At 40.1% G+C, this 144,179-nt stretch overlaps 5 protein-coding genes, 2 long non-coding RNA genes and 3 pseudogenes across 14 annotated transcripts in view; 5 read left to right on the forward strand and 5 right to left on the reverse strand.

Annotated features, from left to right (window-relative positions):
* Positions 1-496: 496 nt before the first annotated feature.
* Positions 497-60,080, reverse strand: LOC110053886 (serine/threonine-protein kinase atr-like). Of its 3 annotated transcripts, none has more exons than XM_089272137.1 (70): positions 59,810-60,080; positions 58,385-58,476; positions 57,216-57,416; positions 56,431-56,534; positions 55,004-55,070; positions 54,251-54,357; positions 53,397-53,473; positions 52,064-52,178; positions 50,809-50,951; positions 49,921-50,140; positions 48,391-48,534; positions 47,093-47,164; positions 46,380-46,429; positions 42,614-42,782; positions 41,122-41,233; positions 40,605-41,026; positions 39,850-40,141; positions 38,756-38,993; positions 37,317-37,575; positions 36,612-36,806; positions 36,076-36,270; positions 35,399-35,575; positions 33,954-34,541; positions 32,984-33,052; positions 31,967-32,055; positions 31,824-31,872; positions 31,046-31,132; positions 30,317-30,384; positions 29,966-30,037; positions 29,601-29,718; positions 29,426-29,479; positions 28,832-28,915; positions 28,388-28,457; positions 27,761-27,898; positions 26,926-26,975; positions 26,239-26,461; positions 25,787-25,860; positions 25,524-25,600; positions 25,138-25,228; positions 23,741-23,803; positions 23,362-23,477; positions 22,678-22,795; positions 22,173-22,237; positions 21,353-21,415; positions 20,521-20,620; positions 20,252-20,295; positions 20,056-20,122; positions 19,439-19,513; positions 18,491-18,606; positions 17,718-17,845; positions 16,665-16,726; positions 15,916-16,026; positions 15,391-15,459; positions 14,840-14,892; positions 14,438-14,471; positions 13,757-13,881; positions 12,986-13,115; positions 12,480-12,569; positions 11,563-11,616; positions 10,994-11,047; positions 10,769-10,857; positions 10,049-10,117; positions 9,148-9,186; positions 8,969-9,025; positions 8,243-8,396; positions 7,660-7,725; positions 6,687-6,772; positions 5,309-5,423; positions 4,619-4,726; positions 497-3,651 (listed from the first exon to the last, which is right to left on the reverse strand). In XM_089272137.1, the coding sequence occupies exons 1-70, from the start codon at positions 59,884-59,886 to the stop codon at positions 3,592-3,594; spliced, it is 8,109 nt and encodes a 2,702-aa protein (XP_089128263.1). In that variant the 5' UTR covers positions 59,887-60,080; the 3' UTR covers positions 497-3,591. The 3 variants fall into 3 exon arrangements, with proteins under 3 accessions (XP_089128263.1, XP_089128262.1, XP_089128261.1); XM_089272136.1 differs by having other exon boundaries at positions 39,850-40,144; XM_089272135.1 differs by lacking the exon at positions 497-3,651 and having other exon boundaries at positions 4,320-4,726; positions 39,850-40,144.
* LOC149104951 (uncharacterized) lies at positions 42,792-46,321 on the forward strand (annotated as a pseudogene).
* A 3,281-nt stretch (positions 60,081-63,361) lies between the features above and the next one.
* LOC110053866 (uncharacterized) lies at positions 63,362-74,287 on the forward strand. 5 transcript variants are annotated; one of them, XM_089272152.1, is made up of 3 exons: positions 63,362-63,537; positions 68,921-69,046; positions 71,599-74,287. In XM_089272152.1, the coding sequence occupies exons 1-3, from the start codon at positions 63,492-63,494 to the stop codon at positions 73,011-73,013; spliced, it is 1,587 nt and encodes a 528-aa protein (XP_089128278.1). In that variant the 5' UTR covers positions 63,362-63,491; the 3' UTR covers positions 73,014-74,287. The 5 variants fall into 5 exon arrangements, with proteins under 5 accessions (XP_089128278.1, XP_089128279.1, XP_020615831.1 ...); XM_089272153.1 differs by lacking the exon at positions 63,362-63,537 and adding an exon at positions 64,765-64,870; XM_020760172.2 differs by lacking the exon at positions 63,362-63,537 and adding an exon at positions 67,453-67,790.
* Positions 74,288-75,728: 1,441 nt separating this feature from the next.
* LOC149104952 (uncharacterized) lies at positions 75,729-76,783 on the forward strand. The gene has a single exon (XM_089272302.1). The coding sequence runs from the start codon at positions 76,304-76,306 to the stop codon at positions 76,781-76,783; it is 480 nt and encodes a 159-aa protein (XP_089128428.1). The 5' UTR covers positions 75,729-76,303.
* A 2,255-nt stretch (positions 76,784-79,038) lies between these two features.
* LOC149104953 (uncharacterized) lies at positions 79,039-85,985 on the forward strand. The gene is made up of 3 exons (XR_016201682.1): positions 79,039-79,121; positions 82,571-82,651; positions 85,925-85,985. It is a non-coding gene; the product is annotated as an uncharacterized LOC149104953 (long non-coding RNA).
* A 608-nt stretch (positions 85,986-86,593) lies between these two features.
* On the forward strand, positions 86,594-88,156 carry LOC149104954 (uncharacterized). Its single transcript, XR_016201683.1, has 2 exons — positions 86,594-87,317; positions 87,725-88,156. It is a non-coding gene; the product is annotated as an uncharacterized LOC149104954 (long non-coding RNA).
* A 10,208-nt stretch (positions 88,157-98,364) lies between these two features.
* LOC149104955 (uncharacterized) lies at positions 98,365-104,837 on the reverse strand. The gene is made up of 2 exons (XM_089272144.1): positions 100,663-104,837; positions 98,365-98,823 (listed from the first exon to the last, which is right to left on the reverse strand). The coding sequence occupies exons 1-2, from the start codon at positions 103,312-103,314 to the stop codon at positions 98,365-98,367; spliced, it is 3,111 nt and encodes a 1,036-aa protein (XP_089128270.1). The 5' UTR covers positions 103,315-104,837.
* Positions 104,838-111,171: 6,334 nt separating this feature from the next.
* LOC149104956 (uncharacterized) lies at positions 111,172-112,870 on the reverse strand (annotated as a pseudogene).
* Positions 112,871-130,959: 18,089 nt separating this feature from the next.
* On the reverse strand, positions 130,960-133,002 carry LOC149104957 (uncharacterized; annotated as a pseudogene).
* Positions 133,003-141,297: 8,295 nt separating this feature from the next.
* Positions 141,298-144,179, reverse strand: part of LOC110057058 (WD repeat-containing protein 35-like) — a 32,769-nt gene continuing 29,887 nt past the window's right edge. For both annotated transcript variants that reach the window (XM_089272143.1, XM_089272142.1), the window contains 3 exons: positions 144,014-144,099; positions 143,582-143,650; positions 141,298-142,884 (listed from right to left, as the gene is read on the reverse strand). In XM_089272143.1, the coding sequence (XP_089128269.1) occupies positions 142,719-142,884; positions 143,582-143,650; positions 144,014-144,099 (321 nt within the window). In that variant the 3' untranslated portion in view covers positions 141,298-142,718. The remainder of the gene's footprint in view (positions 142,885-143,581; positions 143,651-144,013; positions 144,100-144,179) is intronic.

Here is a 144,179-nt window from a genome sequence, read left to right on the forward strand (position 1 = left end):
AGTGTGGCCTTAGCTGGAACGAAAAGATTTGATGGATTATAAGGCACGTTAGGCTCTGAATACAGGTTTTATGTACACACTTAAGTTTTTATGACTTAGTATTTATAATATTCTAAACGTCATCGCATCTGGAAATGACTATTTATATAACAGAAAAGTTATAACAGAATCTTACGTGGCGAGTTTGTACAATCTCTTTTTATAAGTTGGGTTTATTAGGAAGTTTTGCAGAATACAGCTAAACGCAAGTTGGCATTCCATCAAACATAACTCCCTTCTCCACATAGGCTATTACCATTGTGTTTTTTTTTTTTTCGCATTTTTTGTTGGAAAAGAGTAAATGAAACCAGCAAGCGCTGTGCAGACATGAGCAAAAATGTTCTTGGTTCTTCGTGAAATTTAGAGGTGTTTGACTGAGGGTCCCACTAAAAATTTAACAATTGTTTAACAGATTTTAACGGAATCTATGACGGATACCAGAAAAGGACGAGAAGAATTAAACATAACGATAACGTCCTTTTTAATGGAACTCAAGCAGCAGGTTAAAAACGTGTTTACAAAATGATCTGAACCTCGTTGCCCTTGCTGGTCGTAGCAGCCTTTTAACAAAATTCTGCAAAATTTTCGAATCCGTAGTTCTTCTAACAAAGACCTGGATTGTTCGATCCGTTATAACTCCATGGAATGTTTCTATTTTTCACAAGCAAAAACTGAACCCGTTAACACTGAGTAGGTCATTGGTGGAATAAAAGACCTGAACTAAGCTGTGCAAGGTAGGATTAAGCTAATCTGCGTTGAGCGTCAACGTTTTTAGTGTTACATGTATCTCAAAAAGAAACTTAGACTTTACGATTAACGTTGACCAACTTGAAATTCCAACCGGGTTGTTCAAAGCCCGATTAAGCTAACCCCGGATTAGCGAGCATTTTGATTTCAGTTTTGTAATTTTTCAGTGAGATTTTCTGAGATGTTTTTTTTTAATCCTGGGTTAGCGTTAATCGGCTTTCGAAACTCGACCCTGTGATTCGTGGCCTTTCGAATAACTAAGCCCAGAGATTTGATCGAGGTGTTGTAGAATGCCAGATCAATCCTAGTATAATGGTTATGAAAAACAAAAACAACAACAACAACAACAACAAAAACAACAACAAAAAACACAAGCCCCTCGATGAAACGAATTTGCGTATTTACACCACTTGTCTGGGAAACCTTCACTTGCGTTGTCTCCCGCAAAAACGAAGACAATATTACAGAAGGCAACATTTTTCTATTATAAATATTGCACGATTTTGTTACGTATATCCAAACGAAACCAAACTTTCGTTCGTTATACCATGGTTGTATTTTTCCACGTATTTAGAAGTTCAACGAGCTCAATCAGAGAAAAGTGCGATTAGTGTTAAATCGGAGAATAGTATATACCGATGTAGGGGTGTTATTCTCCCATTTTCTCAGATTTTATGATTTAAGTTTTCTATTCTGCGATTGAGTAGACTTACCAAACCAGACTGTGCATAGCTTCCAATTGTACGATTTTACTAAAAGATATTTCAGTATAAAGTCTCCGATTGAATGATTATTCCGCATCTGCGACTATCGTATTCTGTGACTTTAGTTGCAATTCTTTCAAGTGATCATTGTTCCTCCCAATTCTCCGACTTTCGGGGATTTTAAAGTGCACCTAACCCCCAATTTTTTTTTTTTTTTTTTGCTAAAACGAATCTAGACTTTATTTGAAGCATTTGGGCGAAGAAATTGTTGAATTTGGTTGAATCCTCGATTTTCTATGCCCTTTCAAAGTCGCGCTTGAAGTGTTTCACGACCGCGTGTTAGGGAGTCTGGGGCGGCGGTTCCTGATGACGTCTACCCAGGAACCAAACACAATGGCGCCTCAGTCAGCTCTCTGTATTTGCTCGAGAAAATGGAAAACAAAACTAATCGTTCCGATGTATTTTTCGATTTGGAAGACTCAGAAATAAACTTCGATCGAACACGTTCGACAACTGTGAACTCACTGCTTAGAGCTTTGAGAGCAATATTTACAATATTTCAAGCGACGAAGGGGAAGACTTCTTTGCGGACGTACTGCTTGTATATTAGGAATGGAAAGCTAGATACGAAGTGGAGGAGCAGGCAAACGAAAAGCAGGAAAGAAAGCTCAAGGACTGCTTTGGATGGTAATTTCGTCAACTAAACATAAGATTTCCACGCGTGTTGATAGCCCGTTTACATTTGTCCTTAGCGAGAATGTATTTTGTCAAGGTATGATTGTTCTGTTAAATCCAGTTTGTGTTTCACTTTCTGTTGAATGCTTCATGTTTATAAGAACGACGTACGTGTTGCAGTTTTCGAGACTTGGTGACCTCCAAAACATTGGCTTCGATCGATTGAAAATCGTACTGTTTGGACCTGTATTTTTGAAGCTGCGGGAAGCAAGGCGGAAGGAAATATTTCATACAATTACCGATTTCATATAGTCACACGTTTTAAGTCGTAACTCCAAATAACCAATGTAAATTGTTTTCAAAGCTTGCAGCGAAATTCGTCGGATAAGCGAAAAGGACGTGTTCCCTAAGCGGTCAGCAGAAAATGTTACGCGGTCATATTTTCGACGTTACTGCACAGAATCTTTGTCGCACTGCCGATTTCCAAACCTTCGAAAAACTCTGTGAGTCTAACAGTTTTCTTATCATGTAATTCTAAAGGATTAATCTTCGACTTTTATCTAAATCGAACGAGAAATAAGTGTTGATTAGCGGCGTACAGTTGCGACCTCTTTACATATCAGTATAACGCTTCTTGATCATGATCGGATCACACAACTTTGCCGGTTATGTTATAAATACTGCGGGATTGGAAGATATAGGCTGTCGGTAGTATTTCTACAAATTGCTGGTTAGCTTTGAGCAGAAAATTTATCAAAATAGCGTTCGAAAGTCTTCGGAACAAATTCCAGTGAGAGTTCTTCAATGGTTCTCGCAGATTCAGTTCGCTTGTTTCGGCTCGAAAAAAATCAACCATCGTTTACGTCTTTATTGTACCATTAGCCGATCACCGTCAGTAAGTTGTACAGTATATCTTTCTTTAAATCTGGAATATTGCTGCAACAGCCGATAGCACCTCTGGAAGGCGTTTCTGCGCACTTTTCGAATGTGTATTGCACCATCCTGAAGGAAATGAGAGGACGTGAGATATCCAACCTTCTTGGGTAGACGTCACAAGAGCCGCTGGACCCATTTCAAACTTGGTCGTGAAACAAAATGGCGATGTTTTGGGGCTTTTTTGGAGATTTCGTCGGCGCACAGAAAATCGAGGATTTAACGGAATCCAAAAATTCTTTCGCAGAACTATTTCAAATAACAAGTAGCTTCGTTTTAGCGAAAACAAAAAAAAATCTGGGGTTAGGTGCACTTCAAACAAAATCAGAAAAATCGGAGAATCGTAGAACAGAAGTCGGAGAATCGGAGAATCGGAAGCATAAATACTCCTATTCTAGATACTGTTCTACGATTTGCCACTGACTTCTCGCACTCTTCTGCTACAATCAACAGGCGCGTGATTGCCAAGGCACTTGTCCTGGTTAGCTTGACACTATAGATAAGGCGCCCAGCCAATGTACATACGGCTTAAGTTGTCAGCACTTGTGGCTTCCTGAAAAGTAAGTTAAGTCTGAGTCAGTCCAGTGGCCCATACAGTCAGAGCTTATCCCGATTTCTGTAGCATGAAGCCACTAGGAGTATTTCTACTCCCCCCTGGATGGGATGTTAGTTCATCGCAGGGCTACCCTCCCAACTCCTCACAATCAATTCGCCAGTACCCATTTATACATCTGGGTGGAGAGAGACACTGAGAGTAAAGTGTCTTGCCCAAGAACACAACACAATGTCCCTGGCCAGGGCTCGAGTTCGAACCACTCAACCCTGAGTTCAGCGCGCTAACAATGAGACCACCGCGCCTCCACCTCCTCCTCATGCAAAATAAAATTAAACTCGGTCGTCTGACAGTTGTTTATCCAGGCGAAAGGTGAAATTTACTCGACAAGAAGCTGACCAATAAACCCCAACATAGAAGACATTTCTATTGGGGACCACCCATATCTCTGGCCCCGGTTGTTCAAAAGCCGATTAGCGCTAACCCACTATTAAATCGTCCTAATGCACGGAATAAATTTATCCTTCGATTAGATTCTGTTCTTCGAAGCTCGATTAGCACTATCCAAGGATTAAACTCAAGGTTAAATTTAACACACCTAGCCAGGTGGATTGACTCGCTAATCGAATGAAAAAGCAGACGAGCAAATCAAAATGGCGGACTTACAGTTTGTTGATTTTGCTTTAATGCCAGGCCCAGTAAGGAAAGAAAAGCAATTCGGGCTACCTGACGACTTTTCCAACATAGATGTTACTACTCTCTCACGGACAAGCCATACCGCGTCCGGTTTTCCCGCGGTTTTCACAACACGGACGGACCGCTGTTCGGCGATCCGCAAAATGTTTATACGAAGAGGGGGGAGCAAGAAATTTCAACATTTCCGCTCTCAGAGGTAGAAATCGTCGCTTACAAGCCGCTTTAATGTAAAAGGAACAACCGGGGCCTGGTGCGTCATTACCAAACTTACATTGATAAGATAATGAACTTGTCCTTCAATCGACAGAGGAATCCTGATCCTATTGTTGCCTTCAAAACCTTGGATTCGCTTTTCAATGTCCTTCAGGATTTTAACACCCTACAAAATTGAAAAAAAGAAAAAAAAAAAAGAAAAAAAACCCAATTTACTCTAAAGATTCAGATTTACTGATTATTAATGTTGTGCTAAAAGCTAGGATCACGTGGGTGTCCAATTACAACTTTTTGTAATTGGATATCTACCCTATTCGCACGTCAATTTTGCGCGCTTTTACCTGTCGTGCTTTACAGCTCTTTGATGTGATGCACTCTCTGTCCTAATATGGAATATCACATTAATCACACTTTCGCGGAATTCACCAGTAAAGCGACTTTCCTATGACCTTACTAGCTCAGAGATTCACTAAAAGGCATCTGCGTTTTGTACTAATAACTCCTCAATATTGAGTCGCCATTGTTCCATTGACCTATCAAAATGCTGAAAAGCGAGTGACGTAATCAGAGACGCCTACTCACAATGCATTGCGTGTCTACTAAACCAACCAAGTGGTCAAACATGTTTGGTTCCATTCGCCGACCAATTAAATTGCTTCGTTTTAGTTTATTTCTTGGTTTGTTCATGTTCATGCGTCATCGTTCCAAGGTCATAACAAAATCGTGTTATACCAATAAGAACACTCGCCTCTTCGTTCGTAACTTCGCCTGTTTCCTTGTTCTTGGACGCCTCAGCAAGTAATTCCCGTCCTTTAGTCCTCTGCCATTCCACAAGAGGATCGTAAATGAACGTTCGCAAAACACTGACAAACAAAACGAAAACACTTCATGGCATCAGACCAATGCAACAACATACACGTATTCAACTCTCTGATTGGTCGAGCGATGCGTTTTAACATAACTCGAGTGCAATTTTTTTTTTTTTGTTACATCTTTAATATAAGTAAACTGCCGCTTATAAACCCCCCACCCACCCACCCCCCAGTTAGAGGCCCGTTGACCTGTAACCAAAAATTACATCCGGTTATAACCCCTCGGATATAAGTCCCTCTCTAGCTTTTCTTGTTTTGAATTCGTTTTATTGTGCTGTTTTAAATCTTAATTATTTAAAGCGTAATTGAAAAACCTATTTTGGTCAACATGTGCAGCTATAGCTCGCTTCTAAACGGTTGTTTTATTCCGGTTATGAGCCCCCTCGGATATAAGCCCCTCCTTTTATAAGCCCATCTAAAATCCCTTAAGAAGTTGTATAAGCCCAGGGCTTGTAACCGGCAGTCTACGGTATTTAGAAAAGGAGGCAATTGTAGACATATTTATAAAAATATAGTATTTTTTTTTTCTCCCCAGCACAAATGAACGATGTAAATGTAAAAATGTAAATCGTATTTATAATGGTCATACACTTAGCAATACAAGCACTAAGCTTAGTTAGTTTACAGGCATGCCACTGAAACAAAGGAAACAAATATTTCAAATAAACGTAACATAGTTAAAAATCCCAACTGGTAGGAGGCAGACTAGTTGGCTATTTACAAAGCGTGACCGAGGATCTGAACTCGGGACTACCGAGAAACAAATCCCGCTAGTTGCAGGGTGGAGGCCTTGAACCCGGGACCTCCGGATTACAACACCAGCGCCTAAAACCACTCGGCCACGCTGCCTCCTTCTAGGCAATTCTTTCCTTTACCCTGTCTTTGTTTTGTTCTCGCACTGTTTTTTTCTCGTTTTTTCTTTGTTGTACTTTTCCCTTTTTTTTCCCTTTTATTGTTAGCTGAAATATTTAGATGTTTAATATTTGTTACTAATCTGAACAACAAAGTTGGATAGGAAAGTGTTTTTGTAACATAAAGCAACGTGAGCAATGTCAGTGATATTTGTAATGTAGCGTATATGGTAACTAGGTACCGTAATGTAATGCACTGTAAGTAACGTTTTGTACTGTTTTGTATTGTATTGGAAAGCATAGTGTGTAGAAAGTTCCATAAAAAAATGATAATAATACAAAATAACTCGAGTGCCAATGAATGCCCACCGCACAAAAGCAATTGATGAAATGGCTAACTCACGTTAGTAACGAATCACACTGGTTCCTTAACAACCTCAAGGTTACTTCACAAGATCGACGAAAAACACCTTCACAACCAAGCGGGCCCTGGGGATAAAACAGAGTTAAGCATAAGCTGCAAAGCGCCTACACTTGTTCGACAGAGAGTAACACCATCAGCTATTAACATTTTTGTGATTACCTTTTAGGGAACTCAAGCGTTCGACTGCCTGGTCGTTTTTTTTTTCTCAATTGGTTTCCCAGTTCCTGGGAGTGAACTTCATAAACATACGTCAAATGAAGTATTACTTCGACAATATTCACACTCAATTCAGAAATGATAAAAGTTTCCATTGAACTGCTTGCCTATGTCCACTATTCCATTTTGTGGTGAGCAAGCCAAGAGAATGATAAACCAACTAGGGAGGCGACAATATTCTGGCTGTAACATTTGAAGAGTGCCGAGGGAATTAAATGGGAGCGTCGCTTTCAATCTCCATCTCAATCCCGATTTTGCGGTCGAAAATTATCTATTCTTTTCCGAAAATGGTCATTTCCTCCTAGGTGCAAACCAGGTTAAATCTAAATTCGGGTCATTCCTAATACGGATTGACGTTAGTTTTAACGTTTGTTTTAGTCCAGAGCACATGAAGAATTGAGCAATGTGAATTTCTGAGTCTGCAGCTAGATAGTAATAGGCCCTTTGCACGATCCGGTCACATGGTGCAAAATCACACATGCTGGTGAGCAAGTTGCGCAGTGGGACTTCCAAAACAAAGGCAGGTCCAGGTGCACTGGTACGAGATGCATTGTTTTGGAAGTCCCACTGTGCAACTTGCGCACCAGCATGTGTGATTTTGTACCATGTGACCGGATCGTGCAAAGGGCCTATTGCCTAGAAACAGTAACGACTGCCGTAACCCCCCCCCCCCACCCCCCTTCTCCACCCCCTTTCTCCACCCTAAATGGTTGCTCTTTCGGCGTGTGCCACTCACCATAGCATTCACGATGTTATGTGTCAATCTAAAAGGAACTTGCTCTGGACAGTCAAAGGTTTCACCCTACAACAAATTACAGTATGCAAATGGTAAGAAAGATATTACAAAAACGTCAAATCCTATGCTTCAACCCATTAGGCCACAATGCAAAGGGCTGTCATTATAAACGCACGAAACATGCTGCAAGTGGCCCCAAGGAAATAGTCATGTCTTTCATTTCCAGAGATTGTCATTGGTGATAACGGATGAAGGGGGCGGGGGGACGTGTGCGACCAGACCCTCTGACAACTATAAGGCCAATCACCAAATGATTTAGTGTAGCCATTTACATCATTTATAATTGTTATATTGCCAGTTTTTGAATTGTAATCGACAGTGTTCCGGTCGACGTAACGCGGAAACCAACTTGACTCGATCTTAAGACGCACGACCTGATCACGTGCAAGTCCAATGTCCAGCTGAATTTCCCTAAGGCATTTACAACGTGTGTCGCGTGATGCGTTCTCGTCCAATCAAATAGAGGTGTTTCCTTCCAGGCGCGAGACCTAACCTGCTCTTGTCTAGCAGCAAGACAACTGACCTTTTTGAACAAGCAGTTGAAGTCCACATGAACACAGTCTCCACACGTGGCATCAAACAGGATATTCTCGCCATGACGATCACCCAGGCCAAGGATATGACCCACCATACACATAACCGCTGAAGTGCGGCAGTATGCCAGACGGCTCATGTACCTGTGAAAAAAACAAAAGTCACAAGACGGAGCTGGCACTGAATTATGTCAGGAAGGAAGGCTGGCAGCAGACAGGCATACAGACATACCGTCATACATAGAGACACGTAGGCAGGCAGGCAGACAGACAGACAGGCATACTGCACAGACAGACACACTGCCGTCAATTGAAATCAAATCGATTGCCTCCACTCAAGAAAACAAGCAAAGACTCACTCACTTTTTTATTGACTAGAAAACAATTTTCCTTGTCCATAAGAACACTGATCATACAGACAGAAATATTAATTTTGCTATTGCAGCAAGACTGCGCTGACTCTAATCAGACAGTCTTTATCAACGACATTTATCAGTACAAGTGAAACCTGCAATAACTTTAAGGTAAAATTCCCTCACTTTGACAGGAATTTCTGAATTTACCTGACCAGATACTTAATTCCCTACATTGTCTTACGAGACAATTGGAAACCTTGGCCCTTAATTTTATCTTATTACCAGCTTCCCAGATTCCTTCTTAAGAGGCCAAGAAAACGATTTACTTCAGGTTCAAGATTTCCATGAGTTGAAACTTACCACGAAGTTGGGTTTGGAAAGGTCTTCAAGAACCACTCGTGAAACACAGAAGGATGCCTGTAAATACCAAGACAACAAAGTAATGTCAGAAATCCAATATTTCTAACGTTGGACTTGTCAGATACATTGTTGTGGACTGCACAGAAATTTATAACACAGACTTTATTACTGAGACTTACCGTGGAAGAATCTCGTTCAAGAAGACGCGTTTTTTCTCCCTGAGGCAAAAAAAAAAAAAAGAAAAGAAAAGAAAAAAAAAAAGATTAGACATGTTTATATTGTTATGATGATATCATGACCGAGAATACCGGGATTTATCCTCCGGGCAAGTTATCGGTTTGTTTACTCCATTCCTATCTATTCCCAGACCAGAGTCTATGAGCCATTATTTTTCTTTGGCCAGTTAATAAGTGTAGACGTCTTTCCGTTTTAAAATCTGGCAAATTAACCGCCTAAGGGTTTTGATGATTTAAAACCTTGGTTGACATCCATATATTTCTAGTATTAATTAGGATGAGTCGATTGATTTTGAGAGTAGACCCCTCAAGTGGTGAGCTGGTGTCATGCCCTTCGCGAGATGTCCGACATTCGAACAAAAAACCCAAAAAAACCAAAAAACAAAACAAATACCATACGGATTATGTAGCGCTACCAAGCTTAGGTGATTGTGGAATCAATGGCTGACATGAAATAACAATCAGTCAGATACACTGGATGAATGCATTCCATCACAATGGGATTTTTCCGCTTTAATCTCAGACTCTCTCTTAGGTGTTTTATAGAGCAGTTTTCACTCAAGTGTCGAAAGTGATTCGCATTTGCCTTGGTTTTACTTTGCGAGGCTGAGCGATTGGCGAACAAAATCACGCCACTTTGTCAGCCAATCAGAAGTAAAACCAAAACAAATCACGACTCTCTCGTACATGTTTTCCCGTGCTTTTCGTCGGAGACATGTATTTACCTCGAGTTTTGATTTGTTTACTGGAATGCCCGTGTCCTTTGTGATTGGTTAGAGTGATAACTTTGGTGTACGATACGCAAATGAAACCCGTTCTAGTTTGAAACAGACAATAAACTCACTCAAGTTTGCTTCCAGCTCTATCCAGTAATTTCTTTACCTCTGTTCCTCGGGTATACATGTTTTTCTCTCTGTGAAAAGAAAAAAAAAGTAAGATATTTTGGTATCGAGAAGAATTGCCTCATCTCTGACTTTGGTATAACGCGTCCGCGCGAGGGGAGCGGGGATTTAGAACGAGACAAAAGTAATAAACAATTTTACAGTTTTATGCTTAGTTACCTGGCCTATGAATGCAAGCGAGGCTGGAGGTGACCTTGCTTTGATACAGACCTCTGCTTTCCTATTGAAATGTCAACTCGTTAGCAGAAGAACAACTTGATTTACACAAGAAAAGAAGTAACGTCTGTGTAAAAACAAGGTCACCTCCAGCCTCGCTACCATTCAAAGGCCAGGTCACAAAACAGACAACTGTAAAATGGTTTGCTCTGCAGATGTAGAGGCTTCTGTTTGTTGTGACATCGTTATCGAAAGAAAATTTCAGTTCATCACGATCTGTTGATTATTGGTCTAAGTTCAAAAGTGGAATCGGCGACACACTGTGAACAGTATCGTTATTTTTGTGCTGAAATTGTCGGTCCTCATGTTCAGTTTTGGAGTCGTCATGTTCATACTTTGGCGAGAGAAGTCTGGGGAGAGAGAAAAATTGTTCAAGATGGCGACTGCTACAGCTGAGAAGCGGATCGGAATGAAGGAAGACAGACGAAGGATAACATGAGACATACTTGTAAATTTTAGTGAGTATGTTCCTCAAGCCATGCGTTTTCTGAACCCATTCCAACAATCCACATTCTTCATTTAAAGGAATCACCGCCTAGGGGAAGAAAAAAGGGGAAATTCTAATGTAAAAAAGTTACCGGAGTATTTCTACTGGTGTCGACTAACAACACAGAAATAGAAAACACTTCTATCTAGTAAGAGAGAATGTTGTTTTTTGTATTACGACTTACGTAAGTACGAATGTGAAGCTGCCGCCTCCGCGATTCTGGATCCTTTCGTAAACACTGCAAACAAGAAACATTAAACCAACAACAATGAAAAATACACTGGAATACACATTTATACAGACAAATAGCCAATGGTCTTATCCACACAGCCACCAAGGACTGGGCACCACTAGAGTTTGTTCCTTTACAAGCATGACTTAGCCCTCCACCTTGGGAAAGACGGATATACGTTTTTTTAACAGCGGCGCACCACCTATGCCCAACTAGCAATTATTGTACCTTACAGGGGGTGGGGAGGGGAGAAGCACAGTAGAGGTTGCGAACATCTTCGATTACAAAAGGTTCTTAAAACACCGAACAGTAGAAATATCCATTCACACATGTTCTCCAAGTTTTGGAATTACTTATCACGGGAGGCTCTCTCTAAGGCTCGTCAAGGCTCAAATGCATGGATTAAGAAAATCAAAATCAAGAAAGGACGATGCGTAGCTCTTAATTTAGTCAACTCATATCTTACCCTGGGCAGACAACACCTATTGCTAATATAATTTAAGCTGAATCATTTATCAAACCTTGTTAACGAGAGCGTTAAACTCCATCGTTCTACAATCCTTGCGGAGATCATCCTATAAGGGAATGTAACAAGGAAACAAGACGATTCCCAAATTTTACTGTTAATTCTCTTGGTGGGTGTGTGGGATGTTTGTTCATCACGCAACTGATACTTCGTTGGTCAAATTCAGGATTGAAAGCTCCGAGTTGAGCCCTGGCCCAGATGTTTTGTGTTGTGCTCTTGGACAAGGCACTTTGCTCCCACAGTGCCTTTATCTACCCAGGAGGTATACATGGGAAAAAACTGCTCTTCAAAGGGTAGCCAAGTTATAGACTAGCACCCCACCCAAGGGTGTAACAAAGTTAAACAAAGGAAACCATACTCGTAATGGTGTTTAGATATGTGATCTTAATTAGCATAGATATTTTTACGATCTTAGCTCTCCATTTTTCCCCCTGCAGTGTTTAACCACATTTCCAAACATCTTGTGGTTCGTCAAAAATATTCTACTGCACGTCGTATTTTCAACTCTCTTTTCGGCATTTGGAAATGTGGTCAAACACGGTCTTTCGTGTTTTATTTATTACTCCAAGTCACGTTATGCAACGAAACCAAGATTACACGCCAGTCTGGTAAGCGAAGACAAACTTTACTTAGAGGGCATATACTGTATATACTGATTTAATACTAATTATTAGTATAATAAACTGATTATTAGTATTTACTTACATGGTATATGCGCGAAGGTCGTAAGTAGAACGAGTCATATATCACCGTTTCTGAACCAAATTTCCTTGATGTAAGTAACTTTCAAGCCAGTAAAGTGCATCAAACAAGATAACCAACACGCAATGCATGACTTAGTGCACTTATGACATTCACTCATGAAGTATATCTATCCCAGTTACACCTCGTTAACAGAGACAGTGAGCTTACCTTGGGTTTACACATCATGGTGTAGGAGACTCCATCACTGCCTTTGATGGTGATTTTCTTCGGTTTTTGTAAAGACTGCAGAACATCCACCTATAAAAACATAAATAAAAGAAGAAATTTTAAAAAAGCTAGGCAGAAAACGGGATAAGAAACGTCACCCATTTTCTTGGGTTACTCGAACAAATTCGTGGCAGGTAAAATGAACCAAGCCATGGCAAGACACTAAAGTGCCTCCCATATCAAGATGTGTATATGGATATCGGCGATCTATCAAGGCAAAAGGCACTGGAGGGGCAGGAGGGGGCGGGGGGAAGTAATCTGTAATCTGTGATGGATTGTAATATCCAATCTAGGCGAGGGTGAGCCCTATCTTCCAAAGCTTAGCATCAGTACCAAATCCTACCTTACCCAAATCCTAGTCCCTGACTTTTCATCCATAAAGAGTTGGTGTAATATTCCTCTCTCTGAAGTGTAAAGTAACACACCAATGTCTTTACATTACTTACCGTGTCTTCAAATCCTACGATGCACGCTAAGGATCCTGGGAATGGATTATGATCCTGATGACTGCCGGCTCCTGAGGGCAGCGTGACAGTCATGGCTGACTGAAGAGGAACTAGTATAGGACTAAAATCACTGTAAAAAATGAAACAATTGAGAATAACATATCAAACTTTGGGTTTAAATCGCGGTTAGATAATGGCACACTTTTTACATTCCTGTTATGGTCACTTCTTTTGTTGACAGGTATCAATCTGTTTTGTTTCTAGAACAAAAGTTTGAAAGAACCGACGCGAAGTCAGTTTTCCGACCGCGAGATGCAAAATCTTCGTTAATGACGCGATTGACATAGTCAGCTCTTCTGGGAGAGGGGTCAGGCTGCAATAGTTGTTTAAAACAACGGCTCTACGGGGGACGGAAAGGAACATTTTCAACACGTGGCGAGACAAGTATCCTTATATGCAGTAAATTGCAACGTAAAGAAGTAGAAAAGGACGAGGCTTTTTCTCCTCCCGCGTTGGAAATTTCAAATGAAAACGCTCAGAGAACAAATTATCTGGAATTCGAAGACATAAGCAAGTTGAAAATAGAGCGGCAAATTTCAAGTTTCCATTCTCGAGGGGATTTTTTTACATCAGGATTAGTACCTTGACTCGACTTGGTGATACTGCTTTGATGTACCATAAAATTCTCAGAAGTAAAAACTAAAGAAAAGTATTGAATCAGTAAGGAGAATTGATATTTTGAACATGAACATAAAGAAGTGCACAACTTACTCATCAGAAACTAGTCTCTTGAGTACAGAGAAGTCATGGCTGATGCTCAGCGTGTGTTTTGAAGCACCCTTAGGTACTTCCTTGTTGCATACTTCAAGTAGTCTGTCAGTCAACCTGGTGGAATGCTATGACAAGGAAAAAGGCAGAACGCACGAAACACTGGGTGAATAAACTGAACAAACGTTAGGCTCTATTACCAGCAGCTGTTCGGGAAATGACCTCGTGCTCATCCCACCTACGAGGACCAGACCCGAAAGAGCGGCGGAAATCGTGCCTAAACAAACGCTTGGAGACATTTGTTAGTACAGGACAACCACTTAACAAAGGTTGTTTAAACTAAGATCAAAAGGCGTCCAAAAGAGTGCTGTATGTTGACCAAAACCATTGTCAAGGGGTTGAACGACGGTAAAGGACATTTGTTCGTAAAGTTGCAATCAATCCCCAATTGCAATACACTGTACGTGTTTTGTTACGCAACCTTCCAACACAACAACAACTAGAAGAAAGTGTTTGGTGAAAGTAATGCAGTCACGAAAAATGAAACTCATGTCCTCTATCCATAATGTTCAGAAATGCTGGGGGCCTTGTAGCTCTCACTGAGAAAAGACATCGAAACTGCGGAACGCAAATACAATAAAAAGAAACTGTAACAAGAAGCTCAAAACAATGAAATAAACTCACCTCAAGAAACTTTTTCAGTTTGACATCTCGCGAGCTGAAGTTAAAAAAAAGAAACAATAGAAAGGCTGTTAGATCATCGATTGGTAGGCCATCTGCTCTCTCCAAGTATTTTGCTAAAGGGAAGATAAAACCCATGCGAAGTTAACGCTTCTCGTCATAAACGTGGTCTAATAGTCATTGTGTTGAACTCAAGACCGATTGGTCCGGGTTCGCACCTTGACCGGAGGTTACCAAAATTTAAGACAAATAGGACGCTGCAAGTTACGTTGAAGCGATCTTCACAAAACTGCCTCTAACTTCTTTTCTAGTCAAATGTGCACGAAAAACTGGTCTGAATAAAATTTACATTATTTGACGTCTGTTTAGAACAAAAACCTGGATTGTAACTGATACTCAACTCACCTTGCCTTCTGAAAGATTTGGTGGCAACGATTCTTTCGCATGGCAAACGATGACTGCGTAAAGAGAAAAACAACACACTGATTGCACATTGTCTTATAGTAACTTAATATTTCACAAGAATAACTTTATGCAGTAATTTTTTTAAACTGACTACGTTGACTAGACCACGAGTTGTCTTTCTTTCGTTTAGTCTGTAGAGCGTGACAGTAAATAAACCGCGAGGAAAAAATGGCCGCGCGAAATCCTGGCGGTGGACGGGGGGGGGGGGGGGGGGGGAAGGGGGAGAAGCTCACGGAAGGATTTCGCGTGGCCATTTTTTTCTCGCAGTTTTCTCTCGCGAAAAGCATGATAGTCTAGGCGAAAGAAGGACTACTCGTAGTCTTGTGTAGACATGTTCTCTTAATGCATACTCTAACCATTCAGGGTAAATATGTTGTCTCCTTAGCCAATCAGATGCATTTGCTCACGTTAGATTGTCAGCAGTACCTTTTTAGTCTCGCCGCGTAGTGTTTCCCAACAGTTTTAACATTAAGTTCGCAGTGCTTAGTTACCTTGGAAACAGCCATGATCATCCACATTGCCTGCTGTGGGTAAGTCACCAAGAGTTTAGCAATGATTTCCTAAACAGTAGACAAAGTTCCCATCAATTAAAACGTGCTGCATTTAATTCTAAAAGTGCATTTCTGTAGATCGTTCCATAGCCCTCCGCAGAATGCAGTGAACATTCATCCAAAGTACTTCATTTTCCAAAAGAGATGACATTCTTTAAAACATAAATGCGATGACACCTTGTGAAAAAGCTAAATAGTAGAGCCCCAGAAAATGACCCAAGTAAGCGCCTTCTTCAGTTAAATTACTCTGGAGTGTTAGTCCAGGTGGGTTAAGACCCACTACCTTCATTCTGCAATCTGGTGTCCCACGAACTGAATTACAGTAGCCAAGCATTAACAAGCTACAGCATGCAGGTGTAGCCGAACTTGTCATTAACAAACTTACCAACCAACAAATCAGAAGACAGGTTCCTTACTATTCATTTTGCTAAGTACAACATGCATATCATACTAGCGTGACGGTACCTCAAGATGATGGAAGACAGTCTGGTTGGCGTGACATATACGAGAAATGAGCAAGGAGAAGGCCGTGAGGAACTGGTATGCTGGTAGTTTATTGGTCAATTCTGCCATAATCTATGACGCAGACAAACCCATGTAGTAAGTTCAAAGTTACTTCTTACAAGAAGTGAAAAGCAGATTTGTAAAACTAAGAGGGCACCAGCTGCAATTTTTGACTTCAGCAACTTTGAAAAGCTCTGTATTAAAGTTCTTAAAAAAGCAAAGGTCCAAAAAGTAATCACGTGATATCGGATGTCCAGGTCTAAACATGTGGTACGTTGTAGAAGTGCTTACATTTTGCAAATATTCAGAGTGCAAATATTTATTTTGCAAATATTCCCTTAATACTGGTATTGAAATGAGATGTCAGTAAATCCAGTTCTAACATTTGCAGGTTACTTTGCCCAAATACTAAAGTGAGAGTAAAGTAAAGTAATTCGCAGTCCTAATTTCCGCGTACAGTTGAACCCCGCTATTTCGAACTCTCAGGGCAAACAAAAAATAGTTCGAAAGAGCGGTAGTTCGAAATAGCCGATAGTAAATGACTGACGGGCAAAGCCAAGAAAAATGGTTTCGAGCTCGAAATCACGGGGAATTCGATATAACCCTGTTCAGATGTTTCCGTCCAAGGAGTATTTTTGGTGGTGGATCTCGAAAATATATGTTGTAATGGACTAATAACACACGAAGATAAAATTAATGCAAACCCAAACCTTATTAAAGTCAATCAACTTTTGTCGCTTTCCTCCTCTGTCTGAAGCTTTTGTCTGGCGACCTGAAATCACAACGAGAAACAGAATCTTTGGTAAGCCTAGAACAACGCGATGCAACCCTAATACAATGGTCCTCTAGCATGAAAACATGTATACCATATGATGTCAACAATCAATGCAATACTTCAAGTTCATTTGGATGAAGTGCAAGTTACCGTCTTCAGAAAGCCAAAATGTTGTTACTCTGTAAAAGGCTCATAATCTACATAAGTCATTTATTACGCACAACATAATACAGCGCCCATCAGTGTAATGCATTTACTGAGCTACACTTACAGTGTATGTTCATACTTTAGAATTTGCGGTTTAAACATGGAGGCTGCAAGAAAGCTGTTCATGGTTGTTAAGGGCCATTTTTCATTGCGTATACATTGCATGCCGAAGAAAATTTTTTTGACAGACAAGGGTTTGCCATCGGATTCTTAAATTCATTCATAATTCGAGTCATTACGTATGCGTTATTGACCAAATGTGAGGTCAAGATGGCTGGATATTGGCCAAGTTCTTTTTTTGCGTGTTTATGGACCGAGACGGAGTCGAGGTCCATAAACTCGCAAAAAAAGAACAAGGCCAATATCCAGCCATCTTGACCGAACAAGCTTGGTCAATAAAGGATTTAGTATATGGCTTTCGTGGAAATTTTTTTTGCGGGACATGGCGGGTGGTCCCGAGCGGGCAAGATAGCTCCATCTTGCCCGCTAGGGTAGCCAATCACAGCCCAGGATTTGATTCATCTTGCCCGCTCACAGAGCTAGCCATATAATAAATGGACAAAATAACCTTGACGGTGATTTGGAAATCGGATTTAAATCAGCATAGATTTTTTTACGATTTTCAGTCTCCGTTTGCTTCTCGGTTTGTGAAAGGATGCATCACATTTCAAAACAACTTGAATTTCTTCAAAAGTACTCCGCTGCGCATTGCCAACTCCACTCTCAATGTTTGAAAATGTGATACAACACCGTCTGTCGGGTTTGATAAATTACACATTACCTTGATCAGAGACTGTCGCACCAAAGTCTAGCCAAATAGTGAGAAGACGAGGCATAGACTGATAAATAAACTTGTTACCAAACTGAAGAGATTGTCCATAATGCTTTAGAACAAACGGAATGAAGTCCCTGGAAAGATCATAATGGAAAGAACAGGTTGAATAAGGGGTTGTCTACTAGAGAAGCCAAAGTGTATACGGTTGAGGTCTGTACATGGAGTTAGGTGGGATCAGGTCAGGCAATGACACTTCTGATTGGAACTAAAGTAAAAGTCTACTTTTCAGGTTTACACACAATTGTATCATAACAAAACCAGAAACGTGCTTACCATAAAGCTGACAAGAAAATAAAGTCAAGATAGGAAAAACCTTAATAACTAATATACCATCCATACTTATCCAATTTATGAAGCGAGTACATTTGGTGTTGATCACCATTTCTTGAGCACCAAAATGATATTACACAGAAATAATTTCTGTGATTGTTGACATAAGAAATGCTGACCAGTATATTATACCGCGCTAAATGTTGGAGAGGGCAATTTACATGCAGAAAGAAGTTGAAGAACAAAGATAGGTCTTTACTCTGTTCCACATTTTTCACCAAAAAAAATTGATAGGTATTTTAGCAGCTTTACGTTCAATAAGTTAATATCAAAGAGAAAACCAGACGGACCTGGCGTTTGTTCTGTGAAGAGCACTTCACGGACAAAAGAAAGACATTGTGGAATAAACAACACGATTTGCCCAAAAGGCATACACTGCATGTACTTACATAGATAACGTGTTGGATTTCTCCTCTCCATCTGTACAAGCTGCCATCAGTTTGTCATAGTATTTTCCTAAATAGAAATGTCCATTTTCCCAGTCTCCATGAAGAGTAGTCACTTCCTATCATTAAACATCGAAGAACACGTTCGAGAATGGACTTTTCTTTGCCATGCTACCCACTGGTCATCGTGAGAAAAACAGACAAACATTGCACAAAGACGAACAGTAGAACCTCCGGGAACACGAGACAAGTAGAAGGAAAATCTTAAAATCATGGTAAAAATTAATTACATTAGCGGGCACGTTCGCTAGCGGCGTAAAGTAAGAGTTATTTAGTCTATGTGTTATTTAATCACTGAAATGGTCAGGTCGACTTGGAGCTCGAAGTAAACCAATGAGTGTCTTTGTGTCGTGATGTCTCCCTCTCTCTCCTCTCCTGTCACCATTTCCTCTCCTCCTCTCCCCTTAGAAAAGCCTTATACCTCTGTTGGTAATTCATCACTGTGTTTATGTCGTTGTTACTTTGAATTCTTATTAGTAGTCGAGGAACGTTGTCCTGGGACCATTCCCACCCCTCAGAGCAAACCTCTGACCCTGCCCTGCATCCCCCCCACCCCCGCCAAGATTTTTGAGCATTGACGTTCAAAAACCGCAAAAACGGACCCTTCATCGGGCTTAGCCGTTAACTAGAAATGTCGCGTTTGTTGCTGATCTGAGGGTTTTGTGCTAGATTCTTCCGTTCTACACTCAGATAGGAAGCAGGCGTTTCTTAGACTTTATCTTTTGGATAGACTGCCATAAGTCCACGAGTCCTTCGCCATTGAAGAAACCGCTAAATGCATTCTTCAGTGTTGGATATATAACTAGTTTGTCAAACAGTTTTGTTTCTTGTGATTTCCACTCTAAATATTAGAAGTCTATTTCAAAAAAAAATATCAAGATGTCACTTTACCTTGTACTGTTGAATGGCTCGGTTAGCTGCATAATGTGCTGTCTCCTCCATCCATCGACCGATAAGTAACAAGGCCTGATTTACAAAGCACACACAAAAACTTACATAGCATATATCTAGGAGAACAATCGACAGTATTTTAATTGTTTTTCTAATATTGTGATTCAAAAAGCGTCACAATCTTCTGTAGGAAAAAAGATGGCGGCCGTGCATTTTGAAACGACACCATGCGAGACTTACCATGTGAGACATCGCCCATAAAGTACAAGGAAAGCCATATTTTTGCAATATTTGTCCCTGTGCTAACGACATTGTGTAAGTTAGGTTTGAAGGTTTTACAACTTTTCTGTACGTTTTTATAAGAATTGTTAAGGTTTTCGTTTGCTAAGAGTGATGGGTAAATGCATCAGTCACCATTATTTTTTATGTACGGACGTTTACCTTGATGAAGTAGAATAGATTGTTATCTGTAGTAAGGATAAGTCAACCATCGTATTATTACTTTTAACAAATTGCAGCAAACTTAAAGACTCGCTGTCCCAGTTACTTCAATTTTCACTCTCACAGAATCACCTTTGTAATGCCCAGGTTGTCATGACTTTCAAAAAATCACTAACCTTTGCGTGAATAAATCTGTCTGCTTCACCATCTGATACAGTGCTACTTCCATCAGGCCATTGTTCACTGCAAAAAAATAACACGTAAAATAGGTTTAGTACGTACCTTTTTCGGTTTTTCCCCCGACCTTGAGGAATTTTTTATTGACCTGTGACAACCTTCTGGGGAAAAATGAACATCTTACATGACACTCACCTGACTGCTCTTTGCAAACTTATCAATGCTTGGTGAACATCACCCTGTGCCAAAGCAAAGCAAAACGAATATTAGAAAGAACATTACTATATAGCTGAAACAATTGAAATCCAAATTCCACAACTCTGCATCGGACTGACTGATTCTTGACTTGTTAGTGTGTTGTGGACTTCTCTTCTATTTTTGGACAGGAGCAAGGGACGGCTTTGCAGCCCAGCAATATGCAGAGAATATCCTCTCTGGTAAAAAGGACTCATTTGATGTGTTACCTGACTTGCCATCCATTTGGCACGTTCAATGCACAAACTTGGCAGAGAGAAGGCACTAGCACTGAGAAGTGAACTGTCAGCTGTTTGAACGTGACCAGCACTGAAGGCAAGAAAAGAACATCTAATCAATCAAACGTCTACACTACTGTCAAGCCTACATTGCAAGAGCTGGGAGGGTCTAAATAGCTCTTCATTCATCTCACAACTTACATGTTAGGTGCATCACGGAAAGCGGGGCAGATTTTGTCAGCACATGTTCCATAAATACATTGCATGGAATTGAATTACATGTCCATCTATTAGGACAAAGGCAGGGTTTTCAGGAGAATTGTTCACGTAGTGGAAAATTATTAGGTATACATCACTGTTTGTTAGGTCGAGAGAGTCGAGAGAGTTAAACATGATACACTTCAATATATTCTTACACCTTTCACACTAAAATTAACATCTCGACCGTCAATTTTCTCTCCTTGATAATGGAGTCAAGATGAGTTTAAAACGTCATACATGTAGTTTCCTTTCACTTATTACATGAATTTTGAAACATGAATTTTGTACCCTACAAAAATAGGACCAAATTTGTTACGTTTCAGGCGCAGTACCGGCGCTGTGCCTAATAGCTAGCAAAATGTCGGAATTCTGAGAAATAATCTGTGATGGACTTGCATCATATACATGCGGAGTAGATATACTCCTAGCCGCTTTGTGCAGCAGATAAAAGAGGTACATGCAAGGGCCAAAGGTGTAATGAGGCATAAGGCTTCAAATGCGTCACTGTTATCGATGCATGCTATCTACAAAAAGGAAACGAATATAAATAAAGGATTCTCACACTCTAGCTGCCTTGGCACTTTGCAGCCAGCTCTTTCCTTGTTCTTTCTGCAACTCGTCTGAGCTAAAGGCATTTTAAAGTAAGAGTGGTAATTTAAGTATACTGAAAACAATATTTGGTCATAAACATTTCTTAGTTTAAAGGAGCTCGGTCACGTTTTGTGCATACTGAAACGTTTAGCCTCAATTTTTCAAATTCGTCGTTTGTAATCCGTGTCAATCCTCTCCATCCTTAGCCATCCTTGTTCCTTTATGGTTTATCATTACGTCTTTGGTGTTTTTCTATGTTATTAAACTGTTATTTTCAGGTTTCCTACCATTTAAGGGTAATTTTGTACGTGGCCAAAATAACTCAAAATGCTGTGACTGAGCTCCTTTAAGACAACAGCCACCTGGCAAGTAGCAGAGAAACTCTACAAAGACAAACTGCACGAGAATCATAGGATCTGCGAAACCAATGCTGATCAAACCAATCTTCATTGAAGACAGATGACAACATTATGAATTTGTGCATGAGCCACTAAATAGTTACTAGACATTATATAATCCCTGAACCTCCAAAAGAGGGTCAACCAAGGCAGTGAAATTTCACGAGTCAGGTACCTTCAGAACATGGCGACACTTCAATTTAGAGTTTTCCGACTTGATTTGACATTTAGACTTCTCCCGACAATCTTCGTAACGTTTCGTTAATCACGTTCAGAAACCTGATATCTGAGGTATGTCAGTAAACTAAACATCGACAACCTGAGTGAGTAAAATTACATCACACTAATTGACGACTATGACAAAGCTTTCTATAAAAACCAAAAAACATTTACCTTGGTAATAGTTTCAAGACAACTCGTCTCAAGTTTAAGATTGGCTCCCTTGTGCGGAATGATGGCTGCAATTTGTTGAACGGAAATTATCAGATGGGGACAATCATCACATTCGCCAACACCAAACATCAATGCATGGAGGACATGAAGGACAATTCTCAAACTCGTTGATAATTCATAATTCAAGTTTAAACAAGTTTAAGTTTAACGGAGTTTGGATATGCGATCTTAATTTTAATTCTGTTTCTCCATTTTCTGCTTAGTGTCAGTTTTAATTCAGAAGATATATCAAACACTCGAAAAAGTGTTTCAACACCTCCTGGCTAGACAAGAATACTCCGCTACGTGTCCTATTTTCAACTCACCTCTCAGTGTTAGGAAATGTGCTAAAAACCGGTTTCTCGTGTTTGAACATATTACCTCTACAATATCTTACAGGTTTTAGAAGGGAAAAAATCAAGTTAAATATAATCCAAATCATTGCACACACAACGTTGTCCCAAACCTGTGAGATGTGTAAACGTGACTCCCAGTCATAAGCCACACCCGTGGTATCAGAAACATCAGATGGCATATGAAACTTCCTTTGTACAGCTTCTTCCAGTTCACGAAGCATGTGAAGCCTTGAGGCCAAAAAGCAATAGAAAAACAGAGTTAGCATGGTGCAAAAACTTGTATTGTTATATTGCAGTTTACAACTGAACAACACGGAAATCGAAGCATAGATATCACGGATCCCAGAGATAGGGTCTTGGTCTTATAATCACGGGCTCAGAGTTGCACTATAGCTGTAATTAAACTTAATTTGACATCTGACAGGGGGCACTGCACTCTGTATCCTAGCTCATTTTCACAGCGCACCAAACATGAAACCAAGTATAGAACAAAAAACCACTTTCAAGATACACCGAGAATATTGTTTGGCCTGAAGTTTATTTAACACCGCATAGATGCAAATACAACTGAGCGTTAACAAGCTATCCTTAACTAAAGAAGTGTTTGTTTTTCTAAAAGATGTCGATAGAAGGACGCTATAACATATCACTTATAGAGACAGAGAGACATTTTTAATAGGAGTACAAGGCAAAAAAACCACGTTAGAGTGCCGTCTACAAAATTGGAATACACGAAAAAGGCATTTTGTTATCATTGTACTATCTATTTGAAATTTTTGATACTCGCTGTTTACCTAACAATGTGTTCATATCCTCGTTGGTAGGAACCAGACTCCATGCTGGCTGCAGACAGGAATCCCATTTGTTGACTGCGAACTATTCTCAGTTGATGTCTAAATTCGCTTTCATTCTGGGAATGAGAAAAAATATATGGCATACTTTGAAACAAAAATTTATACGAAAACGTCATATTGTTGTTGGAGGGTCTTTTATTGTTAAAAAGTCAAACCCTCTGTAAGTGGACAACCTCGGGACCTGAAAAAAGTTGTCCGATTAAGAGAGGTGTCCAGTTAATTACGGAAAGTTGTTTCGGCAAACCTGTCTAAGAAACAAATATTGCAACCTTTTCAGTGGCAGATTGCGAACATGGCGATCAACATTTAAACTCCATACCTTCTCTTTAGCAGCTAACAGGATTCGTCCCAAGCCAACATCCCAGTCACCAACACCGCGCTCCTGAAAACCAGTTAATGTAGAACAAAAAAAGTGCTGAAAGTATTGCATTGGTCTTTAAGAAGTGTCGTAATACACAATACTTTATGCAAGTTGTCTTGTAATGCTGAAGAAGACATGTCACGTGCAGGGTGTTACACTGCTCCCAATGTTTGTTGCAGCATGAGCACAAATGGTGGAAGATATTGCTTAAATCTTATAGTGCGTGGATGTTCTACAGACTAATGCCTCAAACAACTTTCTTTGCAGTAAAACAACAAGACAAGCTACTTAACATACAGTAAAAACCCGCGTGTAGGAACCTAGTGGTTTAAGATCCTGCTGGCAGAAATATGTTATTGCAATACCCAAAAATATAAGAACCTGTTTAGCCAAGTAAGATCAAGAAGGTTCTTATATGTGGGTTACAGTTAAGTTATGAAAAACATTTTAACCAAGGAGTGTGACTTTAAGATTGCAAATCTAAATTGCAAGAAAACACATAATACAGTTGTGAATAAATACTATTTTCAAGGACAAACCCAAGTTTATTTTTTTTCCTGATAATCAACAACTATATTTCCTTCAAAGAAATTAAGAACTTAATTAAGAACCTACTTAGTCTAAATTGCCAATAACTACCCCAAAATACAAGAACCTATTTTGCTAAACTTCAGATATGTATGGGTTATTGACCAGGTGTGAGGTCAAAATGGCTGGATATTGGCCAAGTTCTTTTTTTTGCGTGTTTATGGACAGAGACGGAGTCGAGGTCCATAAACTCGCAAAAAAAGAACGAGGCCAATATCCAGCCATCTTGACCGAACAAGCTTGGTCAATAAAGGATTTATTATATGGCTTTTGGGGAAATTTTTCTTGCGGAACGCGGCAGGTAGTCCCGAGCGGGCAAGATAGCTCCATCTTGCCCGCTCGGATAGCCAATCACAGCGCAGGATTTGATTCATCTTGCCCGCTCACAGAGCTAGCCATATAATAAAGTAGGTTCGTACACGCGGGTTTTTGCTGTATTGTGTCTTACTATACTGCTTTAATAACAGGACATCAAAATCTGGATTATGATGTCCAAGGCTAGTCCCTTCAAGATGCATTCTCAAGGACACTTTGTTCTCAATGTCTCCTACGTATAGAGACGGGCGCAGGTAAATTGTCATGGTGACTCCACAAAGAGCTAGCGTGAAACCTGTGATTAGGGACTAGCATGCTCTGCTACGTGCTTGAACAAACTGGAATTAGGTGCTGGCGTCCTTGTAACAGCCTTTGCCTCATTAAAAAAAAAACCAGTGTACTATGACAGCTCTAGGCCAGATTTGGCTTGGTTAGCCTAAAACAGGTCATACCAGTTTGAGATAACTTTCAAGAGAGTCCCACTGCCCCAGTCTCCAGGACGCCTCAACACGGTACGTATTCAAGGATTTCTCCCACTCTGATCTAAAATGTATAAATACCAAACCTTCAAGTAGTCATCAAAACTAATCGTCTCACGTAAGTACGTAGAGTATTGTTAAGTATGGTTCACAATTTTGTACTAAGCGTAACGCTACGAATTAGAAAACTAGTATGGAAGCTGGCTTGACATTAGCCCATAAAAGCCCAAGAAACCTATCCCTTTTCTTGTGCAACTGTGTATTTTACCATTGCTATACAGTAACAAAGGCATATTAAGTACATAAGCAGTGAACCTCACAACAGCACTTTACTTAAATTGATTAATATCTCAACAGACCTTCGAGTGACCACCCCATCCACATGGATAAGAGCGGTGGTGACTTGACCAAGATCAATCAGACACTGTAGCAGCCCCTAAGCGAAAGAAAGTGTTAAAGGCAATCACCAAAGTGCCAGTGTTAGATAACGCTTTCCAACTTGAATAACATACCAAACTTGTGGACAAGTTTGTTCACAATTGACCACAAAGAGATTGATGTCCCGAAAGACAACATTATTACACAAAAACAATCCATCATGTAACATTAAATAAAATGCCACCTTATGGTGTCCAATCTCTCCTGGTTCTTCTTGTATTGCTCTCTCATAGCGAGCTGAAGCATCACAGAGTTTTCCTGTGTAAAAAAGAAACGAGAAACTGTTGCTGATCTAGAAAGGTATCGGGTTTCTTTAATGTGTTATGTGCCACCATGACAATTCTCAAAGTTGGTCAAAATCTTATGTCTTTGTAATTTCCCCTCAATTCTCACTTATTACTCTCAAAAAGACAAAACCATACAACAAGTAGACTAAATATACTTTAATTATTGATAATTTGACTTAAATATATCTAATCTGTAGGTTTTTGGTTTCGCTGATCTTTTTTACGTGTAAAAAGCTAAAATGATATTGTAGCGATGACAGCTATCAGCAGTGACATTAACTAAGAAGCATGGAAATCAATACAGAAGAACACACATTTCAGCTTCACACAAAAAGGAATCATACTCAACCTGAGCTTTTGTGATCAAGGATCTGTTCATGGAGGGTTGGTTCCTGTTTCCTGTTTGCTGCCACCCCAGCCACACCATCAGGTTCATCCAGAGCTATGTACAGCTTCTGAACAAATCCTAGATGCTGCTGAAGATCCTGCCTCTGGCTTGAGATGAAAGCCTCAAAGTGCATCAATGCACGAGCATAGGCCTTGCAGTGAAACGAAGCATGGGCCAGGACGTCCTATAATAGCAAGGAAATGTGACCAAATATAATTTATTATATTAATAAGTAACTTTGTTGGACAGTGGTTGTTCATTTCTTAGCCCTATATCAATCGAAACCAAAACTAAGGAGAAAACGGAGAAATAAAATCGTAAAAATCTATGCTAATTATGATCAGATATCAAAACACTATCACGGTCATGTTCTCCTTTGTTTAAAGTTGATGAGTTCTTAATGAGTTTGAGAATTTTGTTTTTTCAAACAGCCTGAGGTAAAATTAAACTACGTTATTTAAACTCAGAAAATGTATCATCTATTCAGCATCACATGTAACTCGCCTACAGGGTTTGGACGAAGAACAATAACATCAAAGTTTCGTACGTAACAGTAAGTGTGTCACAAATATTTCTCGCAATTAACTTGGCTGTAAAGTTACAAAAATTTCCAACAACAAAGATCTAATATAACTTGGTCAGGATTACCTGGGGAATTTTTTCCAGAAAACTTTCCACTCCTTTGTGATCATGGATTCCTTTAACACCGTAAAACAAGAGACATGTTACAAAGTCATCTTATCTCAAGTTGTTATGTCCAATGTCATTTTTGTCTCCTGTGTTACTATGTGACTGAAGATAATACCTAGCCAGAGTCATTGCATCATCTATTTTATTTTGAGGCCCTTGACATTGCACGACCCTCATCACTGCGTGACCAATGCCAATGCATGACTCACGTCACTGTGTGACGCACGCCATGATCTATGTCACTGCGTGACTCACATCGATCATTGCATAACCGATGTTGACGACAGAACATTTTAAGAAACTACCAATAAAGGAGTACGTAAAATGCAGCGGGACAGTTGAACAAGATCAAAAGAGGCAGTACCTATTGGCTTATATGAGATGTTCATTACTACTGGTCTGCAAGATTTAGTGATTAGGCTAAGTTTGAGGGGGAAAGGATCCCAGACGAATTGACATAAACTGAGGCCACAGTCATGCCATGCAACTCTCAGAAAGTTTGGCAGATTGGCTGAGAAAACAATAAAAGAGCAAACAGCAGAAACAATGAACATAGTAATTAAAACAATAGAGGTGGGTGAAACAGGGAGCGAAAGAAATTACAGGTTCTGAAGAGGTGCGTGGCTTCGGTAAATTATTCTTTTCTTTGATGTCTATTAAAGTTAGACTTGACTTTTTGCACAATTGAGCAGAATCGCTAAACGATATACACTGAGCCAATCAGGGTCATACCAAACAATAGAAAATCATTATTTTCAATAAACAATCTGTGCAACAACTAAAGTTGTAGTACCTGTGGAAGAAGCACCAAAACGATTCTTGGCAGATAGCAACTGCGTTTTCACAGCTAAACTGTGAGCCCTAGCTCTTGTCCAACGGTTCAAATAGTCCAGAGCTGAAAATACTGTCTGAGCACTCATTTGGCGGAAATCTATACAGAAAATATATGCCACTATGATGAGTATACTTTAGCAGAAACAAAGGCCTACGGTGCACATCGCTCAAGTAGCTCTTCATTTTGTAATGCAGTTATCATTCTCTCTCTTGGAGAAACCTCAAGGGCAAAGGCTGCAGGCAAGTCCGGTTTGTATTCAATGATGTGGCATTACAGTGCATTACCTAAATATGCACATACGTTTGTATTTAAAAGTCCACGATCAAATCTTTTAATATCGTTAAATCCTCTTCAGCTGAAACAATTTTGCAACTTAAAAAACGGCTGATGTTTTCGCGCAAATTCCTGGATGCAAATCAGTCAATTTATCGTATTAATTGTAAGAAGATGTCAGTTCCCGATCGATTAGCGTCATAAGTTTGACCAAACTTTTGTTCTTGAACTGTGTTTCAAATCCAGTGAATACAGAAACAGAGCAGACATGTTCTCCTTTTATTTTTTTAGTATAACTTTACCAAGACCTACCAGAAGATGGTGCTGGAAGTTCTTCATTTCTTTGCAGATGAGTCAGAACTGCCATGATCTCTACATACACCTGATTAAAAGACGTGATATTTATAAACGTTTTACTCCAAGTAGCACCAAATCATTACCTTGCGTCAAAAAATCACCTGTAGCAACTACTAACACAAGGTAGCTAAGTAAAGTCTGCACACAAGCCAAGAGGCCATCAGGCCGGAGCTTATTCCGGTTTCTGTAGCATGAAGCAATTAGGGACATTTCTACTCCCCCCTGGATGAGATGCTAGTCCATTGCAGGGCTACCGTACCGCCAGCATTAAATTCGCCGGTACCCATTTGTACATCTGGGTGGAGAGAGGCACAAGAACACAACACAACGTCATCGGCCAGGGCTTGAACCTGGACCTAGCCCAGACTAACGCAAGTGAGTGTTAATCTAGCTTCTTACCTCCTCGACATCTTCTTGTGTTCCATCAAGCAGCACATAAAGAAGTACATGAGGGAGCAGGAATAAGGCAGTCTTAACATCATGCTGAAAAATATACCGTGTTCAAAGAATAAGTGATCAAACATAATAGGCATCTCCAGTTGCATCATTGCAATCAATCCTCCACGAGAGAGAGACAGGTGTGTTCCTAAGGGATTATCCGGATCAGGATCAGGATCAATGATCCAAGGTCATTCGGATTATGGTGCATCAAAGTAACTACTGAATTCTAGCCTAGTAGCTCCTACTCAATCTGGCGACTCCCTGTCATCCTGGATCATTGATCCTGATAAGTTATAATGTCAGGTATGATTTCAATGCTTATGAAAAAGACACTCCTGGGTACATCCAAACCAATCCGAGACACTACAGGGCGTCTATACGAAAATAGGATATTTTTTGCCCCAATCTGGCATTTCCCCGTTGTGATAGTTGAAACTGAATGCAAAATAAGAGGTTTGCTTCATACATAGTAGACAACTCTAGTTGCTTCCCTTTGTCTACAAGTATGAACCAAGAAGCTTACCACACAATTCCTTGCAAGTACAAATTTACCTTAAAAATTTTACTGCAAGCTTGAAACATGTGAGATGGTTTCTGGCTCTTAACCTAACAGAAAAGAAATATAATACATAATAATAAGCAAGGCGTCATATAATGTTGGTGTTCAGATGAATTTAATTGAAGCTATTTTCTTCAGAGTCGTATGAAACATGTATGTCTACTTCACCTTGGTGATCATATACGACGTCCACGTGCTGACCCATTCATTGAAGACTCTGCCCTTTGAACTCCTGTAAATAGGCTTGGGAAGGCGAGACCAGTTGGGAGTGGTAGAACTAAGGTATCTGAACATCGGAAATAAGAACATTTGTAAGAATAGATCTATTGGTTTTTCGAGTGAATTCATGTAAGAAGCAACAAACTGAGCCATTGTATTAACAAGCCATCTTTGCTTCTCTGCTGTTATTCGACTGATATTTAGGCGTTCTACCATTAACCCAATACGCAATGTTAATACGCATTTCTAAACTGACTTTTGAAGTTCAATATATTGTTAAACACAATGAATAAAAATCTCAAAACTTCACTTACTTAGAATACAAGTGTGGTCTGAGAACTTCTTGGATATGCTCTGGAAATGTCTGCCACAGATTATAGCCAGTCCTATGCAAGCGAGGCAGTTGCATAAACAATTATAATGAATAGGTCCCTTAAAAACTTTACACAAAGAATAAGTGTGAAAGTGACATATACAATGTAGGTGTTTAACCTACTTCAAAATATCAATGCATGAATTATGCCTGTAAGTTTGGTTTTCATAGTTTTACTTTAAACACTCAATTGTTTCATCAAACCTGTGTTCTTTGACATCGTGTTGACATGCCATTTTGTAGCACAACATGTACGTGTACTAAGAACAAGATTTGAAACATGATTACTAACCCATCCTTCTTAGATTCGCTGCATTCATAAGTTAGGAGGACTTCCTGGATAGCATATGCAGAACAATCCTGCAAACGAAATGTAGTACAACATCACAAAGAGCTAACCAAACATTCCTGCTTTAACGCACATTTCTTCAAAATCGCCCACAACGGATAAGAAATACATCGTATTGGGAACTATTGGAGAAACATAGAATGGTCGAAAATGATCGTGATCTCTGCAGTGTATAAGCAATTTAAGCAATCAAATTTGAAACACACTGTGAAGATCATTTCATTCATTTGAAGTGCTTATTGCATGTTGCACGATACACATTTTAGTTGAGGCTTCTACGAAGGATCAGCAGCAGTACATTACATTTTCTACATTTTCTAGCCCCAATTCATCACCATACTATTTAAAAGAATACTTCTGAATTTAAAGATACTTCCAAATTCCCCCCCCCCCCCCCCCCCGCCCCCAACAATGCATGCAGAATGTGAATATTATTAAACACCTACCCTGAAGGACGAAATCAATTTTTTTTATGCCCTGGAAAGCATCAACTTAACATGTCAAACACTGTCACTGTTGTAAGTCCTAAGTCATCAGAAGGCATTAAAGATCCGACCTGTATTACACAGATTGAGCACAATATTGGCCACACCCAAAGATATATGAGCTTCACCTAGTTAGATGACACACACGGCATGTGAATGTTATTTTGAAGCAGGCAGTGTTAATTACCTGGGCTCTTGTATCATGAGCAGCAAGGAATGCTTGAACTAATTGATTAATGAGCTCAACAGCAAACTGCATATCATCACAACCACTCTGAAAACAAAACAACGCATCAAAAAAAACAAACATCTCATAAATAATGGGAAAAAAACATCGTTTGTGCACACAGAAGTACTACGAATTTTTAAAATACAGCTAACATCTATAAAGTACAATCCACATCACACAGTTTAGTTTCTCCGTTATTATACGCAGCGTAGGTCCACAAGTCATTCAGTTATCAAACTTCCAGCAGGTCGTTAGTTAATTTGTTATGCTCGTTGCTCTGCGCCACTGGAGTAAGCCTGGTGTATTGAAAAGGCAGTTGATTGTAATTTGAAGACAAACTAGCACGGCTTCATTTTCTACAGTATGACTTTCCAGATGCGTTGGTCAAAATGCACCAGCGCGTTGACTTCTTTTTGTCAATGAGTTTAAAACGCGTTTGCTGGTTCGCATATCTCTGAGATGTATAGTAGCTACAAAAGGGAGATGGAGACAGCATGTTATACAGACAATCACATGCAACATTCATACATACATAAATACTTTATTCGTCCCAAAAGGGCTTTTCGGAATAAAGATAGAACTATTAAACAAACAATACGTGTCTTCCTTTTAGGAACTCTATTTCTTCTTGCATCCCCGAGTAAGCCAGTTTGAAGGAATAAAAGAAAGTCTATTTAATCCACCACCACAAGACCGTAATAGAGAAGATATTTTAATCGTACTGTAAATTTGTTACCTCAAATACTGTCTGCTCATCCACAGGTTTATTTGTCAGCTTATCCAGTCTATAAATGAACGATTAAAATTTTATTACGATAATTCTCCATTGAACTGGAGATTCAACGAACAAGCAAAAAAGTAGATAAATGCCAAGCTGACCTGCCAGGATCCACTGCACCAAGCTCACCAAGACATTCTGCCACAAGTATTTTGGCTTCAGAGTCAGTCACACGACAGCTGGACATGAGCTGCAGACAATTAACTGCTTATCAACCGAGAGCGAGGTCTTTACGGGGAAAATCTCAAACTGAGACCTTGCTGTATTGATCGGGCGACAGCGAGGTCAATACGGCAAGGCCGAGGTTTGAGATTTTCCTGTAAAGACCCACCGTTCAAGGTTAATAAGTTGTTTATTATATGGCTTTCTGCTTTGGTTTTGCGTTTTGGTTTTGGTTTGGTTTTGCTCTCGGTTTTACCAGTGGACATTATGGGAGAATAATGCCCTACAATTGGCCAATCAGAGCGTGCGTTATATCGGCTACAAACACAGGCCATATAATAAAATTGGTTAAGGATACAATGTAACTATGATCAAATTTATTGATATTACCGATTGTATTGTTGTAAAATTAAAGAAACCATAGGCCTGCACAATGCGTGCGAAGGCTGCATCTCCGCAACCTTCATAAGATGCATGTGCCACATTGGTTATCTAGCTTGAACTACAGATCAACAAGTCCATGTCGTCTAACATATGCTGAGCAAAAATAGAAATGGGCATCAACAAATCTTATATTAATACACGGGTCAACCTTGTTACTTATATGTGCACCACTGAAGCCCAGGAGAGAGTCCATAACACAGAGGTGTCTGAATTAAAGATGTAGAAATAATGTGAATTCTGGTTTCTCTCTCACTGCATGAACTGTCCGTAATAAGGGAGTTTCCGTATTATTGAAGTGTAGGCAAGGAAAGATTTAACTCTGCAAGTTATGACACGTTTAGCTATGGGATATGTGATAATTATTAGCTACTGCGTTAGAAATCAGCAGAACGCTACTCAGAAACATGTCAAAGAAGCTCACAGTGGATAGCCAAGCCAGTGCTTCTCAAGACTCACCCAAAATAACTAATAAATTAAAAAGTAAAGAGTTTCAACAAACAGTGATTTCTTACCGCATTGATAAGCTGTGGGATGATAGGATCAACTGTTTCGTTACTGAGGACATAGCCATGCAGAGTAGTCTGAAAACAGACAGAAACTACTCTGTGATGTATGCACACAATAAGTTTGCGTGGTTTTCTTTTGAGCGTCGAAAAGTAATTGGTTTTGCACCAACTACGCCACATGACTGAATTAAAAAACTCACGCTACTTTTTCATCCAATCATAAGTAAAACCAAAATGTAATTGTGACCCAGTCGCACTCGATTTCCTGCACATTTCGTCAGATCAAAGTAATTACTTCAAGCTTTTATTGGTGCTCTGTATTGTCCGTGTCCTTTGTGATTGGTTTTGGTTTTACGACACTCAATTGAAAACAACTAAATACGCTATTGTTTTTCTACAAACAGCATCGTTTAGATCCCCTGACCTAACGAATAGTGTTTTTAATGCAGGGATAACAAATGGGTCTAGGTTGACGCACTAACAAAAATAACTGCGCTGTGTTCTTAGGCAAGAAACTTTAACCTCGCTGCCTGTCTTCACTTCGTAGTATAACAATCAGTTGACAACGAATACTTGATAAGTAAAGGATAGCCTAAGATGACCTCACAACACATATAGAAACGTGACATTGCCGTAATCATTGAAGACATGCGTTTAACACAGTCATTAGGCAAACAGATTTCTCTTTCCTTCTATTTATTGCTGACTTTCAAACGGAATGAGAAATAAATAACTGTACATTGTACATGATGACTGGAATCTACGGCAAGCTGTAATTTACGGAGTCAAAAAGAGAATTATGGAAGGAACAAGAGAAGGAGTAAGCGAAAACTGGTTGTCACAATACATGTACCACAGCTACTAACTGGAATACCTGCATGCACAGGAACACTGATGGCCATCCGCCAAGACACTTTATCTAACAATACGAAAACATCGCAACTTTCAACTTGTTAGAAGTACATGTAGTATTTACCTGGTTATCATGAAGTAACTGTTTGAGCTTTGATAAAGCGTGTCTTTGCACATCGGCACTTTCATGAGAAATGCCCTTCAGAGATTGCCGCAGCTGAGCTTGTAAGTCCATCTTCTTAGAAGCTTTCCCACTGCAAGATCTAAGAACAGCACTGACTCTGCGAAGTTCTGGGATGTCAGGAAGAAAGTAGATTTCATGGAAGTAGTCTTGCAGAGATGATTTATTCTCCACAATCAGAAAGTGGAAAATCTGTGTGACTCTGGCTGGAAGTTTGTTCAGGTATGGCAAAAGGGTAACCACAATCTGACTCAGCATTGGACCAAGACTGGACAGTTCGACATTTCGCACAAAACTTTCCCATGCATCACATGACAGCTCTGGGAACCCCTTGTCCTGGAATCTCAAACACAGTCGCAGGATTCCCATGACTTTGACTCGTACGGTGGTTATGAACTTGCGCCCCATCACTTGCATGAGCTTGGTAAGGCTCTCTAGAGCTAATCTCTTTTCTTCCAAATCAGTGTTCGTGAGGAGAACAGTGTTGTAAAAAGCAAGGATGCCAAGTAGCCTGGATTGCAGAAAATTTGCCTGCAGATACAAAAACAGTATTTCACAGTGTTCGTGGCAAACCCTTAGAGTAACTTCCCAGACTACTTTGGGGTGGGAGGGGTGGCACCTATGATGGATTTCAACCCCCAACCAAGGAAATTACCAACTTTCCTAGTTTATCCACGCTACAGAAACTGAAGTCAAGGGCTAGCAGTTATAGACCACTAGCCTTTTGAGATTAGCCTTTTGAGAACTTCCCTTGATGAACAAAGTGCACAAGACGACTTGCTAGTCTAGCAGTTGATGAACTGGACTGAGATCAGAAAACTGAGAATCCCAGACTGGACACGTTTCACTGATAGCAGATACACTATGTAATTTCTGTCTACCGAAAGACTTTAAACCCATAACGTTAAACTATCTTCTCATTTCTCCACCCATGCCAAGTTAATGCGGTGGAGCGATAAAATGAGCACTTATGTCAATTATACCGTGACTTCATACAAGTTTCAATAGTTGCTTGAGACGGTTCTAACTTGCTTAAAGGCAAACGGCCAATCCAAATACTGATGTTGCCAAAAATCTTTGTTTTTCTAATCTGACAGGTCTATTTCAACTGTAATTATTCAACACCACCATTAAGAGGAGACGCTGGAAATGGATTGGTCATACACTTAGGCATGGTGAGAGGAATACAGCGCACCACGAGATGAACCTGTAAGGCACTCGTGGTAGACCTAGAATTAAGTAGCGCAGAAGCATCCATAAAGACGTAATGGAGGCCAACATGAGTTGGTATGAGGCCAAAAGAGTGGCTCAAGACCGTCAGAAATGGAAGGCAATAATGGATGTCCTATTCCCCTATGAATTATTCAACATCCGTGAGATTGCCTCACCAGATGCTGCATGGTTTGTAGATCCTTTGGCCCAGTGTATGTGTCATCTTTTGAAGCCAACATTGCCAGTCCGCTGAACACTTTGTTGTAACTGACACTCAAATACAACAACAGCTGATTGTAAACACTCTGCGCCTCGGATCTTAAAAGACTGCCAAGCTCTACGTCTGTCTCTTTCTGAAGTATAAAAGGCACAATTACATAAGCAAGGGGTTTGTAACACTAACACTGAAGGGTGTAGAAGATTCCAGTAGATGGGAAAAAGAGATGACATTTATCTCCTTAGTATGGTAGGCAGGGTGGCATAAAAGTTAGCGAATTGGAGTCTGTTTTAGGAGGAGTTATGGTGGTGTGTTCTGCGGCACAACACTCCACTCTAACAATTTCATTTCACTGCCCATGCAGGAATTATAAATGGGCCAACTTGACATACTTTGTTACAGTAACTGCGACCCATCCAAGAAGACCAGTAATACTCCTAGCCCCGTCAGCTACAGACAATGGCGTTAAACACCAGCACCAATTAGCTATCTTGTTCTTCCAACCACTTGAGCCGAAATACATTTTTAACTATTCCAAGCCTTCCAATACCTCCCGGCCCCTCCCCCAAATTCTCTATCCCGTTTACAACCTCCCCCCTCCCTTTCAAGGAAAAAGGGCACTGGAATGACCGTTACCTGAACATAACCAAGAGCCTTCTCCAGCTCGGATGGTGAACATGATCTCACAAGGAAAGAAAAGATGAACTTGAAGTTCTCCAGTAACATCTCCCGCCTGTTCATCTTCAACTCTTTTGCAATATGCCGTAAGATGGCTGATGAGGAAGGTGATGCTTTCTTGACAAGGTAAGGGATGACAAAACGCAATGTACTCTGCAAAAGGTACATACCCATGTACTATTATTAGATACGCATGTACCTAGCTTAACCAATAACTCTTGTCGTCATTGTGAAACTCCTCAAATGGTAACAGATGTAGGAAAGACCAACCATCGGGATGGATCAGCCATGTTGTATTAAAGAGTGGGATATTAAATTTCATTCAACAGAGAGATAAAAAAAAAAGAGTTCTATGTATTATGCCCATTGTTTTATAATTCACACGTGATAGTTCCAACCAAAGAACGTATAAAAAACAATTCAACAATTTTACTTCAGACGCTCCCTGAAGGATCTAGAAGAACACCTACATTGTACATTGTACAGTTGTGTACCTTCAAAAAGGAGTGCACATCTCTGAATTCAAACACACTAGCCACTTCTGAGACGACATCCAAAGACACTTTAGCGGCAGGGTTCTGGCTGTGAATCTTATCAATTGCATCCACTACAAATTTACAAATGGACTGCTTAAACCCAGCAAATAAATCCTTCAGCTGCTTGCCTTGAAACTTAGCCACTTCTTGAACCTATAACAGGGATAGGAAAACAGAGCGACAAGTTACATGTATGTATCTATTGAACTTGATAATGCAATGCCTACAATTACCAATCGGGATTGTTGAATGTTAATCGACTATTTCCACTTAGAATAGTCGGGAAACTATTCTATACTACAATGAAATCCAACATTTCAGTCATGCATAATCAACAAAAATATCTGTATTTAGAGGTTCTTGATGGAACAAATCTTGGAAACCGTTTTGTCCCAAACAAGGCTGTGGTCTAAGAAAAATTACAAGGAGTCCAAAGGTTCCTAACCATGAGATCCTGGGCGCCCAGCACTTAAAGAAGCTTATATGAAAAAAGTAGGTTTTTCCAGTCACCCAAAGGCAAAAGTTTGTCGCCAGTGGCACCAGGGTACTTCTAGAGCACAAGCCTGCCCAATGTTGCCTGCAAACCCATTTCCATCCTAAAATGTCTGTTTCCAGTAGAACATAACATAAGAGAAACTGGATTAATGTTGTAGACTATTCTACCTGTTTGAAGGCGACAGCTCTTATAAGCTGAGAGTGAGCAGTGAGGCTTTCCAACAAACTGACAATCACCACAAGCAGCAGTTCCCCTTCAGCAATTCTTCCAAGCTGTCCAATTGTTAAAACCACAGTTTCCTGTAGTTTGCAGTTGCCTTGTGAGGAAGCTTCGACGAACACTTTCTTCAACTTGGAAATGACAGTGTGTTGCATGTTGTCATTTGAATCTGCTCTTTCAGGTTTGACAATGTAGGGAACAACATTGCTGAACAAAACCAAAACATACACAACTTTAGTGTTTGGCTCCTTCAGATGAGAACAACAGTGATGAAAAAGTTAGAGAGCACAATCGTGCTAGTGCACAGACGTCTTTACGGTCGTACTAAAACTGCAATGGAGACCTTGGGTCCCACCTGAAGAGCGTATGGATGGGAATTGACATATTCTTCCCATCCATGTTTCACGCAAAAAAATGCAAATTGATGCTAATTCCTGGCATGGCAGGTAACTTCGTAAATGAGATTCCTCGAGAGGAAATGACAAACAGTTACACAAATTACAGACCCTGCTTGAGATGGTTGCAAGGGTCGGAAAATTAATGTCTACCACTTATTCACTTATGGAAATTCTAACCAATTCTGGACATGGCAACCACACGCACCTGTGATTGATACAATAGTTGGTTATGGGTTGATCTGGAAGAGGCAAACATGGGAGACCTATTCAGGAAATTACCGGCAATGAACCAACTTAGCGCCTTGGATCAGGAATGACTGCTTCTGGTGGAAAGCAATATGGGAGATAGCGAACCAAAGTGGCTGCTTCTGCAATGGGCAGCTGAGCTGCTAATTCTTAAAAAATGCAATTTCTTGAGGCTAACTACGAATCAGTGGAACATATTCTGATGGCAAGATGGAGAAGGTCGTGGAGGGTGATAGAATGCTTATGGATTATTTGAGCATTTGGCTCTAGTCGCTCAGTCTTTGTGGTTGCCCAGTTTTTTTGTTCTTTTTTTTCAAAACTTTTTTGCTTAAAATGAATGCAGAATGTTGAAGCTTATTTATTCTGTACTCTTCCGATGGGTCTCGTGCTTCTGCATTAGATGAGGGATGCATTTCCACATGTTTTTGGGCCACAACTAATCTGTGGTTTTATTAGTGCCTTTTTTACCTGGGGAGGCACAGGTTCGAATTCTAAGAACCAATAGTCACGGTTGTAACTTGTGAGGATGCAGAATACGTTATAAGGATTCATTTGCATCAAATTACTGACTGGTGCATCCTCAAAAACCTTTTCACGTCGAATGCCTCATGTGAGTGTAGTCAGACTTAAAGCCACCCGTGAAAAGGGAAGGCATCTCTTAAAACTGCGTTTGAATTTCTACCAACTTTGAATCTGTGGTACTATAATCTAGTGTCCATTGTATTATGATAACTTTCACTCACCTGAAAGCCATTCTCACATCAAAGTCTGGGTCCTCAATAAGATCAAAACATGTTGCACTGACAATGGAACTATGAGCTGCATAGTCGGCTGTAAATGCTATGTGAGTAAACATTCTCTTCATACTATTGATGAAGGCGCATTTAACGGCAGAGTTTGTATCAGGGGATAGAAGTTGTAGGTATTGAGTGAATATTGCAGCATTGACAATCGCGCTGAGTTTACTTTCATCCTTATTACCTAAAGAGAAAAGTAAACATAATTTTTACCTGCTTTTAACATTCAACACAGTGAATATCTGTCCAGTTCAATGGTGTTCATATATATACTCTTTTAGTCACAACAGCAACATTAATAAAGAAAATTGTTGGAGAAACCAGAAACTGTTAAGGTGTCTTGATTTTTTTCTGGACCATACATGTACCAAGCATTTTCAATCAGCTTTTTAACAGTCCTCCCTTAATAGACCATATTCGTATTCACGGTATTGGACTGGAACTAGCTTGCAATGGAGGCTCATGCGGTGACATATCATTAAAAAGAGATAAATGTCATTTGCATTTGAAAGGATTCCCCGCATTAGCCTCGGTTGCAAGCTAGTTCCAGTTCAATACCGAGAATACCATTTATATGGTCTATTGGATCAATAAGAAAATTACACCGGTCACTGCAAATGTATTGGGGTTAGGTATAATAGCAATCGATATCTGCATGGAAAAAATAAACCAAAAATGAAAATCGGTAAAACGCAAATTTTGCGTGAACCAGGTCTGATATGAAAAAGCTGATACCAATGCCTTATGGCGTGTGGCAAGAAGAACATACAAGACTAAAAAACCTGTACCTTTGAACTTGATTAAATCGCAAAAACATTTCAAATTATACTTTTTGCATCATGACGGTAAAAGAGCCAACAGTTGAACACTATTTTGATGGCATTGCTTCAAATAATACCAAAATGCGTCTTAAAGTTATGTTCTGAAGCAATGAAACTTTTGTCGGTTTCCTTTACCACAATCTCGAGAACAGACTTTTTCTTTTTTCTATAGATTTTTAGTACTTTCTCAAAAATCTGAAAAAATTAATTTAATGTTACCTGTTTTGTTTTGAAAATTAGGATCACAGTCTGGACAGAGAAATGTGATACTGCTACAAACAGGATCATCAAAAGACAATTGCTCCTTCAACTTCCTTATCACTGTATTCTCCGTAAGTATACAAGCCAATGAGCCAATAACTTTGGCAATTTCCTCCTGAACTGCTTCACCACAGGAGAGAAGCCCAGGAAGGACATCTGAGATCAGGTGGAATGAGAATGAGCCAAGAGAACACAGCAAAAGAGGCAGCTGCTTTAGGGCTGCTATCTTTGTGTCAATGGCAGTGTCCTTCTGCTGAAAAAGACAAAAACAAAACTGGATTACAAGCCACTAATGAATCACCACAAACCGGGGCAGAAATTGCCCTGATGTACATAAACGTTTTCGTCTACAGACTGTACATGTACTTCTGTTGGTGAAATGCGTTCTTTTACAAAGAAAACCAGCACTGAAAAACATGGCTGTATTTTTCATGACATTCGGTAAGTGGTATACAGAATCCAGCTAAGTTTTCCGTTACATGGTGCATATATAAGAGAGAACATTTATATCATGTCATGTTTCCCAGACATCCGATTGTTTTTCAGATTGTCTGAACAAAGCACAATCATATATCGCCTGAAAGTATTCTCCAATTTACCGCGGTTTTTGCCCAAGATGATTCAAAGATCAACACTGCATTCTCACTTCGGCAAGTTTTGTTAACATTTCTCTCGGTGTAAAATCCACAATTCTTACTAGACTAAACTCGTACCAAAACTAACAGGAAAACTTGAGTCCTCCATGTTGGTGCTGCATCCAGTGCTGCCAGCAAATGCAGACACAGAGCCTTGCTCTCAACGTCGATGACAGGACCAAGTGACCTTCCAACTCTGGCCATGCCGTCAACTGACAGACCAAACCCATGAGGTAGATCAATCCAGGGAGGATCACATCTCGCCAACCAAGGAATGGACACCAAAAATATCACGAACTGGCATAGATCTAGTGGCAGATGAATAAAATCTGACATGCAATAGAGTGCTCCTGAAGTGTGAACAAGTTTTTGGAAGGATGAATCGAGGGCAGTGAGTGTGTCGGTTGTTCGTGAAGACTGCTCAGCAATTTGAACCAAGACCTGGAGAGATGATTTGAATACAGAGAAGAGGTGGGACAGACCCAAGTTTGTGAAAAATTCTGAAATAAAACCAACACCAATTAATTAAATTAATTAGAAATTAATGTACAACTTTATATTCTCTCCTTGTGAGTATTGTGCATGTCTTGATTACCTTTAACTTCACTTGGGTTCTCAGCGCTTGATGTTTTCATCTGATGACTACAAAGGTGAACCATGAGTTCTGTAATCACTCTTATGCCTTCCAGTTCACAAGCAAATTCATCCTGACATGAAAAATACTATACACTGTAAATATATTACACATGAGCTCCAAATGAAAGGGGATTATCAGAAGAGTAAATGGCTGATCAAAATTTGCCTACGTCTTTACATTTTAATGTGTAATCCCTCTGGACAAGTTTAGGTGCTGATTTTGTATTACATCGGGCTAAGAATCTCAGACGTGAAATTGAGAAAAGAATTGATACAAACTATGTTTGCACTGTCATTAACAAAATTAAATCAAACTCAATAGCAATTTGGTTGGACATACATGTATATCCTTATAATTTTTTTGCAACCCTACAGTTCACATCTAGACAACAAAATGTAATTCAATTTTCACATCATTCTCAATGACGAGTTTGCCGCAAATTGTACTGTACCACTGTTACTCATTGAGATCAATTTTTAGTTTTTAAATTTTTGGCATCTTTCTGTTGATCTCTGAACTGGTCAGCTAGCCTGAAATTCATTATAAAATTACATGTAAATGTAGGTTTAAGGACGTTTGCGCTAATTGTTTCTGCGCATCCTTACTGCACATGTAAATTCATACACCACATCATGCATCGAGCGTGCGCTAAGTAATGAAATGAACAATGATAAAGCAGATGGCCATTGCTATAGCTTTGCCTGGATTCAGCAATCTTGGACATTCGGTGACCCCTATTTTTCTTTTGATGGATCATTTCATCTACCGATATTCTACGTTTAGCGAAAAAATTTAGAAAATCTATTGATTAGCAAATTGAATTTTTTGCAAAATGCACCATCGAATTCTGTTCTTTTTGGCTCTTCGTTTCTCTGTGCGGCCGTTTCAAATACCTCTTGAAGAGTTAAGTTTGTAAAAACGTTGGTACATGTAACATTTTGAATTATTAACGCAACAGATTCACTTCTACAAAATATTACTTCTGTAGGATAGTTTGTCTCCGTTGATTCACCTTAGATAATAATATTATTATTTTAAGCTCAAAACTCTGGAGACCATCCTGATTTACACGCACTAATTTTTCAAAATCAGGCTACTTTTCCACATGCTTTATCTCTGAAACAAAGTCCGTGACCCCCAATTTTTTTGTTGTTGTTGTTCATTTCTGAAACAAGTAATTCATTATCAATCAGCAGTAGAAGTTTGAAGAAAATCTATCGAGTAAAACATTTTCGCGTGAATGTCCTTGAACACAATCCTGTTTTTTTGTTTTTGTTTTTTTGGTTGTTGTTGTTTTTTAAGCAAACTAAATTGAGTGTCAACACTACAGAACAGCAATTTTAACCAAAACAGTAAAAGTACTCCCCATAAACTAATCCTAATTTAACCGCGCACTCCAAAAGTTCCCCTCAACCCAATGGAAAACACAAACGACTGACTAAAGACTCACCAAATTTGGCTGTGTTTCACTTGCTTTATCAATTACAGATGCATCAAGGGCCTTGAACCTCTCGAGCAATCTAGTCATTGTTGCTGAAAATGCAGTTTTTCTTTCCTCTTTGTCTTGTTCTGATGGCTGCAAGGTGAGCATTTTTCTTTTCTTTGGAGTGTTTTCCTTTCTATTTATGATGTATAACAATAATTTGATATTTGAATTAATATCAATAAATAATGCTGTAAGATCGATTCTTTGTTTTCCTGCTATACATTTAGCCTTAGGAACATAAGCCCTGGAGTTGTTAATTGGCAGCCACTATGTTTGAGGCACATAATTATCAATTATTGTCTTATTGTTTCCAAAATGTTTATGATGATGAAGATTTCTATTAAATGATAGAATATTCCTTATACACTGTATTATTCACTTTGGAGATTTTAGTTAACCTGAAGAGGAACATTGAGATCCATGAACATTTTTCATGTCAATGCCACAATCTCCAATGAATGGTTTATTTTTTACTGCGCCTTTCAATAACATGCTTACTCTAAAATTCAAAGCTCAACCGACAAATGCGTTTTTCGCTACTGCCAATCAAATGTTCGGTGGCTCCTTCCAGCTTCCGACTACTGCGAGCACTGTTTCATTGTCTGAACTAGATGAGCGCACTAACCATGAGGCCACCATGCCTCGCACAATACCCGCAAAAAAGGGGGCAGAAAATTTAACAAGTGAAATTTATTCGAGTGAGATTAAATTTCGATACACATTTCAAAATAAAAATGAGCGATAGACATTTTACACAACGTTTCGATGTCGTCATGACATCATTATCAAGTGACAAGAAAATAACGGTTCAACAGTGTTATATATGCGGTGAGAGGCGTGATTGTTCATGAACATATTTGTTTAAACAAATAGTTTCGCGCGGATGGAATCCGATTGCGTGTTCAGGCTAGGTTTCTTCTTTCTAATAAACAGCATTTCGTAAATCAAATGTGATCAAATGTGAATGTGATCGTCTGAAGCTGATGTTTACGAACCTCAAGTACCCTGAAAGCCTAATTAACTCCATCATTTCTCACTTTATCATAATATCATAATTCTTAAGCCCGACAAAGGTAATGGCGTAGTTATTTTAGACCGTACCGTTTATTTAGATTCTTGTTTTGATATACTTAATGATAAGACTAAGTTTAAACTTTTAGATAACGATCCTACTTTATTAAGAGAAGGCAGGCTTAAACGTTTTATTACTCAACTTAAGAAAAAGCGTTCTATCGATGATGATACCTATTGCAACATATTTCCTAAGGGTTCACAACCAGCAAAATTCTATGGCCTTCCGAAATTACATAAGAAACGTGATAATCATAGGCAACCACCTCTTAGACCCATTGTATCCTCTATTGGAGCTTACAATTATAATTTAGCTAAGTACTTAAGTTCTCTTCTTGTTCCGCTTTTGCCTGATAAATATTCGGTTAAGGATTCCTTTTCTTTTGTTGAAGAGCTCAGGAGTTTCGATTTTAACAACAAGTTCCTTATTTCCTTCGATGTTGAAAGCCTTTTTACAAACATTCCGCTAAATGAAACTATCGATATTGCCGTTGACCTTATTTTGAAACATCATCCCAAATTTTCCATCAAAAAACCCGACCTTAAGAAATTGTTTTCATTTGCCACATCCGAGACTCATTTTCTTTTCAATGGTAAATTTTATGATCAAGTCGATGGGGTAGCTATGGGCTCCCCTTTAGCACCTATTTTAGCTAATCTTTTTCTTGGATTTCACGAAGAAACATGGCTAAATAATTTTAACAAGGCCGACATCTTACTCTATAGGCGTTATGTTGACGATACTTTTTGCGTCTTTAAAAATGAGCGGGATGCCATGTCTTTCTTTGAATTCATCAATTCTCAACATCCCAACATCAAATTTACTTTCGAGAAACAGAACGACGGTAAACTTTCCTTTTTGGATGTTCTGATTGACAACTCTTCGCATGACTGCGGTTTTTCAGTTTTTCATAAAAAAACCTACACTGGTCTCTTAACAAATTTTTTTAGTTTCACTCCGTTTCGCTATAAAATTGGCCTTGTCCGTACCCTCATTGACCGAACTTATAAAATCAACAACACTTCTTCCGGTTTTGAAAACGATTTGATCAAGCTTTCGGACACTCTAAAACGTAACTCGTTTCCTTCACACATCATTGAAAAAACCTTCAAGCGGTATCTTAACAAGCCTTCTGATCAAAAAAGCCGCAACGTTAATGATGAAAACAATATACGCTATTTTAAGCTTCCTTTTATCGGCCAGTACTCTAGAATAACGGAACTCAAACTACGGCAATTACTTAAACGTTTTTGTGAAACGGATCTTAATATCAAATTAGTTTTTACTTCTTTCAAAATCAAGAATATGTTCAGTTTTAAAGATCGTACTCCTGATGCTCTAAAATCCATGGTAGTTTATCAATTTACTTGTGCGGGATGTAATTCCTGTTATATTGGTGAAACCAGTCGCCATTTTTCTACCAGGATTAAAGAACATACAGTAAGCGATAAAAACTCGCATATTTTTAAACATCTTTCTCAATTTTCTTCATGCAGGGGCATGTACACACCTTCTTGTTTTCGCATCTTAGACTCAGCGAATAGCTCTATTGATCTTAAACTTAAAGAAGCCTTTTATATTAGTAAGAACAAACCTGACCTTAACAAACAGTTACATCACTTCAACACCTTTTTAACTCTGTAATTTCCGTTTCCACTGTTTTGTAATGCATATTGTAAATAATTTATTCATATTTTGTAGTATATAACTTGTGTCACGTATCATTAGTCACTCTATTAAACTGAAGATGGCATAAGCATGCCGAAACATGTCTTTAAAAACTGTTGTACGTTTTATGCAATATTTATCATTATTGCTAGTATTACGACCTTATTTCTCACTTTGTCACCTCAATGATGACCAAAGATCCTCTCGTGCCACCTCGACCATAGTTATCCGTCAACGAAGATACTGTTCACCGAGTGGTATTGCCATTTAAAGATCAAACGTCGGCCGATGCAGTGAAAAAACAACTATCTGACCTGAGCAAGAAAATCGATCACACTCTTCAACCAGTATTCAAGAGTCGCAAAATCTGTGAAGATCTCAAGATGCGTGAACCAAAACCACCTCTAATTAATCAACAATGCGTAGTGTACAATTACCAATGTGATCTGTGCGATGCAGAGTATGTCGGGTATACCAGCCGGCATTTGCACCAACGTACTGATGAACACAGGTTCTCCGTAATCGGAAAGCATTTAAAGAACGATCACGGCCTTTATAACATCGACGACCTTGCCAATAATTTTTCCGTCCTAAAGAAATGCAACGGAAAACTGGATTGTTTGATTTACGAAATGCTGTCTATTAGAAAGAAGAAACCTAGCCTGAACACGCAATCGGATTCCATCCGCGCGAAACTATTTGTTTAAACAAATATGTTCATGAACAATCACGCCTCTCACCGCATATATAACACTGTTGAACCGTTATTTTCTTGTCACTTGATAATGATGTCATGACGACATCGAAACGTTGTGTAAAATTTCTATCGCTCATTTTTATTTTGAAGTGAAATTTAATAACAGATAATGTGAGAAAAACATCAAAGAGATTATCTCTTTTTATCATCATTCTAGTACATAAAGATAATTATTTCACTGCTGACATGGATGTTGTTTAAAAGTGAGTTTAATCCAAGATATTGTCTGTCACCTTTCAATCATCCCTTCACTTGAGGGTCCTTCCGTTCCTGTGGTGTTATACTGAGAAGTATCAAACACATTAGGAATAATCCTCTGTAGCCGGTCCCATGAAGGGAAATAACACAGCAAGTGATATGTAACACGTAAGACTATTTGAACAAAATAGATTCAAAAAATATCCATAAGGGATTGGAATTTCTTGGGGGTGGCGGCAATAAAAGGGGGGGGGGGGGGTCTGAGAAAACAAAAAATTGAAAGAAATGTATGAAGCTTAATTGGAATTTCCAATTCCCTTCAGAGGGGGAGGTATATATATGGATATTTTCTGAAACTACACATTTCAATATTTCTCCCAACATGTGCCTGAAAGATTAGTATCCCACTTGCCCCATCAAGGACACGAGTTCAAATCCTCCTGAACCCTTAGATAGCTTAAAATCTCATGGATTTACATGAGCTGCATCACAGTTTCTGATTCTACTGTCTATACCAACTTTACAACCATAGATAAATGCACAAATTGAAATCAATTCTTGAAACGAACACTTGAATTATTCTGCGCCAAGAGAAAAAAAAGGTTTATCACATTTGTATCAAAATGCAACCTAGAGCGTACATGTATACTACTCAGAATCATCCTTGGTCATCTGTCTTTAACAAAAACATATCATTAGAGTGATCGTGCATTCCTGTTTGAAAATAAAAGTTTCAATAAAAGTCTACCTTGATCCCGCCTGCAGCTTTCCTGTTAAATCCCTCTGCATTAACTGCCTCATATAAACAGCTAACCAAGAACTAAAGTAAAGAGATAATTATAACTGTGGTTAACAACTACATCGTGCTGTCTAGAAGATGGGCACCTGGGATATCCTGGGACCTCCACTGTGACCTCCACTGTGACCAGCCGGCCCCTAGACAGCATAACCCAGCCATGGCTGGCAATCCCTGCAACCCAGCCATGAGCCCCCATGCAGTCTTCCAGGCACCCGTCACACTGAGTAAACAGAGAAGACAGGGAAGAGAGGGGAGGGACAGAAAGACACTGAAAAATAGAACAAAGATGTGCAGGAAACTGCTCAATCCTACGAACAAAACGTTCCAGGGACCGCCACGCTGAGAACACGCAAGTACAATGGCAAAGTGCACTGAGCCTACAATGCCATACGAATACTGCTGACCGGAAGTACCAGCTACTCTTTGCTGTTATTTTTGTTAAATTGCCTTTAACAGCATTGTCACCATAGGTCTCAGTAAAGGGATTAGGGAAGAGCCTATTACAGTACCTGCAGGTACAAAGTGAAAATTTTGTTCCAAATCATACTACTACTGTAGCAGTACTAGTACAGTTCACATGTAACAAAGCATTACACATATGAAAATGTGTATAAAGGTACATTTTACACCAATTTTACACAAAGTTTATAGGCAATCGGGTCTGCCCTGAAAAGTTTAAAAATGGAGAGTCTGCTGCAATCAGCAACCAGACCACTGTATTAAAAACAACATCAAAGTGTGCAGTACTCAGCACTCAGACATAAAACAGAGTTTGCTACCCAATAAGACGACTATTAAACAAAAGGATCATGTGTACAAAAGGTATCCACGGTTGAGTGTGATCAATACCCTAAATCGATACCCTCAATCAACCCTTGATCAATACTCAAACACTCCATCAACACCTCGGTTGACACTCAATCAACACTCCATCGACAGCTCAATCAACAGTCAGTCGAGAGTTGACTTATTTTATCCAAACAAAAAAGCAGAGTGTGCACCACTCTGTAAAGCACCAATCAGACATACATGTATACATGTACATAAAAAGTACATACATATACAAACACATATAAGAAGACCAGCCCTGCATAAGTGGACAACCCTGGGATTAAAAAATTTGTCCATTGTAACATGTACTTTGACAGTCTCATGAGCTTATTAGATGCTATAGTAACCCAGGGGCTTCCATTTTTAACAGCAAACCCCTCAATTGAGTGCATTCCCGTCACAACCAAGCCAATTACCTGTTGCTGTGGTTCGTAACCAGTGTAACCAACCAGCCATTCATTTATCTCGTCTCTAACACGATATTGTGATAAAAGAACTGTGCGTCCTGTGTTGATTGGTACATTCCTGTATATATGGGCAACAAACTGGCAGACAGCTCTCTAAAAATAAAAAAATCAGAATTAGAAAAAAATAGATATACATGTAGAGACCGTTCTGTGTACATACATGTAGCCAATAAAGTTGTGTATTTGAACAACCTGTATAAGATTTTGGCAAAATATGCCTTTACAGCTGTACAAAGTGTGTTGAAATTTCAGTCATAAATTGAACAGCTTAATTTGAAATCACCTCTGATTAATAGTGACAGAATGAAGCACGTTTCATTTAATTTGAATGTGAAAATAGCCTACTAAATTAATGTTACTTGTCTATGTGTATGTATTTAAAATTACTTTTGCCTTTCAATAACACACAAAGCTGTGAAGTTGTACTTTTGGCTGCCAGCAGCAGTCATTTGAATGGTTGAATAATGGATTATCCCAGGCATTTGATTGACATCCTATCAATCTTAAATGAATGACAAATGGATGCCAAACAGCAAGCAACAGGGCAGACAAACAGCAAGCAACGCACACAGAAATGCCATCTAATGATATTCATAACTCAACTCGTTTAACAACTTTGAAATTCAACGATATTTATTCTTGATAATAATGTTGGACACATCAAAACATCGAATTATGTTACTCCTTATATTTCTTGTTAATAAATGCTTTAACAAGCAACTGACCATTCAAAATTCATTACTGACTGAGCTATGAATCAACTGGGAGCAGGTCAGCTACAGGACTAGCTGCTGAGTTGTGTGTACAAAAGGGAAAATCGTCCTTTTGCATCATTAATAATTGTACCTTTAACAAAATTCCCGATCCTGATTGGTTCTCCACATGCCTACATCTATTTGTCACATAATCGACGCGCGATAACACGCCTGGGTATCCTCAGGTATCCATTTCAAATTTTTGCAATTGAATACCTATGCCATTTGCATGCCAATTACAAACGCTTCAATATTATGTAGCTTCCTTTAATGTTTCCTACAGTTTCTAAAACTTATGGAAAGTGCTAGAGGCTTTTACACTCAAAAGAGAAATGAAGGAAAGTGAAGACTTGGAGCCAACTGGCTCATAGCTGCCAGAGCTTATCCCGGTTTCTGTAGCATCAAGTGGCTAGGAATATTTCTACTCCCCCTGGACAGGATGCTAGTCCATTGCAGGTCACTCCCCTGCAATTTGCTAGGTTTTACTCAAAACAAGACTTTTTTAATTTCAAAATTTATTATTGATATAATTAATAAGTAATTAAACCTTGTGTTGCACAATTTACGGAGTAACGATGCTCATAATTTCAAATCAGCCTCACGCTGCATGCTCATCCAAATTTGAAATCAATTACTCCCTGAATTGTACTCCACACAGTCCAATTACTGTACTATTACTACAATAGTACATGTATTACCGTAATAGTGAAGCCACATGCAGTACCTTCAGTTCTTTCGTAAGAAATTTGTGTAGGCCACCCCGATGAAGAGCAGTCCTAAACTTCAACAAGAAGTGATTGACGTGCCATGCAGGAAAGACATACAGGACTCCTTCTGATGTTGAACCTGGCTGTTGAGGATGATCGCTTTTTCCAGGCGAGAGGCGTGTGGAAAGGACTTCTAAACACTTTGCAATACTGACCTCCAGAGCAGTGACCTTTTCTCTGCAGAAAGAAAAAAAATTAAAACAGAATTGATGTATTTCGTTTTTGTTGTATGTGGGTTAAGTCATAGAGAGAATGCAACATCAATTTTAACCATGCTGGACTGGATTGTGGAAGAGACATCGAGGGAGACAACACCCTGACCCACCAAATTGTATGCTGGGTGTGGCAAGCAACTCCACCCAGAAACAGAAACCTGCTACTGACGGAATCTACTAGTGCCAGAGAATAGCTTGATGCCCTGCCAGACAGGGCATCTCCAACTGGGTATATGAGGAGTGGCATAAAAACAAATTGGACACATGTACAGTAATCTATCGTAGAGGGTGTAGTGAAAAGCAACCAGAAGAATATCACTTCACATGTATGTGTCTTTTAGTTGCTTCATATGCTTGTAAAGCAACTAAAAGACACATCATATTTGTGAATTTATGCAAGAAATATTTTAAAAGTAGCTTAAAGTAGACTTGATCCAAAAATTAGGATAAAATTTGTACATGAAATCATTGCATCATGTCCTTGTTTGGGCAAGACACTTTTAATTATTCTCACAGTGTCTCTCCACACCCATTTGTGTAAATGGGTACGAATTAACTTCACGCTGGGAGTAGAGGGTGAGTAGTTCTTAATACTCCTAGACAAGATACATGTATAGATATTATATTTACCTTCCATTAACTGGTATTTTACCAGAAACTCCAGACACCAATAACTCCAACAAAGAACAAAGACATTTGACAAACTTGTCCAGGACAGGCACACTAGGCAGTCCACTCCAAGGTAACAAGCCAGTTAATATATCCAGTGCTTCCTGCATAACAAAAGCAGTACAGGGTGAGTTCATTCAAGACTATAATTGAATGGCTTGGTGCAAGACTGACGTACATGTACATGACTTTTTCGGGTGAAATTTGAAACTCATGTCAACTATGTGAACTGATTAAAAGCAATTTTTGGACTAACAAAACAACTTAAACGTAGGCAAATGCAAATTAATTTTAAGCCTAGGGAAAAATGCTTAAAGCTGAACAAGATTTAATTTAAAGATGATTTCCAGTCCATACTGCGCAGTCCCAGCATCCTAATGTTTATAGACATTACATACAGTAAGTCTCACGCGATGAAATGCAAATCAATGTTATTTGTTATGAAACATACCTTATCTTTGAGGCCTTTCAAATTTTTTTTCCAACAGCTTCATTGATTTTTACAGCTGCGAAGTTGTTTCATCAAGTGATATGAGAAAGAATGAAGCATAAAGCTTTGCATTCATAATGGAGGTCGACATGAAACTTTGAATTTACTCTACTTCATGTAAGTAGTTGCAAAATGTTTACATTTTGTGATGTCTTCCATGTTCACAAAACAATAAGCTTAACCAAACTCACAAGAGTGTGCAATACAGACTGGAAATCATCTTTAAAGATCTCGGAGTGTTACTGGTATTCCTCTTACATGTGTAGCAGAGACTTCGTGAAAGCAATATTTGTGTCATTTTAGAAAATATCTATACCCCTCCCACAGTTTATTATTATTTGTCCCTTCTCCCATCCCTCTGGAAATTCCAGTTTTGCTTCACACTATTTTTCCTTTAAAAACTCTGGCTTTCTACAGTGGGTAAATTTAATATGTTAAAGAGCCTTAGTCACCCACACACTTGTTTTTGTTTACATGCGAGAGTTTGGCTATTAAAATAATTCTATTTGGAGCATGTCTAAATGAAGGAAATCATTGTGAAAATACTAAAAGATAATCAAACATACACTTTCAGGAACACAACTTACAGTAAAGCAATAAGATTTCGTCTCACCATGCAATAATTATCAATAATTTCAATGGCATCGAAAATGGTGGAGGATGACCAGGGTCCTTTAAGTACTCATTTTTTACTGCTGTCACATACTTAGCCTCTCAGAAACAGACCTGTTTAATACGCAAGAGACCAGTCTGAAGAAGTTGGCAAGAGATTGTCCATAAACTTGTCACACTGCTCTGCGCAAACTGGTAAACATCACTAATCACATGGCCAATGATTTTACTGCAAAGTAAAAAACAATAATAAATTATTTTATTATAACTACATGTAGGTAGGCATGGAGACATGATGGCCTCATGGTTAGTGTGCTTGCCTCTGGATCTAGTGGTCTGGGTTCGAGCACTGGCTTGGGACATTTTCTTGTGTTCTTGGGCAAGACACTTTCCTCTCACAGTGCCTCTCTTCACCCAGGTGTGTAACTGTACCAGTGAATTTAATGCTGGCAGTAACCCTGCAATGGACTGGCATCCCATCCAGGGGGCAGTAGAAATACTCTGAGTCGCTTCATGCTACAGAAACTGGAGATAAGCACTGGCCTGATGGGCCACTTGGTTCATATGCAGACTTTTTTTAACTACTTGTAGGCAGGCAATAATGTGTGCGATATTCATCTAGACAATAATTATTATTTTATACTGCAAATCAATAATTATATGGAAGATCATATGATTATGTGTATATAACTGCAATGATCATCAATGTCTTCATAATATTAATACTGTTCCGTACTAATGTATTAATAATGTTTCGGATACACTTAAAAATTTAGAATACTGTCATATACAATATTGATACCTAAATAGACAGAGGTCAGTTGTAAAATAATAGACAACTGAGGTGAGCCTAACATAATATAATCAACCCCAACAAAACCTCTTTTAAAACCCTGTCCCCTCTCCGCACATGGCAAGGGGCATCCATGGTTGTATAACTACATTCAATGTAAGAGCTGAATGTGTATTCTTTAATTGACAACACGAAGAGCTAGATGATTCAGATCATGTGTACTAAAGGCATTGGCGGTGGAGTGTTGATCGATACCCTCAATCGATATCCTCGATCAATAATACTCAATCGACACTCCATTGAAACCTCAGTTGACACTCCATCGACATCTTGGTCGACAGTTGGTCGAGAGGCAGCTAATTTTCAATCGATTCATATGAGTCGGTCAATATTTAACCAACTATCGACTGACTGTTGATCAAGTGTCAATAGAGTAGCGACCCAGTATCGATCGGGATGTACATATAGATTGAGTATTGAATGAGATGTCGATCGAGGATATAGATCGAGAGTATCGATGGACACTCGATCATGGACGCCTTTAGTACACAATGATCCGATGGTTGTTGTAAACTTGTTTCTTAAAAGCAGTAATTTCAAAAGTTAGCTACCGCTATAACTAAACAGCTGTACATATCAAAGAATGCAACAAACCTTACTGCTTCTTGTAAAACATAGCAATCTTCTGCATGCTTTACACACATGAATTTCTTCACCATGTTCAGCTCCTCCTGAAACATATACAGCAAACAGACACCTCAGTCGCAAGATTAGCAGAAATGAAACCCCACTTTACATGTGCATGTACATGTACAGCCATTTAGTTTGTAAGGGGACAGGAGAGATTGCACTCACTACCTGCCTTACTATCGCTTCAAGTTCATGTCTCTTCCTTCTTGACTCAAGACACTTGCGCAAAATGTGCATTAATTAGGTAATATTACAGAATTTTATTCTGCACATACAATGTATATCTGCTGATTGGCTCCAACCACCTTGGGAATCCAGGCTAAACCCTCCCCTCTTTTAATCAACCTCTAATATATTAGAAGGTTTTATGCATCCCACAGTACAATTTTAACTTTAATTTTAATTTAATTTTAAAAGGACTGAACAACATATTGCAGACTTCCTGCTCCCCATACTTCCAAGGCCTGACACTCCACTGGAAATTTGCAACCACTCTTCAGTTTCAAACTTACAAGAAATTTACATGTTCACATTACAGTATGCCAATAATCTGAGGATGCATGGCCAGCCTCATGATTAGTGCACTTGTCTCCAAAGTTTGAGTTGTGCCGGGGACATGGTGTTGTGTTCTTAGGCAAGACACTTTACTCTCACAGTGCCTCTCCACCCAGTTGTATACATGGGTACCAGGATATTTGACACTGGGGGTAATCACGGGGAGAGTCTAGAATACTCCTAGTCGCTTCATGCTACAAAAACCAGAGAGATGTGCTGACCTATGCAAACTTTACCATGCTATAATCTAATGATAACTTTACCTTATCGTCACTACTCTCTGTGAACTGAAAATGGCTAAGGTAGAGAGGCAAGGCCTCCAAAGGAGGACAGTTGGAAGAAAATAGCTTTTCATCTATAGTTAGTAGATCTGAAAAAATAAAAATAGTTCACTGTATTAAAATTATGTAAACATTTATTAGAGGGAAAACCCTCATCGCAAGGCAGAGGGAAGAAAAATTGTCACACATACATGCTGGATTATAATTTATTGTACAATGTTATAAGTGAAGTTAACAATGAAAAGGGCTAGTACCAGTACAGTGTACAGTAGTGGTTCAATTCAATACCCTTGGTACATGTATTTTCCATTGTTTTATATTTATTATCATAAAGTATATTACCATGCACCGAAAAAGGGAAAATGCCAGATTGTACCAAGGGTAAAATTGAACTTCGACATCCACATTGATTACATTTCTGTACTATACTGCTGGTAAAAATAGACAGCATTAATTTGATTCAGATATTTCTGCCTAGACTTACTGTAATTTAAAAAGTCATCCTTGATTAACAAGGGTCGGCTTGTAGCAAGTCTAATATTTCTGCAAGGAGCTTAGCAATCAGAAAAGATTGTTGTTTTACACGTGCATGTTATGGTACCAAGCTACAAAAATTAATGAAATGAAATAGTATGAAACTCCTCCATACTGTACATTTTGTGGGATCTGAAAAAAAAATTTAAATTTATTTAAAAACTGTTCAATGTATACTCTACTATACACGTGTAAACTTACCCTCCAAGAGTGAAACAAATTCAGTGAGACACTTGTTGTAGAAAACTAGGTCTTTTCCTTTCACCAGCTGTTTATAAGATACATGTACATATACAGATTTAATTTAGTGAAAAGCGAAAACATGAAACCTTTTAAAAATGTTATTGATTGCAGGTTAGAGCAATTTTCAACTGAGTGTCGTAGAACCAAAACAATAACTTTCATGTACCAATTAAGAAATAGAAAACATGCACTGTGTTTCTATCGAGTTATAGAAACACGAGTGGAAGTTTGGGAAAACGAGAAATGCTGTGGGAACACGAGCCGCAGGCAATTGTTTCCACAGCTTTTTTGAGTTCTCCCAAACTTTCATGAGTGTTTCTATAACTCAATAGAAACACGAAAAACATTTTTTCTTTTTCTTTTAGAAAACACCACAACGAAAAAAAGAAAAACAGCTTGTTTACTTCGATCATCAAAATGTAAATTTTCTTTGCTCACGCCATCATTACGTCAACAGCTCGAGCTAGTTCTGTGTTTCCATCAAGTTATAGAAACAGGATTTTTAACCAATCAGCGTGCGTATTTTTGTAGGACTGTTTTCTAATTAGACTACTCAACCAATCTCAAACCATTGTAAAACCAAACCCAAATTACTTGATTACTTTTGACTCTCAATTGCCAACTGCTCTGTGGTAAGTATGTATCTCCACTGATTCTGTTGGTGTGGCAGCACCTCATGGTTGCCACTCTCGGGGTTGCCATGGATACCCACTTGTTCCGCTCAAGGCACATATCTCGCCTGACTCCACCATCCCTTACATGCACATTGTGTACAAGTACCTTTTCCAGGCTCATAAATCAGAGATGAGTTTGGCAGATAGGGCTGTCCATAAGGGCCATAACGTGTATGTTTGATGGGCCCTTGATGTTACAGGTGAACTGGAATACAGTTGATATAATTCACTCAAAAGATAACAAGCTTGTTATGGGTGTGAAGATCAGTTGGGTGACTCAAAACCTAATGACAGTGCTGGAGAATATAAGTTTTACCGCTACCCTTGGAAGTGATGCTAAATGCCTAAAAAGTTTCACTGAGCCCCCACATGTAGCAATGTGTCAGGTACTGTAACAGTTCTCCACCTGCTACCCAAGGACATTGTCTAGTCCAAGATCAAAACATAAAGATTCCAGACAGGTCTTAAAACCTTGAATGATAATTATTATCAATTAAGAACTGAATTCAGTTTTTAGAACTATTGTCCAAATAATGGACAGGTCCAAACATTCTTAGCTATTTTATAATTACTCACAGATGTCTAGCACAGAGGGCCACTAGTTTATCAGTTCATACTGTCATGTGTCACCCTCTCTAAGTAAAGGTGATTACTATTATTATTATTATTATTATTATTATTATTATTATTATTATTAAACCATAGCCTTACCTGCAACAACGATAGAATGGCTGAAATAGACTTGTCATGTAATAGAGAACAATCCGCCTCAGCAAGAACACAGAGAATCCTAGAGAGGATCCATGATGTAAATACTGCAAAAAAGTGAAATCACGATAAAATAATACTGTGAAAAAGTACTTGTTGAGGCCAAGAGAGTATTACTAAACATCATTTTGATCAGTGTTCACTTTCAATACACTCATTAACATACAGTGTACATGACCTCTCACGCAAAAACGTACACTAATGGCCATCCGATAAAACGGCTTAAACTAGTTTTGTTAATTAAACCTCATCAGTTGATTGCCATACAATATTCCAATCAAAACACAATTCATGTAGCTATGCGTGAAAAAAAAAACCTTAATTGTAAGGCGATCAACTGTCGAGTCTTGGACAAAACAAGTTTTGTAAAATAGTGTTTATAAAATAATAGTGTGTCGAAAGAATGAGGTTTTCCCTGATCAAAGTGACAATAAATTAACTTTTAAAAGTGTTACATTCCCCTACATTTTTCATCCTTCCCACCCCTCCCCTTGTGTACATGTATGCCACCCTAACCCTCTCTTCCCTCTATGTTCAAACCAATCAAGCATCATCACCTACATCATTATGGTAGATGAGAAGGCATGACCTTGAAAGCCATTCCTAGGAATAAATGCAGCATTTCAGAGCATGGGATGGGCCTCAGCCTCTAGCAGCCTGGGCCCATCTAATGACAATAACAGATACAATTTTTAAAACTTTTCAGAAATGTTCCAAAAGCTGTTTACCTTTACCAGATCTACAGATCTTGTTTCCCTGCACATGCACTGCATTGTGGGAAGCACCTGTGGTAGGTATGGCATCATGAGTACTTTGGGGCTCTAAACTAACAAAGCACTCTGGGAAGGCATCAAGGCAATGATGAAGGAATTGCCAAAAGATCTCGGAATGAGGGGTACCTCCAGTCTTTCTTGACAACTGGGCAGCAACTGTATGTACACAAGAAGACAAATTCAAACAGTTACAGTACTCTAAAAATGAATACATGTACACACACACACACACACACGTACATCTCCTACATTATTGTACTTTTTTCCTTACAAGTGTTATTCGCCAGAAAATAATAAACTTTTAACAGTCTCCTACAGATCTACTTAATTTTGACAACAAAAAGTTATTCCCCATTCCCAGTGATCTCTCCCCTCTATCAACCCCCTTCCCCTACATGTACATGTATCTCCTATTTACATAATAATAATAAGAGCACTCTCAAAAAGTAACACATGTTCCAGAAAAATGTCCATCCCCCACTCATGGAGGGTTTTTTGGTTTGAGCACCAGCCCCCCATCCCTATATGGAAACTTCAGGTTTGGTTCATACTTTCTTTTAAAAATGTTTACTTTGAGACCCCTCCCCTCCCCTCCCCCTCCCCTCTTGGAAGTTTCAATAAACCTCCTTGGAGTGCACATAGATATTTTCCAGAACTAAATAATACATATTAGTCTCTCAGGGATAAAGAAGATAGCAGATTGAACTCCGATACATGTGCTTGGTTTGGTATTTCACCTGTCTAATGCAAGCAATACAGGAATGCTGTTTGTGACATTTTGTGTATAAACTTAGAGCTTGTCACTTTAATCTTCCTACTTTATTATGCCTTTCAATACCATAAAAACTCTGCTCAATCAATGGTTTTGTGTGTTGCTACCATCTATGATCTTCACTGACTTCTCGGGAAACAGAAGGTTACTTCGGCAAGGTTCAAAGGTCATTTCTGTGAGTTGTGATGAGTAGATTTTGATCCATTTTGTATATTTCTGTTTGCAAGATTCATTGATGGTGATGGCAGAGTTCAGAGTTCTTGTATGGAAATTATAGGAAGGTCATATGCATATGACCAAATTCACTGTATAACAAAACAAGTACTGTTAAGTTTAAGGTCCAGCAACTTACCTGCATCAAGATCAGTCAATATGCTATTGATAAACTCACATAGAAGTTTCTTCATTTGGTTTGCCGACATGTGGTGTTCTTGAGTACTAAGACTGTATAAATGTATAACACACCAAAAATGTCAAATCAGCGGAATAAAGCTTATACTGTAATGGTCAATTAACTAAGGCCTAATGGCAACAAATCAACACCCCACTTCCTGTTGTTTCCACAAGACCATCCAGATGTAGCCTTACTGGACCATGTGTACAGTACATGTACTTTTAAAAGGCATCTGTGGTCGAGTGTCGATCAACATCACAATCACTACTCAGTGGACACTTGATCGCCACTTGATCAACAGTCAGTTGCTAGTTGGCAGAGTGGCGACTGACTCATATGCACCGATCAAAAATTAGCTGACTGTCGAGTGCGAGGTCGACGGAGTGTCGATTGAGTGTCAACTGAGGTGTTGATCAAGTGTCACTCAAGTATGCATCAAGTCTCGATCAAGGGTCAATCGAGTGTGGATTGAGGGTCGATCAAGGGCATTGATTGAGGGTATCGACCAACACTCGACCGCGAATGCCTTTTGTACACACCATTCGCCTTACCTGTAGTGAACACTAGCTGATCCTGTAACTCACAAAGCTTCTGATAAGCTTTAGCTTGGTACAATTATAAAAGAAGCTCGCATTCAATTAAAATAAAACTCCATCACTGTGAAATTCTGAAAGTCACCACCCCAAAACAAGCGAACCTCTCAAGGTAACGTCAAAAAATTGTGGCTGCGAAAGTAAACGACCTCCAGAAAAGGTTACTGATTCCGTTAGTAAACGGGTACATAATGTACTTTCGAAATTTTGCGGTAATTGTGCACCTTAAACGTCTCTGGGAAGGTTTAAACAAATTTTAATAAATAACTGGCACACTTATTTAACCTCTTCATTCATTTCTGCCGGTTTCGCCCCATGGCGAGTTCGCCCCACCAAGTTCGCTCCCAGATCGACTGAACTTGATCGAGTTTGCCCTCAGCCAGATCGAGTCGCATATAAAGATTATTCCTCGTTCTTTTATCCACTGCCTTATTAGAATACTGGTGGTGAGGAAACTTCGCTTGGTGGCGACCGGGGGTTCGTTGGTGGCAAGACTCCCTAATGGCGAGATAACATAAACATACATAGACTGACATGGTTCTTCGAAAACGTTAAATAACTCGATGACAACTACGTAAACACGGACACAAAATTTTGGGGCAAACTCGAAAAGTTGGGGGCGAACTCGAAATAAAAATTTTATAGTGGAGGCGAACTCGGTGGGGGCGAAGTCGCCATGGGGCGAAACCGGTATCATTCCTTCATTCAATCTCCTACCTTTAATTAAGAAAACCCCGAAGGTTACATGCACACTGACAGCTAAGAGTTTGCACGAGTTCGTCAACCTTACCTTTCTGGATTTCGTCTTGCAATCAACGTAGCCATAATCGGCGCCAGTTTCTCGTTCATAGAGCTAGAGGTCGCCATTGGAAAAAACTGAGGATCTTCGTAATTATTTCTAGGACATCATTTGCTACATGTAGAAGTACATTGCTACAATGTCATGAGATGGCAACCGGCCCGACGTTCTTCTCCCGCCATAACTCCCGCCATATTGCGAAAACCGAGGAAGCCCTGGGATTGAATTCGTTTCATTCCTTTCACTGCCATGTACGTTAAATGTAGAACTGCAAAGCATACCAAAAAATACACTACGAGTAGTCACTCTTTCGCTTATGCAAGTTAATTTTGAAATACAGAAATATTCAACTGAAGCGAAAAGAAATTGGCCCTTTTCTCCAGATGAACGTCTTATTGCACAATTTCATATGTCTTCCCTTTCTGTAAGTGTTAACAAAGTTTGACTCAACCTCTCAGCTTGCCGGCTGTGAGAAACCGTAACCCTGTGTTTTCAGCTGAGTTTAGTTTTTGAAGCTTATTGAGGTCATCGCGCATGCGGGGCGCTTTATTTTCTCTCAATCAAGCAAAAGAGTAATGGAAATAAAGGAAGGGATACTCAGGTAATCATTGTCTCCGATTTCACAGAAAGACCTTAAAACTAACCGCTAACAAATTCATAGCGATCAGAATAGAAAGTTGATTACTGGATCTTAAACTTGCGATTTCAGTTCTCGTTTCTTTTATTAGTATAGTTTTAACTTTTCCAATCACGCGAAGGATTTCAGGAAGAAAAATCGACTGCTCGTCACTAGCTCGTAGTTTAAGTTATCTGCGACTTTTATACTCAATTGCAGGACTGAAAAAAAAAAAAAACGCGGGAAAAACTAGCCCGCGTACAGAGAAAACAACCTATCAAATCGAAATCTGTGAGATCCCCAAATGCCCCCTCTTGATCGGCAAAACTGACTTCGTTTAAAAGTAGAGCAAGCCAAGAAAAATCGCGTCAAATATGCATAAAGCGTCCCCCAAAAACGCCAAAATAGGTGTGAAAAACGCACTCTTGGAATGAAGCACTTTTCTTCATATCAAGGAGATTTGGTGACCCGTACAGATCAGAAGACCGACAGATTTGGTCTCAGTACCCGAGAGGCTTTCGGATAATCTGAGAGAGTTGGCATAGATGCGTTTATTAAATTGGGACAGACCGGGTCCTCGACCTGCACTGTTAATTATACGCCGCATTACTCATCAAATGTGATAGTTCGTTTTACTAGCCGGTCTGCGCGAAAAAAATTTCTGACAACTAAAAAAAAATAAACATGATCTTACAAATTATTTTGAATTTAAAAAGCCGTATTTCATCTTCTTTTGAGAAGCTATGCCGTGAAGCGAAGTTCTCTAATACAGTTTTTCATATAATTTCTACTGTAATTAATTTTTTGTTTCTTTTCAGGAATATAATTGAGCAATGTTTTTTTGGCTTTATACAAATACTGAACATTTATGCCAACTTTCCCAGAATATGCGGTGGTCTCTCAGGGACACCAAATTTCCCAGATACGAGGAGAACCGCATACATGCAGTGTAAAGTACATTTTTCACACATATTTTGACCGATGTTGGCGTTTTGGGAGAAAAATAATTTGATATTTATTCATGTTTGTGCATGGTTGAATCGGCGGAGCTCTACTTAAATTTGAACAACTTTCCGTTTTTTAGAGTCGAGAGTGTAAAACTAGCAATCTCTTTTTTAGGCTGTATCGCTGAATAATGAAAACAGCCTGTTTAAATATTTTAAATCAGAGTAACTGAAAAGAAATGTAAAAATGATGTAAGAATGATTTTTTTTACTATCCGCCGAATAAAACTGCTATGTATACAAGTATACATGGTAGTTTTATTCGGCGGATAGTAGATTTACTTTAAAACATATTGTTCAGCTTTGAAGAAATGAGCAGACCATGCAGTATTTAACTGCCATTGAATTTAGCAGAACACAACTGCGTGTGATAAAAGTCCGTATCAACCTTTTATATTGCTTTACAACCATATGTACATACAACTGATGTAACTGGCCTCGTGGTTAGTGCGCTCGACTCCGGATCGAGCGGTCCTGGTTCGAGCCCTGGCCGGGGACATCTTGGGCAAGACATTTTACTCTCACAGTGCCTCTCTCCATCCAGATGTACAAAGAGGTACCGGCGAATCTAAAGCTAGGGGTAACCATGCGATGGTCCAGCATCCCATCTAGGAGGGAGTATACTCCTGGTCGCTTCATGCCACAAAAACCGGGATAAGTCCAGGCCTGATGGGCCACTTGGCTTATCAGCAAACTTTACCTCATAAAAGACAGACGATCCACGAAACATGTCTTATAAAATCAAACCTGTTTTCCCGGCCTTTTCTTAAACTTGCAAAGCAGCGTTTCCCAAGACATTTAAAAAGTGAGTTTTATCTGTGTAACAAAAGGTAACAAAATAATGTTAAAAAAAAAAAAATCTGGGTAATCAAGCTTTCCTTGCGTCAGAGAGCTAAAGAAAACTCGTCAGTGAAATGCCAGAGGTGAAAAGCTCTTGTAACTGGGAAAAGGCTGTTTTGTTAAGGAACGGCGCTCGATGAAAAAAATCCAAGAACACAATGTGCCATGGTTACGATATAATCTTAACTTTCATGTAAAGAATTTACGTTTTAGGCAAAGAAACAGCAAAATCAAATCAAATATCGGCCTGTCATTATTTGAATTTATGGCCACTAATCTTGGTTCAAAGATCAACTCAATTCTTTGGCTGACTTCTTTCACCAATTAGCTGTTTATTATGGCACAGTTACTGTGAACATTAGGGCTTCCTTTTGTTTTTTTAGCTCAGCTAATTTATTGGAAAAGAACATTCTCCTTGTTTAGTTTACTTATGCAAATTTAATGGCTTTTTCGCGAATAATTGAAAATGCTACAAAAGCCAAGAATTGTAATGAAAGCTCTTTTTTTTCGTTATGCGATCGATATCCTGAAAGAAATCTCATTAATTTTCGTTCGAGAACTATCTACAAACAACTAAAGTACGAAATTTATATTAAAAATTCTGTTAACCAAACTATTAAATTCATTTCCAAACGAGCTTTCTTTGACAATGTTTTGACCACATGCGTTTGGAAGAACAGCTGAGTCACTCCATCAACCAACCAAGCTCAGCATTGCCGCGTCTTACACGGCATTTCCCGCCAAAACCCCACAGCTCACAACTTTATACCCTTGATTTGTTTCACCTCAACCTTCTTCTTAATTTGTTTTTTATTTGTTTCGTTTTTTTCTTTTTTTTTACTTCTAATTTGGCAAAAAACTTTCCTGTTACAACAACTTGGAGAATCTATAGTATTGAACTCTCGATTTATGGAATCGACTCGTTGCTATAACGCCGTAAATGTTTTCGAAAATTGTCAATGAATTTGATCGAAACTGCAGTCCCAATGTTATAATTATAAAAAAGGTTTAAAGTCAATGTGCTCTACCAGCAAAAGCAAAATTCCAACTTTCTTTTTAGTCCCTACTCGTTGCGCGTGATCGTTGTTTAAATCTGTTTTCACAACTCAAATCTCAATCAGTACAGTATCAGATTTCAAAAAAATATCAAGTTTCTCTCTCAACAAAGATATACTTAGTTCACTCTCTAAATCGTCGTGTTCGCTGCAAAGTAATGGTTTTAACAGTGTGTCTGAAATGGATTTTTCATCTTCGGAAAGGTACGTAGATAATCAAAATCGAACTTCTCAGAACAAAGGGCATGTTACTAAAAATTAAAATTCAACTATGTGATAACAATTTTGAACCAAGAGCAAACACAACATGAGACTAAAGAGTTGATATTCCTCGCCGCAACTGAATGTAGCGAATTAACAATGCCATGAAAATCACCATTACTAAGTTGACATGAGTTCTCGCATAATTTAAAGTTTCTTCGCAGCTTTGGTTGAAATCACTAATATTAATCTTACGATCGAAGAAGAGGCTACTAAATATTTAACACAGTCTCTAGCTAGATCTAGAATAAAAAATCGCTTACAATTTTGCCCCTAAAAATGTAACAGATAGACCTTTTCGGATCTGTTCACATCGTCGCCTATTAGATGAAACTTAGCTATTTGAAAAATACTGTTCTTTGACACAAAGGCAATTATTATTCCTACTGAGAGAGCAACAGAAGAACAAACAAGTACAGAGCAAATATAAAACTACTTTGACGACAAGTTCTATATTCAGGTTTCTTTTGAACGTTCAGCAAGAAAGAAACCATAAAGATAGGATTAAGTGGCCTTACAACGTAACACAGCTGAATTCGCAAAAGCGGGATATTTTGGCGGGAAATAACATGGAAGACGCGTTGTTGTCGAGTTTCAATTGGCTGACAGCGGTGGTTCAGCTGTTTGGTTAGGGCAGGTGCTTGTACTTTCAAAAGAAAACTTCAGATCATCTCGAAGGTTTCAACTTTCCCACGACGCTTCGGCCGTATTTATCGCTGTAAAGGTGAAGAAGGTCCTAGTCGTTGTATTTGTCAGCACAAAAGAGCTCTCGACGGTTAAATCAGCTCGTGACTTTTTCATGGTTTTCAATAATTCAAGAATCGCTGAGATGCGATTTACATAAGTAGACAAAGCCGTGAGGAGCATTTTCTTTAGCGAATGAGCTGAGCTGCATAAACAAAGGCACTACTAACGTCCACATTGAACGTGTCATAAACAGTTAATTGATGAAATAAGTGGCTATAAAATAACTAGACATCTAAGGCAAAGCAGATTGCACTTTTAAGAAAAATCTTAGAAATATCATTTTTCTCTCGTCATCAAGTATGGGTCTAAACGTAACATCGTTGAAAAAAATAAGCTTTCAAAGCGAAGTGTTGCCATAGCAACATATGTTCACGACGTGCTATTGTTATCTTAGCCTTTTATCGTGCGTATTTTCTCTTTACAAAACAGGCCTTTAGCGATCATTATTAACACAGAGTTTAAAATATTGAATACCGTATTGAAAGAGCTATTCGGCAGCGTCTCGATCTCAACTCTATTTTCCGTAGAGGTAAGGCTTTTTTTTGGCTGATTGCTCCTTGTAAGATGTGATATCTGTCGTATAGAACACTCAGCTTTAATTAGGCCGAAAAAAAATAGACATCCCTAAAATATATATTCAAGGTGACATGAATAAGGATTCCGCCTGGAGCGTCAGGTAGGATGTGTTATCTAACAGGCGTATTTGAACACACACTCGAGAACTGATATGGATGGATTGTTTCAATCTTTATCGTCCACTTCTATTAACATTGAAGTTCAGTTTTCAATTGATCACAAGAGTAAAAGGAAACGTTAAATTATACAGAGAAACGTATCAAATTAGTTACAGTTCCACGGTATCACACCTGCTCAGTAAATACTCTGCCATGTAAATAACCAATTCGCGTGCCCCATTTGAAAATATTGTTCGTGAAAAGCCGGGCTTGAGGACGCTAAAAACCAACATGAAATTAAATGGACCGTGAAGCAGGGAATATCATATGAAGGGAGTTTAATACACTTTTTTTTTCTTAATAATCTATTCTAGTTTCGCACTTAAGACGAAAACTAAAATCAGTATCTGATACTGGGATCTTCATGCATTAAAATAAAAAACCCCAGTCCCTTTGTTCTGTCGGAGAGATACGATTGAAGCGACAAGTTAGTAAGTCGAATCGAAACTCTGAAATTCACACAGAGAAAACGAATAGAAGACATAACTGACAATCATCAACGCGCTATTTCTGTTTTTCATCACGAGGTACTCTACGTAAAATATTTTACCTTTCTTCACACAGTGCTTTTTATTTGTTTACACCGAAGGGCTTGAAGCGTACATCACATTTGTTGTTTTGACAATATCCTTCTTAGTTATTGAGCAGATGGAAAAATTCAGTTGTTGTATTTGCTCTTGTTAATGAAAAGGAGCAAATGCAGTGAGTCGATCTTTTACTTAAGGCATATAGAAGTGGCTAAAATTCTTAAAGGGATTTCGTAGTCGAAAAAGTTGGATAAAACGAGGTTGGAAAATTTTGAAGCTGCTAGAGTGCTCTACATAACCTAGATATTAGACAAGGAATATAGTTTAAAACTGATAATCGTCAGTGCACGCATGCTGTGTCGCCGAAATGTTGGTTTACGGCCAACACGCTTTCTCCGGAGTCCTAAATTTGGCCAGCTTGCTACATGAAAGAAGCGAAAACAAAATATTATCTCAAGAAATGTCTTGCTCTGAGTATTCAGGCTTCTTGTCCAGCGGTTGGTTGCTGGGTTAGTGCTATGCAATAATGACATTTCTAACACTAATTTTTATCATGTCGTTTGATAATCCGATTTTCTTCTGTTATAAGCCTTTCAGTTTCATAAATAAAATAAAACCAAAGCCTGGGTCGGGCAAAGTGGTCCACGCAGCCGGACCTTATCTCGGTTTCTGTCGCATGAAGCGACTAGAAGTATTTCTACTCCTCCCTGGATGGGATGCTAGTCCATCGCAGGGTTACCTCCAAGCACGAAATTCACTGGCGATCATATATGCCCCTGGGTTGAGAGGGGCACTGTGAGAGTAAAGTGTCTTACCCAAGAAAACTGGCAAGGCAATGTCCTCGGCCAGGGTTCGAACAAGAATACAAAAGCAGAAACCGACACAACGTAGGATGATTTTCTGAAGGTGTACTACGCGATTTTTTGAAGGTGCACGATCCGGAGTCTTGCGCGCTCAGAACATGAGGCCGCCCTAAAAACGCAGTCCTAAAAATTCGGTTCCACAATTTAAGTGATGTTTTGCTTTACTCTCTGCACCTGTCTCCTTGAAAGTGTATTGATTATGGAAACAAGAAATTCGTTCAGATATTGGTCCACTCCTAGGCAATGTCTTAACATATAATTAGCTTTTCCGGCCGCTTTTATCGATAAAGGAAAAAGGTTATTACAAGTAAATTCTTTCACTGGTACCATTAAAACGTGTATTTAGTCTGAAAATCACATAGGTCTTTAGTGAAAGACGATATTTCAAAACTTAAGAAGAACCGCGCGTGTTTAAATCAGTGGTTAATTTTAAATGCAGCTTTTTTAATACCACCATGCATATGCTTTGTATGTGGGAACAGCAAGACACAATTAGCTTGGTTAAGAAAAATCAATAAGTCGCCTGATGTTTGCATTAAGCTAGCGCTTTCGTTTGACGGGCAAAAGCTCCTCATACAATTAAATGTATGAAACCAGTCACCAAAAAAGGAAAAGTTTTCACTTAGCGGAAAAAAAGAGAAAATTCACGGAAGGACTTTTTTGAATCTTTAACGCGAACTCGCCTGCAAGTAGATCCCTTGTCGCTTATATAAACCCTACAATAATTCATACAAATTAAAATTGGTTTGATCAGGAAAAAAAATTAGTTCTTTGTTCAAAAATATCAAATACAATGTGTAAGAATAATGAATTATAATAAAGCGATTTTATGGTTTGAAACATAGAATTAAGGTATTTAAAAAAAAAATCGTGGCAATGAACACGTTTGATTCATTTCCTTTTAATATAGTTTTCATGCATATTTTCTAATCGTAAATGACCTTAACTAAAAACACACATGAACAAATGTTACATTTAAGCCAATAGACTTGTCGTATTGCCTGTTTTAATTCGTCGCCGAGTGAAAATCATTATAGTTTGAACAAGCGTTTATAATTTTTTAGCTGTCACGGCTGAAATACTGCGCTAGCCATTGTACAGAAAATCGGTTCGGTTGAGCATTCATGGGACGATGACAACATCTCGATTTGAATTTCGTCAAAGCTGAGCAAACACAGGAGTCCTTTGCATGTATTATTTTCATGTAACCAAAGAAAGACAAATCACAAACGTATACTTGATCCTCTGGAAAGGTTGTGCTTCATACCGCTTTAAATCTAATATCGAGAATTATCAAGACCTCGAACAGCTCCTACAAGCGCGGGGTAAGTGAAGATGCTAAAGAGTTTTTTTTTTGCCGGGAAGACCAGAGATTGCTGTGCTTTAGAAATTTTCTTTGTCAAGAAAAATTAGAATTTCAGTGTTTTCACAAGTAATAGCTACATCAAAACTGCTCAACTCTTTGTTTAAGGAAACTTCCCATAGCACCCAAGCATGGGGCATCGAATAAAACCTCATTACAACAACGTTTGGGACTCTTAATAAAGGTCCTTTATGACTTATAAATTCAATTTTGATTTCAGTAAAATCAAATAAACTTAAGCAAGCGAACCTTTAGCGTTTATGGAATGGGAATGGCGACGTTCGAACTTAAAGTTTTCTTCAATTTAAACGAGTATAATTTGCCGAGCTGAAAGTGTGAAGATTTCTCGGCGTCTTCAAGACTGGTTTATTCATTTCGTTACATAAAGAAAGCAAATGAAACAGGAAAAAGCCGAACATCTTTTGCTATAGGTACATAAATAGCTAAGTAAATATACTGCTACAGATCACAAAGCGCAAACTACGAAAAATATAATCACAAATGAGCAAAAGTCATTTCTTAGTAACCGTCTCTTGCGCCAGAAAAATGTTCTTTCATTCAGTTTTACGAAACGTCATATAATTATGCTGTGTCTCGACCGACTGTGGTAATGAAAAAAAAATGTTAATTAAGGATAACCTTGCAATAAGTTACATGAATTAACGACTTCTACTGTAAATGAAAGAGGTTTCTTTATTGTCTACAAATCGAAGAAAATGTGTTTAAACTCCTCCGCCAATAGCAGTGCTTGGAAAATTGATATAGAGTCAGCTGTATTGGATAAATAAATAAAGCTTGACCAAACCAAAATCATTCACTGTCGACTACTCGTAACCTTTTGAACTCCTTTGCGAGTACAGAGGCACAAAGAAAAAACTCTTACAGATCTTACAGTAAGTAATAAACCACAAGAGTAGGTAAGTAGCAATCTTCACAATTTTTTTCGACTTTCACGCGACATAGCTTGACCCAAGACCAAGCAAAATGTACCTTTTTTGTAGGAATTATAGATTTCAGTACAAGTCCGTGCCAAGCTCAAACATGCCACGTTGTTTTCAGAAAGTAAATAGCCTTTGCTTTGCTCTTTTGCAGCTCAGGAAAGTTCCGTCAAGATGCCAAGATCTTTCCTCATCAAGAAAAAGCAAAATGCCAACATAAAAAAGAGGAAAAGCGAAATTCCAAGCCCATTGGTGACACCTGCGGCACTCAACTCCAAAGGTAAAAGAGTAATCACATAGCTTTTGGTTTAGTAACAAGGTCAGTTGCCGTAAGAGAATGGAAACTCCTTTTAGTGCCAAGCTAATTGGCTCCTGTTTCATTTTGTCTTCTTTGAGAATTTGACGGCACAAGAGGGAGGTTTAAAAATTCGCCACTTGTCCGTTGAACAATATAGCGATATTGTGAAGAGAAATCAGATGCTAATTCTTCTTACACTAAATTAAAGTTCTTGTTTCAAAAGAGCTATCCACAGAGTAAGAGCCATGTACTTTATTCAATGGAGGGTATTAATTACGAGCAGAGTGTATAAATACCTCATTAACCCAGCGCGAGGGCCGTACTTGGAGAATATCGGCCCGAACGCAGCAGGTTAGTACAAAAAAGACCGCGGGCCAATATTCTCCGAGGACAGTCCCGAGCAAGGTTGATTGATAAGAGATTTATTGCATGACCGAAAATGCTTTGAAAAAAATGCCACGATTACGGACTGAAAAATCTGCACTGTAATCTTCAAGCGCGCAATTCTGATTGGAGCAGTATACTCAAGTCTGCTGTTAAACTTTAAAAAAAGGGAGAAAAAAAGAAAAAGAAGAGGAATCTTTTATGTTTAAAGCAAGTTCTTTTAGAAACGTAAGCCATAAAATAATGAGAAAATCTTCGAGTGAGATCGTGAGGGATTATTGGGGACAGTACCCGATCTAATACTTACAGAATATTGGATCGGTAATCGAGCAATCTGATTGGTCGAGTTTAGTTATTGGCTTTCTGAATGACTGCTTTTCCAGTCACTGACATAAATTATATCACAAAATTATATTGAAACTAAACTACACGATTTTCTTTGGCTTTTAACTTTAAGAAAGAGACATGCTGAAACAGATCAAGTTTTCAAGTTCTAAAAATGTTCCATAGCTCTTCAAACACAAACCTAGTACCAGCGCATGAAGAATTGATCCTATTCGCAAATAAAATTTACATCTTAATAATGACATTAAACAAATGATTTTCCTTTCTTTTTTCAATTCTGGCAACATTTTATTAAGGAAATCGAAAACGTTTTTTCGTATTGTTGTCTATCGAGTTAAGCCCTGGCCAAACAAACTGGCAAGCGGTCGAAAGTAGCGCAAGTTGAACTTGCGTAGAAACTTGAGTTGGGTGGCCAAACGGACTCGCAAGTTTCCTCGCAAGTACACGCATGTCGCAAAAAAAAAAGGCTATGTATCCCGCATTTTATTGGCTAATAGGTTGCTATAACAACGGATAAACGTCGCTCAACTTGGGTTGACTTGGGTGGGTGGCCAAACGGTGAAAAACTTGCGGCGACTTGCGTGCAAATTTGATCTCCACCAAAGTGAGCGCAAGTCATCGCAAGTCAACAGAAGTACACGCAAGCCCCGGCCAAACGTACGGAGTCGCAAGTAGACCCAAGTTATCAGCTTGCCTCTACTTAGGAGTCTGTTTGGCCGGGACTTTATGAAAACATAGCGCTATTCGGACGCTTTCTTATTCTATGGAGAGGGGTGAGGTCTATATTGGGGAAACTTGAAAATAAGTAACAGCACTATTTCACTAGTGAAGAAAAACAATCTACTCTTATAAGGTTTTTGTATGTTAGCGCGAACAATGTTAAGCATCTTCATGCCTTTTAAATTGTGTTCCTTCTGAATGGTTCAACCGAAATTGTGGGCTGGAAATTTCTAAATAAGGTTTCCACACCATAGGGAAAACACGAGGAAACAGTTTCCTTTGGACTAAAGTTGTAAATAGCAAATTTATGGATTCGATCATGACGAGTGATCCTCATTGTATGCAAAATCCAGTAGTACATCTTTTCATCATGGAAAAATTTGCGTGTTCACACTTGTTGCCACGCATTGTTGCCTGGGGACCGGTACATAATAATATTGCGTTCAGACACTGGATACTTAATCGAGAACTCAAGTACCATTAAGTACCCGAGAACAAGGTCGAGACCTTGTACTCGGTACCCGAGTTTTTGTGTGAGTTCCTGGAAAAAAAGTAAGTGTGTTTTTTCTGGTGGTTTTAAGCAAGATGATTTTTCGTGGAGATTTTGCTAGGAAGCAAAACTTGTTCGTGTACATGGCGCTATTAAAAAGGACTGGTCAAGGAAATCTATCACGTTTCGGCAAATGCAGCTTTATAAAGAGTATTGAGCCTTGAAAGAAGAACTTGTCACGGCGACTTTACTATTTCTGGAGCATAAAACTTGGAAAACGTGATCGTAAAAACTTTCTGTTCGTTCACGCAGTGAAATAAATATTATCAAGAAAAACTTGTTCCTGATTGACAAGCTATGCGGGTCCGGACAGGTCATGCAAATTGCTCTTAACAACGTAATTTTGCAGCGTGCATTTTCCGGGCTCTTTACGCCAGCTTTCAATTTTGATTGGTCATTTATTACAGTCTACGATAGTTATGATTGGTCTCTCCAGATGCCATTACTTTGAATTTGACTTCAATCATTAAAATACTAGTTGTTATATATCGAATGATCCTCTAATAAAAAAATGTATTTTTTTTTATCATTTTAGCAGAGGGGGCACACCTTGAGAAGCCGATCGGCAGTCGCGAAGAAACAGTTGCAGTCAGACTAAGTCATGCGCAACTGCCATGCATGGAAAAACAGAACTTGAAATCAAATCCCTTCCAATCGTCTCAAAGCCTTGACTTCGACCAATCAAATGGAGGAATTCTCGCAGCCAATCAGCACGATTTCCAGTATCACCCTACTCCAATGATTGAAATTCACGAGTCTAACGTGAGTAATTTTACACGCAGGTGCATTGATGACGCAAACCAGATCAAGACGGAAAGTTCTTTCATTCCAGCTTTCATCAAACAAGAAGTAAGTGACGAAGAAGATTGCGTCCACAACGTTGTATTGGAAAACAACGGTTGGCAAAGTCATTCTAGAGCTGAAATTCTCCTTGAACGCTTCAGTAAGCAACCTGTAGGTCAATATTCAGAGGTAAAAAACAGTGTCACCAATTATGAATCTACTTCAAGCTTTCATTACGAAGAAAAGAGAAAAACAGATTTTGAAGTTTCTGGCCATCTTAAAGCAAACGAGGTTGATAGTATTGTAAAGAAGGAGAAAACAACAGCAGATTACCCCAGCTTTCCAAGGCTTTCATGTTCGAGGTCGGAGGAAGATTTCAACAGGTTTTTGCAGAATAGTGACGACCGAAACAAAGTACCGACGACTCTGCAGCAGAAATCTTCCAAGACGAGTGGCTCCTCAAGCAAAAGATATCGCTACACGTGTGATGTGTGCGACAAATCTTTCAGCCGCTCGAACACTTTGACGACCCACAAACGGATCCACACTGGTGACAAGCCATTCATCTGCGAGCAGTGTGGCCGCGCCTTCCGACAGCCGGGCAACTTGACACGTCATCGCCTGACGCACACCACTGTGAAACCGTACGTGTGCCGGCAGTGCAACAAGGCCTTCAACCGCGCGTCTAACTTACACACTCATATGCGCACGCACACCAACTACAAGCCGTTCATTTGTGACTTCTGCGGAAAGGGATTCCACCAGAAGATCGACATGAAGATTCATCGATACACTCACACAGGAGAGAAGCCACATAAGTGCGACAAATGTGGGCGAGGTTTCAAGCAGTTGACACATCTGACGTATCACCTGAGAACCCATTCCGAGATGCGATTGTACCAATGCGAGTATTGCGGCAAAGGCTTCAATCAAAAGGGAAACTTACAGGCTCACATCTATGGCCACACGGGCGAACGACCGTTCAAATGTCAGATTTGTGGGAAAGGGTTTACTCTCGCCTCCACGCTCAACACGCACAAGAGAACGCATGCGCCTAAGAAGCCGTTTCAATGTCAGTTTTGCAGCAAAGCATTTTATCAAAAGAACGCACTGAAGACTCACTATATTGCTTCTCATCCATATGCCAACGGTGTTAGTCTTTTGTGAGTCAACGTTTTACTGCAGACGAGCGAAAATATTCTAACCTCCCTGCCTTGACAATATTTTCTAAAGCATACGTGGCATAAAAGACTGAAATTTGTTCTTAAACTATTACAATAAACACACTTCCGTTTCAACAATAACCATTTTCAGGGTTGTAGATGAAGTTGACCGTTTTCAAAAACGCTTGGTTTGTATTTTTTTAAAAAACAAATCTAGATGACTTCAGGTGAAAAAGGAGCTCATTTTTCCAGTCAGCGGAGCTTGAGCTATAACAATCCGGGAACAATGTAAAGAACTTGAAAGTCCTTCAGTGAACATGCAGAGATATTAAGAATATAAGAATCACCTTTTCATTCGTACAGCTAAACCTCGTATTAGTTATTATTAAGAATATCTATCATTTTAAATTTCACATGAACGTTTGTGGATGAAATCCTAGCGTGTGCCAATAGAAAAAAACAAAACTATTGAGCATGCAGTACTTTTTCATCGTAATGGTGAACTACCTGTACCAGGTGGGTCGAAATTGTTATGTGTATGGTTAAGCCCAAGTGTTTGACCTTTCAAATGGAAGGGTAAAATTGGGGTTTTTCAGTCGGGCCTCAAAAACCACTCAAAGAATAACCCAAGCTGATTTTAAAATATGTTTTACAACAACATAAAAGTGTTCCAAACGCGAAGTTTCAAGGAACTTGGAGTTATGGCATATGTCGAAAAATATCTCTGAATTTTCTTCCTAAATTAGGAATTCGACTTAGTAATTGAAAGGGATTTTTTTTAAAAATTGTGTGTTTATTCTCAAATGGCGCTCAAGTCAAGTTCTAACCTGTTTTGGATAGCTGAATACTTTGTCTTTCAAGAAAAAGTATCGATAAGTTTTAGTTCTCTTTTATACGCGAATGCAAATTAAGTTTAGATTACTAATTTTAAGTCTTTGTGATCGGCCATTTTGGCGACCCTCTACACGAAAATCGTTTTCCTCCATTTTCTCGAATTTAAAGCGCTTCGAGCTCAAAAAAACTACATCACGTTTCATATCTACCTAAGGGCTATTTGTGGACGAAAAGAGAGAAAAATCGATTTTTCGACTTCTGCCGTCTTATGTTTGCTAATTAGAAAAATTCACTCTTATGAGTGTTAATTTAGCCTTTTTAAAATTATATTATGCATGTTGTATAATGTAGCACGAGGTATGATGAACCGTCTCCATTAATTTGTTCAGGGTTTTACTTGTCAGAAAGAAATTGTACTTCAATAAATGAATTGACGACACATCACTTCATTGCATTTCTTTCTGCCTTTTAATTTTATGGTCACAAAATTAGCAGCAATGATTAAACGGACATGATGCCTTTCACAGAAACGTTTTGCCAACATGCGATCCACCCATGCTTCGTTGTACCTGTTTTGAGGATATTTAAGTGGTAAATAATTTACGTTCGTTTGAACGTTGTGAATTAGCACGTAATGATACCTTTCACACAAACGTTTTACCCACTTTTGAAAGTCTTTTTTAAAATCACAAATATAACGAAACACATATAACTCAGAGTCGTTCCCAGTCGCTATTACGATTATTTCAAAGAGAAAGCGGTCTGGATCGAGTGGTAGACTAGTCGGTATTTGGATAAAGTCCTTCTCAAAAAAAATCAAGAAGCATTTCTTAGTGAAAGTTGGTAACATGAGTTTTCTGAAGTAATCTAACATGCTGAAAACGACAATGCTTGTTACCAAAGTTCATTTTGTGATCTTAGTCTGAAAATGATGTCAGATAATTGACATTTAAAATGACGTCATCGCAATGACAAATGTGTAGAAAAGGGGAAACCACTGAGTTAAATGTCGCAAATTTGGATCTTGTAGAACCAGTTCAGTTATAGTATGTTACATGCTTCGTATTTTGAGGAATGTAAGACTTGCCTGTCTCGTGGGCCAATGTATGACGTCATTTATGTTTTCATAATGTTCTCTCACACAGAGAAACACGTTCTTTTCAACTGGCCGAATTAAAACAGAAAAGTGTTTCATATGCACTTCATTTTGGGTTCATTGGTGCTCTTTTTCAATGAAGTTGATGGCTACGCATTTGAATGTGAGAACAGAAACGCGTCCACGGTCGCGCTTCCCTAATTTCGCTTTCACTGTCTGAGTCCAGTCCAGTGGTAAGTAAGCCTGGTTACTCACCTTCGTTGTTTAGTATGCCTTCGCTCGATTTTTGGCTAGTAGAAAGCTGTTCTAAAGCTGTGAAATGTTGGAATGGATCCATTTGTGACCCTAAAGAGAGCTTCGGAAGTTGACTTGAAGCTGTGCATCTTCTATCAGAAGCGTAATAAGCCCAAGGACGATGTAAGAGAGGCTACGAGTTACAGCAAAAATTTTGTTTACGAAGCGATGACTAAACGAAGAAAGTGCAGGGACGTAGCAAAAAGAGAGGTTATCGATCGTCTGGTTGATTTACTTGGAAGAAATGACGATACTTGTATTGTTTTACGTTTGGAAACCATATGAAGGGATCAGGCTTGGTCGAACAATGGGTCGAGAGTGGACTGCTTGGGCCAAATGCAGCCGAACATGTCATGGATGGAAAAGCCTACAAGAGAGCTATGCGTGCCCACAAGATTACTCTGCAGTCATTGTGGCAGCTGCTGATGCCTCTTCTGTTAGAATTCTGCCAGAAATCGTACCCAGATCTCTTCCGAGAGGTATCTGCTCTTGCTTGCTCTCCCGAAAATGCTGCAGCACTGATAACATCTCTGAAGTCACCATGAGTGAAAAAGATGCTCGACGAATTCGTCGCACAAAGATCCGAGGAAAATGTCAACTTCACGTTTTGGTGGAACTACATGGAAATGGTATCTGTTCTCCTCATGTTCATTCGGGCTCAGAGAGAGGGGATATGGGACCTGTACTTGCACAGTTTCCGCCACATGTTGCCATATTTTTTCAGATATGACCATCTGAATTATGCAAGATGGGGATCAGTGTACATTGCAGAGATGGAGCAGTTGCCAAAGGAAGTCTTAGAAGAGTTCAAAAAAGGGAACTTCGTTGTCAAATGGAATGAAAGCAAGTTCAACCAGGTCAGTCCCGATCACAGCCTTGAATGGCTGAATGGGATGGGGAAAAGAGGTGGAGGAATCGTGGGCATAACCAAGACGTTATCAGCATTGAATGGCTGGATAGGATAGGGAAAAGAGGTGGAGGAATCGTGGGCATAACCTAGACGTCATCAGCATTGAGTAGGTGAGCTCTGTCCTATAACCTAAGGTCACAGATAGCTGAAAATACACACGATGTTTGGATTGCACCAAGAAGACAAGTTTTCTCACAATGAATCTACTACTGGAAGGAAAGATCGTGACAAGAAGGATGAATGTTCATTGCTCACAATTCTCAAGCAGTTCAAGGTATTTTCACCACCAGAACATCCAACCTGTCTTTATAACATTGCCACTAAAGATCTTGTCACCGATGAAATTGAAGTCTCGCTGTTAAATACCAAAGAGCTTGGTCGGCAACAAATGAAAGAATTTGTGGAGCAAAGCTTGCCAAGTGTCTCTCAACAGCAGCAAGATAGATCATCAGAAGTGAGATTCTGGGACACGATGCACAAGAATAACGCTCCAACTATTGACAACTTGTATCAAGTTGTAAAGAGCAGCAAAGAGAAAAACAAAACCACAATTTTAAGAGCCGACCGAGATGTCCTTCAACGCCTTATCATTGCTTATGAAGCGGGGCTCAAAGTTGATCTCCAAAGTGTGCTAAAATAGGAGTTGATGCTTGTACCAGTCGCGTTAGCAGAGATGAATGGCAGTCTCAGAACTGGACAGAAATCTGTCTCAGCAGACTTAATTACAAGTGGAATAAATTGCCCAAGTGAAATAGGGCTTCAAGGCAGCTCAGGTCTATTAATAGATTGTCTGGCATTAGTTTCTGCAATTGGGAGACCATCTGGTGCTCAAACGTTTGGGGACTTTGCAGAGAGCTTTCAAGCAGCAGTTCTTCAAGCTGGATCCCGCTATCAGCAAATCGACGTCATATTTGATCGGTATCAAGAAGATTCCATCAAGTCAGGAACGAGAGAAAGACGGACAAAGTTCACTCGCCCTATCCGACGTGCTATTGAAGATGGCAGTGTCCCTCTCCCTCACAGTTCGCCAAACTTCCCTGCATTGCCAGATGACAAGTCAGATCTAGCCAGGTTCCTATCGGAACACATCATTGTGAACGCACCCCTAGACAAAAGTTGTTGTAGTTGCTGGAGGATTTGTAGATGAAAGGGAAGTGCAACTATCAGAAGGAGGAATCGACCTGTCTGCGTTAAAGGCAACCCACGAGGAAGCAGATACACGTCTGATGGTTCACTGCGTCAACAGCAGTCTTGACAACGTAGTTGTATCGGCAAGGGATACGGATGTCTTGTTGCATCTTATCGCACATGTCCCCCACTCCCTTGTCCTAACCTGTACATGATGTCTGGAACAGCCACAAAGCGAAAGTATTTCAATACCAGGGCTGTCTACGAAAATCTCTCAGCTGGTTCTGTATCCCCTCTTCTGCCTTTTCATGCCTTAACGGGTTGCGACACAACGTCCTTCATATGCAACCGTTAAAGAAATCAGCTTGGAAAGTATTCCTAAAGCGACATACACTTCTTTCCTCTCTAGGAGAGGAAGAGCTAACCGAAGAAAAGATGAAAGAAGTCGAGGAATTTGTTTGTAAAATGTACAAATTGGATAGCATTGGATCAGTTGACGAGGCCCGAGCTATTTTGCTCTCGAAGAAAGGCAAGCCAGAGGCACTGCCACCGACAAGTGATGCTTTATCACTACATGTAAAGCGTGTTTACTATCAGGCAACTGTATGGAAACCAGCTCACTGTTCAGAGCCTCATCTTCCAGATCCTTAAACATTAAGGTGGAAGAAGATCGCTGATAACAAACCTCAACCACTCCCAATGACACAAGATCCGATTCCGAAAGCTTGCCAGGAAATAATCTCATGCTCATTCTCTACTGGATGTACAAATCTCCGCTGCAGTTGCAAGAAGGCTAAATTGTTTTGTACCAGTGTTTGTTGACAACAAAGTCATCAAGTTAAGGTTTGAAAAATAACCCTTTGGAATGAATTTTTCCGATATTTATCCGTAACAGAAGGCATAGTCTTTAAATTGGTTTCTGAGGCAAAAACACACGCATTAGCATTTACTTTACGGCAAATGTATAAATGAGTATTTGCTCACAGGGAAACTTCTAAGTAATATGCTTGTATTTTAAAACAAAATGAAACCATCCTACTCGGTGAGGGTATACATATAGATTAACACTCATAAGGATCTGCAGTAAGTTTCAGCTATTAGCCGCAGGCTTAATTGTTTACCCACAATTGAACAACTAATAAAGCCAGCAGAACGTAAGGTGTGTTTTCATTCAGTACTCAAATTTTGTGACCACTAACAGGCAGGAATTAACAAGTAAGTAAATATATGGCTAAACGTGACGTCATTAATGACGTCACATGTTGCTTTGAATGTATTCTGCAACGTAATCGAACTAATTTAACTGGAATTAGACGGAAGGCAACTTATGTGGTATTCTGAGGTGCAAATATAAAGCAGACGGCTTAGTATCTAACTTATTTTGCAAAGTTAATACAACAATCACGTCATTTTCAATGTCATTTTTGTGACGTCATTTTGAGGCTGAAGATGGCAAAAAAAAATTTGGTAACAAGTATTTTCGTTTTCAGCACGTCAAATTACTTTAAAAAATTCCTGTTACCAACTTTTACTAAAAAATGCCTCATAACTTTCAAATTCTCTGAAAGTCGTCTAGTCTATGAAGGCGCGCCTTTGTAGCGTTGCACTTTCGTCCTGCGTGGCAGACATGTCTAACACCTTTTGACCAATTGTATGTGTTGTTGTTTCTTCTAATGAAAATTCGTTGTGATCGTGTCCTCTGAGATTATTTTACTAGGGGACGGGACGGTGTTTGCCAGCTGAAAGCTCGAAACCTATCAATTGTGACTTTTATAGGGAGGGTGTTTTGCCGGATCTTTCTGCATGTTCCGAAACACATTTACAGCTGCCTTTGAAGCTTAATATTGTTGGTAAGAAGCTTTGTGAAGTGTAGTGTATTCTATTATGTTGTTTGTAGTAATGGAGTGAGTAATTTTAAATGGCTCAAGTTTACGAAACCATTTCGACATGTTCATCAGCAATCTAAGTATTGTTGATCGTGTTACTTTCAAGCGGCACGAACTAAGCTGGTACTAGTTTGTATAGTCCACACTGTTGTGTTTTGCATTTTGCAATTAAGATCTGCCTCCGTCACGGGCATAAAGAAACGCTGTCATGCCGACAGAACAAATTTTCACTCAGCTTATTACTACCTTGTATCGCCAAATGCCACCAAATATACAGCTTGCTATAGAGCAAAGCAAAAACAGTAGTTTTGAAATAAAGTGCAGGATTGCAAGGATTGAAATTGGTTACAGTTCAAGAAATTTGAGTTTAGTTCAGGATGTCAAGAAATCGAGTTTACCATCCTTTTGACAGCTTTAACTTTCGAGCCTTTATTTTGTGTGATATTTCTTTGCTTCTATTAATATTGGCAATGATTTCTACCGATTTTAAAGTAAGCTTGAAGTAATCTCCTGGGCACAATCATGAAAACAAATGTACAATACATTTCTCTGGAATGTTCCCTACCAAGCACAGTCTCTGAAAATGAATTAAAATAGGTCACCATGCTTGCAAAAGAGATATGATGTACCAGTCTTACCCTATTTTGCCAGGTCTTATAAATAGTACTATTTATTTATTTTATCACTCTACATTGCATTTTGCAGTGGCTGGAAGGTACAGTTTTTTGATGAACGTTGATAGGCATATATGAAGTTTTGAGCATAACGAACAACATAATAAACAACTTATGCAAAAGAATCTAAAATAATTCAAATGACATACAATCAAAGCGTTCCTCAAGTTGTTGGATTTTAAGGTCTTAATTTGTGTCCACGAGTGACGTTTTTGTTTTTGATGCTATTAAATAAGTGTAAAATTCTGCACTTGAAGGGTTCGCAATATAGTGCTAAGGAATCACCGGTAAAGGTCAGTGTTGTTTGTCCTTCTTTTCTTCTTTTCCTCTGTCGTTGACTGGCTACGTTTAAGCTGTTTGTTACGAAGCAATGTCTTGTAGATACGCAGTGTATATAGTCATCATGTGAGGCTGCTTCAAGAAGTGCTTGCCTAGGTTTCCTTTTCTATGTGGCTGGTACGTAATAGGGATACATGCCAATGCCTTGTCATGTCTTCATTAGGTGGCATTGCCATTATCTCTTTGTGCCAGCTCTTGTGTGAGGAACATTGCCATTCTTGTTATCTTCTGGAGAATTTATTCATATTTTTGGATACTTGAGTTTTTTTGTTCTTTTAATGTAAAAACAATTAAAGCAGGGGAAAACGGTTTGTTTATCTACCTGTATTTTTGTTCTCAAGGATGTCGTTTATCCGGCGTCGACAAAACCAGGATCGGACCGGACCGGACCGGATGACGGATCGGATGACGGACCGGATGACGGACCGGATCACGGATCGGATGACGGATCGGATGACGGATCGGATAACGGATCGGATCACGGATCGGATCACGGATTGGATCATGGATAGGATCACGGATCGGATCACGGATCGGATCACGGATCGGATCACGGATCGGATCACGGATCGCATCACGGATCGGATCACGGATCGGATCACGGATCGGATCACGGATCGGATCACGGATCGGATAACGGATCGGATCACAGAAAAAAAAAAAACAGTTTTAAAGAAAAAAAATTCCCCCAAGAAAATCAAATCACTTATAAGATAATAATAAATAAAAAATAAAAGTGGAAAACTAAAATATGTTAAATGAAAATACGAATCCCGAATTTGACGCAATGACATGTTAATTACAGAGAATGACAAGAGGTCGTTTAAAAAGCCACATAAGCGCCTAATTTACGACGAATTTAAATTGTAATGAACAGGCAGATGTAGTTATATTTGAACGTTAGTTGGCTCGAAGCTTGCGTGAACTCCCATTCTTGGTTTTGAAATTGTTGTTAGTATCAGTAGCTAGTTCTCGGCTACATTTTCGTGTCAGATGTGAGCGTTGCAGTTGGCGTTACAGTTAATGAGAGAACTTACGTACGAAAGCTTAAGGACATGGCTTACTTTAAAAGCGCTACGTCACGATTTGCGCATCTTGAAAAAAAACTAGTCTAGTTTTTCAAGTTCGTCATTTGCAGTCCTCGTTAATCTTTGCTATCCTTAACCGTATAACGATCCTCATTCCGTTTTGATTTGCTCTTGCCTCTTAAGTGTTTCCTATCCTAGAACACGATCATGTTAAGGTTTTATTCTATTTAAAGGCATTTCTTTACGACCCTAAGAATGACTCTGAAAATCGTGACGTAACTCGTAAAATGTTGTTTATTTTCGGGTTGCGTTATCGTTCACACTATCGATGTTATTCTTGTGATTTTTTGTAAAACAGTTGTATTTCCTTGAAATACAGATGGTTTGTCTCGTTTTATTCCAGTGTGAAATATCGTATTCCAAACTCGCATCTTGTAAAAGTATAGAGTTGTCTCAGACGGAAATTGTTTGAAATCATCAGGTGTTTAATTTGTTTAGTGGTTTTAGTTTTCGTGTTTCGATTCATACGTTCGGCCTATTATTACCATGCTGACTCGTTTTATGACTGTCTACCTTTGATGCAAGTGAATATACGAATTATCATTTATCTGAACTGCGGAGAAAGATATGAAGACATGATTGATCATCGCAATCAAAACCCAACAGCCTGAAAAAAATTCATCTGTGACCAGCTCCCAGTTGGCTGGATATTATAAAAGCATAAAGGAATATCTCGTTCTGCTCACAGTAGTCACTCTAGTGTAATTTGCTCAACAAAATTTTGAATTTTGAATTTTGAATCTTCAATTTTCAATTTTGAATTTTTTACCTTGATCCGATCCGTGATCCGATCCGTGATCCGATCCGTGATGCGGTCCGTGATCCGATCCGTGATGCGGTCCGTGATCCGATCCGTGATCCGATCCGTGATCCGATCCGTGATGCGGTCCGTGATCCGATCCGTGATGCGGTCCGTGATCCGATCCGTGATCCGATCCGTGATCCGGTCCGTGATCCGATCCGTTATCCGGTCCGATCCAGGTTTTGTCGACGCCGTCTTTTATCACTTGGTAAATGTGATGTAGTTCTCATCAGCTAAACTTTGCCACTAGAGATTCTGTCTGTTCTGTTTTGGTTTCATTGTCAGTTGAAAATTATAGACTTTAAAAACTTAGGTCTTGATAAGATAGTCATACTCTTGCAGTTGTTTCTGATTGCATTTTGTTTTCTTTTAAATTTCCCTTTACTGAGGAACAGCTTTTAATCTGCAAGGCTGTATCTTATTTTAAAACAGTCAGTCTAACTTAAAATATAGTTGCATTTGTATGATTTTGTGTTTAATAATAATGCTTTGAATTTCTGTTTTTTGCAGTAATGGATGATCATCATGGGTTGGATGATGGAAAACATACACAAACCGAAGAAAGTCTTGGTAGAGAAGGGACTAGGGATGGTGAGCATCAGCCCTTACTATGATATGTATCAGTTGCCATGTGTTGATAACTTTTTTAGAGTTGTGTCTTGCCAATCTTAAGGAAGAAGTGATTGTACAGTACCACTTTAATGCATAGCTTAATATCCTTGTGTATCCATTAAACTAGTCAACAACCTATAATTTGTTCCCACTAGAACAAAATAATTTTGTTTTTAAAATTGATTTAAAATAAAATTCTCAATTTACTGGTAGTTTGGGAGGTTCTGTGGGATATTATAGGTTAAGGTATAGATGTATGGCAGCGATACAAACAATTTCTGCTACATGTTACACAGAAGATATTTGCATATCATATGTAGCATTTGTCGCAGTGCACATATTTTTTCTATTCTTTGTTGTGACTCTTATTTAAAACCCCAAAAGCTGTGAACAAGACAGCTTCTAGCAAGTTGAGCTTTCTGTGTTAGCAAATAAAAACCTTAACTTTTGAAGTGCCATTTACAAAGTAACCAACAGCACTAAAATGACAAAACTGGTAAACGATACGTGTACAATTGCCCCTACTGTATTCTACATGTATACTTACAGCCTGCAAATCACTCACTTTCTTTCCTGCAATGGTTTGGGGCACAGCAAACATAAATGAATTAAGAGAGGTTGAGGAGTCGAGGAGGCAGAGTAAAGAAAACTTTTGGACGCCGCAAAGCTCTTAGAATGAGCTTGACAGCTATTAATGCAGTGTTCGACACTAACTGTCTTGCTAATTTGCCCTTTGGGTAACTAGTTCTGTTTTTGTTGGTTCCCCATGTGTCTTTTTAGTTTCCTATCTAGTAGACTTTTGTTGCCCATTAGCACTCATGATAAAATTTCAACTTGCAGAAATGCTCAACTCTTTTATAAACTTGCCTTCTTGTTTTGGTGTTGCAACAGTGATTCATTGGGTGATTAATCAGTCATAGAGTACATCCCTCACAAGATTTTAAACATCCACGAACTGTGCCCACGCATTTTGATGAGACTCCACTTTTCTGACAAATAGACCCAGTGAAGCACTTTTACTGGTCAAATACGATGAACCAACTGTCATGAATGAAAACATAATTCATGCCCTGAAGCACATCATTATCATTAATATTATTGTTATTATTTTTGTTGTCATCGTTGTTGTTGTTGTTTTTATTATTGCTATTTTTATTTATTATTATTGTTATTATTAATAATTGTCTTTTTAACAGTATATTAAGCAACTGCGAAAAAGATGGCTCAGCCTGTACCTGTAGTACCCATTTTGTATTTGTAATCACACATTAATAAAACTGCTTCTCTGCTTCACCAGAGATCAGTCGGGGAGTAGCTTACAATCCTGAAAACAGTGCCCCATTTCTTTTTGAGTCACAACAGTAAAACTTGTAGCCAAAATATTGCAGTACCATGCAATTTGTGTGGAAAGACTTTGACACAAAAGTTATTTCCAAATACTGTTGCAAAATGCATCTTTGAAAATTCAAGGAGGTTATCAAGCATTTTATAGTGTTTTGAGAACTAGGGATTAGTGCTTTTTATGGTTTGCACGATCACTAATCGACCAGCCACTCTGATTTAGCAAGCTTTGGAGCAAGCCTCTCACAAAATTTGGGTTCGTGGCTTGTTTCGGAAATGAGAGTCAATTATATAGAAACTTTCAGTGAATTTTAGAGTTGAGTTAACATGTCTTTGACCTTAATACTTCAGAACTTCTGCTCAAATGATTTCCCCGAAACTTGGGCATGGTTTATATTAAGTCAAAATAAGCTGGTTCCAGAAATTGAGTAAAAATATGCCAGCAAAAGTTTTTTTACTGGTAGTGTTGTTGTGCAAAAAATGGGGTCCAGTCAAACACCAGTAAGAATAAAAATATTATCCCCAGTAAATGGAATTAAGTAACATTATCACCGAGTGAAAGAGAAAATATTTCCCAAAATTTCTTAGCCAACACTTCAAAGCCCCAAAATTTATGTTGCAAACTTTGACATAGGTGAGTGTGGCCAGAATAACTGCCGAGCCACCTTAAGTAATGATGAAATGGAATTGACCAATAGAATAACCATGATAAGAATGGTGTTATGCTTTTGATACAACAACAAACAGTGGGGCTTGACTTTTCAAAATTACAGAAAAACTCAAATTGCATCCAAGGCCACCAGATCACAGTTTTCAAGCAACATACATTTAAATAAAATAGAAAGGAATTGTTTACATTTAAATAAATAGAAAGGAATTGTTAGCCAAATTAACTTTAACTAAGAATAAACTTTTTAAAAATAAAGAGGTTTGCTATTAAACAGTTAAAAAACAGTTCCTTTACATTGCTATTTGTGGAAACATAAGAATGAAAAGGGTTTGTCAAACACAACTCGATACCACCACCACCACACATAAATTATGGTACTCTCCCATGTAGATGTGGAAGGAAAACAATTTGTTTTTACTCTAAGAGGAATTGGAGTTTGCAAGCCCTGACAGCAAGCCCTGACAGTTGTTCAGATTGTTTTCTTTGGAGTTAATGACGATAAATTGATTAACACCAAATTAATTAAGAGGGCACTCAACAAGCAAATTGATGGCATTTTGTTGGGTTCTTCATTAGGCTGTTGTTGTTGTTGTTTTTTATCATGACAGAACTCAAAAATGATATTGTTCGTAAAATGCTTGACAGTGGCCTTATAAATGAGTAGTTTTGTTGACGTTAGTTTGAAGATATGTTGTTGATGGACAAACCAAATAAATCTGACATGTTTTATGGTCAACAAATTTGAAGATGGCATGATCCATTTCCTGGACATTTCTCTGAAAAGAACATCCATTGACATTTATAGGAACCACACAAACACTGGACAGAATGTCTTGTTTTCTAATCATGAACGTTGACTTCGCAAAATTGCTTGGGTTAGAGCCTTGTTGCACCAGGCTTCTCGTATATGTGAAATAGACTCTCTCTTTCAGAAACAAAGAAGAATGATTAAAACGTTCCTGTTAGGGAATGGCTTTCCTAAATCTGTGGCTTCTAATCTTGTGAGGTGTTTCAGACACAGTAGCTCGGAACCTAGACCATCTTATCAATAACAACAAGACTATGAGTTTTAAGGATTTGAAATTGTAATGTGGGGTTTGAGACTGGCACTAGTTTTGCTAGCCTAATGATATAATTTTGAAAGCAGATTGGAGCTTCTCTGTGAGCCTGTCCAGGAATCCCCATCAATGTCCCAGACCCAAAATGACATGTACTTTTAATTATTACTTCATCTCATACAGGAAGTAAGTGATGTCTGAACAGTTTTCATTGAAGTGCCTTGAAACCAGAACCAGAGTATTAACAATATTACAAACAACACAGCAAAGAAAGTACAGGACGCAAAACAGAGCACAGTGATGCAAACCCAAATGCAAGTTTATTTTGAAACCAAATTGAAAATTGCTATGTAGAACGAGACGGGTAACAACCACAACTGGTGGTTTGCTATTTGCATGAAAAACTAGCAGACATTAAGTTGAAGGAAGTGAGTTTATAGAGAAGTCCATTTGCATCATATTAATCAAAAACTGGTTTTCTTATTTAGGTATAGAAACACAGTATGTTAAAAAGTAGTTTCTTAGAAATCGATTTTGAAATAAAAACTAGCGCTAAAAAGTCACGACGTTTCGACCTCTCCGAGGTCATTTTGAAGTGAGTAAACTTTTCTAAATTAGCATACAGCCATAAATAAATATGGTAAAAACAAGTTATAATAGATAAAAATGTGGCGAACGCTAAAATCTGATAAAATATGTGAAAAGGTGTTAAAAATATACAATGGAAAAATAAAATAATCTCAGCAAGAATTGCTCTAAACAAATAATTTGGCACGAATTGAATCGCACTGTTTGTTTAGCGTTAGTTTCAGTTCTGTCATTAAAAAAAAAAAACATTTCAGAAATAAGGCAGTCAAATTTGTTCTGACACTTTCTTAAGATTCGAAAACTCTGTGCGATGTCTTCTGGCTCCATATCGTGCTGCTCTCTAAAGTGGTTTCCGATTGCCGATCCTTTGTGTTCTTCAATTCGTTGGTGTAGGTGTCGGCACATGTAGCCGACATAGCCTGCATCACACAGGCCACACTGAAATGAATACACCACGCATTGTTGACTCACAAGAGGCTGCTTGTCTTCCCTGACCTTAATTTCATCCTTGATCTTTCTACTTGTGTAAACTGGACTAATATCTACGTTGATCTTCCGACTGAGGTCAGTCAGCTGTTTACGTACTACGTTTGCAGATTTCTGGTCCTTGTAGGGCAACACGATTCTGACTGGGGCTTCTCTTTTATCAGCCACTCGGGTATGTGAATCCTCGGACACTTTTGATTCAATAAATCTGCGAATGGTTGACTGCACAAGGTCGTCAGGATAGCGCAGTCGGGAGAAGATCTCTTTAAGGCGTTCACATTCCTCGTGAAAAAACTTCCACTTTCAAAATACAGTATGCATATTTATAATTTGAATTATAATAATATTACTGTTGTACTTTAGATTATAATTCCAAAGCTCTTTTTAAAAACTGATTTCAGTTTCATTATGTAGTTTGGTGCTTTGGGCCCAAAACAGCAGCCTGAAAACGGTCCTTGTAAGTTGACAAGCCCTTGAGTAGCCAGGAAGTTTCAAGAAATGGGTCGTGAAGAGGCAAAGGGCCGACTTCAGACACAACTTAAAGCGAGTTTCAATTATTCCAGGAAATTTATTTGACTTTCGGTAGGAGGAAGGTAAATTCCTAAAAATAAACATAAAACGAATTACTACAAATAATTAACCGAAGACGGCAGAAAACTAAGAGGAAAATAGAAACAGACGATAAACTAAAGGGCTTACCAAAATGCTGGCAACGGGGTTCAGGGAACCAAGAAGATGCAAGTGTACCGGAAAATAAACTAGCATTGAATGGACATGAAAGGATAACACAAATACATACACAACGAAATTTACATACGAAGCAAGAAAAAAAGCATGCAGAATGTGAAAAAATACGTTAACATACGGAACAAAAAAGGACACAAAGAAAACACGAAATAGCCGTGAAAGGCCCCTTCACAGAAAGTGTCAGTTTTCCACAATATTGTTGTGTCTATTAAGGAAGTAAATCCCTATCCATATTTTTAGTAGCCTTGGCCAAACCATACCTGGAGGCATTAGATGATAGGATCGATGAGGAGGAGGGGGAATTAGAGGAAGAAGAAGAAGAAGAAGAAGAAGAAGAAGAAGAAGAAGACGACGACGACGACGACGACGACGACGACGAAGAAGAAGGACAAGAGGATCAAGAAGAACAAGAGGAAGGGCAAGAAAAACAAGCCAATTATGAAGAAGACCTCTACAGAAAGTTAATAGAGGATGAGTTTAGTGACAGTGATGTAGAATAATCAGTATTTTGTAGATCTTTTAAATTTTTATCAATATTTCTTTCACAGATGTATTAATAAGTAATAATTAAGTAAATAGAGGATGAGTCTGAAATTGCTTTGATTGTTCTACATTTACAACAGCTTATTCAAATTAGCCCAAGCTCAAAGGCTGAAGAAAATATGTCATTACCTTTTTTTTACTAAATGAACCACAAATCACTGTGTTGTCTGTGAATAGTTTGTTGGATCTACTTTTAAGGGACAAAAGAGTGACAGAACTTTTCATCGTTGCAATAAGAACCCAGTCACAGTCGTGCATGACTAACTGTGGCCACCTTCCTTGGTTTAAATAAGCTAATCAAAATGCATGAACTAGGTATGGTGAAAATATCAAGCATCATGTAACCTGTTGGTCAGTCGACAACTCCACCTCTCACATTTCTTTTCATAATTATTTTGGATTTGCCAGGTTTGAACGGAAGCCATAAGAAAGTTGTTGAAAACATGTCAAAAAATGCTGAAAAAAAATTAGTTTGGTGGCCTGTGTTAGAAGTGTACCACTGTAAATGCAATGATAAGTATTTTATTAGTATGTTCAAAAGGCATCTACCTGTCAAAAATAGAATTTCTCAAACTAATTCTAACTTTGGTTATTTTTGCCTTTGTAACAATACAAATCTCAAGATTATAGTGGTTTTACAACACAGGCTAAAAACAGGCCCTAAAATATAATTTTGGAAAATGTTTGGATAAAGCAACGGTTTGTATCATCGTGGGCATTGCAGATAATTCAAGCCAATTAAGAGGCCCTGCGCCTAAGAAACGACCGATGATTTCCGGCTAAAAAATAAAATCGGCCGATTTTTATCTCCCAAGTAGAGGTTACCGAATACTATTTAAAAATGAATTTCTTTTGTTTCAGTTTAGCTTTAAACCAAAAATATCGAGTCGCAAACTTTTTCCGTCTGATAGCAGCAAAATCAGGCCGAAAATAAGCCCCCGCAAAATACTGTTCAGAAATCACTATCGCAACGCAAAATAATGAGAAAACTACACAGTGTTGAAGAAAAAGGCCTTTTAATGCAATATCATTCGATAAACATAGAAAAATTGCCGAAGCGATTAAAAAATAACGTTTCAGATGTTGCATACTAAATTAGATTGAGCGTTGGAGCTGATTTTAAAATAATTATTTCTCAAAAGTCCAACGCTGTTGATAGCAATCACAGTGATGAATTAGACATTGGAGGGATACACATCACGTCTCTGGAAAAACATTTTTCGGCCAAAGTATAATGACCTTGTACAAAGCGTTCAAAGTTACCGTGTTTACCGTTATCCTGCCACTTCGGCGAAACACTTTTCTTTTGCCAATACGGCCGTGGATAGCGTGTTAAACGCCACTTTAAACCTCGATATTTTTGGTTTAAAGCTAAACTGAAACAAAAGAAATTCATTTTTAAATAGTATTCGGTAACCTCTACTTGGGAGATAAAAATCGGCCGATTTTATTTTTTAGCCGGAAATCATCGGTCGTTTCTTAGGCGCAGGGCCTCTTAAATCCCAAAATAAAACACCACATAGCGCTCTGTGGTGTTTTGAATAGGTCACAAAGCGCTCCGTGGTGTTTCAATAGGCCACAAAGTGCTCTGTGGTTTTTCGACTACTACTGCTGTTTTCGTAAAGCAAAGCGAACTAGGAAGAGTTAGAAAGCACTCCGGCCATAAAATCTACTCGACAAGAAACTTTCTGTAATAAATGTTCGATGCTACAGGAGACGGCTTACCGGCCCAAAAAGGTTCAGTCAGTCAGCCTCAACAAAGCTGAGAAGAGGGCTTTTGCGAACCGCATTTCGTGTGAGTACGTGACAAGATTGGGAATAGAGAAATATTGCGCAGATTGAGTGGTAGTTTTACAGCACCGAAACTAAAATTGGTTACACTGCTTCTCAGAAATTTTGTTTTGCCTCTGTAATATCATTGAACGACCTGAACGATTTGAGGATAATCAAAGCGCGGAGTTTAATATTGGCTGGCCGGGAACACGCAGTTCGCAAACCGGAGAGCAACCACTGTTTAAATCTTCGATCGAACTTTCATGTTGAATTTGAAACTGAAAATACACTAAGCGGTGAATTTCCAATAGAAATCTTCTGAGGTAAATGCAATTCTTGCAAGTAGTCGCTGCATATTTACGGTCAGAGTCACTCTGGTTTAGAGTAAAGACATACAAAGTCAAATGCTGCTTCCGTAGGCTACCCATCCAAAAATCAATTTTGCTCGAAGACCGAACTGCAACGGAGTTTAGTTACCAGTCTTATGCTGCGTGTTATTGGATAGAACGCATGATATGATTGGCTTCGTATATCACATTACGTCAGAGGACATGTCTGCCACATAGGACATAACTGCAACGGTATATCCGTACGAGCACCAACGTGGCGGTCGGAAACCACCAGAAACATATGTCACTGAGTTTTACCACAAAAGCGTGAAATTATTCCTCGAGAAACTCTAAAACATTAAAATAATACTTTTTCTAAGATATGAACTGTTCAGATAGCCAAGTTCCCCGAAATAAGTCACTTTTTTAACCATCATGACAGCTCTCTAGGCCGTCATGTAAATGCCGCGTCATGCGAAAGCTTAGAAATTCAAGCGTAATGTATCACAAAACCAAGAACCCATTCGGAGCGAAAATTTGTATCAATATTAGTTTTCAGCTGCTCTTATACATCATTAAAGTAAAATTTCAGGAAGATCAACAGTTTTGTTGTTTGAATTTTAGTTACGTCATGTGAAAACCAGCTATAGAAACTACCTGTGGTGGTCCCAACACAAAGACACCTTCTACGAACGAACTGTTACGTGTTTTTATTGTTGTTTTAGTGATGAGAGCCGATAGCCCTGACGATATAGACTGCCTTTCATTTCACCTTCCGATGTTCAAAGAGATGGGAGACCAGGTTCAAATGGAAGTGACACCTCTAAGGTCTCACGCAGGGTTAGCAACTGATCTGAAGAAAAGAGTAAACGCTGGAGATGAGGCGATATTTGAAGACACACCCACAGTCCTAAAAGCAGGTTTATTCTACTGGGTTACATTTAATATCGAATACCCAGGTAAGATCAATGTCAGTGGTGTGTCAGTTTAATTAAGCTTCCGCGGGGCCTGTGTTAATCAGTGCTAATCCAGGATTAAAAGTTAACCGAAGTATTAATTTTTCTTGTTTAGAAATGCTTTTCACTGCTTATGTGTTGTGTACTTTGAGATTGTTAAAAGTTCAAAACTGAAGTACAAACAATATTATAACATAACTAAAGCAAAGCGCGTGCTCTGATTGGTTAATTCATCGTCTACTATTTGCCCATGGGTGTACGCTACTGACGTGTGTGCTAATGTGATGTAGCTCAATAAAAGGACTTTTTTTGCCCCAATGTGTCAATTTGATGTTATGAAACAAATGATAAACGCCAGAGCGGTACACTATTGAGTTATGGATGCACTTGGGAGGTTTGCTAAGCACTCAGGAAGCTAGAGTCGCACTCGGCTATCGCCTCTTGCGACTCTTAGGCTTCTTTCGCGCTTAGCAACCTCCCGCGTGCATCCATAACTCAATAGTGTACGCTATGGCGCTTATCATTTGTTAATAAACAGAAAACTTCACCGAAAAGTTTCAAAACTGATGTCAAAATTCTCGCTAATCCTGGGTTAGGTTGATCGGGTTTTGAACAACCCGTCCTCCGTTCCGTAAGATTATTCCAGACAGCGAAACACTGAAATCTTGATTTAGCAGAGTTCAAGCGCTATTGAAAGGTGCAGTGAACAGGAAAAGAATCAAGTTCGCCGTAGTTAAAACTTCTGAGTAGTCTCTTTAGTCCAATAAATCCTGCCTTGATCCTTTATAGTGTCATTTACCTGTTTCTGAAGATCGGACCTTGCTACACTAGATCCATACTGTCCAGGGGTAGGGTCGATAGTTTGTCAGCACGGCTCTTCTTCTTGGTAAAAAGCTAGCGGTCAGCTAACGATGTTTATGTCGTTACTTTGTGGGAGGAGGATAACGATATTTAGTTCTTCAGTTTTGTAAATAAATCATTTTATATATCTCCAAAGCGACTCTCTTTCAGGCAAGACACAAGACCAACTATTGACCTTGTGGCTTGAGGAAGCTAAAGCCGCTTTGCGAGGCAAGAAAAGTGGAAGAGTGGTAGATTTGTGGAAAGTGGTGGGAGAGCGAAAGGTAAAGGGATGGAAATTCATTTAAAACAAGCTTACTTACGTGAAGTTTACCAGAAATTATAAAAAGCACAGGCTCAGTTGTTTTATAGAATATGTTCTGCTGAGATTACCGTGTACGTGTGTCAGAGCTTGTCAGGACAATCTCATTCCGAGATTTCGCGCTGCTCAGTAGAGAGAGCGACAAGTGAAACGGAGGCTCTGGCAACTACATTTACTCTGATCCCTTGGTTATGCTGTGCACCTCGTAAGTACGCAACGACGAGCCGCTCGTTTTGTCAAACGTTATCGCGTTTAGACATTAGGGTCTGTGACATATCTCTTGAGCAAGCTACAGTGGCCGTCCCTGGAACAAGTCAGACTCGCTATAATGTATGGAAAGATCGACCTCGCGATTCCTGAATATATGAGGCCCAAGCAGAGATCAACTAGACAGTTCCATCTCATGAAATTCACACCTTCAGCCCCTACGAGCAATACTTACAAATTCAGCTTTTATGAAAAAAAAAAAACTATAGCAGACTGGAGTTCACTTTCTATTGAAGTGATAGAGAAACCGAGTGTTGACGTAAGGCCAATCTCACCAATTTTTATCCCAGTAGAGATTTATTTACATTTATTTCCTATTTTTTTAATTGATGTCCGTTATGGATTAATCCTTTTACAGATTTTAAATATAGATGTAGGTGTAACAAGTTACTGTGTGCAGTAGAAGCTCGCTATTTCGGACTCAGTTATCCCCAACTCAAGTGACTTTCCCTCAGGCATACTTTTTAATCACTTAATCCCCGACATCGTAAAACTATTTTCCGTTTTCCGTGAGAGTTTGAAACAGCGGGTTTAGACTGTAGTCAGCTACCTGGCAGTTAACGATTGTTTGTGTTTTGTAGGTGTTCATTCTGTTATGTCTCGAGAGCCCATATGAAGTGGATCACATTTCGTTTGACCTACCCATGATGAAGCAGATGGGAGACTGTATTGACATGCACGTCAAATCTGTAAGGCCGTATGAAGCCTTCTACGATGATCTCAAGAAGATGGCGTCTAATTAAAACCAGAGATCATATAGTACTCCTTTGTCAACATTCAACATTCAGCTTATAGCACTAGCGGGGAAATTTTCTTTTTCGGTAACTTGTAAAGTAGCTTTACATTGCAATCCTTTCATTTACATTTTCAAAAGTGACTGGCTTCCACAGATATCAGAACAGTAGAGAGAGCGAACAAACTAAACCCTTGGACGTACAAGGGGAAAGAGGTGCACGTGGATGCATGCACCCCTCCATAAGATTTTTTCCAAAGTTTTGAAAAGACTATTTACTCGAAGAAGCTAAAACTTTCAGTACAAAATTTTTATTTGTCAATTGTGTGTCCATTATTTTTTGACGTTGCCATGGCAACCGCAAATTTCATGTAGGTCAGGTCGAAAAATCATCTTTTTTGAAACAATTTTCTATTTTTGCAGTGTTCGTCAAACTGCAGAAATTCATAATTGTTTAAATTCCATAAGCATTCTGACCTGATTTTGCATTAATCTCCGCTGAAATCCATGATGGTGGATCCAAGATGGCGGGTCAAATGACGTCATTTGACGTCATAACTAACAAAAAATTGTGTCATCTTGTCAATCAAGCTCAGGGCTATCTACTTAATACATACGTAGAAACTATATCTACTCAATGTAAATTATTTTCGCTGAACGAAAACGCAAGGGAGGGGTTCCATTCAAACCCACCCACCGCCCCTTCTATCATGGTGCGAGGGTTAAGTTAAACTTCCAAGTCTGAAAGGCCTTGTGCTCAAACCAGCCTTAGAGCCACTTCAACAAGCGTCTGTAAATTTGGCGTTTTCAACAAGAGAATGTCCCGCGAAGGCTCAAAGGGGGTTTCTCCATACCCGTATGGGGAAAATCTGTTGAGTGATGCGAATGCAGGTATAAAATTGATATTGCAACTTTTGCGCCTGCACTCCACTTTCGCAGTCTATTCCTATAACGAACGTCTGTGCAGGATTTCTTTGGACGAGAGAGTCCAAGAGGGGTAGAGGGGTAAGACTGTTAAAAGGTGAAAGCCACACCCTAAGAAGTACAAAGACGACCATATCCTCTTGAAAGAGGCATAAGCTTTTAATATTTAATATTTTTATTTACCAACATTTAACCTTGCACATTAATCCCTTTATTATCGTGCTGTGGACATGTTTGGGCGAGTAACAAACTGCTAAGAAAACCTTCCTCGAATAACTACTCCAAATGTCTGAGCATTCAAAGGTTTCTCCACAAATTTACAACAATCTGCACAAAGCGGCGCGAAAACAACGCTGTCACGTTTTAGGAAGGATTATGCTCGTTCCTTGAATCTTTGCTGTGTGGTAGATCTCGGTATCTCGTACACAAACATCTTCACATTAAAAAAGCTTAACAGTTATTTGCTAAGTATATCGATAAAAATTAAATCAAAGATATTCACCGGCAAAGTTTACTGCGTTGGCTTTAGTCAATGAACAGTCACTCGGGGAGAAGTCCTCAGTTCTTCAAATATAAAGCGTTGTAAAACAAATAAACATCCGGGCAAAGTTCTCAGTCTTTATCTCCCTGCACTCTGCTGTTCCATCTTTATGGAGACTGGGAAATTTAAAGCTGATAATTCACGTGGTGTTCGGAGGCTTTGTTAACGCTGGAGCCTTGCTGTGGAACTGTCTGTTTTTTTCTCTGTGACTGCCGTGATCAAATGGTTGCAAGTTTCCTCCGTTCCGTTTCCTTGATGGATGAAACAGCAGTTCAGTCCAATTTGATGTCCACCTCCCGAGCAAATGCGCCGGAAAGTCACGTGTGACAGTTTTTATGCTCACAAATAACATGTGACGAGACGATTACAGCTCAAGCCAGTTTAGTTCTTGAAGTAAGTTAGTAATGCAATATTTGCTAAATATAAATCCTTTAAACTACTTTGCAACACTTGTAACAAATCAAATACAGTCCGGAGCACTGTCAGACTTGAGTATATCTAGTCTGCACTTTATTACGCTCGTTCACTATCACTTTACCAAAAAATCAGTAATCGAAAAGGCAAAAGCCGGTAGATTTTGTACCTTTTTTCATCTCGAAATTTCCCTTTGTTGCTCGTCGAACAGTTAAGCTTGGGAGCACTGACAGATTCCGAGTTATGGGACTTTTTTCATACAGGCATATTTTGTGTAATTTTAAGGTAAATGATGAATTCATCTCTTTCTGTTTAATTTTCAGATACTTTGAGAATAGTTCCTACCCGAAGAATTAAATCAAGTTTCGACACTGTGTTTTGAACCTCCAATTTTAGAAGAAATAAATACAATACTAACTTGCAAAAATATCTGCCTGTATTGAAAAGTTTTTGCCTAATAAAAAACTTGCTTGCTTTAGTATTAGTTGTTCAAATGTTCAAAGGCCCTTTCCGTAATATTTTCATGTGGTCTTTTTCTGTTCAGGTATCGAATTCTGACTGAAAGCCAAGAGAAATTAATTTTTAGTCAGCGTTTAATCCAAGATAGGAGATAAAATGGTCACGTACATGAAGTAGCTTAAGCTGACCATGACCCGGACTGACAAAGGAAATACCCTTTCATAAGTTTGGATACAAAAAGAAGAAAAACGACAGTTATACACTGATTATTTACAAACGTATCTCGGTAATAATGAATAGAAGAAAACTCGTGAAAATCTGAAGAGTAAACTCATCAACATGAAAATTCACCATCTTTATTCACTTGCCACACTCACGATGACTTTGACAGTGCTGATCCTAGCAGTATGCAGGAGACCTGTCACATATGAACTCAGTTAAATGACCTTGCTCTCCGTGAGTTCTCGTAGCTCGGTGGATAAAGCGCCCGCGCGGTGTCCGGGAGGTCATGGGTTCGATTCCTGTTGGGACTCAGATTTTTTCTTTGTCTCACGCTCGTGTCATGTTGATCAGTTTACTCTTCACATTTCATTACCGAGCTTAAAATTCACCATCCTTATTCACCTATTACCACGCTCGTGAAAATCATTCAACAAAATGTAGCATTACTATTGTTTTTACATTGTTTATATTTTCTTAGTTGTTCTGTGTAAACATATAGATACCTCTTGTAAAGATCAAATAAATTATCAATATATTCAAGCAAAACATACTAAGTGTAAGTGTTTTCCTATATTTATCCTCAACATGGTAGTGTTTAATTTCTACCCGAAACGGAAAAAAATACGCGTGAGGAAAGAATAAAACGATTTCGAGGAAAAACGTGAGCAGCTAAGCTATACCATTAATGAAGTTCGTGATAGTGGTAAAGACATCCTGGCCTACTGAGTAACCTTTTGATTGTAAAATATGATGATGACCAGTTGCGCTATTTCTACTCTCAAATCCGAGCATGTGATTTATACCATGCCGCACGGTGCGTGTTGGAGTTCCTCACCACTGGTCAGGAAAGAAATTAAGTGTCCTTCCCCGTATCTCCAAAAGTAAGGTTCTTGTTATGACATTGCATGGTAGTTTAGTTAATTTCAGGCAAAACGACGGTTAAAATATCGGCCATCATAGATTCCAATCTGCCACGGCATCTCTAAAACTCGGGATGAAACCTGTCATAAGTAAGAATGTAAATTTGGGTAAAACAGCCCTACAAGGTAAGATCACTTCAAAAACGCCAATAAGGTGAGCAAAAAGGATTTGTATTCATTCCTTAAATTCAATTAAGGTTCATTTAGCTTGAAAAATTTTCAAATCTCCTCGTGTCCTTCCTACCCCGCTCCAAGTAAAACACGCGGCTAAACTAAAGACAAAAGTTTTGTAACGAAGAAACAAAATTCAAAGACCCATAGTGCAGTTCATTTGTTTCAGCTGTTACTTGGTAAAGAATAATTCAATTTTAACAATGTCGATTTCGCTAATTTTGCTATTACACTTGATTATAAAAGAAACTTGTAGTGTATTCTGTTACTCGCAACATGCTCGCCCATCCTAAAACTATTCTCATCTCGTACAATTAAATTTTCGTGGAAACTAAACACCAGTAGGTGTAAAATAAAGATAAATGTTTCACTAGAAACTAAACTGATAGGAAGTACGGTAGAAAGGATTATTAAGAATTACTGAAAATAGAAATACATGCATGCTTGAAGGCAGTGTTTAATCCCTCGTGTGCTCCTTAAACACCTCCCCTGTATCTGCTCAGATTCATCGTCTGCAAAAGTAGAAACGTATGAGTGAGTGTGGGGTGTTTTACATTCAATTTCAGACCTTGCACAATTTTAGCCCAAAAGGAGTATTTCGAATCACAGTCACCACACAACGTAGTAACCCATTTCCGAGTTTAATAACCCATTTCCTTTTTACCTCTTTTTCGAAACGAGTCCTGGTACTCAACCGGCCCTTTCAAATGGAAATGAGTTTGATTTGCAAGACAATCTACTGGCAAAAAAGCTCATTTCAATATGAAAGGTTGTACACCAAGATTCGTGTTGAAACAGAGGTAGGAGCAACTCTGAAATGGCTCATTAAAAAGTGTAAAGATAATACTGAATAGGACTGAAACTCATTTCCTATAATTTGCTCCTTTTTCAAAGTGACTAACCCAATATTTTGAAATCCATACTTGCGAGAGCATAGCAAGTACATCCTCTCTTTATATGCTGAATCTCTTGACTTTCGGGAATAAAGTCAAGGCTATACAACATATTTTGAGTCATAATTACACCACACGGTGTGCTTGAGAGGAAAACGGGTTGCAAAAGAATGTTGAAGTTCTTCTTCCTTAATTTCGTCATTTTTTAAACGTACCTCAGCTAAGATTTCGAATTTATTGTGAAAGCGTCGAAGCAAGTTTGTTCTCTCTTATGAAAATCTGCGTACCTCACCTCATTTACACATGTACATGCATCTAACAACTAGATCAGCAGTGTATTAGTAAACATGTTAAACGAAATGTTTAAACGTCCAACTTGGAGGACGCGATATGTGTTATTAAATAATGGCATTCGCATTCTAGTTTGGAATAAAGAAAAAATGCAGGATTTTAATAAATGAGGTTACGAGTGCTTAAGCGTTTAAATATTTTCACTTACAGTGCTCCTAAATCCAGTATGATGTCATCGCCAATGAGCACAAAAGGGGCCCAGTACTTCATCGCACTAAACTTTGCAGACTCTCGAAGAAATTTCATAGCTCGGTGAAGAGACAGGCTGGTGCTTTTCCCTTTACTCAGGTGTCGGTAGAAGATTTTCATAAACATCATTGTGGCTTCGTCATCTATTGCCCAGAGAGACACGAGAACGGAGCGAGCTCCAGCACCCAGGAAAGCTCGAGCAATACCGACCACACCCTCAGCTTTGATCTCTCCTTGGCCACTATGGCAGCAACTAAGAACAACAAGCCTTGCTCGTAGCTGAACAGCTTGCACGTCGGCTATTTTCAGCATGTGATGCTTTTCGTACTCCGCTCGACTGATATACTTCTGTGTTGAGTTTGGAGCCAGAGCAATTTCTCCATGTTCGCTATTGCCATGTGCTGCTATGTGGACCTATAAAGACGATTTGATATCTAAGCGTATCATTGCTTATAAGCGACTACGAGGTGAAGTGCCCTTATATTTTAACGATTTACTTACGTTAAACAGCATGTTCACTCTAGACAGACTTGGTATTCTAATGTTAATTTTATTCATTGCCCCGATATTTAATCGCCAGTCTGAAGTTAGAACCAGGACATGTAAAACGTAGAACAGTTCACCACGTTCTTTAAAACAAAGGGACTCGCCCAAATATTTCAAATAGACAATGTCATTTTATTATTTAATCTTGTTTTTAACGCTACAGTCAAACCTGTATTGAGCAGGCACTTTGGGGACCCTTGCCAGTGTCCATTTAATACAGTGCGTCAGCTGAAAACAGGTTCCTTTAGAATTCGTCTTGAAAGGGTCATATTAATATATTAATATTGAAAAGGTCAAACGCAAAATAACTATGGAATACCGTAGAATTCCGAAAGTAACGGCCCCCGAAAATAACGGCTCCCCGAAAGTAACTTCCTGTTGAACCCCAACGGTCCCCCCGAATGTAACGGCCCACCCGAAAGTAGCGGCCCTTTGAAGAAGTCATTGGAAGAGAAACCCTGATCTCAAGCGTAATACCAATGGATCCACCCGACCGCAGGACTGAACAACTTAAACAGTTATTAATTTGTGGTTTTACCACGAACTCATCCAAATCTATCTTGGAACTCTGATTATAAGCTGTACTTGGTTGGCAGCAGGGTCACAAATGATACAGTGCGACATTATGATATGATGCGACCATTGTACCTTTGCCCTACAATACCATAATTGAGGGCCGTTTTCGTTGTACAGTGTGCTTTGTTTATATGGGTACATTTAGTAACATACATAAACGGAACTTTTAATTTCATGTCACGCGTCCGCTTTGTCTAAAACATACAAACGTTTTTTAACCATCCGTGAGTAACGGCTCTCCGAGAGTAGCGGCCGCCTTTGTCCGCTAAGTCCGACCGTAGCGGGGGTCGTTACTTTCGGAATTCTACGGTACCGTACAGTGGCGGATCTAGGGGAGGGGCCCGGGGGGCTCGTCCCCCCTTATTTTGGGGGAAAAAAAAATCGCAAAAGGAAGAAAGGCCGGCAGGGCAATCAAAACAAAATCGGCGCAACCCCACCTCCTCCTTAACTCAAGGTCTGGATCCACCACTGCCGTATTTTCATAAACAATGACAAGTAACTGTATGTTTTCATTTGATGACGGAAGAATTTATTATGTCATTAGTTTTACACACTCTAGGTACAAATACGAATTTCCTGTTTGCCACATAAATGTTTTGTCGGTGAGGTCACGTGTTACTAACTTGATCACTCTTTGTTGAAACAGAAACAGCATTTCCTGTTTTTTTAAGATCTGACAGCTCTTCTGTCGGCAAAGTTAAATGGTTGATCTATTAAATTGTGGACAAATGACATGCATTCTTTCCCAATGTCCGTTTAAAACGGTTTTTAACAATGGAAATGACCATGAAAGTTACGTTTTAAGGTATCCACGACCGCTTAATAGAGGTGTCCACTGAATACAGGTATTTATTTACAGTAAATCTGCCGGAGAAAAATGGGACTTGCACTGCTGTCCGCTTAATAGAGGATGTCCGCTTAATACATTTTTGACTGTAATAATAAGTTTAAATTTCGGCTGATATATGAATATATCTTGTATATCTATTGTATGGTATTTTGCACTCAATTTAATTGAAAATTGTATTACGAGTATTGTAGAGGGCCACAAGTTTATTAACTTTGGCTATTTAGTGTAAACCCTCTTTAAATAAAGTCTTTAATTACTTACTTACTCACTCACTTACTTACCAAGGCAACAGAAGTGATTCTTTTTAGCACCTCCTCCTTAGTTGCTTCCCTTCCCGTTAGAGGCGTGGTGTTTAGAATCTCGCCAATCATCTTCACCTCTTCTATGGCATGTGGTAGCTGTGGTAAAATGGGTTTGCCAAATATGTTGGTAACCTCCTCCAAACATGGATCTCCCACGAGCAACGCCCCAGTTGTACTGTGGTGGCATTCATCAAGGTATTCCAAGAGCTTTAAACTTGTCAGCGAGGGAATTAAGCGAATCCTGGTGGATTCACTCAGGTACCTTCCAGCTTTATCAACAAAAGCGGCGAACGGAGCAAGCCATAGTGGACCATCGGGGACAACGAGCACTTCATCACCGTCTAACACGCCCTCGATGGGCCCAAAAATGCAACTGTACAAAAGGCTTACAGAACTAGTTGTACAATGCGATGACTGTCCCATTTCGTCAGATTCACTGCGGGGTGGCAATTCCATTCTCAGCTCATGCACACAACGGCCACGGATGTGATTTTCTTTCAGACAATCTTTCCTTAACCGCTCTACAAAGCAGACTGCATTTTCATTTTGTACAAGCATTTGTCTAAAATGAACAATGTTTCCTTTAGAGAGTGCCCATATATTGATCCTGGTGTCTTCAAGTGAGACAAAAACCGTTTTAGTAGAGAAGCAGGTTATCACGCCTGAGATAACTTCTCTAGCATCAGGATTCTCCGAGGGTGGTGATTGCAGGCCAAAGCGTAACTTCATAAGATCTACTAAGGCCTGTGCTCGTCCTTGCTCAGCAACACACAAAGCCTCTTCAATCTTCGAAAGTCTCACCAGAGTTGTGTACAGAGCGGTGTACGCATGTTGGTGCATATCGCGAAAGCTCAATTTGAAATTATCTTCGACTTGAAGACCTCTAACGTTGTCATAAACTTTTACACTGGAACGAAAAAAGTCCAGGGCCTCATACAAACGACCCGAAAACTCATAGTCACAACCAAGCGCATAACACGCACATGCCTCTCCGCATTTGTCTCCAACTTCCTTGGCAATATTAAGATGTCGCTTGTGGTATTCTATACCAAGTTTTATACTACCCATACGTCGATAAGCAGTACCAAGTTTAGAACACGAACGTCCCACTCCAGTCTTGTGACCTACTTCTTCGGCGACACTCAAAGATTGAAGGCAGTACTCTACGCTTCCTTTCAAATCACCGAGATCTAAGCGAATATTGCCAAGAACGTTATACGCCTTTCCTTCTAAATACTTGTTTCCAAGTTCTTTTGTAATGTCAAGAGATTGCATACAATGCTCCGTAGCCTTTCTGAAATCACGGAGACCTATATAAGTATTGGCTAGGTTACGGTAGGCAGCTCCTTCCCCAGCCCTGTCTCCCACCTCTTTGGCAATGGTAAGATGGAGCATCTGGTACTCTATGGCTTGTTTGAAATCACCGAGACCTTGATAAGCATTGCCAAGACTGCCGTAGGCACCTCCTTCTCCAGCCCTGTCCCCCACCTCTTTGGCAATGGTAAGACGGAGCATGTGGTACTCTATGGCTTGTTTGAAATCACCGAATCCTTGATAAGCATTGCCAAGATTGCCGTAGGCACGTCCTTCTCCAGCCCTGTCCCCCACCTCTTTGGCAATGGTAAGACGGAGCAAGTGATACTCTATGGCTTGTTTGAAATCACCGAATCCTTGATAAGCATTGCCAAGATTGCCGTAGGCACGTCCTTCTCCAGCCCTGTCCCCCACCTCGTTGGCAATGGTAAGATGGAGCATGTGGTACTCTATGGCTCGTTTAAAATCACCGAGACTGTGATAAGCATTGCCAAGTTTGCCGTAGGCACCTCCTTCTCCAGCCCTGTCCTCCACCTCTTTGGCAATGGTAAGACGGAGCGTCTGGTACTCTATGGCTTGTTTGAAATCACCGAATCCTTGATAAGCATTGCCAAGATTGCCGTAGGCACGTCCTTCTCCAGCCCTATCCCCCACCTCTTTGGCAATGGTAAGATGGAGCATGTGGTACTCTATGGCTTGCTTAAAATCACGGAGACTGTGATAAGCATTGCCAAGATTGCCGTAGGCACGTCCTTCTCCAGCCCTGTCCTCCACCTCTTTGGCAATGGTAAGACGGAGCATCTGGTACTCTATGGCTTGTTTGAAATCACCGAGACCTTGATAAGCATTGCCAAGATTGCCGTAGGCACGTCCTTCTCCAGCCCTATCCCCCACCTCTTTGGCAATGGTAAGATGGAGCATGTGGTACTCTATGGCTTGTTTAAAATCACGGAGACTGTGATAAGCATTGCCAAGATTGCCGTAGGCACGTCCTTCTCCAGCCCTGTCCCCCACCTCGTTGGCAATGGTAAGACGGAGCATGCGGTACTCTATGGCTTGTTTGAAATCACCGAATCCTTGATAAGCATTGCCAAGATTGCCGTAGGCACGTCCTTCTCCAGCCCTGTCCCCAACCTCTTTGGCAATGATAAGATGGAGCATGTGGTACTCTATGGCTTGTTTGAAATCACCGAGACTGTGATAAGCATTGCCAAGATTGCCGTAGGCACGTCCTTCTCCAGCCCTGTCCCCCACCTCTTTGGCAACACTAAGATGTCGCAGGTGGTGATTTATTGCATCAGTTTTTCTTGCTTCCATTTCTGTGCGATTTACATTCAAAGATTGAACAACAGCTTAGTATGCAACTTTGTGATCTTATACAGACCCTCATATATACAGTATACCATGTTTCGCACAACGGATCAGGGCACTACTCGAATTGAAGACACGCCAGGAAAATAAAGTCCACGGGATCTACCAGTTGTTTTGAACTAGTTTAAACAGCACAAGCTAGCTAGTCAACTGAACGTAAAGGCATGCATGTGGGTCGACTATAGCAACTTTCAAAATCGGATCTCATCAAAAAACAGAAACAGCAAAAAACTTCCTATAACATATTGTCGATATACTCACAATTGACAATTCTGTAAGGCGTAATCCCGTTTAAGACGCGCTATTTTCATACTTTTGCACAAAAATCGCAAACACACTGTTTCTGATAAAAGGATTCTTTTTCCTGATCTCTCGATATCCTACTCGCATGAATCTAAGAAGGAGAGCCATAATCTGATTGACTACTGAAGCGAAAATGGCGGGAATCTCGCGTGTTCGGTTTTATCACTAAGAAAAACAAACATAATGTTTAAAAATAAACAAAACTCTCAACGAAGTGCAAAACATACCAATGATAGAGCCCTGACAGATTATCACTTAAACAACCTTGCATCCTTGCATGGGTGAAGTGTTTTACGTTACAGCCTTTAAGTCGTACCGCTGGTAATCCGCTTTTTAGGTATAACAAGATGGGGCGCGGCAGAGCAGGCTTTCTCAATACAAGCCAAATGAAGAATAAAAAGCTGGCAAAGGCGAGAAAAGGAGAACCTTACTGGGGCGCGGTGAAAACTTCTGCGCAGAAAGGCCGCAGAGATGGACAACTTGTGTGTCTTGTGGAACAGCAGTTTGTCGAAATGCTGAAAACACTGGAGCCACAAGAGGTCGCCAATATTCTATTGTCAAAATAAAACAGCTCGTGCGTGAAATTCCTGAGCGCCCAAGAAAATCAGCGCCGGAGTTTGATTTTTTATTTTTTGAAATTGTGTTTTTAGGGCGCACAGGAATGCGCCGTTGTTAAGGCGCACGGGTATGTGCTCTATTGTTTGACACGTGCAAACCGATTGTTCTATAACGGCAAAAAAATAAAGGCCGCATGATATTCAGCCTTTTCATGGCAACCAAAACTGAAACAAAAAAGCCAGAGGGGTCCCCATCTCTGCCAAGACTAATCAGTCTCATGCATTACAGCGACGACCTCGCGTGCAACATCGCGCACGTGTCTCAGCCACTCAGGCGTGAAATATTCATTTACCAGAAACGCAATCAAGTGGAAACTGACAATCATCGCTTGATAATATGCAAATGAACTTTGCGTTTTCAAATGTCAGTTCAAAGCGGCGGTTATTTTTTTTGTCAATTCGGCCTCAACTCTGCCGCGGATATTTTTCTCCAGTTTGTCAGCATCAGTAATCTTTCCGCTTGACGGTTGGCGAGGCAGCTTGGCTCGGACTTGTTCCTTCAGGACGTTGTACTGCTGAAACTCGGAAAGAATGATGTCAAACTCGTAGGCAGACACAGCGTTGTTAATAAAAGCCTTAGACAACAGCCTGCTGATCGTGTCCCGTTTGGCAACGGCGAGCGTGGTAATCTCTTGATGCTTTTTAATTTTGGCCTCAAATTTTCTGCTGGCGATTATCAGCCCTGAAGAAACGGGAGCGAAACAGCCTCCAACGCCGCCTAATGGAATTGTGGCAGGCAAGCCAACCACAGACAGAGCCGAACCAAAGCTCGCGCTTGAAAACGCTGCTGAGAGAACAGTGGAGCCCACGGCACTCCAATTCACGAATTTTTTTGCCCGTTTGTATTTTTTGGCAACAAGGCGATACCGGCCGACCTCTTGGTCCAAAACTTTGGCTGTCTCGTCGATCTTTTGCAAACGGAAATTTTTAGCTGGCGCCGTCAGTACGGGATAGAGAGGCTCCGGGGAAGGAGCGGAAGGCAGAACGTTCGCAGACGACATGGTATAAAAAGCATTAATTAATTTCTAATTCAAATTCCAGAGGCAAGCCTTTGAAGTCAAAGAGCTCGCCATGCTCATGTTTGACGATGACAGTTATGCTATTTACACAGTTATGCTATTTACACAGTTATGCTATTTACAATCACGCAACACCTGTTGCAGGGTAGAATCGTAGCTTACTCTGGCATAAGGCAAGCCTTTTATATTAAATCTAGCCAAAACATCTGATCTCTTCCCGTTTAAAAAGTTTTTTTTTGTTTTGACAAGCGGATCACAATGAACAAAACATTTCGTTGGGGATGTAAGCCGTTTTACCCATGTTATAAGTTTTAAATTCCGCCCAATACCAAGCAAATTGGCTAAATCACGATCAAGGGTAACTAGTGTCCCCCCAAAATTCCTGATTACAAGCTGGCCAACAGGTTCATTTGTTTGTGTGTCTAATTGGTTATGTCTATGTTACGAGAAAAGGCTGTCTATTACTTTTGCCAAGCTCTAAAAAGTATAATGCCCAAGGGGGATTTTAGAAACCGCCTTAGCTGGAGCATCTTGGGGCCCCAACTCAGCTGAACCTTCGTTTTTCAGACTGTGCCAACTATTGTACAAACTGCAAGAGAGGAGTCTGATGAAATGTACCTTTGGGAGCGGCTCCCCAAAGTACACAGTTTCTCCGTTATTTTGCGCGACAATCGTAAGCACCACCATTTCTCTTCTTCGAAGAAGATATATTGTACAAATAAAACATATTCAAAATAGATAGCGCCGCGTTCAAAGAATTTCAAAACTGGGCGCAAAGGCCCGATACGAAAGCCAGAGAAGGCGCGGCCCAGACAAGCGCGTGGGCTGCATTCACAAAACAGTACCCGAATGCTGATAAAAACCAATTCGTGGCACAAATCAATATTGATGAAAAGCGCAACATAACAGCAGAAATGTTCTTCAAGGCAGGAAAAGGTTCCCTTCAAAGCGTGTTTGGTTCAGACAGGCGGTACTGGAACCAGAAAATGAAAGCCGCTCTTGGTTTGGCAGGCATGGCAGACTTTCCATATCAATTGTCGCCAATGAAAACCAAAACACCACTGCCAATCCCAGCCGTAGATTTCACAAAAGCAGCGCCGAGCCTGGAAAAATCTTCAACCAAACCATAAACATCTACGTTACCCCAGACGCCTTCCTCGTGACAAAATTCAGACAAATCTTTTAACAAACCAAGCTCATGCACAGCACGGCGGCCAAATCTAAGAAGTGGTTAGGCGGACCCGACATGAAATATTGGCCCCAACAGCTCAACTTCGCCGTGTTTTGTGTGGCACAAGGTTCTGGAATTTCTCGAGAAATCTTTGACAACGGCTTGGCTCTGCCGCCGCAAATAAGAGCCTTTTATAAATTCCACGTGTATTTCACGGTCAGGCGCATTTTGTACCAGCTTAGCGGTATTCAGAGCATCAGGGCTTTGCCAGGTGATCCAATATTCAACAAATGCGACAACCATTATGACGTGGCTTCATAAAAAAGAATCTGAGACAAGTTCGGCATAGATTCATCGAGCGATTTTCGCTTCACACACGGGGCAAACCAAGGGCTTCGAAGCATATACTTTTATGTGTCAGGCTACCCAATAAAAACAGAAAGGCGGGAAAGCAATCAAAGGAAACCTGGTTTATTACATAGAGCCTGATGGCGTTCCCCAGTATGACTGGTTCGCCCCAAACACGGCCCCAGAGCTGACGCAGGCAGGTCTGGCGCGCATTAACCAGTCAATCGAAGCGTTCGTGTATAGTGCATCTTGGGCGTGCATCTTGGGCACGCAGGTCAGCGTGCGCAGTAGTATGCTTGGCCAAGTCGGCCGGGCGAAAGAAGCCCAGAGCGAGTTTCTGGTGCTAATGGAAGCCGCGATCAGACAGCCGGAACTGGCCCAGAGCGTGCAAAGGTACAAGCTGGCGGTAGATCAAGCGAAGGTCAGGCTCAACCTGGCGGTCTCCTCTGGGGCGTGGCTGATGCCCGCGCGAATGATGATAGGCCATCAAAAACCAACCCGTCCAACAGCCACCCTTCCAACCCGATTCATAAAGCAGCGCAGGCAGCCCAAAAAAGCCAGCCCGTCCAAACCACGCCGGAGACAGTGGCCAACGACAACGAGCCGCCGCAGCATGAAATCAACAAAACGGCAGTCATCATAGCCGTGGCCATCTTTGCGGCGCTGCTTTTCATGCGGCGCGCTTGAAGAAAACGACGACCGCGGCAAGAATCAGTAGCCAGGCGTGCTCAGCGAGGAATCTGGCCGTCCGGCCAGCGGCCTGTCCAAGCAGCCCAGGCAGCAGGCCTTCAAGAGTCGCCCCAAGGTCGCGCAGCCCTTGGCCCATTGTTTGGAGCTCGGGCCGACCTCGTCGATAACTTTGTCCGCATTCCATGGTGTAAGACGAAGGCGCGGCGTTCTGATCGTATTTTTCCTCGTCCTCTTTATTGTCTTCGGGGTCCCAGAGGTCATTATAGTTCCAGTGTGTAGGGCCGCTGCCAGAATAGCCTCCGCCGAACATCTCTCAAACATACAAGACGTTTTCGATTAACGTTTTTTGACGTATTTTTCAAACAAAAGGACCACCGCGGCCAGGATCAGCAGCCAGGTGTGGTCGGCTAGGTAGCTGATCACGCTGCCCGCTGTTTTAAAAAGGAAGCCAGCGACCTGGCCAGTCAGCGTCGGCAGCAGCGAACCGAGCTTCGCGCCGATTTCTTTGAGGCCGTTGCTTAAAGCTTTGCCGGTGGCCACCAAAGCCTTAGTAACCGAGTTCACGACAGCTCCCATCGTGATGTCGGCAGCGAGAAGGACGGCCGTCACCGTGACCCCATATTTTTTGAAAAAAAGTATAACCGAAGACATGACTCCTCAAAAGTTCTACACTGACAATAAGTTCGGGCTTCTGATTGATCTGCGCTCCATGGCAGACCAAACGATGCACGGCAGCGGCATGCGGCTTGTGAACACCACCGACGGCGTCCAGTTGGAAATCGAACGGAAAGCCTCGGGCTCGGGCAACGTGAACTGCCACGTGTTCGTGGTCTCTGACTCCCAGTTCAACATCGTGGACAAACAGCTGGAATCTTTGCAGTTTTAGAAACGTAAACTTGGAATAAAATGGACCCAAGCAATATCCCCTTCAACGCGCTTACCGTGGGGCCGACCAACTCAGGCAAAACGCAGTTCCTCGTGGACCAGTTCTGCGGCCCTTTTCGAGGCCGGTTTGATTACGTCGTGCTTATCTGCCCGACGTTTGCTCATAACAAGACCCTCTTCTGTTTCACTGAGAGAGATCTGCGGCTGTTTGTTATCATCTGCGAGCAACACGAAGTGGAGCTTTGGCTGAAAATAGCGAGTTTCGTTTTTGAAGACGCCAACACGCTCATCGTTCTGGATTACTGCGCGGCCTCCAAAGACGTGAAAGGTCGCACCGGCGAGCTCGTGAAACTCGGCTTATTGCCGCCACGCGAACATCAGCGTGTGGGTGCTGACCCAGTAGCTCTCCAGCATCGCGAAGCCGTTCCGTGAAAATGTGGCGGCCATCGTGCTGTTTTACACCCCTTCGGCCAAAACCACGAAGGCGAGTTTTGAAGAATAAGCGGGAGAGCTTTCTCAAGAGGCTCTCAAGAAGCTTATTGCAAAGCTGAAAGAGCGCCCGTTCTCCCACCTCGTGTTTTCTCTCCGTCCCCCTTACAAGATCGAATTTTCTACTTAAAAACACAAAAACAAAGCGGAAATGGCGAATCTTACGGCAGAAGTCATGCAGATGATGGAAACCGAGCTCCAAAGCTCTCCCGGCAGCAACGCTCTTGTTCAGCCAGACATCCCAGCCGTGCGTGAACAGCTGGCAGTTCTTGTTTCCACAGGCAAAACAAAAGAAGCCATTGGCGTGCACCTGACACACGAATAGGTGAAGCGCTTTACTAACAAAGAGGTTGAAAAGCATTATAAAAGATACGAGACGTACGTGGGCTCCAAGACCACTGAAACTTTGATTGAAAGCTTCCTGATGTTGGCCACGAAAGCGGTCGGCGTGGTGGTGCAGGTCCAAGATGCCGACGCTTTGCAGAATGAGCTGAAAAACGATTATATAATTACTAAACAGCTGCCTGTCCTGGCAGGCGGCCTTGCCTTGAGATGTGGACAGCTGCTCGCTGTGGCCAATGCGGCGCTGATCACGACAAAACATATGGATTTCAGTCCACCACGCCGTGATGCTGACGGCTATCCGCTTGAGGGTGTTTATGAAGTACCCGCGCCCAAAGTTGTTGAGCAAACTGCTGATTGCTCGGCAAGACGAGCTGAATAATTGGTCAGTATTACCCAGCAATTCCTCAATTAAATATTTTTGTTGAATAAAATAATGGCAGATTCACAAATCGCTCAAACTGCGGCCCAGCCACAGACGCAGCCGCCTCCGGCTGTGAGCCAATACCACAGGCACAAGTAACTTCAAAAATACCAACTACTGCACCTGTGAAAGAAAAAATCCCGAGTCGGGTGGCTGCGGGCAAAGCTGTCGCTGCGAGAACCAAAAAGGCGCGCGAACAAGAGAAAAAAGCCGCTCAAGCCGGGGGTTTGTTGCAACCCAGCCAAAGAAACCCCCCAAGGCGCTACCAAACGAAGAGCCGACTGAAGACACGAAAAACGTTATCAGCACGACTCAATGGCTCAGTATAATCAGCATTGCGGTTTCCATCATTGGGTCTACTACAAACCAAAGAGATAAAAAAGATTTCAATTCACAGCCCGCTGCGGACTTGCCGCCTCAACCAGGCGTGATGCAAGCCCCTGCTGTGGACACGTCGAGCCAGCCAATTCAAAGAAGAGGGCTCCGGCCAATGGATTGACATTTGGAAAGAGAACGCACAGCCCAATACGATGTCGGACAACAAGCTCGTTAAAACGATCATGGATTCGGCCGTTCTCACCGGTTTAACCGCTGGCATCGGCTGGATTGCGAAAAATGTGGCGAAAGAGAACTTTACTGCCGATCCCAGCGGCAGCGCCATGAATTATATAAAATTCACGGCCGTCTCGGCGGGCAGCATTGCGCTCAAAGATTACCTTAAAGACAAAAAGATCCTCCCGACCTCGGTTTAGAAAAAAGATACGTAGCTTTTAACGATGGCGAGCGTTGCGATGATGATCGGAGGCGCGATTCTGAACGCCGCTGCTTTTACTAGCGGCAACTATCTGGCTAAATATTTGTCTGGCGACACCGGGAAGGCTGCGTTGGACGAGAAAAAGCGGCACGACAAAGCCCTTGTAGATTATCAGGCCACTATGGCAAAATACACGTGCGATCGCAACAAGCTGTTTGATTGGGTTCAAACCAACAGAGAAATCAAAGAACAGTCGAAGGAGAACTTCACGAACACCGATTACGTGTTCAAACTGTATAACCAGGCCAGCCCAGACAACCGCTGACTCTTATCAGCCCAATGAGCAGCAGAAACAAGGCGAGCTGCTTTTTGTGGGCGGCAGCGCGCTCGCTCTCGGCTACGCGGCTTTCCGTTTTCCTTGAACACATCCACTAGTGTTACAATGGACGCCAAGCTTGCTAAAGTCTACTACAGCCCCCTGCGCTACTGGAAAGGCATCGCTGCCATCAAAACATTGGCGGACACCGCGAAAGTCCCTGAAGAAGCCGCCAAGCAGTGGCTTATCAAATAAGCACTTTGGCAGATCTATCTCCCCGCGCCGCGCTACGTTCCTCGGCCCAAATTCGACGTATCGGCGCCTAACGCGGTAAACCAAGCAGACCTTCTTTTTCTGCCTCATGATAAACCCCCTCGTGGCCGAAAAGTTTACAAATATGCGCTGACCGTCGTTGACGTCGCCAACCGTTACAAAGAAGCTAAGCCTCTAACCTCGAAAGCGCAGCCTTTTGACGTGGTCTCAGCTGCTGTAGGTCGACGAAGAGACGGCGATGTAATTGCTGTCTGTGGCCATCTGAATCAGCTCGAAGTCGTGGCGGTCGAGGTACCGGTCCAGGAAGTCGTAATAGAATTCGAGCATCCTCAGCTTGGCCAGCGATACACCGCGATGCCTATCTGGAACAGGCGATTTATCGTGATGCGCGCCTTCCTGCTCTCCAGCTCATAGGCTTGCCCGATCTCTTCCAGATCGCTGAAATACGCGGTTCACAGCGCTCTGTCAACCCCTTCTCATCCTTTGAGTACACCACGCATGTCTGCCGCTTTAGCGCTTCGATGAGCTTGCCGTAAGCGCTGTTGCCGAGCAGCTTGAACACCTCGGCCAGCAGCGCCTTGCTCTTGTCCACATCACCGGTACGGCGGGCTTCTGTCACCTGCTGCACAAACCAGGTGAAGATCTTCGTCGTCTGATAGTCGATCGTGCGGTACACCGCTGTGATTACCGCCCCATGGGCTACGTACCAGCGCAACAGCGGCGCATACAGCAGCAGCTTTTGCGTTGACAAGGCGCCCACCAGCTTTTTCCCATCGCGTCTTGTTCTGCTGGTGCGGGCCACGTAATCTTTTATGTGTTGGGGCATCGCTTCGTCGGTGATCTATTTGGTGAAGAAGAAGGGCGGCATTTTTTCAAACTTCATCCACAGCTTTTGGGGGATTTCAATGTCCACTTCTGCGAATCCGAACCAGGTTCTGGTTTTCAGGCGGCCTGTGAACGCGGGCACGGCGTTCGACAGATAGTGATAACGCACGACCTTTTCCTTCCCACAGGGCATGGCTCTCAGCATTGTCGACAGATAGAGCGCGTTAGCGTCGTAGCCGATGACGCTCTTGCAGAGTTTCGGTTGTTTGACGCGGTGCGGTCTGATTTGCGTCACGCTGGCTTCATGATACCGCGTAAAGACCAGGCTTTGCCCTCCACGATAGCTTCTTTCAGCATTCCGTACGCTTCTTTGCCGGGGCTGTATAGTTTGGCGCCGCACTCTATCGTGCGTCTCAGCAGGTAATGCAGGCTCACCCCTGGGAGGCTGACGGCGTCTTTTTAAGATGTCGATGTCTTTCGCCGTGTAAAGCGCGCGCATCTTTCCCAAGGCTTCCAATCCAGGGGCCACATCGCGGTCGTTGTAATAACGCAGTCAGTCTGCGAAAGTTTGCATCCCTTCTTCTTTGAAGATTTTTTTTGCAGTCTTGCCATTCTACAAGCGTGAGGGGGTAGCTACCCTTCAAGCGCGAATACAATGCCGGGTAATCCGGCAGCCCGGGGTATGCTAGCTTGTTGGGACTGTCAAACCACTCATAAGGCATGCATGATTTCAGACCGGCGCCGCATTACGCTTCGACCCGCTTTTCATTGCTCGTGCCAGGTTCCAGGTAGTTCATGATGTCCACAAAGGGGAAGCCGCTGGTCTTCATGAACATCGTCGTGTTTGCCTTTTTCTCCACTTGCACCTTGGCTGTTGTGGCCGCCAGCAGCTCGACAAAATGTTCTTTTATCAGGTTTAGATCATAACGCCCGCAGTTAAAACCGAGCACAGGGACCTGGTCGCACCATTCTGAAATCGCCCTGCTGCCCTCTCCTGTTAAAAGGTGGCTGTCTTCCGGCATGAACTCTGCTCTGACGCGGGCTTGGATGTTCGATCTCTGCCATGAACTTTTTGATGAGCTCTTTTTTGTTTGCATCGCAGTTGTGGGTCGGCTCTCGTTCCAGCGTGTCGCCGAAGCTCACTAAAATGGGTTCGTGCACGATTTCGTATCTCAGCGAGTCTGTGACCTCCTGTTTCTGTGCATTGTCGAAATACGATTCAAAATCATACAAAATCGCGTGAGAGTAAGTTTTGCTTTCCTGCTGCGGCAGAGGCTCGTAGGTTTTTCCATCCTCACATTGCCATTTCTCGATCACGCGATAGCCGGCTTCTCTCAAAGCTTGCGTCCTGGCTGCTGTCGCCAGAAAAAGGTTTTTTCTCGTTTCCCCGTGGTTGATAATCTCTTCACGCGTGTTTAGGAAACAGCGTCTGCAGCCGTGCCAATGGCAGCCATGGTATTGGAAGACCGTCTTCGTTTTTGGATCATAACCATCAACTGGCGCTCCCTCAATCCACCGCTCGCCTCCGTGGCCGCATAACGCATGATGGATATGCCGCCCCAGCTGCTCGCTGGCGCGCTCTAGCCAGCGGACCGATGACGCCGAAGCCCAGCCTTTGCCATAGAAATTTCTCTCGTAACTGGTCTGCAGGGCTTCGACTCTCTCGTTGGGGCAATCGATAACTGTTTTCCCTTGCACGCAGGTTTTGCTGTGTCTTTGAAGATTCCAGGCTTCTGTAAAGCGTGCTTGACAATCTGGGCATGCATACAGCCTTGCTAGCTTCTTGATATCAAAAACGCGTGTCCTTCATAAATTCCAATCGTCATTATGTTCCGAAGGATTCCTTCTGAGATGTGATACGACTTCGCTGTTTTGCTGCCGTTCTGGCTCATATACTCTGATGCCGAGCCAAGCCGTCAACTGTGTTCCTTGATTGAGATTTGTCTCGACCTTGTCCAATGCATCGAGAGAAATTTTTGAGATGTCCTTTTGTTTCAAAAAGCTTTGGGCTAGTTCTCTTGCTGCCTGTGTGCTCCGATCGGGGCGCGCCCTCTGACGCACGGCTATGCAGCGCCAGTGACACGAGTTGTCATCAAACGTGTCGAGCGTCACCATTGGGCCTGCTCCACCGCGCGCCAGGTTGCGCAGCCAGTCTGGCAAGCGGCCTGTGCCTAACATTGGCTGCCTGTTAAGCACGGTCTTCACTTGGATGTTACAAAACTTTACAAACACCCATTTGTTGTGCGGGCGCTCGATGTTGGCAGGGTTTAACCGTCCAGTTTCCTGCGCATTCAACCAGCTTTCTGCTTTAGCAAAGCTTTTCATCCAAGGCGAGCCCTTGTGCCATTTATAATACACCATTTTCAAGCCCGTTTCGACGTTTACTATTACATAGGCGTAGATGTAACGAATATAGAACGCCGAGTGGACGCGTTGCCTGAACTTTTCCATGATAGAAGGCGTGTGTGATTGGCGCCCAGCCTCCTGGCAAAGGTCCATCTGATGAACCTCCTGCCTTTCGTTTCATCTTCAACTCCCTCCTCGACCCCCTCGCGCGCGTCATACATCTCCACGACCTCGTTTTGATTATCGACAATCGGGGACTTTTTACCGCGCTTTGGAGGGGCGGTCTTGATAAACCGTTTGTGGTGGCGAGCGAGATACATCTTATAATAGGGTAGGCAAGTGTTCAAATGGGGTGTGCGACATTAGACTGCGGCGCGCGCCCTCAGTAGTAGATGGTGAGGCGAATGAATACTGGCAAAATTTTGCCGGTATTCATTCCCCTCACCATCTACTACTAAAGTCTACCAGTAGGAGCAGCTTACCGAACAGTACACATTATCATATATCATTCTAACAGCGACAAAATATTATTTTATGTTCGAGTGGCAAAAGCAATAGTTTTTGCCACGAAAACGTAAAATTCATATCTTTAAGCCAACGTGTAATGTTCTTTTTACTGAAGCGGATCGAAAGCTCAAACCTTATGGAAACTGCAGCTCGGCGACTGGAATATTTTGAATATTTCTTCTTTGGTTTACTTTGAAGAAACTCCTTGAATAATTTTAAACCACATGAAGTTTCTTCCATCGTTCTCGAGCTCCTTAATTAGTGGACGATTTTATGTCGGCTTCCGTGATTTTAAAATCTCTATAGCTCGCCATGTTTTGGCAAAGTCGGCAGCCGCGCAATGAAATGGCTCCATATCCTCAGTAGCAGCTACTATTTCGCCACTAGTGAGGATATGAAAAATTCGTGTGAATTTTACGAGTAGTGCATTTTCCAGTAAAACACTCCTGTAGGGTACTCCCAGAAAAATAATTTGTGAAGAACTTTTGTTGATTTTCTTTTCGCTTATGATGAAAAAGTGGTTCCTTCTTAAAAACATACCCGTATCAAGGCTAGAGTGCAAAACCATACCCTATTTATGACCAAAATGGCCAAAATCAGCTAAAATCGATGCCCTATTTATGACCAAAACAGCTGAAAAACCATATCCTTTGGTGCCGCACATACCTATATAGCCCATATTGCAATGTAGAGTCGTATTTGTCAGTTCGTCATTCGCACGCTCCTTATGCGATCGGTAAGATTTTCGGATGATGAAGGATGTTTTTTAAAAGCTAACTACAAGCTGAAATACTAGAAAATGAAATAACAGTTAGATAATTGTCAGCGCAAAAGTTAGTTCAGTTATGAGCAGTCATGTCTAATTGCTAAATTTTAAGCTTAACAGGAACTAGGCTCGGTTACGTTAGGCAGCTTAAGGAAACCACGAGGATGATGGCAACGGGAACGTCACCAGACAAAATTAAAGGTTTATGGGGAAAACAATAGCTTTGCACGTGCGTTATAAATCTTTTTATTATATGGCTAGCTCCGTGAGCGGGCAAGATGAATCAAATCCTGCGCTGTGATTGGCTACCCGAGCGGGCAAGATGCAGCTATCTTGCCCGCTCGGGACTACCCGCCGTGTCCCGCAAGAAAATTTCCGCGAAAGCCATAAAATAAATCCTTTATTGATCAAGTTTGTTTGCTCAAGATGGCTGGGTATTGTCCTCGTTCTGTTTTTTTTTTTTTTGCGTGTTTATGGACCTCGAGTCCGTCTCGGTCCATAAAAACGCAAAAAAAGAACTTGGCCAATATCCAGCCATCTTGACCTCACACTTGGTCAATAACCCATACGTACATTTCTTTGCCGTCCTCTGCAAAAAAATGCAAGAACGAGAAATGACCAAATTCTGCGTATTCTGAGGAATGCGAATGAGGAAGGCTAATTATTCGTATTTCTATTTCGAATTGAACGCTGTCATTGGATATTAAGTCTGAGCACGTTTTTAGAGCCATTGGCGTACTGAACAGATCTAGAAAATCGCGAATTTTGCTGGTAAAATATAAATTCATTCTTGACTGGGCGACCTCCTCGGCGTCGCCGTCGTCGTTGCTTAAGCTGAACTTTACTGACTGGTATAACAGCAGGGAAATACATGTCTTAAGCTACTGTGATTAGTATTCATCTTGCATTATTTGTTTTAAAAAATATCATTTTTCCAGTTTGGTTAGGCAAAGGACAACGTTCCAACCGGTCCAAAACTTAAGGAAATCTATGTTGCATATACTACAGGAAGAATTATTGTACCGAATTTTCCCCGACGGCTTTCTGCACCGCAGGGTAGAAATATCTTTTCAGACGGCTCAACCCGGGCGGCTCAAGTGGAGAAAGTGAAAACAAATCAGGAAAACAGAATTTTACGTACATTCGAAATTTTGAATTGATTACCTGGCGAGCTAACAAAACACCTCTGCCGACTGACACAACATAACTGTACTGACAATTTGTTGATGCAAGTTAATGAGTTCCACTAGAAATGGAAAACTTTCATTTCCCTGGTTTCCTTTGAGATAAAACACCAACCACTACGCTAACGAAATGCTTGGAAATGAAAACGAAACGACAGCTCCGGTCTGAAAAGCGTTGATGTATAAACAAAGCATGATGTGCTGTAGACACCTTTGGAATGAACTAGATGATAAAAATGGACCTGTTCTAAATGTTTTCTCTTTTGTCCCAAAAAAACCTGCAGGGAAGTGAAGCAATTAAACATGCAAGTGTTTAATGTAGTCTTAACGTTGTGGTTTACTATGAAGCGGAATGACTGAGACTGACTGATTGAAAACGTTTAGTTATTTTTCAATGCAGAGGGTCTTTAACGGATGAGTTCGATCAGTGCCGTTTTGAATGTTTATTTTATTTGCCGCAAGAACCAAAATACAAGCGTGTTTTTAGCTTTACGAATCCTACAGCTAACCTATATAGCGTAACTTTTCAAGTCTCAAAATCCCCAACGCCTTTGTATCTCGTTCAATTAGAAACTAACGGCCAATATAATCCAGCTATGTTTTGTAACACTGGTCTGAACTTTTCGGGCTTAAGGTGGCTGAACACAGTTTTTGATACTTGTGTTTCATTCACCTTTTTCTCTAAAACCCTTGATCTCTCGGTCGCCAAAAATGGCAGCAAGTAATTTAATAACACAAACTTTGGTTTTTCGATGGTTAAGCTGCCGTGAGTGCCGTTGCCATGGCAACATGAATAAAAATATAAAGGCCTTTAAAAACGGTTTTGTTTATTTGTAGAAAATCTAGTCATTAGATTCTCATGATAATTTGCATGCAACAAACTTGTAACAATTCTCACAAGTTAACACCATTTTGCTAATGATTTAACAGAGAGATCTTTAATTAGCCCTTGTTGAAGGTTCACTGGGATATCTAGAATTTCCTCTTTTAAATTTCAATTATTTAAATTTAAATTTCAAAGTATTTTCCTGCCAAATCTCGTGAAATTTTGATGAGTGGTTCTCGTGAAATAGGCGTATTTATGAGAGTGCAATTTTTCATTCAATCGCAATTTTTTGACTTACTACGCATGCGTTGCATTTAACTGGGTTCTTTCAGTAACAAAGAAAAAGCTGACAATTGCTGGGTCTTTGCATCGTTACCTTTTCTAACATATCTTTGTGATAAAACACTAAAGCTATTAATACACTGCGTTCAGTTATAGAGAAAAATAGCGCAGATAGTTTGGGTGTTGAGTTAATAAAATGATCGCTCTATTGACGGGATGTTTCTTTTTTGCAATCCTTGTGCACGTGCTGAATTGCATCAGCAAAAGTGCGCGCGAAAACGGTGTTCGGCCACCTTAAGCCTCATTCATGATAACCGTTTTCTCTACCAGACAGTATCGCGCAAAAATAGTAATATTTTCCATTGAATAAGCGGGTCCTTAAGGGCCCATTAAACGATCTTTTCGAGCCGTTGCTAAGGAAAACTCATATAACCTCATCATTTTTAGTTAGTTCAGAGTTATTTCATGTGTTTTAACTTTTTTTATGATTAGTAACACTAGTGATGACGTCATCAGGCCACGCCCATGGTCATGTGACTAATACTGAAAAAACGCAAAGACTCCCAGGCAAATTACTTTATCGGGATTTTTTTCATTGATTTAGTATTTTAATTTAAATGCTCATTACGTTATGTATAGATTTTGTTTCATTTCTAAAAGATCAGATTTTGAGAGAATTTCAAAATATTAAAAAATTCGTAATTTTCTGAAAAAAGCATGATTTTGAAAAAGGAATGCATAGCTATCTTTCCAACGTTGGCTTTGATCGAAATCCGTCGAAAAAGGTTGGATTTAATGAAAAACTACGTTTCCTTTAGCATTTAAAGAAACCGGAAGTGCTCCCGATATATATATTGGAAGTTACCCTATTAGCGCATGCGCAATTTACACTACCAGCGCACTTCGGTAAGATCAAACAAAGCCACACGGAGTTAATTTTTCTCTTTCTATTGTTCTTGTTTTTCTGTCTTTTTCTTCTTTTGTCTCTGCTTGTACTCTTTTACTTTGCGTTTTGTGAAACACAAAGAAAAACATCTAAAATGTAAGCAAATTTGGAAGTTATTGAGTTGTTTTTATTTTCCGCGCTCGGGCTGACGTAAGTAACCGGAAGAGAAATTTCACCTCCTTAGCAACGCGCGCGAGCGCTCGCATAAGTGGGTTAATGGGTCCTTAATTAGTCTGCTATTTAACAAGAAGTTCGATCAATATCAATAAAATTCTTGAAATTATTTTCTCTGTTTGTATTATCTTTTTCAGGCAGCGAAATCATTGACTGAGTCTCGGTGTGTTTCCAGGTAAACCTGCAATAGTAGGTTTTGCTGAAAATCAGATATGTAAGTCTAATTTATGAACCGTCCAAATTAACTGGGATTTTCCAGTAGCCCGTATCCCGCACTATGTCGGTCCCACGCGCATGCGCCCTACTCGGAATCATTTTCTTGATCCGGCCTGGCTTATCTCACATTTCTTCGCCTAACGTTTAAGCTGATGGGGATATTTTAACCTATAATATGAACAATTTTGTGGCCAGAGGTAGAAACATTGACTAGCTAGAGGTGTAGCGTGTTCAAATCTCGGATTCTCCAGGTTTTGTACCGAACTGAAACTCCACGGACATTTACCCAGAATTTGTTCAGAGTATGCGAAATTAAAAGCGTGACTGCGAGCTGAGTGAACTCCGCTAATGGAACATATGTTTGGCTTAGGGAATAAAAAACTTTCCAGTCTTGTATAAAAAAAGATATTCCACAAATTTCCTTTGAGTTACAATTCTTTACGTATTGAATGATTGAATGCTGTTGACTGTCAGAAGAGGCGGTGTGTTATCTTTTGGTTGCTAATTTCCTTTATATTTCTGACTTGATTTACGTGTTTTCGTGACTGTTGTGAATGGCTTCCTTTCTTTTCTCGTCAGGATTATAAAAGGATACAAATTTTAGCATATCAATTTATGGCGAGCTTCTTAACTTTCGTTTTCAAGTTTCGTAATTAGATTTTGACTGTTTGCAATCAGCTTTTTAAGCATAACCGAACACATTCATTGGCATTCACAGTCCAACAGCTCAGTCATTAGGTCATGTTTTCATAACTGCAATCAATAAACAGTTATTTCTATTTGGTAAACTAAGAGAGACTACTCACTCACCCTTAAGCTGGTGTTCACAAGTAATGATCTGCTTCTGTCTTCTCTCTGCGATTGTAATGATATATCGTGTGAATATGACGTAGAGATACATATATGTTATTTGCCGGCCGGGAGTTCTGTATTGGGAAAATCTGTACCCGAGGTCCTCGGCTTGCGGTCTCGGGCCGTACTCAAGACCGAAAGCAACTTTTCTGTTGAATTTTAATAATAATAATAATAATAATAATAATATAATAATAATAATAATAATAACAATAATAATAATACTTTATTTATGTAGCGCTATTTCTATCGCTATCCAATAGCGCTTTACAATGATTTTAAAACATGAGTAAAATAAAATAGCTAATCAAATAACTAAGCTGTAAAAATCAAAATAAAACCTAGGAATGATAAAACCTTATTAATTAAAACCGTTCAGTTTTATTGTTTGACTCTCTGTTGAATGTTTACATTTTACGTTATTTTACGCGTAACAAAAAGCATGAAAATTTGCCAAAGTTAGAAATTTCGGAGTGGTCCGTACTCGGGGTCCACCGAAAGGCTTTAGCGCACGCGATTAGTCAATCAGATTTAAGGATTTAGGATTCCAGACCGCTGAGAAACTAGAGAAGAAACTAAGAGCAGTTAGTGACCAATTCAGGCGAGTGCAGAATATCGACCTCTTGATCAAGAGTAGTGATCACACTGAACTAAATCAACATTTGTAATCAGTTTTCAATACAATTGATCTTGACCGAAATCCATAGTCCAACCCATGAGTGATTAGGTCATGACATCATCACAAAAATCAAGAAATCTATAATTAGTATTATTATACAGTGAACTCGCTATTTCTGTTCTGATTGGCCGAAAGCGTACAGTGAATTTTCGAAATCAGCGACTGTGACGTCATCTAGCTGCAGATTATACAACAATCATGTCAAGAACACTCAAGGTCACGTGTAATCATGTCATGTATGACCGTGGAGCATGATTTCTAAGGGTAATGATGTCAAGTTCGCACGCTTTGTGTTGCTTGCCGTCAGTGAAGAAGCAAAAAACATGACTTCAATTGTTTTTTTCGTTCAATATATAATGAAACAATTATTAGTTTCGGTTTTTGTGATATCCAGAATAATCAAGGTCTTGGTATTCTCGGTAAGGGTTATCAGCCAAAGCCTTCGGCTTCGGCTGATAACCCTTACCGAGACCTTGATTTAAGGAATAGAGCACTTTTACATGTTTACATAACCTCATCTAAACACCAGGAGGGTTCGGAGAATTCGAGACAGTTATGCAAACCCTCGACTACGTCTCGGGTTTGCATAACTTTCGAGTATTCGTCCAACCCCAAAGTGTTTAGATAAGGCTACGTAAACACGGAAAAAGTGCTCTATCGCTTTTATAAAATAATCCTCAAAAATACGCGCGAATCTAAAACGTCACAACCGTGTGTACGTACTCTCATCTAAACACACCTATCGAGCAATGAGAGCGCGCGTAGTAGCTCAGTTATTTTATAATATTCTAGATATCACAAAAACCTCATCCAATAATTGTTTATAAACTGACAGAAACTACTCAGTCACCTTCGAGTTAGTGTAGTTGGGTAAATAATCTTCAGCAAATATAAAGTCTCTTCTTTCTTCCTTCTGTTCAACAGCTAGAAATAAATACGTTGTGCGACCAAGCACGAGGTACAAAAAAAAATATTGTTCTTCTCTTTGGCTGCACATTGTGTTGAGGTGCATTAATGAACTCGGTTAATATTTCTATAAATATGTGTCCACCCTTTGAAGTGGGGGCTTTGTAATCAAGTGGAAGCTTTATTCAATCGAATTCCATCAGGCTGAAATTTAACCGAGTGACTACACCCTGAAATGAATTGTAACTTTCATTTATCAAGTTCCAAAATCCGATTTTGTGATTAACATTCGGCTTTCTGCACCGATAACAATGGACAAGCTGTATCACACAACACCTAATGGCATACCTTTCAATTCTTCTGCCATTGGTGCGCGTTAATATTACCAATATTATAACAGCTTATTAAAATATGACTTACTGTAACAAAGTTTTTGTCGTCGACCCTTTCCGTTGAAGACTCTCAGGTTCTGTGCGCGATCGCTAAGCAATCAGTGTTCTTCTCCGACCAAGTGGAAGTTAAAGAACATCCTCAGCTTTGATACGGCTTTGTTTTATGGCCTTGGACGATGTTCTTATTTACACATTTAGGTTTTGGATTTCAGTTTCGGCATGCAGTTATAGATTTCAGTTTCTGCATTTCACACTGTTTTTGGTAGTTAGATTTTAGACTGATTTCTGTTTTTAGTGGTTGGTTTCAAGATTTCGCTTGATTTTCTGCATTTACGGTTTTAGATTTTTGTTTGGGCCGTAGATTCAAAATCCAAAGTTTGAAATATGATAAAAAGATTTTTTTTGATCAGTACTACCCTCCCATCCTCAATCTCCAGAAGAAAACGATGGCGTCTCAGTGCAAAACAAACAAGTTCACATTTTTCAATGTCTAAAGCTGATTGGATAGTACCAAAGTCTTGCTATCATTAATGTTGGGCAGAAACTGAAGGTACCAGTAATACAGCACAAGAACAGTTTTACGGGGACCCGGGCTATTGTGTTGTGTTCTTGGGAAAAACGCTTTACACTTTCAGTGTCTCAAATGCTAGGGGCGGTGGGAGGGGGAGGGGGGTGGAGGAAGAGTTAACCTGCCATGAACTAGCATCCCATCCAGGTTGAAATACAATGCTTCTATCCACTTCATGCTGCAGAAACCGGAGTTAAGCGTCGAGAGTTGGGCGTTAATGGCTTTGTTTTTGAATAATTTTATGCAAGAGGTTCCCTCCGTGTGAGACCTAAACGTTGTTCTGATAAAGCGCCGTTCACAGAGTCCATCTAAAAAGGTAAAAGGAAAAAGATGGGTATGAAATAAGCTTTTTCAATCCAGCATCTCGCCAGTATTTTGGGATCAATTCCGCAATCCCGCCCCACTAAAAATGTTCATCACTATCCCGCCTGATTAGAGTGAAGGTTCTTCCCGTTGCTCGTGTGATTTTCGGTTTTTCATCCTGCGTCCCGCATCCATTTTTACTCTCATCCTGCATCCCGCAAAATCTACGCTGGAACCTCGATAAAGAATACTGCAATTCTGGATCTAAAAACTGTGTAAGAAACTTGCATGGTAACTGATGAATATTCAGCTGTAAATAGCTAGTTTTATAATTATGACAAAATTTCACCTAACAAATACCTCTGGACATGCGAAAGCCATTTTTACCGTGGTTTTTGTTTTCTTACACAACTACAAGTGTTTTTGATATACCTTTTGGCTGCAGTCCATGAACGATTTTTTCCAAGGAAAAGTCAACCTCGTACCCAGGGCTTTTCCCTGGAAGGTGAGGGAAAAGCCATGGGGACGAGGTTGAGGAATGTAAAATGCAACAATACACTCTATTTTTAACAAATCGAAAAACTCCCGTAAAACCTGAGAAAATTAAGATACGGTACTTATTTCTGTTACATGAAAGGTTTCGGTTTAGCACTCTAATGCGGATGGCGAGGTCGCCTCACAGTGTGTTTGTCTACAAACCAAACTGTTATCGTGGGCGAGACACTTTAAACTCACAATTCCTCTCCTTCCACGAGTATTGCTGCCAGGGTAACCCCATTTCAAGAATCCTTTACAATTAGTACAAACGGATCAAGCTGGACACTGGAATCGTGCAGTTAAAACAACTACGAAATTCAGACAATATTACGATAAATTTAATTACTTCTTTTTCCTATAATTTAATATAAAAAATACATGTGATGGCATCGCTGTTTTGTTCTAGGAAGATGATAAACTCACCAGTCTCATCTTTACCGCTGGGAGCCTGCAGGCATGTCACGCGGGTTACGAGTGAGTCACGCGTGTTTTCTCGCACAGCACGTATTTTCCGCTCGACAGGAACTGTGTTTGTGTGTGCGCGTTGTACATGTATGTTTCCAGCTATCGGTTACGTGTCTAACGATTTACAGCATTAAACCTGTAGTCATTCTTGTTGTTGTTGTTGTTGTTGTTGTAGCATTATTTTATCCCACATAGAGATGAGATATCCCTCACAAGTGTGATCAGTACATTTCTATTGCCAACAATAAAAACAATTTCTGGACAAGGTTCGTCCTGGCAATTTAGACCAGTGTACTTCAATGAAATCTCCACCTAAGCTCTCCCAGTTCGTGCTCCCGGTTTGAATGTTCTAAGAGTACTTGGTGTTATTAAGAAATAGTAGGCAAAAACTGCTTGGACTTTGCTTTGCTTGAATATTTTTTAAGTTGGCTATACTAACAACACTCCCAGCATTATCTACTGTAAAGTTGAAAGTTTAAACCACAATATATAAAGTTGATTTGACTCTATCACATTTGCCACAAATGGTCAAAGTTTGCCTCAGGCTGTCAAAAATACTATTGGTGTCATTGACAAATCTATTAACCGAAAGTTTGGCTTGCCAAATAAGTGTGAGTATTAAATGTTCGTTAGTCGCTAATTAACACTCCCTTGTGCCAACTTGTGCTAGATTTAACTGTGAATACCATTGTAGAGGCAAAATCCGCGTGATAAATATTTCGTCATTTGCCGGAGCACTTCCTCAGACGCCAAGACTTACAGTCATCATTTTATTACGCGTGTGAAGTATTCGGTCATTTTAACTAGTAATTTGAACTCTAGCCAATTGCTCGATCTGCAAATAGCGGGAAACGAGTACTGTTTTGGCCGTTGGTTTTTATCAGACATTGGCTAGGTTGGCCCTAGGTTAAGCTTTTTGAAGGTTATTCTGGGGTCCTGCTCGCGCGCCTCCAAAACTTTGCCTTATATCGTATGGTTTTCTCCTGATTTGCCAGGGAATGGCGGCGTTCTGAGCATGCGCTATGAGTTATTTCTCTCTTCTCCGCCTGGATCCAACTTGGGCCTTTTAAATGTGAAATCTTTCTGCCCCTTATTTTACAATAACTGCAGAAACTGTCGCGCACATTGGCTAATTTTCATTGTCAATAAGCGGACAGACACATGAATTTTGTCATTGTGACAGAAACAACTTGGCGTCAGATTCTTATGCGTCTGTCCTGTTATTGACAATGGATTTCGTCATAATATTAACAAAGTGCTATGCCGATTCAAAGCTGCTTTGACAATGTTATGACGAAATTCATGATCAATAAAAGGACAGACGCATGAAAAACTGACGTCAATTTGTTATATAGGTATAAATAGGGCACGTGGTTCGCGCGGGGAAGGGAGAGCCCGACCCGCGCTACCGTGAAAGCCGCAGCCGTTTCCTCCTCCTAAGGAACGCGGGCTCACAAAACGATAGCCTGTGAACAGGCTCTGGCTGGAAGGGCCAAAAAGGAACTGGCTGATGGGGGAACGCCGGTGTCTTTAATCCTTTTTCTTCCTGCTTCTCTTCGCCCCATCCTCGACTAGAGAGCCTGTTCTCACGCTGACGAAACGGCTGGAAATCGAGCTAGTGTCCAGGTAGCTTCCTTAGGGCTCGTCCCGTGTGTAGCGTTGCACTTTCGTCCTGCGTGGCAGACATGTCTAACACCTTTTGACCAATTGTATGTGTTGTTGTTTCTTCTATAATGAAAATGTGTTGTGATCGTGTCCTCTGAGATTATTTTACTAGGGGACGGGACGGTGTTTGCCAGGTGAAAGCTCGAAACCTATCGATTGTGACTTTTATAGGGAGGGTGTTTTGCCGGATCTTTCTGCATGCATGTTCCGAAACACATTTACAGCTGCCTTTGAAGCTTAATATTGTGAAGTGAAGTGTATTGTATTATGTTGTTTGTAGTAATGGAGTGAGTAATTTTAAATGGCTCAAGTTTACGAAGCCAGTTCGACATGTTCATCAGCAATCTAAGTATTGTTGATCGTGTTGCTTTCAAGTGGCACGAACTAAGCTGGTACTAGTTTGTATAGTCCACACTGTTGTGTTTTGCATTTTGCAATTAAGATCTGCCTCCGTCACGGGCATAAAGAAACGCTGTCATGCCGACAGAGCAAATTTTCACTCAGCTTATTACCACCTTGTATCGCCAAATGCCACCAAATAAACAGCTTAGTTGGATAAAAAATGCTATAGAGCAAAGCAAAAACAGTAGTTTTGAAATAAAGTGCAGGATTGCAAGGATTGAAATTGGTTACAGTTCAAGAAATTTGAGTTTACTTCAGGATGTCAAGAAATCGAGTTTACCATTCTTTTGACAGTTTGAACTTTCGAGCCTTTATTTTGTGTGATATTTCTTTGCTTCTATCAGTATTGGCAATGATTTCTACCGATTTTAAAGTAAGCTTAAAGTAATCTCCTGGGCACAATCATGAAAACAAATGTACAATACATTTCTCTGGAATGTTCCCTACCAAGCACAGTCTCTGAAAATAAATTAAAATAGGTCACCATGCTTGCAAAAGAGACATGATGTACCCGTCTTACCCTATTTTGCCAGGTCTTATAAATAATACTATTCATTTATTTTATCACTCCACATTACATTTTGCAGTGGCTGGAAGGTACAGTTTTTTGATGAACGTTGATAGGCATACATGAAGTTTTGAACATAACGAACAACGTAATAAACAACTTTTGCAAAAGAATCTAAAATAATCCAAATGACATACAATCAAAGCGTTCCTCAAGTTGTTGGATTTTAAGGTCTTAATTTGTGTCCACGAGTGACGATTTTGTTTTTGATGCTATTAAATAAGTGTAAAATTCTGCACTTGAAGGGTTCGCAATATAGTGCTAAGGAATCACCGGTAAAGGTCAGTTTTGTTTGTCCTTCTTTTCTTCTTTTCCTCTGTTGTTGACTGGCTACATTTAAGCTGTTTGTTACAAAGCAATGTTTTGTAGACACACAGTGTATATAGTCATCATGTGAGGCTGCTTCAAGAAGTGCTTGCCTAGGTTTCCTTTTCTATGTGGCTGGTCCAATTAGTACGTAATAGGGATACACGCCAATGCCTTTTTATGTCTTCATTAGGTGGCATTGCCATTATCTCTTTGTGCCAGCTCTTGTGTGAGGAACATTGCCATTCTTGTTATCTTCTGGAGAATTTATTCATGTTTTTGGATACTTGGGTTTTTTGTTCTTTTAATGTAAAAACAATTAAAGAGGGGAAAAACGGTTTGTTTATCTACTTGTATTTTTGTTCTCAAGGATGTATTTTATCACTTGGTAAATGTGATGTAGTTCTCACCAGCTAAACTTTGCCACTAGAGATTCTGTCTGTTCTGTTTTGGTTTCATTGTCAGTTGAAAATTATAGACTTTAAAAACCTAGGTCTTGATAAGATAGTCATACTCTTGCAGTTGTTTCTGATTGAATTTTGTTTTCTTTTAAATTTCCCTTTACTGAGGAACAGCTTTTAATCTGCAAGGCTCTATCTTATTTTAAAACAGTCAGTCTAACTTAAAATATAATTGCGTTTGGGTGATTTTGTGCTTAATCTAATAATAGATAAAAATGTGGCGAACGCTAAAATGTGATAAAATATGTGAAAAAGCGTTAAAAATATACAATGGAAAAATAAAATAATCTCAGCAAGAATTGCTCTAAACAAATACTTTGGCGCGAATTGAATCGCACTGTTTGTTTAGCGTTGGTTTCAGCTCTTTGATAAAAAAAAAAAATTTCAAAAATAAGGCAGTCAAATTTGTTCTGACACTTTCTTAAGATTCGAAAACTCTGTGCGATGTCTTCTGGCTCCATATCGTGCTGCTATCTGAGGTGGTTTCCGATTGCCGATCCTTTGTGTTCTTCAATTCGTTGGTGTAGGTGTCGGCACGTGTAGCCGACATAGCCTGCATCACACAGGCCACACTGAAATGAATACACCACGCACTGTTGACTCACAAGAGGCTGCTTGTCTTCCCTGACCTTAATTTCATCCTTGATCTTTCTACTTGTGTAAACTGGGCTAATATCTGCGTTGATCTTCCGACTGAGGTCAGCTAGCTGTTTACGTACTATGCTTGCAGATTTCTGGTCCTTGTAGGGCAACACGATTCTGACTGGGGCTTCTCTTTTATCAGCCACTCGGGTATGTGAATCCTCGGACACTTTTGGTTCAATAAATCTGCGAATGGTTGACTGCACAAGGTCGTCAGGATAGCGCAGTCGGGAGAAGATCTCTTTAAGGCGTTCACATTCCTCGTGAAAAAACTTCCACTTTCAAAATCCAGTATGCATATTTATAACTTGAATTATAATAATATTACTGATGTACTTTAGATTATAATTCCAAAGCTCTTTTTAAAAACTGACTTCAGTTTCATTATGTAGTTTGGCGCTTTGGGCCCAAAACAACAGCCTGAAAACGGCCCTTGTAAGTTGACAAGCCCTTGAGTAGCCAGGAAGTTTCAAGAAATGGGCCCTGAAGAGGCAAAGGGCCGACTTCAGACACAACTTAAAACGAGTTTCAATTATTCCAGCAAATTTATTTGACTTTCCGTAGGAGGAAGGTAAATTCCTAAAGACAAACATGAAACGAATTACTACAAATAACTAACCGAAGACGGCAGAAAACTAAGAGGAAAACACAAACAGACGATAAACTAAACGGCTTGCCAAAATGCTGGCAACGGGGTTTAGGGAACCAAGAAGATACAAGTGTATCGGACGATAAACTAGCATTAAATGGACATGAAAGCATAACACAAATATATACACAACGAAATTTACGTACGACGCGAGAAAAAAAGCATGCAGAATGTGAAACATTACGTTAACATATGGAACAAAAAAGGACACAAAGAAAACACGAAATAGCCGTAACAGGCCGCCTCACAGAAAGTGTCAGCTTTCCACAATATTGCTGTGTCTATTAATGAAGTAAATCCCTATCCATATTTTTAGTAGCCTTGGCCAAACCATACCTGGAGGCATTAGATGATATGATCGATGAGGAGGAGGGGGAATTAGACGAAGAAGAAGGAGAAGGAGAAGGAGAAGGAGAAGGAGAAGGAGAAGGAGAAGGAGGAGGAGGAGGAGGAGGAGAAGGAGAAGGAGGAGAAGAAGGAGAAGAAGGAGAAGGAGGAGAAGAAGGAGAAGAAGGAGAAGGAGTAGAAGAAGGAGAAGAAGGAGGAGAAGGAGAAGAAGGAGAAGAAGGAGAAGAAGGAGAAGAAGGAGAAGAAGGAGAAGAAGGAGAAGAAGGAGAAGAAGGAGAAGAAAGAGAAGAAGGAGAGGAAGGAGAGGAAGGAGAAGAAGGAGAAGAAGGAGAAGAAGGAGAGGAAGGAGAAAAAGGAGAAGAAGGAGAAGAAGGAGAAGAAGGAGAAGAAGGAGAAGAAGGAGAAGAAGGAGAAGAAGGAGAAGAAGGAGAAAAAGGAGAAGAAGGAGAAGAAGGAGAAGAAGGAGAAGAAGGAGAAGAAGGAGAAGAAGGAGAAGAAGGAGAAGGAGAAGGAGGAGGAGAAGGAGGAGGAGAAGAAGGAGAAGGAGGAGAAAAAGGAGAAGAAGGAGAAGAAGGAGAAGAAGGAGAAGAAGGAGAAGAAGGAGAGGAAGGAGAAGAAGGAGAAGAAGGAGAAGAAGGAGAAGAAGGAGAAGAAGGAGAGGAAGGAGAAAAAGGAGAAGAAGGAGAAGAAGGAGAAGAAGGAGAAGAAGGAGAAGAAGGAGAAGAAGGAGAAGAAGGAGAAGAAGGAGAAGAAGGAGAAGAAGGAGAAAAAGGAGAAGAAGGAGAAGAAGGAGAAGAAGGAGAAGAAGGAGAAGAAGGAGAAGAAGGAGAAGGAGAAGGAGGAGGAGAAGGAGGAGGAGAAGAAGGAGAAGGAGGAGGCGGAGGAGGCGGAGGAGGCGGAGGAGGCGAAGGAGGAGATGTCAAAAAATCGAATTTCTTCAAATTACCTGAAACTTATTTTATGTTAAAAGGGTCCCAGGCGCTGTATATTGATGTCATTTATTCTTAGTATTTTAAAAAAAAATGCCTCAGAAAAGGAATTAAGAGATAGCGTGGTAATACTGGCGAACATTATGATAAATTGGGTCTAATTTATGAGCAGATTTGTTTTATCAATGACAGACCAATACTACTTCCCGATGCAAATAACTTAATTCACTATCAGTAACATGCTTTAACTTTACAAATACAGCTACAAAACCAAAGAACAAGTTGTCAATTTCCATATGCAATAGTTCAAATAGCTCCTAGTAAGTTTCACTTTACTGAAAATGGAAAAAGTCACTCGACTGTTTAAGTGTTTACGCAGAGTCCAACCCACTTCTAGAGATAAAAACTATATTGCCTTGTCGCTAGTACTTTGCCATTGATGGCCAATGTGTTAAAAGTTTGGGTTTGTTAACGTGACTAGAAAATGACACTCACAGACCCCCCGCGAAGACACGAAAAATATACATTTTTTACTTAAATTGAGGTTTCTACTGCTTTTGGTGAAATAGATGTTTCTATAACAAGCAGGGTAGAAGAACTGAAGCTGTAAACGTGAAATTGTTAAAAAAATCAAAATAACTTGAGATTATCTGACTTATAATTTTTCTTAAGTGCCTTGATTTATTTTATGAAATAGAGACTCCTTGTCTGGCTTTATATACTTTTCAGTTCAACTTAAGTATTAGCCATTTACAATGCTGTTAATAGCTGTTATTTATTAATAACACACAACATAAACTCCGGTGACCGATTTTTCTAAACCACGTAAACACAAAAGGCTGTTCAACTTTTTGAGATAATACATTTGTAATTTAATTAAAAATGTCTTGGCTTCTTTTCTCCCAGAAACAACAACTCCTCTGGCTTCATTTCAAGCGAAAAGGTTTCATCACCTCAGATTGTCGCAATTAAGACTTGCGTGTTATGTGGAACATGAAGTCACTGGGCTGATTTTTTAAGTCATGCAACCACAATCTTTATCCAAATGGTAGTTACATACAACAAACTAAATTTCTGCAGTATCTAAGGCATGTAATGTAATCACGTACCTTCTTTTTTTTTTTTTCGCTTTTCTCGAAACGTTTCTGAGCTTCAGTTACATAAACCAGCGTTTCTATGTAATGAACGTCTATCTTAGTAAATTTAACTGAAACAGTTACATATTGCAGCCGCAACTTCCAATAAGTTCTTTGATTTGATTAATAAAACCGTCCTTTCTGTTTCTGGAAACAGTGGCGATGTCTAATTCAAAATGTTCACAAATCCTTACAAGCATGTCTATGTTGAACTTTTTCAACTTGTTTTGCTGACTTAGTTCACACAGGTTGAAGCGTTCATAACATATAGGGTGCTTCTCTGCGACCTCAGCGATGATACCTTCACGCAGCTCTTGCAACTCCGTTTCATACTGCTCTGCTTGAGTATCACTTTCTAGATCTCGTACTTCGTCCTCAATTAGATCTGCTGGGCTTTGCACGTTCTTTCTCTGTGCTGCGGCAAGCCTGGAGAAAAATGAACGGATCTGCTGTATTCGAAGGCATTCGCTTGCGGCAAATAAGCGCCTACCAAGCTCATCTCTTGCACATCTCATGTCGATGGAAACTTGCACAGGATCACCGTTATGTCCTGTAGCATTACCGACGTCAAATTTCTCTTGGAGGAAACTTCTGACCTTGTCAGGAAAACGTGTTGCCCGCTTAGGTACCTTCAAAGCCCAGCCTTTCTGCAGAACTTGATGTGTGGTCACGCTGAGGTCTTCTGTGAGACGCAGTGTAGAGAGTTTGTTTTCCAGTTGGGATGAAAGATTCTCTGACGTTACCTGTTGAAACTGTTCGGCCCATCTCTTGATTACTTTATCACCAAGAGGTTCAGAAACGTCTTGAAAGGCGTGTTTCTCTGTAGCGATGTGCTTTTCAAGCTTGCCCATTGTAATGTACTACTTGACACACCCTGGTTCAGGGCAGCTGAACAGACCGCAATCTCTCTTCTCGTCTCCAGATTCTTCGGGTGACCTTACAGGTTTCACCAGACCAGGCAGTTCTGCCGCCAAGCAAGTATTATCTTTCTTAACAGATTCACTATTCCCCAGTGATCCCCTCTCAACGATTCTAAGTTCAGAAGGTAGTATCTTGCCAACCTTATCAAGATTCTCCCATGCAAACAGTTTCCCGGTGCCAATATTGTATGCTTTCCATACCCTTAGGCCGTCGTTACAATACTGGTAGTTATGAAGAAGACTTACGTCTGGAATACGCGGTGTGGGGCACTTACCGGCTGACTCTGGATACTCTACCACATACAGAACAACACTTCGTTCGCCGCCATGTGACTCCAAAGCTTATTTGACTTGCTCTGCTGACATAACATCATTTCCTTCATGAAGAATCCGGTTAACATGGAATTTCTGGTGGGCGGAGCTCCTGTCACACGGTCCCTTGCCTGCTTGTGGCTCTGAGAAATCATAGCGTTTGATGGAGATACCAGTCAACTTACCGATATGCCGTATGGGAACAAATAATCCACCTGATGCATACGATCCTGCGCAGTCGCTTCAATAAAATGCTTCATTAATCTCTGGGTGTCTTGCCTTTTCTTCCTGGAGGGTGTGACACATAACTGCAGCAACAACTTCACTGTTCTGGCTGATTGACTGACGAAATAAGTGCGAGTACACAGAGACTTCACATTCGTTTGAGCTGGTGCCACGTACACAGTGCGAGATGTGCCAACTTATTCCATGTTTACCGAACCATTCTATCTGTGTTTCTTTGAAACGGCGTGGCAAGAATTTCATTGCAAAATCTTGCGTGATAAAAATCTTGCTTCAATCGACGTCATCCAAGACTTTTTGTCTTGCTCTGTCCTGGTGTACCGCCCTTAGCAGATGACGTTTCCAGGCATAGATTGACTCCAGAGAAACTTGCACATCGTGGAGTTTATCTTCCTTTTCGTCATTGCTGTAAAAAACAACTTCAGGGTCTGAGAAAGCATTGTTCATCAAACTTTCTAGATGGTAAAGACGTTCACAGTCATTGCACACCAAATCATGGGAGTGATCACATTTTTCAGAAAATTCTGGCTCTGATGGATCACTCAAGGCAAACATACTGCAGTGGTCTGGACACCTCGAGGAGGTGGAGACGTGGAGACGATAGCTGTCCTTCAGGTAACTTTTGAAAGCCATCAAAAGGTTGATCACTCCAGTTACCCATTCAGAACTCTTGCCCCTTTCTCCAAGCTTCCTGATAACATTTTCAAGCTTCACAACTCCACGCAGTCCATCAGCGCTAATGTTGTCCGGACCCTGTAGTGCTTTTTTCTGTTGGGCGGGACAATACTTTAAAACCCTGTACAGCTCTCTTTCACTTAAATGGCTGAATGCGATTTCCTTGCAATATGATACGTATTGCTTGATTATCCTCGCTGCAACCATATTGCGTACAACATTAGGCGTACTGATTGTCTCTCCCGAAGATAACTTCAGCGTGCGCGTACCGTGGGCAACATCTTGAACAAAGTGAGGACTTGATATGAACCCAATGAAGTGGTCTGTTTTGGGCAAAGTTACGCTAACGCGGTATTTAGGAACAGCTGGTAAGGGTTGCCCTCTTCCACATGAAATTAAATGTTTTTTAGCTTGAAACAGTTGGTATTTTGTAACTTCAGGGAGTAGATCTTGAATTTGCCGTTGCGGGAATATATCTACAATAATTGACAAAATCTGCAACTTAGTAACTCTTGCCTCAGATTGGCGGTAAGCAGCAACTAGCGCATGTATTGAATGGTCCGCTTCTATCTGCATTCTCCCCATCTTTCTAGCATTAAATTGAGCATCCAAGACACCAGACCGTGTCAGTTCTGCCCAGGTTTCATCTTTCTGTCCAGGTACAATTGTTTCTACGACAGCAACAATACCTTGCCTAACTTTTCTTAGATGTTCTCTTTTAGTGCGTTCTGCTGCCTCGGACAACATACCTCTAACACGGTGCCGCACTGGACTACATTCACGACTCACCAAAAAGTCATTCAGCTTCTTAAGAGACTCGTCTTCTTCTTTGCACTGAGCCTGATCACGATGAAGTGCAAAGGGTTGACAACCAGGAGTCCCGGGGATTTCATCCAGAGATAACTCTTGGCCAAATGGCAACGGAGTTTCCGGTGGCAAAAACAGATTCTCAAAGCTGACTGGACTCTTCTGAGCGAGCCTAGAGCTCCTTCTAACTTCTAGTTCATCTTCATCTGTTTTGTTGGCAGCTACGCCCTTCATGAGCATGGCAAGTTTCTTTTGGCAGTTAGTGCAGATACCTAACCAAGAAATGTCATAACTAAAGTGAAACAGATCTCTACAAATCCGCGATTGGCGCCAGATGAAACGGGAAGGCAAAAAATCCTGGAAAATAAGTCGTTCAGTTGCCTGGGGTGAGCGGGGGGCGGGGGGGGGGGGGGGGGGATGGGGATGGCCTAGGGGGAAGCGGGAAAAACGTGGCTTTTCCCTCTCCTGCCCCGGACTCCTCGCCGGCTTGCTTGTTTGACTTTGCTCACAGGCTATCTTTTGGTCCAAACGGCGCTTGACATCATTTGTTTGAGTGTCTCCTTTTTACGACAAAATCGGAAAGTATAATTGGAAAACATGCAATTATGACATTTCTATATCAGCAAGAATAAATTAATCTTACCTGAACCCACCGGCACTAAATTTTTCAGCTCATGAAATATGATTTTGGACTGTAGTTTGTTAATACTACGATCTGGCTTGGCTTTGCCAGTGTGTTCTGGGTAGCGACAGGCTCTTTTCTGGAACCATCTTCCACCGAGCTGATATCGGTGCTTTGGGCACACTGTTGTTCTTGATATATACTCCTCATCATACTCAAATACACCTGCCCTTGTCAGTATTAGGTCATATTCTGTGCTGATATCAGTCACACTTGTCGTATGCAAGTGTTTACTCACATCCTTCTCGCAAAGTGAAATAGGAATTGTCTCTTGCGTTATGTTTAATTTCGACGACGTAGTGCCACACTCACTTCCAATCAAGGTACCGATAGAGCAGCTCATCGAATTTCCGTGTGGGTAGCTAATCGCGACACTCTCTAATTGAATGTAACATAAAGAATAACGTGACTTAACCAGTGAAAAGCTTGCTACTTTGAAAAAGTAAAACCTTTGTACCGCATTTCAGCAACAGGAAAGTTTTGAGCATGCGATTCAACGAAAGCAAATAATATTAAACAACGCTGTTCTTTGATGTTTACTTTTCAGTTGAACACGAAAATAGTTGCGTTTGCATCGGCCCGTCCATTGAGTATTTTATAAAAATTCAACCAAGAGCGTATAAAGTTTGAAGTATTCATATTTGCATGTATTATACGCCGGCTATTATCCTTTCCATCATTTAGTTTGAGCTCAGTGGTAAGTAATAAAACCTGTTTTGTGCGTAGTTTACAGCGACAAATATCGAAACCAGATATTTCATTTCCCACGAACCGAAAGCGAAACGCACTGACCCATTATAACTGGAAAAAAACACCTGAAAAAAATATATCGAACTCACCTTTTAGCGATGAATACGAGATCCAAAAGTAGCAACAAAAGCACAAAACAAATTTACCGAAGTTCATCACAAATATGAAATGAACATATTCGCCTGTAATCCGATCCGGCAGAAATAAATTCACTTTAATTTACTTTCATATTCACTAAAAATGAGTGGCAGCTTGCACTACATTTATGGCTCTATTGCAACAAATTAATTTTGAAATGGAAGTATAAATGTAATTTTAAAATGGCAATAACAAGCCATACTTTTGCAGAGCTTGCTTGTCGGAACGGAAATATGCATAAATTAAAGCTCAAGTTGGCTCGTTGTTTGCATTAAGTTTTGTGATGGAAGACGGATTAAAATCAGAAATTCCAAACAGATTTTTCATTTATCTTCAGAGGGATATGTTATCTCAAGAATCAATAACAAATCAGCCTGAATAATTGGTTGGACCCGCAGAATTTTGCAGTTTTTTTCTAACGCAATTTTTAAGCGACTGTTTTGACTTGTTTAGAGTTTACTAGATTTAAACTCCGTTTATTAAACAAATATCATAAGAAAACAACTTTTGACCTGAAATTCACAAAATAATACATATTTGAATGGCACTGGCAAAAAATCAGCGCTGTTCAACTGCCCGAACTCGCGATTTCCTTTTTCATACTTTCCCAGCTGAAGTTGGACATTTTGACCCCGGGATATTAGTCACGCCATTTGGTGTGAACTTCCAAGCCACATTTCTTCCCAAATAAAACCCCCATGACCTCCATATTGCAGGTATTGCTTTTTCTATAGAACCTCAACCTGCAAAATGTTTTTGAAGAAAATTGGAAAAAAAATTATTTTTGCCATCCGCCGCAAAAAGGCTTTTTTTTCTCGATTTTTACATTCAAGCTCTCTTAAGTAAATAGAGGATAAGTCTGAAATTGTTTTGATTGTTCTACATTTACAACTGCTTATTCAAATTAGCCCAAGCCCAAAGGCTGAAGAAAATATGTCATTACTTTTTTTTTACTAAAGGAAACAAAAATCACTGTGTTGTCTGTGAATAGTTTGTTGGGCCTAGATTTAAGGGACAAAAGACTGACAGAACTTTTCATCTTTGCAACAAGAACCCAGTCACAGTCGTGCATGACTAACTGTGGCCACCTTCCTTGGTTTAAATAAGCTAATCAAAATGCATGAACTAGGTATGGTGAAAATATCAAGCATCATGTAACCTGTTGGTCAGTCGACAACTCCACCTCTCACATTTCTTTTCATAATTATTTTGGATTTGCCAGGTTTGAACGGAAGCCATAAGAAAGTTGTTGAAAACATGTCAAAAAATGCTGAAAAAAAATTAGTTTGGTGGCCTGTGTTAGAAGTGCACCACTGTAAATGCAATGATAAGTATTATATTAGTATGTCCAAAAGGCATTTACCTGTCAAAAATGGAATTTCTCAAACTAATTCTAACTTTGGTTATTTTGCCTTTGTAACAATACAAATCTCAAGATTATAGTGGTTTTACAACACAGGCTAAAAACAGGCCCTAAAATATAATTTTCGAAAATGTTTGGATAAAGCAACGGTTTATATCATCGTGAGCATTGCAGATAATTCAAGCCAATTAATTCAAGGTCACAAGTCAGATTGTTTTGGTTCGCCCGTGTGTAGAAAGATTTACATGTATAAGATTGCAGTTGATAGTGATAATTAACAATTAGACCCGTAGCCCGCAAGGGCTACGGGTCAATAGCCCATGAGGCGAAGCCGAATGGGCTATTGACCAACTAGTCGGACAGAAAAGGTAATAATAAAGTTAGCAAATGCAAGTTGAAGAAATATTTATTTGGGAATAAAACGAAAGAAAGGGTCACGCTCGATGGCGCCAATTTCGCTACTCGATGACTATTACTAATAGTCCCCTGGTAGCGTAGCCAATCAAAATGCAGGATTTGCATTAGTCCACCAGTTGGGTGATACTAATGGTAATTATACCTGCTCATGAAAACACCAGTTGTATAAATTCCAGTCTAGCCATAAATAATAAAAAAAAGATTTGTGATCTTCTTTGTCATAACTGAATTATGTTATTGAACTAGTATGAGGTCCGTGTTGGTAAAACATTGGTCGATATGGCGAGATCCATAGACTTGTATAAAAAAGAAATACTCATATCAGTATCTGACGTGAGTTTCATTCCATGTTCAATGCTAAATTCCTGAGGGGTGTGCCTACAAACGAGGACTAACAATAGAGCTATAAATCAATGAACATAATAAATCCCTCTAAGATTCTCCAACCGAAACAAGTGATAGGTTGTTGAGGTATCACTGAATTCCTAATTTTCAACCTTCTACTTTCATTTCATCGTTTCTCCCGGTTAATAACAGGCACCCCTTGTAGCTAGTTCCAGCCGATCCCAGGAATGCAAATCTCATTAGCAGTCAGTGCTCTGTCTGATAACCATAACGAGTACTTTTAAGGGTATCAAGTCTTATATCGGAGATTCGGTGATATTTCATTCTAAAAACAAAAACTGAAATAGTGTTTAACATAACCTGCTTCAGCACGTTTGCAAAAATCTATTGGTTCCTTTCAGAGGTTTCTTTAAGAGCACTCGGCTAATCCCCAGGTACGATTTCCGTACAGCTCCATACATTAATTATGTATGCAACTATCTCAAACTATCACAGACTCAAATAGCAATCGTGAAAAGAACGAGTCGGTCAAAAAAATTGCACAATTAATGTAAGGGGTGGTGCGAAAATCTTGCCAACCTCCTTGTCAAAATAAGAGAGCCCCTGTGCCAGTTTTGTCCGCATAGTATAACTTCCACTGACAGAATCGCTATGATAACGATGACGACCACAAAGCGCTTTGTTGTGTATTGAATAAGCCACAAAGCGCTTTGTGGTGTTTTGAATAGGCCACAAAGCGCTTTGCGGTGTTTTGAATAGGCCACAAAGCGCTTTGTGGTGTGAAAAATTGGAAAAACCAAATTATTTCGGAAAATAGCTGTGAGATATTTGCGAGTCAACGAGCCATCCAGTTTTCAATGTTAAATCCCAAAATAAAAACACCACATAGCGCTCTGTGGTGTTTTCAATAGGCCACAAAGCGCTCTGTGGTGTTTTCAATAGGCCACAAAGTGCTCTGTGGTTTTTCGACTACTACTGCTGTTTTCGTAAAGCAAAGCGAACTAGGAACAGTTAGAAAGCACTCCGGCCATAAAATCTACTCGACAAGAAACTTTCTGTAATAAATGTCCGATGCTACAGGAGACGGCTTACCCAAGAAGGTTTAGTCAGTCAGCCTCAACAAACGTATACTGAGAAGAGGGCTTTTGCGAACCGGATTTCGTGTGAGTACGTGACAAGATTGGGAATAGAGAAATATTGCGCAGATTGAGTGGTAGTTTTACAGCACCGAAACTAAAATTGGTTACACTGCTTCTCAGAAATTTTGTTTTGCCTCTGTAATATCATTGAACGACCTGAACGATTTGAGGATAATCAAAGCGCGGAGTTTAATATTGGCTGGCCGGGAACACGCAGTTCGCAAACCGGAGAGCAACCACTGTTTAAATCTTCGATCGAACTTTCATGTTGAATTTGAAACTGAAAATACACTAAGCGGTCAATTTCCGATAGAAATCTTGTGAGGTAAATGCAATTCTTGCAAGTAGTCGCTGCATATTTACGTTCAGAGTCACTCTGGTTTAGAGTAAAGACATACAAAGTCAAATACTGCTTCCGTACGCTACCCCTCCAAAAATCAATTTTGTTCGAAGACCGAACTGCAACGGAGTTTAGTTGCCAGTCTTATGTTGCGTGTTATTAGATAGATCGCATGATATGATTGGCTTCGTATATCACATTACGTCAGAGGACATGTCTGCCACATAGGACATAACTGCAACGGTACACGCCTTAATTCACTCTAGTGTCCAATCTTATCTTCTCCCCAAACACGTAAATTGCGACTGGATACGAGTCTGCATATAGCTCATTCCCAGAGCCTCACGATTCTTAGTCTACGGGCCTCAACAGTAGCCCAAATTCACTGAAAGAAACGAACGCACTTGGGTTCTAGAATGTGGTAAATCCATCGCCGTTCAACAAGACCGGAATGAAGAAAGAAGGATCTTACATAGGTTCGATTCCCACCACCGAGAGGAACCTTTGGGGGAGGAGCGCGGGATACTCCCCCGAACAGCGGCTTGTAATCGAGCCTATATCCGCGATTGAGAGAGGTTTTATTTCATAATTAAAAAATAGAAAGAAAGTTCCGCGTTTCTATCGAGTTTTAGTATATAACTAGCGTTCCATCAAGGATACCGTTCTCTTATTGACTACGCTACTCACTATATATTCTGTTGTAGTTAGTGAGTATCCTGATAGTGTGAGGTTAACAAAATGACGGCCGCTCTTTTGCTTTTTCGAAGTGTCTGTGAAGAGAATTTAGATAAAGTTTTGAACGACCAGCAGATTAATACCGTCAAAACAATGAGATTATTCGCTCTTGATTTCTATGCGTGATAGTTGACCCACGCTGTTTTAAATAGAAACACAAGAGGAAACTTCGGTGAACAAGAAATGCTGTGTGAATACGGGTTGAAGAGCTTTTTCTCAAACTTTCACTTCTCTACAGCTGCTGTTGTTATTTCCAAAACTAATTTTAAGACGCTATAGATAATTCCTATATTATGGAGTGCCAATTCTAACTATTATTTTGTTTTTTACTATGTTCTGTTCTAGGTATCTTTTTTCTGGGAGAGAAACACTAATGTCTACTTGAAGTCAGATCTTTTGCCAGGGGAAGATAGGGTAGGGCCCCTTGCAGAGTCATGTGTTGGCTCAGATGCTACTTTGTTTATCAGCCTCTGCTTGAAGTTGGCAATACTTACAATATTGCCGTGCCAAAACTCATTTTAAGGCCTCACTACTGACAGAATCTCCCTTTGGTTTCCATATTAATGATTTATTATGTAACACATTTCCACAAAGAGAATTCTTAGATGATTTCTATATTTTCAATATTAATGATTTATTATGAATCGATTTATATGAACAGCATTCTCGCAAGGAAATATTTCTGCTCACTTTGTCAGGTTGATTCTGAAATTACAAGCGAAAAGCTAATTTTTAGTTGTCGCTTTGGGTAGCCGATATATGTATAATTAAACGAGTGTATTACAAACTGGCATCTGATTACCATGACAAAGCATTATAGTAACTTGTTCCAGCTAAATGTTTGTCATCTCATTCATAATGCAAGGTTATTGAAGACGCCAGTCTAATGTTACCTTGTCCGGAGGATCGTATTTAATAACAGCGGGTAACTTGCTGGTACCAATTCATTTCTACTACGCTTGTCTCCGCTGGAGAGAAAAGCTAACTCCTTCAGGCAGTCGAGCATCGATTTCCGCAGAAAATAAGTCTTGATCATTGGTTCAGTGAACTAGGAGGAAAACACCAGTGTTGGTGTTGAAGAATCGGTATTTCATGCCGAAACAAAAGAATAGCAGAGTGGACATTGTTCACACCGAAGGCAACTCGCAAGAAGTTGATGAAAACATGATTTACAGAGCACAAAGAGGGGAGCTATCTGTGGATTTTCTCATCTGTTGCTTCTTTTGGTGTTCGTGCGTTTGGTGGGCGTAAAGGAGCTACGTCACGGTTGGCGCATCTTGTAATCGTCGTTTGTAATCCGTGCCAATCTTCTCCATCCTTAACCATCCATGTTGCTTTACGGCTTATTATTCTCTTTTTCGAGTTTTTCTATCTCAGTAAACTACCATTTTCAAGTTTTATTTCAATTTAAAGGTAATTTTGTACGTGTCCAAAATAACTCAAAATGCCGTGACTGTGCTCTTTTAAAAGGAGCAGAACAACAGCTGGCTACTGTGCACTGCCGACAATATGAATGAATTTTTTGTTCGAGACAAGATACAGATACGAAGCAGAATGTAACAAGGTTATTTATTTACTCAATGACGATGCAACACAGCGCTTTTGTACTTCAAAGTCGTAATTGCTTTTAGCTGTTTTGTCTTTATGCACCGGTATTTCAATCGATGTAAATTGTTTCTGTTTTGCTTCTTAAGCGGAGCATCTAAAGAGCTTCGGTAAATGAGAGAACATAAATATACGTTATTTGGTAAGTAGGTTGTTACAAGAATGACAGCTGAAACCTACTGTGGACCTGCTACAAGTAAAAAAGTAGGTATTCTTTGTTGTCACGCAGGTAAAAACAAGGTCATTGACATTCGATGTTTTAACAGGATAAAGGGACGATACATAGCACAAAAAATATAATCACCACTTAATGATAAATTTAACAATGATTTTAGTTTGTAACTGGTAAGTATACACTGACTCTTAGAATACAAGACTGAGAAGTACTTTCCAAGAAAGGTATATCGATCAACTACAGTGCTGGCTCCACGGGAAAGAAATTCACATCCTAATCACTGTGCGACGGTACGAGTACAAGGGCATAATGACGTCACGAAGTTTACGTCACCAGTCATTGATCATAGACATATTAGAGGACAGGTGCTGTCTTCAGCCGAGCCCGCGCTTGACCAGAGATGTTGCTGAGCAAATGATGTCTCCAGGCGGCGCCACATTAATACGAAAACTTCCAGAGAACTTACGAGTGCTGGCGCTATTTTCCGATTGGTCAAGAAGCGACCGGAGACTCTTCGATAGCTTTGGATGAAAACAACACTTGGTGCACTCTCTGTAATTTTAGTTTTTAGTTTACACCTTAACTGTCCAAGAACTGAGATCCTTTATCCAACATGTAAATGAAATCTTTATTTACAATTGGCGAGAACGACTCGGCTTTCACCATGATCCTACACCGCGTCCGGTTGTTCCTCTATAAATACAACAGAGCTTGTTTCTTTCATTCAATGCTTTGATAATGAATACGTTACTTGGTATATTTTGAGGACAGATAGAAAAACATTTTATAAAACTTGCTCAAAACAAGTAAGGACAGTAGAATCAGTTGGAAAGACTATTTACAAGGCGGGAAAACGGCGCACAAGAAGCAACATGACAGAATAAATAAGTGTTACAGTTTTACCCTTACAGGCCTTAGCTTAACAGATTCTCATTACGATCTCCATACATTTCTTACACTTATAGTTGGGCGAATTTGTTTTTTCTTTTCGATTAGCAATCACCATTTCAATCCTCACGAACTGTAAGCTTGATTATGAAAAGGCATAATGAGGAAAAATTCCATATTTTAAAATCAACGAGTCTTGCAGTTTTAAGTGAAACCGTTAGAAGATTCGTACCCAGATCCTGCTCAACGCGCCTGACTAATAGGTAGCTGGGTATGACGTCAATACAAAGAGTTTTAATGGGAGATCAGACCGGCGCATGGCAAAGTGGGCAGTGCTTGATTTTGCTGATCTCCTGCTCGTAGGCTCGGTGCTTGCACGTGCCGCACATCCAGAACTGATAGTCCATCAGTGGACGACCGGTAACAATGCATGTCGGAAACTTGGTGTCACAGTTTGGGCAAGCTTGACTCCTAGGAAGGTGCGGAGAAAAATTATTGATGAAATCAAATTCTTAGATTTATAAAGGAAACGCTGAATGTTGAATCAAGTTGCCAAATATTGTCTGAAGTGAAAGGTTATAGGGATAAACTGGAAACACACGTTCAGGGTACGGAGAAATTTGATACAAAGCAGTTGAGGATTTCTTTAATTAGCTCCAAATCAGTAACGGAGGGGTAAGGGGGGGGGGGGGGGGGCTAGCAGGGGGACGGAGGGGAGGAGCGAGGTTGAGCACTGGGCGTTTCCTTCTTCGAGCCAGCACAAAAATTGTAAGCAAGTTCAGTTTGATCACTCATGTCTGTGAACGTAACTTGTTTTCACTTCAGAAGTATATTGTTTTCTCTCTTACTACGTTTTTACATGTACCACAGGACTAATGAGCAAAAAGTAAATTCAATTGATACAAGGCCCACATGTGCACAGAGCCCTATTACACCAAGTGGAGGATATAAAACTTATAAAACGAAATATAAGTGCATGATAATAACATTCTTGGTGCATATGGTACGGTGTTTTCCCACATTTCCATACTCTTGGACAAAAAAAAAACTTTCTCTCTTGTTCCTTAAAGTAGCACAACCTCACTTTTCTTTAATTGATCATTTTTGTAGCCGTTTACCGTAGGTTCGACTCTAACAACGAAACCAAAAAGAAAAAACAGCAACATACCAATCAGGAATCATAGTCTCACAGGTAGTGCACTCCGCCTTGTTGCCACGAGAATCTTTAGGAGAATGCCTACAAATAATGATATTAAACAGAGTAAGGGTTATCGAAAAGAACTAGCCAGAAAAGATATGAATCTTTCATGCGATAACTTGCAAAGAGAGCTAGACGCCTTACTAGTTGTTTTCAAAATACTCAGTTATGAAACATAACTAGACATCTTTCTGTTAGTTTTACCAAAATTCCAAGCAAATCCAAGCTTTCACAAAGGCGCGACATGATTTTCATTTCTTTAACTTATAAACTAAGAATTGTTTAAATTGGATAAGAAAAAGCAAAACCAACGTAACTATCAGAGTCAAAATTTGTCAACCAGACAGTTCGCGGACAGTTCACAAAGTAATAATTAAAAATCACTTCAAAAGATTGACGTACTTTGTAAATATTTCCAAGGCCAGTTCTTCGTAAGCAGTCTTTTGTTCTTGGTTCAGGCTTTCAATTGACTCCAGCTTTATAAAGGCCTACAAAAACAAAGAAAGCAAGCTCAAATATCTGTCGATGGACTCGAAATAAAAGAAGCAAGACGTTTTGAGGTTATTTT

This window comes from Orbicella faveolata, unplaced genomic scaffold (assembly GCF_042242905.1).
Source record: "Orbicella faveolata isolate gen_17 unplaced genomic scaffold, um_ofav_v1 contig_34, whole genome shotgun sequence".
NCBI classification, from domain to species: Eukaryota; Metazoa; Cnidaria; class Anthozoa; order Scleractinia; family Merulinidae; genus Orbicella; species Orbicella faveolata.

Coding starts and splice junctions, on each gene's coding strand:
- LOC110053886 (XM_089272135.1), bottom strand. CDS start 59,886: ATGGCGACCTCTAGCTCTATGAACGAGAAACTGGCGCCGATTATGGCT. Junction 30,385..31,045: donor CTCATGATACAAGAGCCCAG/GTAATTAACACT, acceptor TTTCGTTTGCAG/GATTGTTCTGCATATGCTAT. Junction 28,916..29,425: donor CTTGCAGTAAAATTTTTAAG/GTAAATTTGTAC, acceptor TATATTTTTCAG/CATGATGTTAAGACTGCCTT.
- LOC110053866 (XM_020760172.2), top strand. CDS start 67,655: ATGTATTATTTTCATGTAACCAAAGAAAGACAAATCACAAACGTATAC. Junction 67,791..68,920: donor ACAGCTCCTACAAGCGCGGG/GTAAGTGAAGAT, acceptor GCTCTTTTGCAG/CTCAGGAAAGTTCCGTCAAG. Junction 69,047..71,598: donor TGCGGCACTCAACTCCAAAG/GTAAAAGAGTAA, acceptor TTATCATTTTAG/CAGAGGGGGCACACCTTGAG.
- LOC149104952 (XM_089272302.1), top strand. CDS start 76,304: ATGTTTGGATTGCACCAAGAAGACAAGTTTTCTCACAATGAATCTACT.
- LOC149104955 (XM_089272144.1), bottom strand. CDS start 103,314: ATGGAAGCAAGAAAAACTGATGCAATAAATCACCACCTGCGACATCTT. Junction 98,824..100,662: donor GAATCACTTCTGTTGCCTTG/GTAAGTAAGTGA, acceptor TCGTCTTTATAG/GTCCACATAGCAGCACATGG.